Source organism: Armigeres subalbatus, chromosome 2 (genome assembly GCF_024139115.2).
Source record: "Armigeres subalbatus isolate Guangzhou_Male chromosome 2, GZ_Asu_2, whole genome shotgun sequence".
Taxonomy (NCBI): Eukaryota; Metazoa; Arthropoda; class Insecta; order Diptera; family Culicidae; genus Armigeres; species Armigeres subalbatus.
This window is the reverse complement of record NC_085140.1, coordinates 323,274,105-323,418,283: the sequence shown is the minus strand read 5'-3', so window position 1 is coordinate 323,418,283 and position 144,179 is coordinate 323,274,105. Positions and strand designations below refer to the sequence as shown.

Below are 144,179 nucleotides of genomic sequence, written 5' to 3'. Positions count from 1 at the left end.
GGAAGATCCTGTGTGGACCATATTGTCACGATCCGTATCATTCTGGAGCAGGTCAACGAATTCAAAGAGTTCTTTAATTGGTATTCATTGACTTCGAAAAAGCTTTCGACCGTCTCAATCACGAGACTATGCAGGGCGCCCTGAGACGCAAGGGGGTTCCTGAGAAAATCATCGGCCTCATTGAGGCACAGTACGAAACCTTTTCGTGTAGAGTGCTGCACAATGGTCTTGTCCGACCCTATCCGGGCCGTAGCTGGTGCGAGGCAAGGATGTATTCTATCACCGTTACTGTTCGTAATCGACGAGATTCTGGTAGGTGCGATTGACCGTGAACCAAACCGCGGGCAGCTTATAACCATGGAGCATCTAAACGACTTCAAATTGGCTGATGACGTTGTACTCCTCGCTCAACGGCGCTCTGACATGCAGAATAAGCTCAACTACCTTTCCGAGCGCTCCTTCTTCTTCTTATTGGCATAACATCCCCACACTGGGACAGAGCCGCCTCGCAGCTTAGTGTTCATTACACAGTTATTAACTGCGAGGTTTCTTAGCCAGGTTACCATTTTTGCATTCGTATATCATGAGGCTAACACGATGATACTTTTATGACCAGGGAAGTCGAGACAATTTCCAATTCGAAAATTGCCTAGACCGGCACCGGGAATCGAACCCAGCCACCCTCAGCATGGTCTTGCTTTGTAGCCACGCGTCTTACCCAACGGCTAAGGAGGGCCCCTAGCGCTCCTCTTCGACAGGTTTAGTCATCAACGTCAACAAAACCAAATCGTTGGATGTAAACACGGTGACCCCTTCCAGTTTCACAGTAGCCGGGCAACCAGTGGAGAATGTTGAAAGCTTCCAGTATCTTGGTTGCCAAATGACGGATCAAGATGCAAGGGCTGCCTTTGCGAGTTTAAGAAATATTTGGAAAAACAGGCAGATAAGTGAACGCACCAAAATACGAATTTTAAACTCTAACGTGAAATCTGTGCTGTTATACGCTAGCGAAACATGGTGTGTATCCGTGGAGAACACTCAACGGCTGCAGGTGTTCATCAACAGACACCTGCGGTACATCATTCGGGCTTGGTGACCTCACAACTGGATCTCAAACAACGAGCTCCATCGTCGTTGTCACCAGAGGCCAATAGCAACAGAAATACGGGATCGGAAGTAAGGCTGGGTCGGCCACACCCTACGTAGTGGCGGAAACGAAATCTGTAAACAAGCTTAGACTGGAACACAACACAGCGGGACATCGCAGCAGAGGCAGACCTAGAGGCTCATGGTGGCGAAGCCTCAATAAAGAAATAAAAGAAGTCGACCGAAATCTAACCTGGCAACATAGATGGACAACGCTCAGGATGGAGATCTTTCAAGTCGGCCCTACACCACCGGAGGTGTACAGGATCAGGTACAGGTAAGTTGTAGTGCATATTTGGTTTCATCACTAACATCGGTTTGACACTTGTAGTACCGGTACTTTGGTACTTGTTTGAAATGATGTTCTAGGATCTACGAATTGTCTTGGAGTTTGAATCGAAGAGCCTACAGAACCAACCACGTCTTCCATGATGTCCCCAGTCGCAGTATCAACCCAATTATGTCCACTGAGTATTTGTCTTCTATTTGCGTTAAAATTCGCTTTAATTCCGTTAACCCCCGTAACGCTGGGTAGACACCTTTGCATGGTGTGTTACGGTGTATGATCTACCACGGTCACATTGTCAGCTACAGGCAAATCCTGACCCAACGAAAAACTTCCCCAATATCCAAATCCGTGGTATTTAGGAGCGTGTCGCTGAGTCGGGGGCCTCTCATTAGGTAAGTACTAAATCAACACTTTCTTCCCCTCTTCATGTAATCCTCATGCTTTGGTGTTTTTTGTCCTAGATTGAAATCAAGGACCACGCCTACCTTGATTTCTGATAGTAATCTGGATGGAGATTTCAAACTAAAAACATGAGTATCACTAGTGTCCAATCTACGAAGTATACGGCAACTATGCTATGCTATGCTAAAATTCGCTCTAATTCCGTTAAAAAAAATCTTATGGATTAAGTATTTTCGTGGTACATTGAGAAACCTCCATTGGCCAATCTCCCAGATAATCAAGAATTCAATCCCTACAAGCTCACATAAATCCATTCAGCACTTACAGTAAGCCAAGGGAAACATTCTAACCACTGCATTTCTTTTAATATTTAGGTCTGAATACACTCATGTTGTTTATTTTTTGTCGATTGTGGCCTTCGTTTTAAATGAAACAATGAAACAATGTAAAAATATCCAAACAAACATAGGTCGTGTTTGTAAAGAGGTGGCATAACTAGTCTCAAATGCTAAGGAGGGAGTTACACCTACTCTATTTTTTCCAAGTTCGTTTATTTGGTAGGCTCAGGCTTGTATAACACTTTACGGAGCCATGGTTCTTTGTGATATAGCAATCAATATCATTTTATTGTACAGTTAGTAAGAGAGGAATAGAAGCCAGCGTCACTACGAGACTCGAGGTTAGTATACAATGTTTAAGGATGGACGGGGCTTAGGATTTTGGATCAGGAAATTTCAGCTTCTCATCCGGGCATTTTGCGTTAGATACGATGTGGCGTGTCGTCGTGCTCGAGGAATTGTTCGACTGGGAGCATCTTCCGGATGGCAAAAGCTATGGCGCTCTACGGAACAAAAAGGCAGAGACTAAACGAGAAAAAAACACCCCTCACCTAAAGACACTATATACAAAGATGGGAAATCTGATCCCTGAACAAATAAATCACCAGGCAACTCTGCCTGCGCAACACTGCTGATGCTGGATATACTTTCCATATTGGTCTATACGAATTTCATAATTCCAAAATATTTGATTTGTATCGTGTTCAACGACCCAATAAAAAGCCACAATTCACTATAAAAATGTTTAATTGATTTTCAACCACATACGAACACTTTTTTACCTAAATCCATGAAAAAATATTCAAATAATATTGCCCGTTGCATCAATTTTTAGACTCTGGCGCAACTTCGTTTTGCTTCGAATTTTTAGCGTGCACACCAATACATTCAAACTATCTTCGTAATTGTTTTTTTGTTGTTGTTATTTATCAAACACACATATTTTTGTTTACTCAAATAAACAATAAACAGTGTCAATTCATTTGTGTGTGTGATACGGGAAAAATATGCACGCAAATAATTTTCGCGCAGGAGTCTAATAAGGCGGAATCTGCGCAATAATACAAACATTTTTATTCGTGCTGGTTCAAATGAACCCTTGCCGAATGTTACGCGCGATATTTTGGAATGACAGGTCTCTTGCTCGATTGGAATGACACTGACAGTAAATTTGGAATTCCAATTGGAACATTTCCCATCTTTGTTTATAGTGTCTTTACCCTCACCTACTTTATTATAGAAAGTTCAACTAGTATCAACTCAATGTCAGAGAACTACAACAAGCAATTTAACATGGATGGATTTTTTTAAAGAACTCGTGGAAACATGTTTGAAGGTTCCTTGGCATATTATTTGTATGAATCCCTTCACAAAAGCATTAGGTACATTCATAATTTAATTAAGGAAAGTGAGTAAATACCATAAAATTTACCAAGTTTACGGACTGGAGCTTATGAACAAATCAAATGAACATCCATCGAGGTGCCCGGGATAAAAACTATCTAGAGAGCTCCTGGATTGTTTTTTTAATGTTTTAGGGAGACTTAAGAGACTGAAATAATTTGTAAAATTTTTTGAAGGGAATAATTATCTTCAGAAGATATCCTAAAACATTTTCGCTGAAGTAATTTCTGGACAAAATACCCCAAACATCAACCAGTATATATCCTGATGAAACTGTTTTAAAAACATCAAATGCAGCGAATGTAAAACTGAAACATTGCCATTGACAACAACATTGTTCTCCTCTTGCGTCCGAGTATGGTTGGTTATGGAGTATCGAGTAACGAGAAAACATCGCCACTATCATTCTCTATACCAATATTATTTGATCACCTAAGAACGTGAGCATCAATCAATGACTTTATAAGCTCATCATCAAATGGAAGTTCACGAAATGTTTTTGAAACATTGCCCACAAAATCTTGTTTGGAGCTGATGTTATGGAGGGCCGTCATAGCCCCACAAAGATAATATTCGGCGTTTTCTTTAAACAAGCTTTGAAATATGTAGTTGTTGGTTGTAGATTGACTTCTTTTGTTGGGCACATGACTTTAACGCTACTGATAATAAAACTGCAGCAAATTCAAAACGACCCCGACACAAAAACTAAATAACTAAATACTCAAACTAAATAATCTTAAATATTAAACAGGAATGTTTATAAAAAAAACTTTTTGGATCGGGCCTCAACATTAGAGCAACGCTTTGGAACCTCTGTTATTGATCCAAAATAGAGATTAATAGAAACAAACGCGATTACCCGGTAGGGCTGGTAGCGACTGAAGTCACTCAAAATAGTGACTTTAGTGACCAAAGTTGACGAAAAAAGGGACCAAAAAGTGACTTTCAGTTGCAGAAAAAGTGACCAAATAGTGACTTCCAATTTCAGTTGCAAGTTCGATGAGACGAAATCAAGCGTTTTTGGGTTGAAGGAGAATAATTTTTCCGTAATTTGTGGCGGAAAACAACAAACTCAGAATAGAAAAGAAAATCGTACACTTAACTATAACTTTTATCTACTTAGTGACCCTTCTAGCAGCACAATCCAGACAATCCAATTTGGTTGCAGCAACTAAAATGTGACTAAACTCCGTTGAATAGAGGTTACAGTAACTTTTGTGCAACATGTGTGCTGCTCGGGTAAGTAAAATTGTATTGTACTTTTTTCTCTTGAGAATGAGTGAAAATTACGATCATTGGATTAACTGAACACCTACTTTAGAAAGATGCAGAGAATTCTACGATTAGTCACTGGTGCCACGGAAGTTTTTGGAATTTTTAATGCAACAGGAATAACAGTACGGATCGTTTTGGTAGAAAACGAAACAAAAATTATGAAGATTAATATACAACGAGCCTGGAATTGAACGCTCCATCATGCTCTCTGACCTTTTAAATATTTTTTCTACAAAATACGCAGATTTTTCGACTTGCCGAGTGTATTCCTGAACGATTTTTGCTATGGATTTCGACAGCGCATGCAATCTTCAAAATTGGGGAGAATTGATCTCCTTTCTATGATATCTACTCAATAAATATTTTTTTAGAGCAAACCCTTCATTACATCTGTCCAATTACAAAAAAATGAGAACAAATTATATTTTCCTGAATTTTTAGGACAAATTTTTATATGGATGTCTAATGAGGGATCAAGTCTCCGCAAATTGAGGCGCACATCAAAAAATAAAAAAATAAACGGAAATTGTGGTGGAATGTTAGCATTTTTATCAATGAAGATCATTCAGCATATTTATGGATTTGTGCTGTGAAAAAAATATATAATTTGGTCATTATTGGAAGAAGTTGTTCAAATTTTGCGTGGCCACTAAAAACATCTTTAGGAGGAACAAAACAGAGTCAATAATAGAGTAAATAAGGTTGTCAAGAAAAAAAAACTCTCCACATAACGATCATTTGTCTAGAGGATCTATTATAAAAATACGGTATAACAATACTACTTTAGTTCTTGGTTGGAGAAGCATGTCTCTTAAGGGGTCAAATCTCTCCACCTTCCCCTACTGTATATAAAGATTGATTTAAAAAAAACTTGAAATCGACAGGTCACCTGCTTGCATGACTGTATACCAATTTATAAATTGTGACGTAAAACACTTTCAATTAGCTACTGGTGAAATGCCAATAAGAGCAGCGAGTTAAATGGCTGGCGAAGTTTCAGAAAGATCATTTTTCCAAGACCGTAATTTCATTTCTGCCATGAACAAAGCATACATAAAGCTTGATAAAAAAAAATCTTGGTTTCAATAGTTTCAAAATAGTTGAAAACAGTGACTTTTTGCGAGAAAAAGCGACTTTAGTGACTTGAGGTCGAAAAAAGAGACTTTTTAGTGACTAGCCCGAAAAAAGTGACCAAGTCACTAAAAAGTGACCCGCTACCAGGCCTGCGTCCGGGGTAGATTTTTTGTATAGAGACTGCCAACGGTCACACAAAAAATAGTGTAAAGCCTGAATTTAAAAAAAAATCGTTGTAAATTTTTAATATTGGGTTGTGTTATTTATTCCCTGACCTCAATCAAAATTAGCTGGCTTTCCCTGACTTTCCAGATTTTTCCAGGTAGTCAACACCCTGCGTATGCATAATAGGGATACTTAAAATTTGTTCCCATGTTCCGGGTTATATCAATATTTCCATCATCACTAGATGGATAAATATCATTTTTGATGATTAAATATGAGTAAATCCGTTGCTTTACTCACACAGCTCTAGCAAAAAAAATTAGCACACCTAGACACAATCATTTATCTTGTAACTAGAAACTAGAAAAGATGGCTAAGAGATTGTAGAAAAAATGAGAGAATCGGTTGGAAAACCATTGAGATATATCCATTTGAAAATTTTGTTACAACGATTTTGTTGCACGAATGTATCCGCGTAAGTTTTTTCAGCGAAAATATCCTAGTGTTAATCGATCTTTGTAAATCGGACATATTCTAGAATTTTATACTAGAGCTAGAAAATCAAGGTTTTGGTTTATAAGCCCTAATCATAAGTTGAGCGAGACTTGTTCTTCTTTTTAAGGTATGATCTCCAAAAATTTATTTAATTTTTGAGCCTACAAATTACATTATATTCGAACAAATTTTTGATTTTGACAAGGGGTTTCAATGTCATTGAATGAGAGAACAAGTTTGAGGACACTAATTTAATTATCATGAATTTTAACAACAGTGTTGTTGTCGTGATTAATATTTATAGTCAATGATTTAAAGACGGTGTTACGAAACGGTACTTGGCTTCTGCCAATCATAACTTCTATAAATATATCCGAAAATCAATCTTGAAAAACATGTCATTGCAATATATAATTTCTTTAAAAATCTATATTAGATAGTGGTAAAACATGGGAACAAATTTACACTCATTCCCCTATCATACATAGAATAGAAGTACATGTAGCAAAAATTGAGATTCTAATTATCAGCCTAATCTATGCAAATAATATCAATCTCCCATAATGAAGAAGCCACAAGGGCATACTTAGTATGCCTTCAAGTGGTTTGTATTAGTACTGACCGTCAGTGAACTGAACTGTTTATTTATTATTGTTTGGATTTTTGCTACTCTCCTCTAACGGACACGTACGCTGCAAATAAAACTCATACCGTCTCAAATATCCGACACAGTGCCAGTGATGATGGCTAGTAGTAGCTCTAGCCGTACTGCACACACCGTTTCGGCTAAACGAGCTGTAACACATATGATATCTCGATCGACGAAAAATTACGTCAGCCCGTCATATTCGGTCTAACATTGATGCGAACGAAGTTTGCCTACGGTTTGCTTATCCATTTCTTATCAGCACTGTTTTTTTCCTGCTGTAAGATACGATTCAGCCGAACCTGGCCAGTGGCCGACGACATTATTGGGTGGTTATCTGTATTTGTTTTTTTGTACTGCATGATAACACGTTTTCAGATAGACAGATAATTAGAAATTTCTAGCAAATATTCATGTATCAGCTGAATCAAAATGAACATTTTCGCTTCGTCTGCGACTATCTAGATCAGTTAGTAAAAAAAACTAGTCCAAAGCATGTAATTTATCGCAAATAAACACTCTTGAGCGAGAACCTTAGCTCAAGGTTACGTGAAGCATCAGCAGTCGATCGCCGATGGATATTAGTCTTGTATGGAGGATACAGTGGCACGTCTGGCAAGCACTTATAGCAGTGTCGATAATCAAATAATCAAACTAATGTAGTGCACATCAATAACCCTAAATCAACTATACTTATAATTAATTTATCACTAGCTGACCCGTTGAACATCGCTTCACTCAAAATTTGTTTTCAGAAACCATGATTAGTATTCACAAAATAAAAAAAAGACGGGTGTATGTGTGATAAAACGATTCATCAGGAAGACTTGATTTTAATTTTCAAAAGTTTCCATCCTTATCATTGAACTGTTCCTAGTCAAGAGATGAACACATTGCGCTGTTTGCAAAAAAAAAACTTGATTAATCTACCTTGCGAAAACTCCATCACTTTGTAATCTTTACAAGTACTGCAATTTCTCAATTTCAATGAGAGATGTCACGCGATGTGGCCCCTTTTAATAACTATATGAACACGAAAGATGAAAGGCATGCTACAAAAATCTCAACAATTTTTGTTCCGGGACAGGGCATGAAAGTGTTCAGTATCTGTTTATTTTTTTTTGTTTATTACCTCTTTCAACTCGGTGGATTTAAGCTTAAGGAATATGATTCATTTATCGAATCATTATGATTCTTTGCATAGGGTAAATGATGTATTTTGGACATCTGAATATATTTTGGACTTTTGGCTATATTTTGCGTGTTTTTCTACTTAGCGTTTGTTAAATAAATAGGAATCATGTGTCTGTTTTGCCTTGTTCATTATCACATTTTGAACCATATTTATGTATCAAAATAAACAAAATACAGCCAAAAGTCTAAAATATATTCTGATGTCCAAAATACCATCGTTACCCTATATCTATTAACATAAAGGAGAAACTCTAATTTTAAAACACAACATAACACCCTTTTATGACTGCTTTCATGCGAAATTGATCAAAGAGCCCACGATACTTTCATTTCGTCGCATGAGATAGAAAAAGGCGCTTTGCTTTCTGTCTTATGACGTTTACGACCATCTGATCCATCTGACCTTGGCTTGCTTTTCAACTATTCTATCAGCATTTCCTCAGTTATTAATTGAAAGCTTTTCTATGCCCGCCATTGCATGAGTATGTGTGGCAAGTACAATGGATAGACTATGCCCAGGAAGTCGAGAATGTTTCCCACCCGAAAACATCCTAGACCAGACCGAGAATCGGATTGGCAAAATTGGATTGGCGGATTGGAAAAACTAGGCTGAGAATTATTGCGTAGACAAAAAATGTTGATTGATCGAATCGAATCCAATCGAAAGTAAATAGATATGATCAAGGCAACCGCGTGAACGGTCACGCCGATACGCCGGAGCACGTGGAGGCAAATCCAACCCAGTACATCCAGGAACGCCCGTTTGACCGATTGACCGCAGGGCTGGACGTAGGTGCACACGGGTGAAAGTATAGTCCCGAGCTATTCCAGTCTTCAGAGCCAATCCACTAATTAAATAATCTATCGATTAGACATTTTAAACCTTAGAAACCTGCGGCGGACATCAGCTAGAATAAAAGCTGACGTTTGCGTGCTTCGGTCTTTGATTTTCAAGATCTAAGAAAAGAACATCGATACAGCAATTTAATACCATGCTCTACCAGCCTGTCCAACCATATCTCTCTAAGAAAAGCTTCCATGAAAAGTGTGACTGTAAAACATTCTTGTGGCTTCTCGAAGAAAAGGATTCATGTTGCCACCCTACACCACTTGAGTTATCCAAGCTCTCATTTCAATCTATGGAAGGATCACCAAGATCTGTGCCAGACCATTCTACTCGCTGGCGTATAGACAAACGACTTAAGCGCCATCCATTTTAAGGGGTAATGAATTGTTACATACTCCGTAGCGGATAATAACTTCCATGTCCACCGTTCTGCTGCCTGTCATCAACACCTTTCTATGATGTGTCATTTATTTAGGGTCGTAATTTTACGTTTGGTTCATCCAACAACACCAGTTATGCTTTACCAAAACATGATCCACTAAGCATGTACGTACCCATTTATAGTTTGAGGATAGATGAAGATCATTTTGAACCTAAGGCCTTTATTTATTCGCTTTGTCCAGACAAGAATCCGAAACGTTAGGTGTTCCAGTAATCTTGCACGGATACCAATTTCATCCATTTGATAAAAAAACATGTTTATTCACAAATCCAAATTAAATTCCTGTTTGTTTTATGCATGCAGTAAATGGATTAAAAGCATATTTGTTTTTTGCTTCTAAATTGTTTATGAGGATGAGGAAGTTATGTAAATTAAGTATGGACATTTGTGAAATGTGGAAGGCAAATCCTACCAGAATATGAATTTTGGTAGAATGATTGGACTATGAAATGGTGAGACGACATCTGAGAAGAGCGTCAAAAAAAGCTCTGGTCATAACTTACAAGTTCCAATACCTACGCTTCCGCGGGTCTACCGAAGACAATCGACCACCATTTAAGGGTTGCGTACTTAACTGGTAGTGTAGCCTGGTCACTATTGTACTTTTGACATCAGCTAGAGTGAGGGGTGCGGCGGGCAGCGTAGTTCGCCTCCGCGCGGTGCTCGCTGGAAACGATAGCGTATCAACGGCAGTTGAAGGGCTAGGCGGCTAAATGGACTACAAACGAGGGAGCGCGGTAGCGCATTGAGACTTAGGCTGCCATTTAAGTCTCAATTACGGTTATGGCAGGCGTGTTAAAGGTTGTGTGTTTTGTATATTGTTATATTGTGTATTGCGAGGGCTGACAGCCGAGTCATTCCACTCCCTTAGTAGAGCCGGGTGAAACCGACTCGAAACGGCGGGTGGGCCAATGGCAAGGCTGCCTTCCGTCCCATAAAACCGTGGCGGGCCTTGCGGCACGCTGTCCAATTCTGCTGTCTGGTTGGTGACCAGACGGAAGTAAACTCAGATGAACTCCTGACTAACGCCGATCTGGCTCTGAACACGAAAGTGTCAACCCACGCATGGCCTCCTGCGCTTGCAAGCATAGACAACCATGAGATCATAGAGGCGACTACTTCAGTAGGATTCGATGGCAGCTGCAAGGGGACCCATGAGCTATGTCTACTCCAGTTTCAAGAGGTAGGGGCGCCGTAGGCTCAACGGGAGACCCTTCGCAAGTAGGGGTCTGGCGAGGTCTCCTCTCACTAGGGAGGAGAACGGTGTTGAGGCAGTAGCTGGTTTTGCACGGGACCAGCACTACCCCAGCAGGAGGGGTTGACAGCCAGAGCGATGCTCAGGTAGTCAACACACCAGGCGAGCCTCTAACCGGTATCCGGTTAGTCGCCAAGCAGCTCGATAAGATCATCGAGTTCACGAGCAGTCGAAAAAATATCAGCAAGGATCTGAAACAGAAACTTCTGGTACTTCGACAGTCGGTTCAAGCGGTAAAACGCGAACATGGCACGCTCACCAGGAGGGAGGTTGGAAGCGAGAAGGGGCAGGACCCTTCTCCTTCCTTGGAGGGAAGAGCTCCGACACAAGAGGTGATTGGTACCACCCGAGTGTCGGCGAGGGAGGACTGCGGCGCGCTCCAAACGCGCCCGGCAGCAGTCAGAGGTCGGTCCGGTAACGTTAAGCGGCGCCTTACTGTTACGGACAGCGGTGCGGTCGAGTCCGATAGGGCGCCCGATCGTCGAGAGAGTCAGGCGTAATCAGGCGAAACCACGAGGGAAGGGCAACGGTGCGGCCCAGGCTACTAAACCCAAGGGTGATGGTAGCCAACCTGCGACGACTGCTCAGCGGACCGAAAATCCCTGGCAGCTCGTTAGCAGATCTAAGAGGAGGGAAGAGGGTCCTCACCCCGCAAGGAAACTTAGGGACAGAGGCGAAGCCTTGTTGGTCAAGACCGACAAAGAGAGGTACGCCGACGTTCTTAAGACCATGCGATGTTTCGAAAAGCTTTCGACACTGGGTGAGGACGTGCGAAGCGTCAGACGCACCAAGGCAGGCGAACTGATCTTGGTGCTGAAGCGTGGAGCAAAGGCGAGCGGTACCGCCTATAAGAGGTTGGCCCAGGAGGTCCTGGGTGAGGGAGTGGAAGTGAGGTCTCTGGGCACCGAGGCAGAGGACCTCATTTCGTCTTTAAAGGTACAGTGCGATATAGAAGTCGAGCGGTCTTCTATTCGTCTTAGAGGTGGACCTTTTGGCACGCAGGTAGCTGGTTCAAGTTACCGGTAGCGGACATAAAAGGTCCTGGCGGTCGGGAAACTGAAGGTTGGATGGTCAATATGCCCAGTAAGCATATTCCAGCCACCTTTAGTCGAAAAAGTGTTTTAGGTGCTTCGAATCTGGTCACAAGTCATGGGAGTGCAAGGGGCCGGATCAAGTAACCTGTGTCGTCGTTGTGGAGAGGAGGAACATTTTGCGCAGGCCTGCGATAAAGCACTAAGGTGCCTTATCTGCGCTAGTAGGAAGCAAGCCCGTAGCCATGTTATGGGTGGACCTACTTGTCCCTTCGGTGGTGGCAATAAGAAATCGCCGTGCGGGTAGCACAGCTGAATCTTAACCATTGTGCTACTGCCCAGCAGCTGCTGTGGCAGTCGGTCTCTGAGTCAGAGACCGACGTCGCTATTCTTGCAGATCCGTACCGCGTCCCTGTCAATAATGGAAACTGGGTCGCGGACGACTCCAAGATGGCGGCGATCTGCACAACGGGCCGGTTTCCGGTCCAAGAGGTCGTACACACACCTGTCGAAGGTGTTGCCATAGCTAAGATCAACGGGGTGTTCTATTGTAGCTGCTATGCCCCACCACGGTGGCCAATAGAGCAATTCACCCGGATGGTTTGTCATAGCGGGGGACTTCAATGCTTGGGCTGTGGATTGGGGAAGCCGCTGCACCAATCAGAGAGGTCAAGCTTTGTTAGAGTCTCTAGTAAAGTTGGAGGTCGTGTTAGCCAATGACGGCTCAACCAGCACGTTCCGTAGGAACGGGGTGGAGTCGTTCATTGACGTTACGTTCTGTAGCCCCAGCCTAGCCGGGGGACTGAACTGGAGGGTCGACGAAGGCTACACCCACAGCGACCACCTAGCCATCCGCTACGTGATCAGCTGTGGTGTGCAGCAGTCGAGGTTGAGAAATCCCCGTCAGGTCCGTGGGTGGAAGGCCCAAAGCTTCGACAGCGAAGTATTCACCGCGGCGCTGGGACTGGAGGGTAACACCGACAGTCTTACAGGGGACGCACTGACAGCTGTCCTGTCACGTGCATGCGATGCCAGTATGCAGAGGAGGGCACCACCGAGGAACGGTAGACCTCCAGCATACTGGTGGAGTGCAGCAATCGCAGACCTTCGGTCAACCTGCCTTAGGGCTAGGAGAAGGATGCAGAGAGCTCGCTCTGAGCAGTTGAGGGATGAACGCCGCTTGACGTTCAAAGCTGCGAAGTTGGCCCTTAACAAGGCCATCAGTAGCAGTAAGAGGAAGTGTTTTGACAACCTATGCCTGAACGCCAATGCTAATCCCTGGGGCGATGCCTACAGGATAGTAATGGCGAAGACCAGAGGGGGGCTGGCGCCTCCCGAACGGTCGCCGGAAAGGTTGAATCGCATTATCGAGGTTCTCTTCCCGTCCCATGCCACAAGCCCTTGGCCACAACCAGCACCGCAGAACGCGAGTGCTGGAAGTGGCTGAAGTGGCAGCGGTGACGAACGAAGAGTTGCTTGCGGTGGCCCGAACCCTTGACACGAACAAAGCTCCGGGGCCCGACGGGTTCCAAACCTCGCTCTGAAGGCAGCGATCATGGCTAACCCGGACATGTTCAGGACAGCCATGCAGAGATGCCTGGACGAGCGCAGTTTCGATAGGTGGAAGAGACAGAAGCTGGTGCTGTTGCCGAAGCCGAAACCACCAGGTGACCCATCGGCGTACAGACCAATCTGCCTACTGGACACCACAGGGAAGTTGCTTGAGAGGATTATCCTCAGCAGGCTTACCCCGTACACCGAAGGTACGAACGGCCTGTCAAGCAATCAGTTTGGGTTTCGTAAGGGTAGGTCCACGGTGGATGCTATCAACTCGGTTGTGAAAACTGCGGAAGTAGCGATACAACGCAAGCGGAGGAACTCGATTCTGTGCGATAGTGACGCTCGACGTCAAGAACGCATTCAACAGCGCAAGCTGGGATGCCATCGCGCTCTCGTTACTCCGGTTGGGCATTCCGGTGGGCCTGTACAACATTTTGGAAAGCTATTTCCAGAATCGCGTACTCTTATACGAGACCGATGAAGGGAGGGTAGTGCTTCTATCACCGCAGGAGTCCCTCAGGGATCTATCCTGGGCCCGGTGCTATGGAACACTATGTACGATAGTGTTTTAAGACTGAAGTTCCCCCCAGGTGTTAAGATCGTTGGCTTCGCCGACGACATAACGCTGGAGGTTTACGGAGAGTCGATTGAGGAAGTGGAACTTACGGCGGCCCACGCGATCGCTGTAGTGGAGGAATGGATGAGCTCAAAGGCAGCTGGGGCTAGCTCATCACAAAACAGAGTTGGTTGTTGTTAACAACCGTAAGTCGGTACAGGAGGCAGTGGTTCGCGTGGGCGACTGTGAGATCATTTCCAAGCGGGAGGTGAAGCTCCTCGGGGTGCTGATCGACGATAGACTGAACTTCGGCAGTCATGTAGATTACGCCTGCAGGAGAGCTTCGACAGCTATTGCGGCATTATCCAAGATGATGTCCAATAGCTCCAGTGATGTCCAGTGCGCTCCAGCAGACGCAGGTTATTAGCTGGGGTTGCAGTATCTATCCTCAGATACGGCGGTCCAGCTTGGGCCTCGGCGCTTAGCGTCGAACGTAACCTGCAGAAGCTGGAGAGTGTACACAGGCTAGCGTGTCTCAGAGTGATAAGTGCCTACCGCACGGTATCACGGGATGCCGCTTGTGTGATTGCGTGTATGTTACCCATCGGACTAGTCATACGGGAAGACGAGGAGAGTTTCGACATGCGCGGAACCAGAGGAGCCCGTAAAGCCATTAGAGTCACTTCGACTATCAAGTGGCAACAGGACTGGGATAACTCTTCTAAGGGTAGGTGGACCCATCGGCTGATACCCTGGCGTATCAAGATGGGTTAATAGGAGGCATGGGAAGTTCACTTCCATGTGACACAGTTTCTGTCAGGCCATGGCTGCTTTAGGTGGTACCTACATAGGTTTGGGCATACGGACTCTCCCGTCTGCCCGGACTGCCAGGGGTCGACGAAACTGCCGAGCACGTACTATTCGTATGTCCTCGTTTCGTCGATGTTAGAAGCGGAATGCTAGAGGTGTGCAGGAGGGACACTACTCCGGATAATCTTATCCAGAGGATGTGTCAAGAGGTTGATAAGTGGAACGCGGTCTCGGCCGCTACCACTCAGATTGCCAGCATCTTGCAGCGCAATTGGCGCGCCGAGCAGCAGTCGGATAGCGCCGACTAGTGGGTAGCTAGTCTCGAGGGTGAGGTACCAGCGGGTAGTTGGTTAAGTAGTAGCGGAACTAGTGGGTAGCTAGTTATGAGGTAGAGGAACTAGTGGGTAGCTAGTTGTGATTTGAAGCTAGTGGGTAGCTAGTATGTGGGCGTGCGTAGTAGCACGGACCCCTCCCAGAAGTAATGCCTAAAAAGCTGTTCCGGGGAGACCCAGGGTCTGTGAACAGGGTGGTTTTAGCGGGTCGGCAATAGCTAAACCCCGTTCGCCGGTAGCCCACCGGTGTCTGGATGCAGATTCCCACCCTACTGGAAAAAAAAAAAAAAAAAAAAGAGTGAGGGGTGCGATCTGGAGTCTTGCCTATAGGATGTGATGGGGTATGACAGTGAGCTCTGGTAAACTTCTATAAAAAGCTGCAAGTATCCGCAAGCAGGCCCTATCAAAGCGACCGTGTGGCGCTCAAAGCGCACTAGCCTAGCACAGCCTAGTCTTGATGTTGGGTAGGACTTTAAACAAATTCGATACGACTGATCGAGCGTCTGTTCACCAAGGAGGTACGGCTCCAACAGCGTCTGTTCTGGCATCCAGCGGCTGAACATGAAATGCTATTCCCCGGAAGCTGTATCTAAGATGGCAGGCCCATCCCGGTGGATAGGGACCTTACTCTACTGCTCCCGGAACTTCACAACCCGTTCGAGAAAGATCGAGAACTGATTTAACGAGTTTTGGCATGAAACAAATAATACAAATAGGATCATGGAATGTTTTAACGTTAGCTCCGCAAGTAAGCTGACACAACTCGCCAGCAAGGCACGGCGCATGAAGCTCGGAATCCTGGGACTGAGTGAAGTACATTGGCCAAACTTTGGAGATCTCAAACTACCTTCGGGACAGGTATTGTTATATTCCAGTATTCGATAGAACAACACTTCCCTGCACAAAAGAGTTGGTTTCCTGCTTAGCGCTAAGGCGCTCATCAAGTGGGAACCAATTAATGAGCGAATAATCATTGCCAAATTCAGAACACGGGTAAGGAACCTCAAGATAATCCAATGTCATGCGCCCACCGATGTTGCCGAGTTACAGGACATAGAGAATGTCTGCGGTGAACTGAATGCCGTCATAGATAAAGTTCCGAAAGGTAACATCAAGGCTCCGACAACACGGACTATGAGCGTGTCATGGGACGTCATTGTCTTGGAGAAATAAGTGAAAACGGTGAGCTGTTTGCAGAATTCTGTGGCAATAACGACATGGTAATAGGAGGATCGCCCTTTGCCTGTGCACGTGGGTCTCTCGTAATGGACACGCATCAGCAAAAAATGAGACGGATTGTTCTAGATGTCCGGAATAAACGCAGCGCTGACATCGCATCTGAATCACCTTCTAATTGGCGAAATCCGATTACGCATTGTTTGGATTCAGCAGTGGGAGAGAGACCTGGACGGCGATTCAACACATGTCGACTAGAAGATCCAGCTGTGAAGAGATTGTTTGTTGATAAACTTGAAAATCGGGCAGCGAATGTTCCGGAAGCGTAGAAGAGCAGTGGACAGCCATCAATATTTCCTTTATCGAAACAAGCGAGACCAACCTGGGTGAGCTCCGCACTCAGCGAAAGGAATGGATTGCAGATGCAAAGAAAAGCAAAGGCCGCGATAGAGCGGGCAGAAACATGGCAGCTAACTACGAGCCCCGTTACCGGTATTCGACTCTAGAAAAGGAAGTTAATCGCTTCTGCAGACGCGACATGCAAGCGTGGGTGGACTCTCTGGCTGACGAAGGGGAGAAAGCTGCAATAACTGGCGATATTCGCCTCTTCTAGGATACCTCACGATGCCTGAGTGGAGCAAGGATGAATCCGAGGATGCCGATGAAAACCGCGACAGATCAGTTACTCACCGACCCAACCCAAAATACTGTGCAAAATTATCCTAAATCAGATACAGGAGAAAATAAACGCCACGCTCCGACGACAGCATGCAGAGTTTCCGCCCCGGAAGATCATGTGTGGACCATGTTGTTACGCTCCGTATCATCCGCAAAAAAACTCAGCGAAGATGGGACAAATATGCGATTACAGGTAGTATAGCCTTTACGTATACTTAGTATACGAGAAAGGCAATATTTTTTAAAACTTTATTTATGTTTTTTAAAATAAAAAAAATGGAAATTTGACAAAATGACAAAAGCCCGCGAGTTCACTTGGTCAGGATTCTGCAAAATCGCACCAAGCGCTAATTAACCAAATTAACCAATTTTTGACAGATATTTTCGTGTGGCAAAGTATGAAACCAAATTGAATAGCTTCAATTTAGATTGTTTTCTATAGGTACCAGAACTTAACGACTAATTCAATAATTCTAATAGGACAGCGTACTGTGGGTTGAATCCCATCGAAGGGAAAGTGGTTACCATACATTTTTCATGAGTTTTCAGAACATTGTAAATTCATGTCCAATTCGGGTGGTTTAATACCCGGAATATAGGCAATTAACTTTGATTGATCTAATAGGATCCAAAACCCTGAATACGATACATTCTTTGAAGAGTGTAGCCGGAAGTAGTGTTCCGTATTTCGTTTCCTTATAAACACATAATGACTTAGCCACCTTAGCATTTATCGATACTGAGTGTAAGAAAATTTCTTGTATACTTAGTCTTGAAGCAATTCAAGGGTTTCAAGGTCATCGCATTCACTAGCATTTTTTACAATGTTATAATATGTCTTGGCATCGCTAGCTAAAAAATCTTACTCCTGGTGACCAGAGAAACGCCGAGAATAAAATAATGAAACAGTTATGATCCTGAAATTACTTCCTTACGAAACACTTGCCCCTCAAGCAAATGGTTTTGAAATCCTAGTACCGGTGCAAATTTTACTAGTAGTGATTTGTGCGCAAAGTTCGATGTCAACCACTCAACATCAGCAGTAGAAACGATGATTTACCTTTCTGCGAGGATTCTATTAAATCCTATTTTCTTTAGCCTAACGGTGAAGATCTACGGCTACAAAGCAAGACGTTGCTGAATGGTTCCCGGTCATCTTAAAAATGTTACGGACATGAGAGTTGGGGGAACACATTAGCCATAGGACACAAAAGTATTGCCCTTGTTAGCCTCATGAAATACGAATGCAACTAGGCTCACACCAAGATGCTAGTCCACACCCCAGGGCTGCAATTTTGGTGAATGAAGAAGCAAAAAATTTTCCAATCACAGAATTCATTGAACGAGATATTGTTGCGGTAATGATGGAGGTACCGACACACTTGTGAAAACATTGAAAGTACTCCAGTTGCTGCCAGACTGCAGAAAGTCCTTGCTAAGGATCACACAAATGGTCTTGGGACTTTTAAAAAAGATGATGGTTCTTGTTCCAAGACAACTTATGAAACATTAGAATCATTACGCAAACACACTTCCCATGTTCTATCATCAATTTACATAAAGACCAGAATGTATCTGTATCGCAAACTAGTGTAAATGAAGCCAGGCGAGATATTCAGCAAACGAATAAGGTCACTGGGATGAATTGCACTAGGAGCGATGCTAGTTGTACTCTGGCCAGTGAAATATTTACTGAACAGAAAGTAGAATGGGCGATTGATTCTTTTGCACCCTTCAAGGCGCCAGGTAGGGACGGAATTTTTCCTGTTCTACAACAGAAGGGAAAAGAAATCTTAGCACTCATTCTGACAAAGATGTTCCGATCAAGCTTAATACTAGGCTATATACCGACCGCATGGGGCGTGGAGTGCGTGTCACATTTATCCCAAAAGCTAATAAGAAGGATAAATCGTCCCCAAAATCCTTCAGACCAATTAGCTTATCGTCCATCATATTAAAAATAATGGAAAAACTAATAGATGAGCATATAAAATCATCCTATTTAACGAAAACTCCTCTATATGACTGTGTTATTTCTAACCGAATGCAAATTGCCCTAAATTTCACCACACTATGGTGTGAAAAAGAAGGATTAAACATAAATCCTTCAAAGGCCACATTGGTGGCGTTTACAAGGAGAAGAAATGATTCTTTTCCTACTTTGAAATTGAAAGGAGCAGATTTGAAACTTTCAAACTCAGTCAAGCATCTTGGAGTTAGACTTGACAGTAAGCTGAATTGGAACTTACATCTTGAGGAAGCATTGAGTAAGACTACAAATTCCTTATGGATAAGTAAGGCGACATTCGGTAAAAAGTGGGGACTGAAGCCAAAAATGATTCAATGGATTTATACGGCGATTGTGAAACCCAGAATTTCATATGTCGCATTAATATGGTAGCCAAAAACAAAAGAAACGGTGGTTCAGAAAAAGTTGGAAAAACTTCAAAGATTGGCTACTCTTTCAATAACTGGTGCAATGAGAAGCACGCCCAATAAAGCGCTAGACGCTTTGCTGCACGTGCTACCATTGGATCAATTTATTCAGTTAGAAGCAGAGAAGAGTGCTTTGAAGATCAAAAGAGATTCAAACCTCTTCGAAGGTGACCAAAAAGGACATCTTAGTATTCTAAACAAAATAAATATCAACTCACTTATCACACACAATGATGACTGGATGAGGAGAAGATACAACTTTTGCCGTTGTTTTGATGTAATTAATCTTGAGCGAAATACATGGACAAACGGTGGACCAAATCTTCGCTCAGGATCAATTGTATTTTACACCGATGGTTGTATTTTACACCGAAGTTGGGGCAGGCGTGACTGGCCCAGGGATATATATTTCGATTCCCATGGGCAAATGGCCAACTGTTTTCCAAGCTGAAGTTCAGGCTATTCTTGAATGCTCTAAATTATGCTTACGCAGAAATTATAGGCATTCAAATATTTGCATAATGTCTGACAGTCAAGCAGCATTGAATGCTTTGAAATCAGCAATATGTGTTCAGTCACTCCAAACCTTGGGTAGTCGTTACAAAGTGAACCTGTATTGGGTTCCTGGTCATTGTGGCATTGAAGGCAATGAACAAGCTGATATGCTGGCCAGACTTGGTTCATCTCGACAATTCATAGGTCCCGGACCATTTTGTGGTGTATCTGCGTGTTCTCTTCGAATGGAACTCAAATCTTGGGAACATTCTAAAATAGAGGACATTTGGAAAAACACATTGATTACGAGGCAGTCTAAACGTTTCATCACACCAAACGTATTTATCACTCGCAAAATTTTAGATCTCACAAAAAAAGATCTTAACACATACACAGGCCTTATAACAGGCCATTGCCCGAGCCGATATCACTTGAAGCTGTTAGGAAAACTTCAAGATGATGTATGTCGTTTCTGCGGCATACATGTAGAAGACTTCTGCGGCATACAAACAGAAGAACATCTGTTATGCCATTGTCCGGCAATTTTTAGAAAGAGATTACAGTTCTTCAACAAGGGGCTGATAGAACCCTCAGAGGTTTGGAGAACAAGTCCCAATATGGTTCATCAGAACCATAATACCGCATTGGGATAACGCTGGTAGTTAAGGTAATGCAATTGCTCTAAATAGTAATGATGCGTCAACTTGACAAAGCTAGATCAAATGGGGCATATATCACAATAGATCTAACAAATGGTCGCAGTGATTAAAATACCCAACAAGGAAAAAAAATGCTAGTCCCTCATTCAAACGCAGCCGCCATCAGCATCATATATCGCTGATCATAACTTTCCTCCGCGAATTGTCTTAAAAAAAGACTAAAATTGCATTAGTATTTCTGACGTGGCGCTAACTAAACTAATACAAATCAATCGAAAAGAATAAAACTTCATTGCTACTTGCTAATTGATTCGTCCGATTTTTAACCGCAATAACATACCTACTCCTAATAAACATCAGCTTGTAGTAAATCTTGTTTTCGTAGTTTCCCTTTTGCCACCTTGCTGCAGAACATCATAGCACAAAATCAGAGTGAAGATTGCGACAGACATTCATCGTAAACAGCAGTGTGCACAAGTCCACACCTAGCCGATTCGGGAGAAGGTTTTTTACTGTTTTGTTCTTCTACCTTTAGCAGAGTCGGTTTATTTTCAACATTGGAAATATGTACTCTTTTACTTACGGGTTTTCCGGGGTAAACCTCCGTCAGGTGCCCTTTAAGCCGCCGGATCGTCCAGGACGGTTCGCACTTGATCGTCTGATCATCGAACTGCTGGTTCGATGCTTTGACTATCAGCGTAATATCCATGATGCAATCGCTGCCGTAGTGTTGTTCGCTGATGGAGCTGGAGCTCCTTATCCACTAGCGAACCTTGATGATGATTCACAATGTATTGTTGTCGTAAATAATCCTTCAAGCCCTCCCTCGGATAAAATAGGAACGGCGTAGATTTATACCACTTTGATCTAAATTTAGGCCCACGCCGTTTCTAGGCAGACACCACACGCCCCTGAACGATGACACTTCTTTGTTAGCACAGAAAGATGGACCGCACCACGTCCACGGATTGAAGAAATTTGATTGAATCAACCAGCAACGAGATGTCAAACCAAAGACCTTTCACTATCCGTCACCAATTTTCCTTTCAACAATAATTAAACTTTTGCTTCATAGAGCACTATTCACGATTATTCACTGTGTTTCAAGCTCTATCTGGCCCTATGTTCCCAATTTCAACTGGTTTATTTTTCTTCACTCCCGTACACTTCCTTATTTGATTGCGATTGAATGGGAATAATTTTCTCGATGCTCTGCGATCTGCCAGAGGTAAAACTATGGCGAGGCGAGACTACTGGCGAAGTGGCGATGCACCACAAACATTAGTAGTGAGCGAATGTTTGTGCCAGCGGTGTGGGGTGCTCTGATTGGTCAAAGTAATTACACGGGATCCATCGACGACGCCATAAAATTGAGTAATAGTAGTAAGAAAATTGTATGGCTCCATTTATGTTCGAACGCCTTTATATAAACTGTCAACAGCTGTCATTACGGTAAATCATGGTTGGTGTGCTTTTCTGTTGTCTTTATGGAGAGCGAGGTCTACACTTTACAGTTGGTCAAGTTTGTAGACTTTTTAAATATGCACAAGCACAACCTGTGCACGAAGCCCCGGGCCGGTGTTGAATGTTGATACAATATTTATAACTGTATTCATAGTAAAGAACAAAAGTATCAATCAATGAATAAAAAATTCAAAAATCGAAACGAAACAATAAAACGATACAAAACTACAGACTCGTTATAGGGGAAAAGACGGCTTTGGCAGGTTTTGTTCTTTTATTGGCAGGGGGTTTTGTCGACCAAATTTTATGAAATTTGGCCACAATATTCTTTGATATGCAAAGAATGTTTAGGCCAAATTTGAGCATAATCAGTCATAAAAAAACCCCTGACAATAATAGAACAAAACCCGCCAAAGCCGTCATTCCCCCTACTCAATTAAGTTGAAAACCGAAATAGGGGACTAGCGAAGTTGGATTTTACTCGCAATCCGTAAGTTAAACCCAATTTTGCTAGTGGCGCGCTAGTCTAATTAGACTAGCAAAGTTAGGTTTAACGTATACGGATTGCGAGAAAAATCCAACTTCGATAGTCCCCCATTCTGATTTTCAACTTGACCAGCGATAAGTCTTTTCTCAATGGAAGAAGCTAGATGACGAAAGTGGATAACAGTATGTCACAAGGAAAGGATATTGATACGGGCACACCTCAAGGCTCGTACTGCTCGTACCTTATCACTCAGCGAACTGGACTAGTGAAAATCATCAAATCAAATCTTGTAATATCAACGCACCCTCACCCTCTGACCACAGCTTATCTGCTTCTGCGTTGATTTGAAAAGCGCTGAGCGATACGTCTACCGGGAAACACGTCTAAGATCTAAGATCCTCTTGGATGCAACCGGACCGAAATCGTACTTAAGGCTCCGAAGGGTCCCGTTTCGCAGTGGTATTTTGCCATGAAATAGTAAATTATACACTTGCTTTATTAATCAACGGGAATATTTAAATTTAGTAATGATATTTATTATTCATGATGTGTCTAAATATGTGGCAAGTCAATTCATTCACCTATCAGATTAGAACGAGCTCAGTGCAATTAAAATATAAACGGAATACTTATCTGCAATTCACAGAAGATGTGGGGATTGTCCTCAAAGTCATCATGTTGTGAACGCAGAATTCCTGTATTGACTGTGGTTGTAGGTACTATTAGTTATGAATACCACTGATAATACTGGAACCTACTGGCACTATGAGATTATCTTGAAGCAATTCTTCATCATTGGTCGTCTGGAAAGAGGTGGATAAAAGAATTGGGCCGCTTTCACTCGCCGGCCCGCAAAACATTAGTAATTAATCTTACAACAGACACAAAAATACAGTTGTTATAATTCTGCCTTATTAATGGTTATAATACATGCATATCTGCTGTTTAACTTAACTAAAAACATATCCTCAATGCTTAATAAAAAAATATTTGTATATAGTTTTCTATTATTGGTAAATATAAGTCCATACATACCTACTATTCAATCTATTCCAAATCGGATAAATTAATTCCGTTCCTAACTAAAATCTTATCCTCAACGCTTTGGCTGTTAATAGTCTCCACAATATGAACCATGAAGGTTATGATTTGTTCAGTCATACGTCTGTTTATATTAAAACCAGGCATCGGAATTCTCACTCATATGAATAAAAACCTGCGATTAATCCATTAAGCGGAGTGTGATTTTTCATGTTGCCCTGTGAGGAAAGCATTCTCACGCAACATTTTTATCCGGATAGAATTACGGGCTAATAAATTCGTGAGCGCCGGCTAGCCGGATAATTTAATTTTAATCCACAAATTTTCCTTCTCGTCGCCTCACCAGATAAATTTTACAAGCATATTTACAAGAATTTAGGACTGCAACGGGATTCGAACCCAAAACAATTTTTAAAATGTTTAAAGCGCCCAATATAACCACGCCACCACATGAATTGATTGAAAGCGAAGGGAAAAACTGCTGTATTGAACCTTCTGCTTATCGTGGCGCATCGTCAGATTCAATCAGCTTGCAGAGGCAAAGTAAGCAGCATTTGATTTTCGCGAAACATGGGAAGAAGGATAACAATTTTTCGCACCATCGCTTGTTTCGGAGTTTATAGCACTGTAATTTATCCGGATAAAATGCATGGTGGAGTGATCAGTTGTCGCGTGAGTGAGTGAAAAATCCGAACCCTGATTAAAACTCAATCCTAACTGCCCCGAAACCGCCTGCACCACACCATCGCCCCGCCACATGCCACCCACAGGCGATGTCCATTCCTTCCACCGCTTTGACGACCTCTAGAAGTATCCACCGATAAAACAATTCTATCGAACAATACACCGGCCGGCCGACAATACTAGTACGACACTGCAAATGTCCATCAGCAAACGACAACACCACGCCAATGCCATTGCCGCGCTAGTATCGCCGGACACCGCATCGCCCCCTAGAAATATCCGACAACACCAGCGCGACACCAGCATAATGCAAACAGGAACCGTCATCAGCACCGTCGAACAGCGCACCGCCCGATGATTTTTTTTTTCTTGAGCAAGGGTAAACGGAAATCTGCAACCAGACACCTGAGGAGATAACTCAGGTAGTGTGGGGATGGGTATGTCATGTAACTCTTACCCGACCCCAGGCATTGAAAGCGTGATTGAAGCGGACGAGCATTGATCTAATTCAATCATAGCATCCTATGCCAGTGAGTGAACAGCCTTGCTCAGATGGATACCAAACAACGATTATGAGCGATCGTATGAGTATGCGTAAACAACGAGCAACAGAGTTCGCCAAGCCAAACTTGGTATGGTATCCAGGGAAGCTACGACTGGAGCATTTGTGTTACGCTTGCTCTACTAGAATAAAACCAATAAAACCAATGTTCTGCTTTATTCACTCTGCTTTCAAGTTAGAGGAGGAGAGAAAGTATCAAAGCCTCCCATGCAGTATATCAGAGTTCCATTCTCATAGCGAACTTAATTTTCCTAATGTCTGAAAAGATTTTTCTAACAGCGCGTGGTAACAACACTCATTGTTAGGTTACCAAGTGATTTGCCTCGCTCAGTTGTCTCCCATTGGTAAGCGATGAAGATCTTTAAACATTGAATCAACGAGCGCCAATTTTCAACGATCTAGAGAGCATCAGCGATTAGGCCGCAGTAGAGCATCAAGTGGCATGAATTTAGCCGATTTTTACTCATGATCATATTTTTTCAATGCCTGCCCGACCCACTAAAACCAAAACCCTTTCGCCAGTCCGTACCCCCGGCCCGCAATAAGGCAATACATCAGGAGGGGATTATTGAGAACGCTCACGCCCATGCTAACGCACTTGACGTTAATACACACAATATCGACTTCAAGGGTGGCTACCTCACCATCCGTCGATCGCAAGCTATGATAGTAACCTAGCGGTCCGTATCATAATCTCACGTTGGAGACGAGCACCCCGACAACAACCACCGCGCGTGAACCGCAATGACCTCTATATCTAAATACTGAGGTCCCCGCAGCCCACCCGCGACATGTTGGTTGTCGGGGTGAGCAAAGTGTTCACTGCATCAGGCATCACAGGTGCCCTTACTGGTTTTGTTCAAGACGCCACCACCGCTGCAGTTTCGACATAATCTGTTGAGATGCTGTGTTCACCGCATTCCATTTAACTTCCTCCCGGCACATCCTCTCGACGAGGTTGTCCGGGGTTGTATCCATACCACTAATAAGCAGCATGGCATTGCGTTCTACCTCGAATCGCGGGCATGCGAACATCACATGCTCGGCCGATTCTACCTCACCTACACATTCAGGACACTCCGCAGAGTCTGCGAAGCCAAACCTGTGTAGGAATTTTTTAAAGCAACCATGTTCAGACAACAGGAAGTTGACTTGACCATGCTTCCTATCAACCCAGCTAGACACTTCCGGAATTAGTCTGTGGGTCCAACGACCTTTGACTGCGGTGTCCCATGCTCTTTGCCATTTAAGCAGCGAGGCTGCTCTCTTGACACGTCGCACTTGCAACGAGTCCCTTTCGTTGTAGCACATCACATCTTCCTCTAGGAGTATGTCAATCGGCATCACCGGCAACGCACACCGCCTCATATGATATGATGCGATATGCGCTCGCGACACGTAGGCACATCAGCCGGTGTACTCTGATCAATTTCTTTACATTGTACTCGGTACGCCATAACGGATGCTAGACAATGCTACGCCAGCTATCAGCCTACGCACTTGACTATGCACCGCCGATCTGTTGGACATCATTCGTGATAAAGATTTTATCGCCAATGAAGCCCGCTGACATGCATAATCGACATGGCTCGTAAAATTGAGCTTATCGTCGATCATCACGCCCAGATGCTTGAGAGACCTCACGGAGTTAACTGTGCAGGTCCCTACTCGTATCCTCGCTTGCTGCAGCCCATGGCGGTTATGCACTACAACTACTTCCGTCTTGTGGTGTGCAAGGGACAACCGTCTCGAGTTGAGCCATTCCTCCCCTCTGCCAATCGCGTATGAAGCCTTCAGTCTGACTTCGTCGAGAGTGTCACCTGCTACTTCTAGCATTACGTCTAGCATCCGCGAAGCCTTCAATCTTCACACCGGCCGGGAGACTTAAGCGTAATACTCCATCGTACATAATATTCCACAGAACCGGTCCGAGGATCGATCCCTGTGGAACACCAACAGACACTACGATCGACTTTTGACCAGCATCCGTGTCGTATAACAGCACCCTGTTCTGAAAATAACTTTTCAGTATCCTGCATAGGTAATCCGGAACTCTCAATCGGTGCAGGGAGTCAGCAATTGCTGCCCAGCTAGCATTGTTAAACGCGTTTTTTACATCAAGTGTAAGCAACGCGCAATACCTAATACCTCTTCTGTTTGAACCTCTCGCTATCTTGGCCGTATCCGTTACCGCTCGAATTGCTTCGATGGTAGAACGGCCCTTACGGAAGCCACCAGCACACTCTGTATACGCCGACAGCTGTGTCGAGTTAGGCAAATTGGTCTGTATGCCGAAGGGTCCCCCGGCTGTGTGCCAGGCTTTGGCAATAGCACCAATTTCTGCCGTTTCCATCGATCTCGGAAGTTTCCTTCGTCCATGCATCTCTGGAGGCAGCTCCTGAACATATCTGGATCGGCAAGAATGGCGTGTTTAAGGGCCAGGTTTGGAATACCATCCGGGCCCGGCGCCTTATTGAGCTTAAGTTTTCTTGCGGCTACGATAAGCTCTTCGTTAGTCACTAGCGGTACCACGTCAACTGACTCGTACGGTGTAGCGGGCCAGTCCGATGGTTCATGTCTCGGAAACAATCCCTCTACTATTCCGGCTAACATCTCTGGAGATCTCTCAGGAGGTGTGCTGTTGGTCCTAGCCATCACTATCCTGTATGCATCTCCCCATGGGGTGTCATTCGCCATCCTGCACAGCTGTTCAAAGCAGGCTCTCTTGCTACATTTAATCTCGTAGTTCAGAGCTCTGCTCGCTGTCTGGAATACCCCACGTCTATCGAGTCACTCAACGTCCGTTCTAGCACGTCGCAACCTTCGTGCACGTGTTAGCACCTCGGTCAGTTCGTTACCGCTCAGTCCTGTAGTCCTGCTTTCCCAGCGCAGCGCTTCCTCCAACAGTTATTGATTGAACTGTGAGGTGCGCCATCCGGGATCAGTTGCACCACCCCTTCTCTTCGTAGTTTTCTGAGTATACTCGACCATAAAACGTACTTCCAGGTGGTCGCTAGAAGTATCACCCTCGTGGACCATCCATCCTGGTTCTTCAGTCCATCATGCGCTGCAGAAGGTGACGTCGATACATGAATCACCGCTCGGTCCTCTAAACGTTGGCACTTGACCTTCGTTCAGCAGAACTACGTTCAATACCGCTAGTGACTCTAGCAGGATATAACCTCTAGCGTTAGTAAACCAGGAACCCCAGTCCACTACCCACGCATTGAAGTCACAGTAGCAGCTACAAAAGTAAACACCGTTTACCTTTGCTATGACAAAACGCTCACCGCCCGATGATAGAACCAGCGAACACGCACTGAGCCACTAAGTAAAACCGTCATAGCTGCTGGAACTGCACTACAAAGATCGATGCGGGACAAGACCCGCACCGCCCGATGATAGAACCAGCGAACACGCACTGAGCCACTAAGTAAAAGCGTCATAGCTGCTGGAACTGCACTACAAAGATCGATGCGGGGCAACCATACCCAACGCGATAGTGCAACAAAGTACCGAATTGGGGACGGCCTACACTATACCATTACACCGCAGATCCTACATCTTCTCCTGCGCTATATAAAGCATTGATACGCAGAGTTTAAACCCTCTCTTGCGCTAAGTAATAATGCTGATAACAAAACTTCTAATAATTTGGTGCGAGAAAAATAAATTATTCTGAAATTAGTGCGTGGCAAAATAAGTTATACTATTTATTAGCTGATTTAGTTAAACCCTGACTACCCCACATTATACTGGCCCGTTTGGAGTCATCCAGTGGCAATTGGTCTTAACATTCGTTTTCTTTTCAAACTCTTCAAACTTTTCAAACATTTCATCAATCTATAGCCCCTTATATTAGTCATATGTACAACGAATGTTTGACTATTACTGTACTAAGTATAGTAAAAGACCGGAAGTAATCATGGGGTCAGCTACCACCGGTTTTACCTGTACAGTGTACAACCATGTAAAAATGGAAAACAGAAGAATTAGCTTGAGCTTGAGCTTGATTGACTGCTCGTAGTTGCTACTCCATTATGACCAGATCAGCTGTTCTTGCACAGGGGACTAACACACATCTTCAATGTACAAGTGCTGGTGATCTCATTTGTTAGGTCATACTGGCGCCTGCCACGTCAGAATGCAAGTCAATGTAGGGAAGGGGGAGGAAATGATTATGCAATCACTCGCCCACTGCAAGCCGAATATACCTCTGCACTTGCCACGAGTTCATGCGGAATTTGTTGGAATTTTTGGGTTAGGTTCGAGAGGCAGAGGTCCGTCTTGGTTAACGAGCTACCAATGTGATAGATAGGAGGAATTTCTAATTGGATGTAGGAAACGAGCTTTATAGTTCATTTCCAATTATAGCAGATTGCTGCTAGAATACTCAAGTTGAAGGTATAGGAATAGTAATGGAAACGGTGTGGAAGTCCATTTCCAATTCTAGCGATTGCTAGAACATGAGAAATATAGAGAAAGATACAAAGTAGGAGAATGGAACGGACCTGGGATTGAACCCAAGACCTCCTGCGTATGAGGCAGAAGCAGTAGCCATATAAGCCCGTTAAAAAAAATGAAAACAGAAGAATTATAAGATAAAAAAAAATTCTTGACCAATTTTAAATTATATCTCAAAACTGCGAACTATCAATCGATTTTTAATATGTAAATACAGGATTATTACGGAGATCCTGAAATATTTTCCGCGCCAAATCCGCGCTGACTAAAATAAAATCCGCGCCACTTCCGAGCGACATGAATTCCATTCCGCGCCAAATCCGCGCGGCTTAGAACTAAATTCTAAGCAAATACAGGTGAAATATCAATTTCCTTATCACAATTTACTGAACGTCTGTTCAAGTTTGTTTTTAGAATATAACTGATTTCAAGTATGATTTTACTGATTACAAGTATGAACTGCAAACTTACATATATTTGTACCAAACTGATAATAGAACTAAGAAACCCGCATTATTACAACCTTGATTACAAACCTTCTAGATGGCCCTATTCACCACTAGAAATACTGAAGCTAAATGAACAAGAACTAAACATCCAAAACTACTTCAATAAGCACCGCCTTTTATTTTGGCATGTTTTGTTCCGTTATTTATTGCCAGTGGATTTTTTGTTGATCCGGCACAAGATGCATTAATTTTAAAAGAATTTTCATGTCATATTACATCATAATTGATAATAGATAAACTTGGCAAATAATAAAAAATCTGACCAAACGCAATTCATTCTAAAGTAATAAATTATGCCCCTTTGTTGTAATTATTGATCATAAGACAAACTTATGTAGAATAAGACAATGCAGCTCCGTTTTTTTGAACAAAACTTCGATAAAACAATTATTTGAATTTGTATCAAGTAACAATTAATACAAAATCTAACATAGTTGCTCAAGAAGATTTTTTTTTTCATTCACCAGAATAATTTAACGGCCTACGGCTAAAGCAAATTTCGCTGCTGCCAGAGGGATGGCCATCAGTAGTACCTACTTTACACGAAAGAATATCCGAAAGCACACCTGGAGACACCCAAATGGTGAAACTTGCAACCAGATAGACCATGTTCTGGTGGATGGGCGCCATTTCTCAGATGTTATCGATGTGCGGACATTCAGAGGTCCGAACATTGACTCTGATCACTACCTCGTTGTCAGTAAAATTCGATCACGGTTGTCAACTGTATCGAACGAAAGATCACAGCAAACGATGCGTTACAATATCCAGCGATTGTCGGCGGAAGGAGTATCGGCTGAGTACCGCCAGAAGCTCGACGAACGGATAAGTGCAATCAACGTTAGCGACAACATCAACGATCTATGGGAGTCGATCCATGAAGCGGTGATCACAACAGCACGAGGAGGGGTGGGCACTGCACAGAGGCGACCCAGGACGGGTTGGTTCGATGTGGAATGTCAGAGAGTGACAGACGAGAAGAACGTTACCAGAAGCCGGATGTTGGTGTCGGGTACCCGATCGAATAGAGATCGGTACAAGGAGGCAAGAGCAGCCGAAAAACGAACCCACCGCAAGAAGAAGAAAGAATATGGAGAACAAGTGATTAGCGAGGCGCAGGAAAAATGGAGCAGAACGATATGCGGAGGTTTTATGAATCTGTCAATGGCGTGCGGAGAAAGACAGCGCCATCTCCCGTCATGTGCAACGACCAACAAAGGAATTTGCTGACAGATAAAACCGAAGTGGCTGCCAGGTGGAAGCAACACTTCGAGGCTTTGTTGAATAGTGGAAGTAACGGTTCATCGGTGAACAGAACAAATATTGGCGACGATGGACAAGCTGTGGAGTCGCCTACATTAGATGAGGTTAAAAAAGCTGTTAAAGAGCTGTAAAACAATAGGGCTGCGGGGAAGGACCAGCTCCCGGCTGAACTTCTCAAACATGGCAGTGAGCAGCTTTATGAAGTTCTGCACCATATTATGTTGAAAATATGATAGGACGAGGAATCGCCTGCTAGCTGGTTGGACGGCCTCATTTGCCCTCTCTTCAAGAAAGGGCACAGGTTAGAGTGCGCCAATTACCGAAGAATAACCCTCCTTAATTCGGAGTACAAAATTAAGTCCCGTATTCTGTTCAACAGATTGAGACCGTTTGAAGAGTCCTTTGTCAATGACGAATAAAATGTTTACCCTGAGACAAATGCCTGATACATTCCGGGAGTACAACTTGCAAACACATCATCTGTTTATTGATTTCAAGGCGGCGTACGATTCAGTGAAACGGAATGAATTATTGCAAATTATAGAACAAGGTTTACCGGCGAAACTGATACGGCTGATTCGTATAACGTTGGACGGAAATCAAGTGTAAGGGTTGAGGATGAAATATCGACGTCATTTGTGAGCAGGGTGATGCACTCTCGAATCTACTGTTCAATATAGGGCTCGAGGGAGCGATTAGGAGAGCTGGTGTGCAAAGAAGCGGTACCATTATCATAAGATCGCATCTGCTCCTGGGATTTGCGGACGATATCGATATTATCGGGATTGATCGCCGTGCCGTGGAAGAGGCTTTTGTGCCTTTTAAGAGGGAGACAGCGAGGATTGGACTCACGATCAATACCAACAAAACGAAGTACATGGTCGCTGGTAATCAACGTGGGTTCATTAGTGGTGGTGGTAGTGAAATGGTGCTGGATGGTGAAAAATTTGAAGTGGTAGAAGAATTTGTGTATCTTGGAACATTAGTGACGTGCGATAATGATGTTACCCGCGAAGTGAAATGGTGTTTTGCAGCTGTAAATAGGGGTTATTACGGACTTCGTAACCAGCTTAAGTCCCGTAGTCTGCAAACGAAAACAAAACTCGCGCTGTATACTACTCTGATTCTTCCGGTGGCTTTATACGGCCATGAAACATGGAAACATGATCGGAAAGCTTTCGGAGTGTTTGAGCGTAAGGTGCTGCGGACAATACTCGGCGGTAAACAGGAGAACGGTATCTGGCGGCGTCGCATGAATCACGAATTGTACCAGGTGTATAAAGGGCTGGATATTATTAGACTTTTTTTATTGTCTTTATTAACCTTTTGTCTGTGCTCTGGGGTCAATATGACCCCAGGCCACTTTGAGTGGCTGCCATTTTTTTAGTTTTCAACCGATTCTCCTAATTTTTGGTAGTTTAGTAAAACTCGCCGAGATCTGTCTCCTAGGTGCAAATTCGCTTGAAAAATCTTGAAAATTTGCGCTACAGTGTACTTTTTTCAAAAAACTTACGTTGTCTGTGCTCTGGGGTCAAATTGACCCCAAATTGAAATTGCTATAACTTTTTTAATGTTTGGCCAATTTTGGATTTTTGGGGCTATTTTTAAAGATAATTTAATTATCTTTCAGGTCGTTACTAAAGATTGACTGTAGGTGGGCGGGTACATCGCGGGGAGGGGTTTTCGTAAAAAAAGGGTACAAAAACAGTGATTTTTCATGCTTATTTTACTTATATCTGAAAATCCTTCCCATTTTAAACTGCACCTTTTCAAAAAGGTTATGCAGGAAAGCGTGTGCTTTGACATGAGGCGCAATTTGCCGCCTATTTGTAAAATTTCCAATTATTTCTTCCGTCCCTAGACGACCTTTGATCAAGACGCCATTTTAACAAATTTTAAATTTGTACGATAAGAATATTTACTCTGAGGAGAATTGTATATATCAGAATATCTTGAGTAGTCTAAAATAATGAATTCAAATATACCACCACCTGGCGGCCAAGTTCTAAACTTATCAACGCCTCATGCCGAAGCACAGGCCTTCCTGCATAACCTTTTTTAAAAAGGTGCAGTTCAAAATGGGTAGGAATAATCATGAAAAATCACTGTTTTTGTACCCTTCTTCACTAAAACCCCTCCCCGCGATGTACCCGCCCACCAATAGTCAATCTTTAGTTACGACCTGAAAGATGATTAAATTATCTTTAGAAACAGCCCCAAAAATCCAGAATCGGCCCAACAATAACAAAGTTATAGCAATTTCAATTTGGGGTCAATTTGACCCCAGAGCACAGACAACGTAAGTTTTTTTGAGCACAGACAGAAGGTTAATGAGGTTTTCGGCATTATTAGGCTTTTACAACACGGCAGACTACGGTGGGCTGGTCACGTTGTTCGTATGATGGAAGAACGTCAAGCGAAGATAATATTAAGTAGAGAACCCGGAAGAGGCCGCAGGCTTCGTGGAAGGCCGCGTACATGATTGCTTTTTGCAGTTGAAGAGGACCTGAGGGCGCTCAATGTTCAGGGCGACTGGAAGCGATTGGCCCAGGATCGAGTCCAGTGGAGAAGGATACTCCATTCGGCGTAGGTTCAACGAAGAGCTGTAGTCTATCAAGTAAGTAATTCGCGTAAACGTTAGCAAAAAAAGTCCGTTATTTGTGCGTTATTTTTCCGTCAATTCTTGAAAACAGTTTTGCACACCATTGCTTTGATCAGTCTGGTAAGCTTCCCAGGGAAGCTGTTCTCATCCATAATCTTCCATAGCTCTACGCAGCCTATACTGTCGTATGCCGCCTTGAAATCAATGAACAGATGGTGCGTTGGAACCTGGTATTCACGGCATTTTTGAAGGATTTGCCGTACAGTAAAGATTTGGTACGTTGTCGAGCGGCCGTCAACGAAGCCGGCTTGATAACTTCCCACGAACTCATTCACTAACGGTGACAGACGTCGGAAGATGATCTGGGATATCACTTTGTAGTCGGCATTAAGGATGGTGATCGCTCGAAAGTTCTCACACTCCAGCTTGTCGCCTTTCTTGTAGATGGGGCATATAGCCCCTTCCTTCCACTCCTCCGGTAGCTGTTCAGTTTCCTAGATTCTGACTATCAGTTTATGCAGGCAAGTGGTTAGCTTTTCCGGGCCCTTCTTGATTAGCTCAGCTCCGATGTCATCCTTACCAGCTGCTTTATTGGTTTTTAGCTGTTGGATGGCATTCTTAACTTCCCTCATTGATCAGCCACCACCAGATCAGAGACGATGTTATTATATAGAGACACGCGGAGAGAATAAAAGCAATTCTGGCTTCACGGCCAGCAGACAAAAATATCCTGTGCGATTGGCAACATACAAATTTGTAAAAACTTGAAGTTACTCTCAGTATGAGCAGTTGTTTCGTTTGCTCCAACCATATATCCTGCCTCGTTCAGCACCATTGCCATATAATGCAACGACAAATATGATGAAATGCAGTAATAAACTTGGTATAGGAACTCTAAAAACAGCTTAATTTAATTAACTTTCAAAACTTTTTCATATTTTCTATAATGTTGATTACAATACTTATCTCGCATATATATCGCCCATCACTATGAAAGCTGTTGCCAGCTCGTGTGTGTTGCCGAAGCTATGGTAGATGGTATGATTACCTCTAAACGTTCGCACCATTGATTCCTTCCAACAAACCTCCTGCAGCGCTACGATGCCGAATTCACGGTCCTAGAGCACATCGGCGAGTATGCGTGTGCTCCCGATGAAGTTGAGAGACTTGCAGTTCCGCTAACCGAGTTTATAATCGCTAGTCCCTTTTCGTCGCAGTGGTCTTCGCCGATGATGGTTCCGGTCCGTACTCTCTTGTTGATTGTTTGTTGCGTGAGTTTTTTTTAAAGGCTGGCTTGCAGGGCCTGACACTAAATTTCCGGAGGACTATTCCTCCTTATTTCCGGTGGACCATGGTGCACAGTTTCACTTAGTGTCCCTCGCTGACACTCGGACGATGATCAGCCGCCCCTAACATGGAGAGGAGAGGAGCAAACTCGCCCCTTCCCTGTCAGCATACGATCATAGTTCCCACCGGGGTTGGTTACCCGATCTTCCCTAAGGTTACTCTTATCCTGGCCAGCACCACGAGGAGGTAGGGATAGGAGTTGCTGGGTAAGAGGCTAAGGACCGCGAGATGGGGTCTATTTTATTCTTTCAGGCACGCGAAATACCAATGGTACGCTTTACCCAGCATTTGCCAACCGTACTCGGTAGTTATGGAACACGATTTGTCGACGAAGGCCCAAAAAGAGGTCGACGGATGGTTCGGCCGACGGATGGCGTGACACGTCGGGATGGCCGACGGATGGAGCGATGCGGAACTCGCAGGTTTGCCGATGAATGGTTCGGCCGACGGATGGTGTAGCCGGTTGGAGGGCTGACGGATAACATTGTCCTTACACCATAATTCAAGGACGGACATCCAAACAGATGCCATCGACAGATGCCGGAACTCTTCGAATTGCCGATGAAGGGTTCGGGTGACTCATGTCATGATTCGCCGGAATGGCCGACGGATGGCGCGAAGCGTGGACTTGTCCAACGCGGGAAAACTCGCCCAATTTAGCCCAAAGCAATCGGCTTCGGAAGGAGTACAGGCTAACAAATTAACTTTTCGGAGGGAAATCTTTCTCGAACTATTCACTTTGACTGCCGAAAAACAAGAGAGCACGCACCTCCTTTCAGCCATCTTCCACATTTCCATTCGTTTCGTATGCCATAGCGCTCTAGGCCAGCATCCCAGCTACCAACGGAAGCTTTCATGCTGCTACCAAGCAAAGTTGCACCTACCAGAGCTAACATGAACCGACCCTCTTTACTTTGGCAGTTAGCAAGCATTTGAAAATCGCAGTCAAAATTATTCTCACACAGATATTTGTTTATTTGTAATGCTTGACGGTTACAAACGGTTAAATTTCAGACTAATTTCCGCTGTTGTTTATGCAAATTATTCTGCCAAATTCCCAAAGAAATTTCGGAAGAGATTTACGCTCCAAACTTAGGATTCTGATTTGCAAATCAACGGAGCTTGAGCCACTATGTTAGAATTTGTATTATATGTTTCTTGATACGAATTTAAATAGTTGTTTTACAGAAGTTTATTTAAAAACGAAGTTGAATTGTCTATTCCTTTAATCTCTACGCAAGTTCGTCTTGTGATCAATGATTATTTACAACAAAATTGCGTAACTTATTAGTTTGGACGTGTGTGGCTCCAAATGGCTGGAGCGAAATGCGATTACAGCAGCTCTCCGTGTATGGTGACACCGTCTAGCTGACCTTCAACATGTCGATGTTGAACTTCCGAACAATCGCCTTGAAAATGATATTTATTAAAAAAAAAATAGAGATACCATACCTCAATTTTAGACTTATGTTAACTAGTACTATTAACCAACCACTCAAAACTCTAGTTTTTTGAAAGCTGGCAACGTTTTTTTTAATTTCGTGAATTTCGGATATCTGATCCAACGGGCAATTTTGATATGACTACTAAGTCAGTGAATCCCAAAATAAACTTCAAGATAATGTGTTTCGCCTTTCAAACAACTTTGTGGCATATGATGGTTCTCCATATGTCTCAGATTCCGTTAGAATAAGCTTAACTTGTGGTCTCATGTATACTGTCAATAGCATAAATTTTAAATTAAAATTATTTTAACCAAAATCTATGCTTCCAAGACTTATCCTGGAATTTTCTAGATCGGCAATACTTTATTTCGGCAGTCTCCCAGCCGCACTTTAAGATTTACCAAATCATAAACTATTTTACAGCGGTTTTTCAGACGCATCTTGTGAATTTCCAAACCACAACCAATTTACCATCGGTCTTCCAGACACGCTTTGTGATTTCCCAACCACAATCCATTTTCCAGCGGTCTTCCAGACGCGCTTTGTGATTTTCCAAACCACAATCCATTTTCAGGGCTGTTACAAACTAGTTGAATTCCAATCCGCGAAATCCGCGACTGGCAAATTGAAATCCGCGACTGTAGAAACATATCCGAGACAAACAGTTTCTTACTTCAAAACACGTTTTATAAATGCGAAATTTCAATATATTTGCTTCTAATCTATTGGCATATTCGTCGATAGAAAAGAAAATGAAAGAACAGGTTATTAATTTATGTAATACCCAAAACTGCATAGTTAACGCTTCAACCATATCACGAACCACAGAAAATATATGTGCAGTGTTGAACTATGCCCGAAAGAAATTCAATTTTTAATGTTTCCGGGAAACCATCCATTCTAATCGATGTTTAGATGCATTTAGTTAGAAGTTTGTTGGGCAGATGGCAGTCTGTTGTCATAGGTAAATACCAGCTAGATCAAGGGTTATATTTGAATTATACTTTTAAGTAGGCTATATAGTTTTTTGACGTAGAATACGTCCTTCGGGAAAATATAGGGGGGTCATTCTGGAGAAACAAATTTGAGACATTTACGAAAAGTGGTCAGGAAGTATTAACTAATAACTCAGCCATCTTCCAATCGATTTTGATGATTTTTGTATCAATCGATCGACAAACTCTTTAAGATTTTGCACAACTATTAAAAACAATTGAATAAAGGCGCTAAACTATTGAAAAATTGAATTTCGTCAGGCACTGTTGAAAACTTGTTATACACAATTTATTGCATTTCGGCTATTTGTCATCTGGCGCGTGAATTGATAAATGGTAAAAATCTAATTCAAAACATGAAGGCAAGAAACCTATAATTACTGTCGTAATTCGCTGCACTCTAATACGTAATTCTAGTAATTGTAATTGATTTTGCGGTTGTGTCTCTGATACAACCTTCTACTTTTTTCTAATCTCTACCATCGTTAAACAAGGGCATGGACGCATCAATACCCAAGTACCCAAAAGTTTCTTTAAGAGTACGTTTTTCGCTTAAGCAGCCCAGTGAAGCTGATTAAGCGAAGAACGTACTCCTAAAGGAACTTTTGGTTACGTGGGTAATCCGTCAGGCTATTTATTGATCAGTCATTGGATTTTGTATTTCCATCAATCCGCCAGTTAGGAAATAATAAGACCAATTTCTTCAAAAGCAAGCGACATAGCTCTGCAAAGGCCCAAACAAAGCCTGACGAATCTGATTTAAAAGCACTCAGGCGAAATGATACCAGAGGCGGACAGGAACGGTTCTAAGACCTACGAATTTTAAAAACTTGGATAATGTTTACGATTTGAAAAATTATGTCATCATTTCCACTAGATATGAGATAATGGATGGGAATTGCTAAGCTTACATAACACGGCAGACTCGACACATTGTTCATTTACCGGAAGAGCATCAAGCGAAGATAACATGCACTAGAGGTGCCAAAAGAGACCGTAGGTAGGCTTCATGGCAGGTCGCGTACACGATGGTGTTTTGCAATTGAAGAAGAGCTGAGGGTACTAAACTTCAGTGCGCCTTTTAGCAATTGGCCCAGGATTAACAGAGTACGTAAGAATTGATGAATCTATATCGGAGTGACGCTTAGTAAGCGGAAATAGTTAGATTCTGGTTTCTAGATTCCATTTGCAAACTAGTTCGTAAGTGAGTAATCTCCCAAACGAAGGAGGGACTTGCCAGGATCTAGCGATTAGCCATCTATAGTGAGCATTACAACGCCGTATGTGCTATCCATCGTAGGAGTCTTTTGGAGTCTCAAGGCTCAAGTTCAGTCAGACAGTTTGTTGCAACTAAGTAATCACGAATAATCTCTCAATGGATATAAGAACAGCGAGAAATTTTGAAGCACAGGTAATGAAACAAAAACACATGGAACTGAAAAAAAAACATATAAAAAGTTATTGGAATACATAATAAAACAAAGGACGAATACTGAATGGTTTGAAAGAGATTACTGCAATAGTAGGAATCATTAAGGCTCAAATTACCGTCATCCAGTAATTGGTGAGAAAGACAGACACTTGCTCGTACCACCCCCCAGTGATAAAACAACCCACCGAGGAGAAAAAGCAGTCTCCAGCTGGATGGGGGAAGTATTTTTGTTTCAAAGCTACATCATCCAATAGCGAAGACATAAATATATCCGGTAGATGCTTCATTTGGTTGTATTTCGCTTTCCCACCACCCTAGGATAAGGAGTCATACAAAGCGGCAGGAACCCCAGGATTCTATTCTTCACGGAGAAGCCGGAACCGTGGGAACCCTATCATGGCATTTTTAGTCTATTTTATTAGTGTTTTTGTGTTTTTTCTCTACCAAATTTTATCCTTACAATAATTTTAATGTGACAATTTTAATTCAAAATAACTGGCGAAGCCCTTGGTTGGATCACAAGGCGGCCCTTCTGGTCCGGCCTTCCTCTTAATTTACATTGCTATTATATGTACCTTGCTATAAGCGGGACCCAAGGTTGGCTCGCGAAAGGAATCCTTCTGAATCCTTTCCTCTTTGGTGTTGAACCTAATATTATAAATCAAAAACATATAAATAAAGACAGCTTCGATCAGCTATCAGTTCCGTCCCGGCAGTTGCATGTGTGAATATTAATGCGTTTGATACAACTTTATCGTCAACCAGCAGCGCAAGTAATCGTAATTGTAATTCCGAAATTAGTGGCACAAAAGTTCTATTCGACAGACTTTCTATGTGTCCACTTAAATCAACATCCATACGACTATTGAAAGGTTATTCGAATACCATGTGTTTGGATCTTTGACGCCCGGATCTTGCAAACACCCAAATAATCGACATGTTGAATTTATCCTAAAATTAAATTGAGGAAATCGCGATTTTCGTGAGAGTGTAGTTAAAAATCCGCGATTTTCGCGACAATGTTTGACGAAACCGCGATTTTCGCGACTGGAAGGGTAAATCCGCGACAAATCCGCGAAATTCGCGAAAAACGCGAAAATCGCGAAATCCGCGACTGTTGTAACAGCCCTGCATTTTCCAGCGGTCCTGAGAAAATCATCGGCCTCATCGAGGCACAGTACGCGACCTTCTCGTGCACAGTGCTGCACAATGGGGTCTTGTCCGACCCTATCCGGGTCGTAGCTGGTGTGTGGGTTGGCAGGATGTATTCTATCACCGTTACTGTAATCATCTTCTTCTTCTTCTTCTTATTGGCATTACGTCCCCACACTGGGACAGAGCCGCCTCGCAGCTTAGTGTTCATTAAGCACTTCCACAGTTATTAACTGCGAGGTTTCTAAGCCAGGTTACCATTTTTGCATTCGTATATCATGAGGCTAACACGATGATACTTTTATGCCCAGGGAAGTCGAGACAATTTCCAATCCGAAAATTGCCTAGACCGGCACCGGGAATCGAACCCAGCCACCCTCAGCATGGTCTTGCTTTGTAGCCGCGCTTCTTACCACACGGCTAAGGAGGGCCCTGTAATCATCGTAATCGACGAAATTCTGGTAGGTGCGATTGACCGTGAACCAAACCGCGGGCTGTTATGGCAGCCTATAACCATGGAGCACCTAAACGACTTCGAATTGGCTGATGACGTTGCACTCCTTGCTCAACGGCGCTCTGATATGTAGAGTAAGCTCAACGACCTTGCCGAGCGCTCCTCTTCGGCAGGTTTAGTCATCAACGTTAACAAAACCAAATCGTTGGATGTAAACACGGTGACCCCTTCCAGTTTCACAGTAGCCGGGCAACCAGTGGAGAATGTTGAAAGCTTCCAATATCTTGGTAGCCAAATGGCGTCAGATGGCGGTACCAAGATCGACATAAGCGCACGGCTCAAGAAAGCAAGGCCTGCCTTTGCAAGTTTAAGAACGCACCAAAATACGAATTTTCAACTCTAGCGTAAAATCTGTGGTGTTATACGCTAGCGGAACATGGTGTGTATCAGTGGAGAACACTCAACGGCTGCAGGTGTTGATCAACAGATGCCTGTGGTATATAATTCGGGCCTGGTGGCCTCACTGATAACGGAATAAAACATGCCAAAACCACCATCTCATCTAAAAAGAGGTGATTTACCTTAATTTGAATTGCAGAAAGTAGAAACTAACAGTGTTGGTAAAATCGCTCATAAATCTCAATCAACGAGCCCTCCCGTGCGTACGAAATCATCTGCGATTTTAAAGGAATGCAACATGCTTGAGTTTTTCATGCTAAAACGCATCATTTCACTCATTTATATATATATATATATATATATATATATATATATATATATATATATATATATATATATATATATGATATAAATTATATAAATATAATATATTAACATATATTTATATAATATATTAATATATTATATAAATATATGATCATACATTCGCATTTGATATCATTTTGGGGGCAATTATTACTTAAACTGTTATTTTATGATTCAAATGGATGAATCAACTCATCCATGAGTTTTTAGGTGCTGAGTTAGGGCGATTCAACACACGCTTGATTTGAATTGTCCATGAATTCTGAGATTTTGAGTTTTCAAACTAATAACATTTTTTTCGGGTCCACCCTATAGCATAGCATAGTTACGGTGTACTTCGTAGATTGGACACTAGTGATACTCATGTTTTTCTTTTGAAATACTTATTCAGATTGCTATCAGAAATCAAGGTGGGTGTGGTCCTTGATTTAAATCTTGGATAAAAATCACAAAAGCATGAGGATTACTACTCCTGGCCACGCCCATCTTCACCGTAACTTGGGAGGGGAAGGAAGTGTTGGTGTAGTACTTACTTAACGAGAGGCCCCAGACTCAGCGACACCCTCATAAGTACCACGGAGTTGGATACTGGGGAAGGTATTCGTTGGGTCAGGATTTGCCTGTAGCTGACAATGTGACCGTGGTAGATCTTACACCGTAACACACCACGCAAAGGTGTCTACCCAGCGTTACGGGGGATGTTTTTTCGGATCCACCCTATCTTAATTTAGTAATTCTGTCATAAAATTAAGCAAAAATGTTTAGATTTAAATTCTCTACAACTTTGTAGAATAGCGGAAAGAATAAAAAAAAAACATTTCACAAAATTTGTCACAAATGAGCCACCCTTTTGGTAACTTAAACCAAAAATAGATCTTTTCTTGTAGATAATTTCTTCTGAAGATGTCAAAACTCTATCGCTGATGGTTTTCGAGTAATTAAATTGTCGTGAAATTCGACGAACCCGACCAGACCGACTACACTACTGTAGGTGGAAATGTACATGTTACGAAAAACTAAAGAAATGGATGAGAAAAATTAAAGAGGCGAATAACTACCTTCTAAAAGAATCGAATTGCTCTTGGAAATGTTAAAATACATGTACAAACTTTCTCAATGCTATTCAAAAAGTAGGAGGAAGTGAATTTAATTCATTGGCAGAATTCTTCCTTCTTGCTCAAGACTTGAGTCGCAAACTGCTTTCGGAAGTTACATTGTGCAAGGCATTCCTCATGCGATTGCGAACCGACAAGAACTTTTGAAACGCACCATAAAAATGCGCAGCAACGCATCAAGCATGTGAGCTTCATATCGTCACACATATTTGCTGCTGCCCTGCACGCCTCATAGTGATAAGAAAGATCCGTCTGAACCTTCATCGCGTCATCCTCTCGCAGGCATTTCGTACATATGCGAAGGTACCGGGTGGCTGGATCTCCTTATCTCGTCGTATTGCCTGCGCCGAAAGGCAAACAACTTTAAGGATGGAAAGCACGGAGACGAGGGAAGGGGCGCATGCAGAACTGAAGTGTTCGAGCAGAAATGTTCAGTCCTGGCAAGTATTTCCACCTTCCCTCACAGTATTGTGCTGTGCTGATAGCGAGTTCCCGTCGTCTGCCATGCCAACCACCGAAACCAATTGCCTGAGGGTATTACACAGGAGATCTTCTCGAATCCGACGTGAGCAATTTGTACCAGTTGTGCTGTAGCACTTGAACCGTTAACATGTTACGAATTTTGAGGTGCCGTGATAACTCATCCCTTCGGATGTTTTCCCGAGCTAAACATGTGAGTGGAATTTATAGATTTGGAAAGTCTTATTATACCGAAAATAGAATTATTATAAATAGATAGTGACTATTTTTAGCTAGAATAAACAAAAAGTGTGTTGATTTGATGTGTTCAAAAACTTGAGGAGATAATAAACGCCACGTTTGCAATTGACCTTTTTCTATGTTCGGAATTCGAAAATGAAATTATTTTTATATGAATTAACATAAAAAAAGTCTGCTGGAATTTAAATTTAAAATTTAATAAATTAATTTAGTTTTGATTAGTTTACAAAAAAGTAATTGTTAAGCAAATAATATGTAGTTTTGAATATTATTGTTCATTAAGTACATAGACCATTTGTTTGAAATATTAAAAATTCCACGTGTTACTATTAACTTTCTAATAAGTGCGGTTTACCACCTTCACAGACGGGCACAGTGATAGCGATTCGTCGCGAAGATCAATCAGTATGGGAGCGACGAGCCTCCTTCAGTCCAGCTGGCGTAAAGAAGCTCATCAAGCAGGGCGTTAAGGTGATAGTTCAACCGTCCAATCGACGAGCCTACCCAATGCAGGTGAGTGTCGTGTTAGATAAATACAATCCGTCGTCAAGCGTCACGTTCGGCAACATCTTGTCATGCGGTAATTTTCCACTCCAGACTTGCGGGGGACCTGCGTCTGTTGATAAGTGTTTTGGCCAATTGTATCAGTTCAAGTACAGCATTATTATGGAGCGATAAGGCAGAATAATATGTTTTCTTCTTCCATTCCATCCTCATAAGCATCGGCGATAGCCAATAAAAGTGTCTCGGACGACGAATGCACGCTGCTTGTTGTTGTTGTTGTGTCATAAATTCAGCCGTGGTAGCAAGATAGGGACATGGTTTTTTTCAAAAAGCAGCACTTGGTCCGCACAAACGAGTTCACGTGTTTGCAAATTAAATGATTTCAACTCTCACCAAGGCTGAGGCATAACCTGTTCTTACTAGTAGTGTAATGCAGGACTCAAGAATGCGGAGGGATATGCGCGCACATAATTGAGCGGGGGAAGGGGGTGCGTGGTAGCTATGTTAATGCTGAGTGATACATAATTTGCAGACTTTTTATACAAAAATTGACACAGTAACTGAAAATTGATACTTTTTGCGTTCGTGTCTAAATAATTCTGCTTCTACTATTGGCGTAACTAGCCCCGATGTCTAGGGGGGGCTATAGCCCCTTCATCTATTTTCTGTATTTTGAGGATCTTTTCAAAAATTATAGTACATTTACAACGACTCAAATTGATTGCGTATGGCTATTGCGTCTAAATGTAGTAGCGCTCGGTTTGGCCCCGCACACTTAAAGGACAATATGTGGTGCTTGTCATAAGACGAGTTTATACCATCCCATTGAATTCCACCACTTAATTGTATCTTGACAGATACGTATTTCGACACTCAACAGTAAGGCCGTCTTCAGTGTTGAGGTCGAAATACGTATCTGTCAAGATACAATTAAGTGGTGGAATTCAATGGGATGGTATAAACTCGTCTTATGACAAGTGAAGACATTCCACTAAAAAGCTCAAAATAATATTCTTATCAATATGTGGTGGATCGCCGTCAGGTTCCCAAAGGTAGTGGATTTTTTTGTATATCTCATAAATAATCTCAAATGAAATAAAAATGCAACATTCCGCCAAGGATTCAGATGGGAATCCTTTAGTAATTGTTACGGAAATGTTCCAGGGATTCTGACGAGAATCTCCAAAGATTTACCGTTTATTTAAGCATACCGAAGGGAACCTCCAGGAATTTTGAAGTCAATCCACTAGGGATTCCGACAGGAATGTTCCAGGGAATTCGAAGAGAATGTTCCAGGGATTTCAAATCCTTCCGAAATGTCGACGAAAATCTTGCAGGTATTGAGACGGGAATCTTTCAGGAATTCCAACGGGAATATTGCAGGGATTCCGACGGAAATGTTTCATGGTGTTCATTGATAATCTTCTAGGGATCCTCCAACCTTCAGGAATTCCGACAGGTTTATTCCAGGAATTTTAACACGAATGTTCCAGGGATTCGGACGGGAATATTCGAGAAAATCCGCCGAAAATATTTCAGGGATTCCCGATGAGAATCCTCCAGAAATTCCAACGGGAACATTCCAGAGATTCCGTCGGAAATCCTCCATGAATGTTCCAGGGTTTTCGTAGGCAATGTTCCAGGGATGTAGAAAAAAATTGTAGAAGGATTCCAAAGCAATCTGTCGAGGGATCCGGAAGTAAATCATCGGGAGGAACTTCGATTCCGAAGGGAATCTTCCAGGGATGTTGAAGTAAATCATTGAAGAATTCCAAAGCAAATTTAGAAGCAAATTTACGAGAGATTGTGAAACAAATCCTCCATGGATTATGAAGGGTTTCCCCCATAGATTCCCAAGGGTATCCCTCAAGGAGTCCAGTGTGAATTCTTTAGGATTCCAGTTTGAATCCTTCGATGATTCTGAAAGGAATTCTTCAGAAATTCAAATGAGAATTTTTCTCGTATTGTGTTGGTAATTCCTCGCGAATTGTGATGAGAACCTTTCTCGATTGCTGAAGGGAATTGTGGAGATTATCATGCTAGGCAAGCGGAAGTCTGCTGGAAAACTGTCACTCCAGTCCGTGATTGACGACCACATGTCTTTGGCTGCTGGTGAAGTACCACTATTGTTTTGATTGATATTTTGGTGACTCTCCGTTGTATTTCATATCAAGCTTACTTTGATACTTTCAAATCAATTAGATGTTGTCTTTTCATAATATTAACACCAAGTGCAATTTAACTGACACACAGCGGAATCTTTCTCATAAATGAGAAACAAGCTCATTTATCTTCCACTCATTTCGTTATGATAAGGTGAATATGGGTGATAACAATTTTGTCTTCAAACTTTTTCAGTAATTCATTATGCTATATGTTAAAATTTGATATCACTGTTATTAATTAACGACTGGAAAAATTGTTGCATCAAGGATCTGGCTTTCTCAGTCTCTGGGTTGATCAAAACGGCTATATTTTGAATTGCCCGACGTTTCGGCAGGATGTATTCTGCCTTTTTCAAGGGAAAATTATCAGTCAACCGTTTTTCGTTTTAAAAGATATGTCTGTTTCATGTTTTTGGGCTTCTTGTATATTTTTTAAAACGAAAAACGGTTGACTGATAATTTTCCCTTGAAAAAGGCAGAATACATCCTGCCGAAACGTCGGGCAATTCAAAATATAGCCGTTTTGATCAACCCAGAGACTGAGATAGCCAGATCCTTGACGCATTGATATCACTGCTAACTGACTTTTCAAAACCTAGGGGGGGCTAATATTTTTCTAGGGAGGGCTTAGCCCCCTCTAGCCCCCCCTTATTTATGCCAATGCTTCTACTGTTCAATAAGTCCTCCCTTGGTAGAATGAAATAGTGGTTTGTATTTAATAGGACCAGAGCGATATCAATGATACCAAAATAACGTATAATATGAATAAACTTCATACCAAAACTAAAAAGTGTGTTTGCAGTATTTGTATTGCAACAAATAAAAAAAATAGCCACGAATATTAAATCGTCTGCTTTCCCTTGAATGAACTATTTATATTCATAAATTCTATTTTGATTGAAACGTGCAAAACATCATATTCATTCCAGTGCACAGTGGCTAAAATCGTGTTTCGAGCGCGTTTAATTAATAGTATCTTTATTATGCAATTTAGCGCAATGGTGTCTTCGAGACATTTTATCAGTAAGTTTATGCGATTCTTTAGAGGTATTCAGTTTACTGATCAATCCCCCTAAAAGTGAGATGAAAAATTTATTTTTTCCACTTCACAACATATAAGGTTTGATTCTTCATAAAAGTTGTAGCAAAAGATCTCCTGAAAAACTTTGCCGAAGACACCAAGTTCGTAATTCCATTACTTTTGGAGACTTTTTACGTTTTATGCGGACAAACCCTTAAAATGTGTTTTTTCATCATATCTTTTTCACTTTAATTTATACATTTTGTGCATGTTCTAGAAAGTTTTAGATAATATTAAAATACGCCGTTTGGTGACTATTGTGACTTAAAAACTTTAAAAATAAAAAAGCTATAACAGTTTTATTGGATTTTGTCATATTCAATATAACTACAATTTGACAAGGGGCAAATTGTGGCAGTCAATCTCATACGCATAACAAAGTACAAGTAATGAACTTTAAATTATTACCTGAACTGTAGAGTTGTAAGCGAATGTAAGGAATGTTTCATCAAAAACCATTTCCTACTATTCAAGGTAGAAATCAATCACCCTTCAATGAGTTGATGAACTAATGCACCTCCATGTGCTTGGTTGCTTATACATCGAACATGCTCAAAACTTGTTGGCATAAAAATCAATAAATCTCCAAAAGTAAAGAAATTACGAACTCTGTGTTTTCGCCATCACGCTAAATCACATTATAAAGATACTATTAAATAAACGCGCTAAAAACTCGATTTTAGCCACTGTGCAGTGGCGTAACCATAAACAGTGATTCGTTGAGGATCGGTGGGTTGATTTTAAATGTAATTTGAGCTCAGGGCGTGATGATCTGAGCTCGAGGACATTATGAAGAAAGCTGTTCACAATAAACCATGAAAATATTTTTTTTGCATCCATGAGTCGATATCGAGTCATAGATCATCGGACCTGCTGGGATCCTTGGCGATGCACGGATACATCATTGAGGACTTGGTTAATCGGGTAGATCCAGCGCCGTACACGTCGTGTTCGAATATGTAACTTCAATGTACCTTGGATTTTTCTTCACCAAAAGTTAGGTTACATTCCAAACTATCGAATGAAGGTTGTTTCAAAATATTTTTTTGAAATTTTGTTTGCCTTTTTGCCTTGTACAAAAAGTTGTACCATTTCACCTCGAAAACGAACTTTTTATAGAAGTCCTGCGATCTTTTGCGGATTTAATCTAGGGAGAAAACTTATGTTCCGCCAATTTTGATAAATCTTAGCGAAACTTCCGAAGGAATACCTGAAGCAGTTCCTGAAGGAAATTCTGGAGAAATGCAGAATTTTTTATTCGTAAAATCCTTTGAGAATTTCTTCAGAAATTCTTTAAGGAATTCTTCCCTTTAATAAAACTATACGAAATAGCTGAATTCTATCCAATATTTTTTTGGAAGAATTCTTGCAGAATTTTACTGTACTGAAGAAAGGAATAGTTTCTGATGGGATTCCTAAAGGCATTTCCGAAGGAGCACTGAAAAGACTATCCGAAGGTATACCTGAATTAATTCCCGATGGAATGTCGGGAAGAAGTTATGAAGGCATTTCCAACAACATGTTTGAAGGATTTTCTTATAGAATTTTCAACGGAATAGTCGAAGATTTCCTAAAGGGATTTCCGAAGAAATTCCAAACGGAATTTTGGAATGATTCTGTTAAGGATTTCTTAAACGTATTTCTAAAGAAATTTACAAATTATTTCCTAAAGGAATTCCTAAAAAAATCGAAAGAATTTTAGAAAGAGTTCTCAAAGGATTTTCCAACGGTATTTCTGGAAAAAATCTAAAGGAATTTCCCAAGAAATGTTTGAAGGACCTCCGAATTTCTATACGAATGTTCTATAGAAAATATGAAAAAAAAAACCAGATCAATCCACCTAGCGTTGGTGGTGCCTTTCTCGCGCATTAAAAAAATAAGAAAAACACATAAGAGAGGTCGAAATAGCACTTTAGGGGGATAGATTTTACTTTTTCCATCAATTCATATGCATTTGCGGTCATTTGAATGCATTGCTGCAATATCTGAGAAATTATTTTTTTTTGTTTCTGAAGGGGGGACCCTTGGCAGAAAAACAATGTTTTTTCAATAACTTTGGAACGCAATGACCGATCGAGCCGATTTTCAATAGGAAACAACTAGACCGCAACCCGCGTCGACTGAAACCGCGGCGAGTAAATCAAATAATGCTAAGTACCAAAAAGTGTTTCTCACATTTTTGTACTCACACACACCACGATGTGTTTATTAAATTCGCCAGAGGCAATGGAGCAGGAGGTACCATAGAAGCAGAGAGCAAAAGTGATGCAGCAGTTGCAACTCCCCCTTGCCATATTCACCGACTGGAAACGAAAACGCAGCAGCATCTACAAAGAAACACACACAATGCACTTAAGTATCATTTTTTATTCATATTTTTATTCTCTATTTTATTGGTTTTTCGAGAGTGTGTGTGTTTTTTTTAATTTGTTTTTTTTTTGCTCTTCAGTATTCTTTCTTATGATTACCAACTTTCACGTAATGAATCATGTAGCACCTTCGTCACCTTCAACGGAGGACTTGGTATCGATGATAGCAGAATTTGGCGGCAAATCCGGTAGCTGTTTCAGGTCTTCCATCAGTTGGAAACAAAAAGGTCTTGCGTGGCAACAATTAAATCTATCAACCTGCTGCATAACCAACAAGACATTGCGCCTACATATCTGAAACTTTGAGAATCGGTGATTGAAGACAAAAATATATTTGAAATCAAAAGGAGAAGAATTTTATCATGCAAATCTTACTGCTTCTGGCATTCATATTAGCGCCGTTAATATACGAAATGTGGAATTCGTAAAGTATTACAAAATCTCCCTTTTTTGAAGTACTATATTCTATTAGTTTTCAGGAAGTATATATACTTTTCAAATGCCTTTCCTTTTTTTCTATCATTTGTTTTATAAAAAAAATCAAACGGACGGCGACATGTTATGTGCAAAGAAATTCCGTGGGAAATATTAAAACTGTATTAAAACTGTGCCAATGAACCTTCAGATTTTTTTTTAATTATAAACTTGCGTTTGCGCTATATGAAAATATGAACTGATTTTTGGGTTATTTGGAACAGATTTATTTTCTCACAATTTTTAGAAAACGACAAAAAACTGTTTTTGAACAAATTGACACCGAATCTTTCAATTTATTCGACACAGATCAATAGTTGTTGGTAATACTCAACGCACTGGCAAACTTTCAGTTTGGAAATGGCAAGCAGTGCTACATAATCTCCGTAATCTTCAAAGTGCGTGTACATATGTAATTTCTCAAGCAAATGGAAAAAATCATACATTTCTGAACTAATTCCACTTTTTTTTTGTTAGAATACGTATTTTTGGACGATAATTCAAAAAATACAGATTCATATTAATCAAAACAATTATGTTATTATGTATGATACTGCCATCCGTCTTTTTATTTCATCTTTTCAGAAATCAAGAAGCATATTTCTTGATCTTTGAACCAGAATGAAGCATATTTCCCGATCTAAACCAGAACATCTCTTGAAGAGCTATTGGTCTTCGATTTCTGCGGGCATTAAACTAAAACGAGCTGGCGTTGAAGAAAGGTCCAGGACATGGAATTAAAACTTGGTGAGAGAATTCCATTATATATATTTTAACCAAATTATATTGAAACTATATGATTATATACCATAAAAAAACCATCAGGGCACCCGATTGAAGCGATTTGGATAGGAAGAGTGGAATCGCCAACTTCCTGTTGTTAACATCTCGTGGATAGAGGGCGGGCTCTTCTCCCCATCTATTGGGTCAATCTGGGAAACGAGGGCTAAATTATAATATTGTATGTACGAACTTTCTTCTGGAAGGAGATTCTCTATTCATCCCGTGGATTCGCATAAGTGTCTCTGCTTATGGAACCACCCCACCCATTTTTGGCCCTTCATACAGGAGTTTGATGAAATACAAACAATAGTATAATCATGATCAAATCGTTTGTCAGGTATGGCCAGTGCTATCGGCAGGTGCCTTGCTACAATAGATGGTAGTATCATCATCATCATCATCATCATCACACACACACACACACACACACACATACAGACATCACCTCAATTCGTAGAGCTAAGTCGATTGGTATATAACACTATGGGTCTCCGAGCCTTCTATCAAAAGTTTGGTTTTGGAGTGATCCTATAGCCTTTACGTATACTTTGTATACGAGAAAGGCAAAAACTTAGGAATGCACGGAGGAGTTTCTATTTTTTTATGTATTCCTGAAAGAATTTCTAATAAAATTCCTCATTTATTCAATTTCTTAAGAATAAATGGATTCCTAAAAAAATCCATAAAAATGTCTAAATCAATTTCTGAAAAAAAAAACTTACGAGAATTTTTGAAACCTAAAGAAATTTTCAAAGGAATTCCGAAATAATCTCCCAAAAATTTTTTGAAGGGATTTCCGAAAGAATTTCCAAAGTATTTCTCACAGGTATTTCTGAAGGAGTTTCGGAAGGTATTCCCGAAGAAATTTCAAAAGCAATTCGTAAATGTGTTTCTTAATGAATTAAAGAATTCCCTAAATAATTCCAGGTGGAAGTTTTGAATTCCGAAGGAACTCCTGAGGTAAATTCCAAAGTGATTACTTAAATTCCTTCTTTCAATTTTCGAAGCATCAACCGGAGGAATTTGAAAATTAATTTTTAGATTTAGTTTCAAAGTTGTTTGCGGAGGAGTTTTCAAATGAATATCTGTAGGAATTTGAAGCAATGCTCAAAGAAATTGTTGCAAATATCTAAGAATGACGGAAGTTCCTTCAGGAATTCTTTCAAAAAGGAATTTCTTGGAACTTTGTTCTATTATTTTGGATTTCCTGGGAGAATTTTTTAAATATTCCTCAAGGAATTGCCGAAGGAATTCTTGCAGAAATTTCCGGAGGTCGTAAGATTTTTTTAAAAGAAATTCCTGAAGAATTTCAATTAACCTTCCTATTGGATTAGAAAAAAGTTACAAATTATGCATTTTTCATCACGATCACAAAAATTCAAATTTCAACCGATTTTCAATCTTTAGGCACCAAACGAAAGCTGTAGGTTCCTAGAACAAGACTATGGGGCGATACATCCAAATTAACCTCTCTAGTCCTCGGGGAACCTGTACTAAAAAAGTACTGTATGAACTTCTCAATTTGGCAACTAATTTTCGAGTTTCGTGTTATGACACATAAAATTGCTTGCAAATATGCGCTCTGATGATCCTGACTGTATTCGCTATCTTTTATACGTCATTTCTTGGCAACATCCTAACATTCCTTTCTTGGAACATCCTTAAAAGTGGCCAATTCTAAAAGTTCATCCCAGAGCTTCGCGATTTTTTCGTAACCACTAATTCTGGCGAATTGTGGGTGCAATCAATAGTAAATGTCATCTGTGACTCTGTGACCTCCAAATGTCTCAGAAATGGTCCTTCCGAAGCACTGGAACCGTAAAAATACCCAATTCCAAAAGTTCGTCCCAGAACTTCGAGATCGTTTAGAAATAATCTATCCTGGCGAATTATGGGTATCAATATTAAAAATCTTCTGTGACCTCCAAATGCTACAGAAACGATCCTCCTTAAGATCTGGAACATCCGTAAAAAGGCCAAATCAAAAAATTCATCCCAGAGCTTCGCATTTTTTTGTAATTATTTATTCTAGCAACTTGTGGGTGCAATCAATAGTGAAAGTCTTCTTTGACCTCCAAATGTTCCAGAAACGGTTCTTCGGAAGATTTGGAACATCCGTAAAAGTTGTCAGCTCCAAAAGTTCATCCGATATTTTCGTAACAATACATTCTGGCAAATTGAGGGTGCAATCAATAGTAAATGTCTTCTGTGACCCCCAAATGCCCCCGAAATGGCCTTACGGAAGATTCAGAGCATACGTAAAAGAGTTTCGCGATTTGTCCATAACCAATCATACCGACGGAATGTCTGTGCAATCAATTGTGAAAGTCTTCTGCGACCTACAAATGCTCTCGAACGGTTCTCTGGAAGATCCAGCCGTGAAAGTGACCGATTAAAAAAAATCATTCCAGAGCATCGCTATTTTATTCGTAACCATCCATACGGGCGAATTGTGTGCGCAATAAATTGTATTCTGAGATGACCACAAACGACCCTCCGGAAAATCCGAAACATTCGTAAAAGTGGCAAATTCCAAAAATTCATCTCAAAGGAAATTTTCGAAACTGTTTAAATCAGCGAATTGATTATACAACCAATAGTGAATGTCTTCTGTGACCCGAAATGATCACAATACGAAATACGAAATGACCACAAACATCTGTAAAAACCCAGATTAATCCATCTAGCGTTGGTGGTGCCTTTCTCGCATTTAGTTAAGACACCAACCTTATATGGGGTTTTAAATGGTTCGATGTATAATTTTCGTCATAACTTTTCTTTTCTTTTTTTAGAGCTGCGCATTTTTGTTAGCATTCATAACGGTGAATTATGAGTGGAGTCAATAGTGAAGGTCTTCTATGGCCTACCAAAATTAATTACAATCGATTTTTTTAGAAAACATTGGTAATGGCATGTTACGCTTGCTATTGACAATGAAAGTCCTCTTTCATCGCCATTACAAAATGATTCTCCGGAAAATTTTGGAACTTCCGTTAAAATGATTAATTCCAGAAGTTTATCCCAAAACTCCACATTTTATTTCGAAACCATACATAGCGGGGAATTCCTTCGAAGCTTCAGACGCTCCTCCGGAAGTTGGTCCAGGAGTTCCTCCGGTAATCCCTTCGGAAGTTCATCAAGTAATTCATCGGAAAGTTCCTAAAGACATTCCTCCGAAGATTCTTCCGCGAGTTGCTCTGGGAACTCCTCCGAAAGTTCTTCCAAAAGTTCCTCCGGGAATTCCTCCAGAAGTTCTAAAGGAAGTTCTTCTGGGAATTCCTACAGAAGTTTCTCCGGGAATTCCTGCTGAAGTTCTTCCGGGAATTTGCTCCAGGAATTTGAAGTTGCTCCGTGAAATCCTTTAGGAATTGGCTTCTTTTGAGGATGTTCCGGAGTACCATGTTGGGGACATTAAGGGGTCACAGAAGACATTAACTATTGATTGCATACACAATTCGCCAGGATGTGTGGTTACGAAAAAATGCGATTTTTTTGAGATAAGCTTTTGGAATTGGAGACTTTTACCGGATGTACCGGATCTTTCTTAAGCATTTGGAGGTCACAGAAGACTTTCACTATTGATTGCACCCACAATTTGCCTAAACGGATGGTTACGAAAAAAATCGCAAAAATCTGGGATGAACTTTTGGATTTGGCCTCTTTAACGGATGCTCCGGATCTTCCGGAAAGTCATTTCGAGAGCATTTGTGGGTCAAAGAAGACTTTCACTATTGATCGCACCAACAATTTGTCAGGATGGAGAAAAATCACGAAGCTCTGGGATGAATTTTCGGAATAGGCTTTTTTACGGATGTTCCGGATCTTCGGGATGACCGTTTTTGTGTCATATGGAGGCCACAGAAGATTTTCATTATTTATTGCATTCATAAAACAATTACGAAGCTCTGGGATGAAGTTTTGGAATTGGTTATTTTCACGGATGTTTCAGATCTTCCGAAGGACCGTTTCTGGAACATTTGGAGGTCACAGAAGATTTTCATTTTGGTTTACATTCATAATTCGCCAGGATAGATTATTACGAAACAATCGCGAAGCTCTGGGACGAACTTTTGGAATTGGCCATTTTTACGGATGTTCCAGATCTTCCGAAGGGCCGTTTCTGAGACATTTGGGGGTCACAGAAGACTTTCACTATTGATTGCATCCACAATTCGCCAGAATGGATGGTTGCGGAAGAAATGCGATGCTCTGGGATGAACTTTTGGAATATGCCTCTTTTACGGATGTTCGGGATCTTCTGGAGAACCATTTAGGGAGCATTTGGGGGTTGCAGAAGACTTTCACTATTGATTGCACGCATAATGTGCCAGGATGGATGGTAACGAAAAATCGGACATTTTACGGATGTTCCGGATCTTCCGAAGGATTGTTTTTGGGACATTTTGAGACTCCCACTATTGATTGCACCCTCAATTGACCAGAATGGATGGTTATGAAACAATCGCGAAGCTCTGAGGCGAACTTTTGGAATTGATCATTTTTACGAATGTTCCACTTTTACGGATTTTCCGGATCTTTGGGCACGGTGTCTCTATGGGGAGATATTATTTTTCAAAAATCAGTATCTCTGAAATACCCAACACGCGAAAGTATAGTCTCTCCTCTTTCATATAGTGGGTAAACTAAAATGTTCTATTGGGGGATCTAGAACAATTTTTATTTTTTTCACTATTTTGGGTGCAAAATCCATATAAATCTCAAATGATAGCCGATTTAACCCTCCAAAAAATGTATGGAAAAATGACCCCCGATAGAACATTTTAAAAATGGACCTTCGTGAAAGAGGAAAACCTATACTTTCGTGTAGTGTGTATTTTAGAGATACTGATTTTTTGAAAAAAAAGCCTCTTCGGACAAACACACCGTGTGGGAGGACCGTTTCTGAAGTATTTGGATGTTACAGAAGATTTTCATTATTGATTACATTCATTCACCAAGATAGATTATTACGAAACAATCGCGAAACTCTGGGACGAACTTTTGGAATTGGATCGTGATGAAATCTTGGATCCAAATGGACCCCAATGCACAATGTGTCATTTTTTGTGGCTCCTCTTCTAGATGTTCTCAGAGAATCTTAGTTTCCGAAAGTTAGAAAAAGTCAGAATTTTGCAGATTTTTATCTCGTTGCGTTACAAAGTTACAGCGTTGTTTTGGGTGTGCTTGGGTCGAAATAAACCCCAAAGCACATAGGTAAATATTTGCATGAGCATGAGCATTATACCGCACAATTCGTAGTTGCTACTCCGTGATGGACTGAACTTGCGAAATTATACAGAGAACACAATGAATGGGGCTTGGGATTAGCTACCCATTCTCAATGTACACGTTTCGGGAGCTCAAATATACGGGAGCCAGCTACGTCCTTACGGTCATATAGGAATGGAAGGATTGTTAGTCCGACTCTCGTTGCTACTAGAGACCGATTTTACCTCTGCATCTCCACGATTGTCTTGGGATAGGATATCGTTTTAGTTACAAAGGATAATTTATCTGTATTCACTTTGGTAAGCGATACGATCTATGGGATGGGAAATAACACTAACTCGAGTTAAAAGGTAAAACATGCACACCCGGTGGTGAAAACTGAGGAGATTCGCGTTTTGGACGACCGCACGGAAGCGCAGCACTCTGTACTCAATATGGCTATAGCAAACTATTGAAGAACGCGCTTTTTTCGACCGCGCGCGACATGCGCATGAGCCACCGAACACAAGATAGATATTTTATTTCTTTCCCGACAACTAAAACACGCACTGCTCTTACTTGTTCGATGGCTACTCTTATTACCGGCCGCGCAATGCAGAACACAATATTTCGGATGATCGCGCGATAGTTCTGCTATTCACTGGCACAAAGCAGAACAAAATTTCGGTGACCAGCCGATCGTTTTGCTTTCCGCACAAAGCAAAACTTAATTTCGACGACCGGACGATCGCTCTGATTACTGGAGAATCTGAAACACGAGAAATCACGCACTGAAATGATTAACTTTATTACCGTCCGCGCAATGCAGAACACAATATTTCGACAGATCACGCGATCGTTCTGCTGTCCGAAACAAGAAAAATAACGCATTGCACTGATTTTTATTACCGGCCGCGCAATGCAGAACACAATATTTCGGCAGATCACGCGATCGTTCTGCTGTCCGAACCAAGAGAAATCTCTGACGAGAACCAGCCAAGGGCTGAATCCTCTCTACTAAAGAAATATATATATAAAAGAAATCTCGCACTCGCACGCGCGATCGTTCTGCTGTCCGAAACAAGAGAAATCTCGCACTGAACTGATTTTTATTACCGTCCTCGCATGGCAGAACACAATATTTCGGCCGATCGCACGATCTTTCTGTTGTCCGAACCAAGAGAAATTTCGTACTGAATTGATTTTTATTACCGGCCGCGCAATGCAGAACACAATATTTCGACCGCTCGCGCGATCGTTCTGCTGTCCGAAACAAGAGAAATCTCGCACTGAACTGATTTTTATTACCGGCCTCGCAATGTAGAACACAATATTTCAGCCAATCGCGCGATCTTTCTGCTGTCCGAAACAAGAGAAATCTCGTACTCTAGGAAGGTTAATAGGTAAATATTTATGCAGAAATTCTATTTAGATTTTTTTTTTCATAAAATCCTTTAGGAATTGCTTCGAAAATGCGTGCCGGAATTCCTCCGGGATCCTTAAGGAATTCCTTTTGAAATTCCTCTTAAAATTCCATTGGAAGCTTTTTTTATATTCCTTCAGAATTCTTTTTAATTTTTTTTAGAAAATTCCTTTAGGTTTTTTTACACATACACAGTACACATTTCGAGCTTAGATCTTTAATACCAATAGATATTGGCTGAATTAACCTGAAAACAACCCGACATTAGATCTGACTTTCACAGAACTTTTGCTCAATATCGACAAGACATTCGTCCGACGTAGGACATGCTTACAATCTCATTAACTCAATATTCTCCAATGCCACGGTAGAATTCAGTAACGACAATGCCTCTAGGTGATAAATTTAGACTCTGAATGTTCAAGACAATTTGTTAAATTATTTCGGAATAACTACCCAAATTAAAATTATTGTTCAAAGTGTACGTTATATCGGGGGGGAATGTACGCTATATCGAGAGACGTTATATAGAAGATAACTTGTCTTGTAATGCATTCAATTTATCTCGCTAAAGTATTATTTTGACTCCACTTCTGTCTGTTTTCTCATTACCGTCGCCGGGGGTGACAATGGGTCAAATGGGGTTGAGAATGTGTCACTGTTTCAAGTTCTTAGAATCCTTGTAGAATAGATTGAATGTATCTGAGGGCAAGAAGACTAAAATATAAGAGACCTTTTTGAACGATTTTTTGCTCTACGACCTCCAGACTGCCGGTGAGAGCGATGACCCATTCTCACCCCCCAGACCCATTGTCACCCCCGATGGCGGTACGTTTTTTCACATTATATTTACATGTTTTATATTCTGTCAACACGATTACAAGAAATTTGGAGGAAATGGGAAAACAATCAAATTTGTTTTAGCTCCAACAGGGCGGCCTCTATGATGTCTGCCAATTAGCAAGTTGCCATCGAATGTGTCACGCTACACCTAGTGTCTTAACGTCTTTACGGTCATATAAGACGGGAAGAATTGTTAGTCCTCTTGTTGCTACTAGAGACCGAGTATACCTCTGCATCTCCACGATTGTCTTGGGAAAGGACATTGTGTTAGATACAAAGAACAATTTATCTTGATTCACTTCGCTAAGCGAAGCGATCAATAAGATGGAATATAATTATGGACATTAAGAATATTTTACTCACTTTCCTTTCTAATGTGCATACCGTAAATACGACCAAACGCGCACAACTTAGTTTATTTATCGGCCGCACAACGTAGAATAAATTTTATATGATCGCATGATCATTCTGCATACCTGCCAACGTCAGCCACTTGATGATTTGCTGCTGAAACGCGATAGACGCCATCTATGCGAATACATTTTTTAAAAGGCTTCCTCCGACGAGTGCTGTGATTCGCCGATTTTTAACACTGCTTGTCGAAATAAATTTTTTCAACCGTTTAGCGTCTCGAATTCATTGCTCATTTAGTAGTTTGTTTAAAAACTTTGTTGAAGAGACGAAAAATGTGACTATTTGACTTATTTATAGTTAGAAGAATGATTTAAAGGAGGTTTCCACATAAAACGTGTTAAGTTTGTTATATAAAAAGATAGAAACTCGACTTCCTCGTCAAAGTTGTTTGTAATAGAAACTTGCGAGCTTTTGCAATTAAGGGAGTAATTACAAGTGGAAATACCTCTAAAATATGGATAATTTATGAGATAGCTTTTGTTGTATGTGAGATGGAATGTTACAATGTTCAGCAAAAACATGTGTTTTTGCTTGCTTGTAAAAAAGACGAAAAATATGAAAAACCATTGGCAAGAGTGAGAATTAATAATATGATTAAACAGGGGTTTTGCCATAAAACGTATTAAGTTTGTTATATAAAAGAGATAAAGCCTCGGCATGTTCAGCAAAGTTGCTCGTAAATAGTATTTGCTACTACTTTGTTGAAGACACCGCGTGTCCATCTCATTTTGGTGAAATCCTTTACTTCCTAGATTAGAAGCAACTATATTAGAATTTTAAATCTATTGTATTTTTTTTTTATTTGAGTGATTTTTCAAATATTGTAGAGGTAATCAATATCTATTGCAATTTATTGACACCGATTTCAATTGATTCTGCCAAATTTTGTTCTTAGAGAAAAACGATTATTCTTCGTAAAAATGCACGTAATTGCCAAGAAGGACGATTTTCGGATTAGTTGTATATTATCTCAAGAGATATCCACAGCAAAACAACTGTACTAATCCACATAGCTCAAATTACTGTCATTTATTAATAATGGATTTATAAATTTATCAACTTACTTCCTTGGAGTATTGATCATTTGAACAAACCCAATCATCGCCACTCACCTCATAAGACACGTTATCTCTGAATAACCCACTTATCAACTGATTTGAGGCGCTTGTCAACAGCCCTCAGATTGTGCACAGTTTTGCAAAAATAAAAACACGGAAAATAAGCTACAGTTACCGAGCAGTACGCGCTTTTTTTAACAATGTGGACAGATGAATGGACTGTATCGTGTACAGCCGTATGTATGGCATGTTGAGAGCAACTGCGATAAGCGAACTCATTTGGATTTTTGATTATGGTTTATTTTTGCAAACCCGGACCAATAAAATGTTCGTAAACTGATGTATGGTCCAAATATAGGTAAATTTTTTCATTTGCATTTTTTCAATAGCTGCGTTTCGTCTTGATTGCTCACTTAGAAAATGTTTACAAGCCTAGTTAAATGATTTCGCCTGGAGGTGTGACTGTTGTGACGCCAATATCCGTACCCTGAAGTAATGAACAGTCCATAAAGCAATAATATCAACTAGATTACATTTCGCAAATGACAGGCATGATAACAGAGATTTACGAACAACGGAAAAAACAAGGTCGACAATTGACGAAGTTTCTGTTCTGATTGCAGGCTTATCTTAACGCTGGCGCCACTGTCCAAGAAGATATCAGCGAAGCTTCCGTCATCTTTGGCGTTAAGCAGGTCCCCGTGGACGCACTCATACCACAGAAGACCTACTGCTTCTTCTCGCATACTATAAAGGCACAGGAATCCAATATGCCCCTCCTGGATGCCTGTCTGGAGAAAAATATTCGCCTCGTCGACTACGAGAAGTTGATGGACCGAAATGGGCAGCGATTGGTAGCGTTCGGCAAATACGCCGGAGTAGCTGGTATGGTTAATATTCTACATGGACTCGGCCTGCGATTGTTGGCCCTGGGCCACCACACACCTTTCATGGTATTGTTTTCTAGATCTTAGGTATTATATAACCAGCAACACAAATCATCTGTTTCTTTTTAGCACGTAGGACCAGCGCATAACTACCGTAATTCATCAATGGCTCGACAAGCAGTTCGGGATTGTGGATATGAAATCGCACTTGGCATGATGCCCAAATCAATTGGACCGTTGACGTTCATCTTCACCGGATCTGGAAACGTCTCGCAAGGGGCACAAGAAGTCTTCCAAGAGCTACCCATTGAGTATGTACCGCCGGAAAGTTTGCGCAAGGTTTCAGAACATGGCAGTCAGAACAAGCTATACGCATGTGAAGTGAGTCGATCCGATCATCTGGAACGACGCGACGGTGGCGGATTCGACGCCGTTGAATACGATCAGTACCCCGAGCGATATATTTCAACGTTTAGTACAAACATTGCACCTTACGCCTCAGTTATCGTGAATGGCATCTACTGGGCTGTCGGAGCACCAAAACTTATTACCATTCCTGATGCAAAGAATCTTCTTAGGCCTGCGAACACTCCATGGTTACCAACCAGTCGGGGTGCTCCTGCACTACCACATCGCATGCTGGCCATCTGTGATATCTCCGCTGATCCCGGTGGTTCCATTGAATTTATGAACGAGTGCACCACAATCGATACGCCATTCTGTTTGTACGATGCTGATCGCAATAAAGATCAAAAGAGCTTCAAAGGACCGGGCGTATTAGTATGTTCGATTGATAATATGCCCACTCAACTGCCAAGAGAATCCACCGACTTCTTCGGAGATCTGCTGTATCCGTATGCTTTGGATATATTGCAAAGTGACGCATCTAAACCTCTTGAATCACACAATTTCTGCCAGCCCGTTGAAGGGGCCATCATATGCAGTAATGGAAAGCTTACTCCCGGATATGAATACATCAACGAACTACGCGAAGCCAACTTTCGATCACGACATAAAACTGAAGGATCGTGCGTTGGAAAGAAGCGAGTGTTGGTTCTTGGAGCTGGCTTCGTATCGGCACCTTTGGTGGAGTACCTTCACCGGGAGTCTAATGTCATTATCAAAGTGGGTTCACAAATCAAGGAAGAAGCCGACCGGCTAGCTAATCGCTACCAGGGAATTGAATCGGTTTACATAAACGTTGCAGATGAGAGTACAAATTTGCAGAATTTATGCGAGGAAAGTGATGTTGTGGTTTCGTTACTGCCGTATTCGTTGCACGGGCTGATTGCGAAACACTGCGTTGCCGGTAGGACTCATTTGGTGACGGCTAGTTATTTGAACGACGATATCAAGGCACTAGATGAAAGTGCCAAGGAGGCGGGAGTAACTCTCATGAACGAAGTTGGCTTGGATCCCGGCATCGATCATTTGCTGGCCCTGGAATGCATACACGAAGTACAAGAAAAGGGTGGAGTAGTCGAATCCTTCGTGAGCTTCTGTGGTGGGCTACCTGCACCAGAATACTCAGATAATCCCCTGCGATACAAGTTCTCGTGGTCGCCTCGCGGTGTTCTTCTGAACACACTTTCTGCTGCCAAATACCTGAGCAAGGGACAAGTGGTAGAAATCTCCGGAGGTGGTGATCTAATGACGGCTCCACGTGATCTCGACTTCCTGCCCGGATTCGCACTGGAAGGATTCCCTAATCGTGACTCCACCAAGTACCAAGATTTGTATGGCCTCCCAGGGGCGCACACTCTCATTCGAGGAACAATTCGTTACAAGGGTTTCTCGGACAGTATCAAACCAATGCAGCTCCTAGGTCTAATTGACCCCAATCCCCATCCAATGTTGCACCCGCATGGACCGGAGATAACCTGGAGGCAGCTAATCATCAACTTACTCGGAATGCAAGATGCCGACATGTTCTACGAAAACTTGAAACACAGGTTGGCCGAACGTGTGGGTAACATGGATGGTATTGAAGAACTTGGATTACTGGATGACAACAAAGTGGTTAAAATGGGAACTCCCTTGGATACATTGAGTCATTATCTCTCGGGCAAACTTGCTTTTGGTTAGTTTAAAAATATTTTATCAGCCTGAACCGAACTAATTCGACACCATATCTATCCATATATAGAGCCAACAGAACGCGACTTGATTGTTCTCAGGCATGATGTGGGTATTCGTTGGAGCGACGGCCGACGGGAGCAGCGAGGAATTAACTTCGTAGCATACGGCCAACCTTCCATCAATGGAGGACACTCGGCAATGGCTGTTACTGTCGGATTCCCAGCAGCCATCGCTGCGAAGATGATTCTAGATGGTAAGGACGAATTACGCAATATTGAATTATATCTAAAAAAAATGCTGTGTTCTGATTATTTTCAGGTGAAATTCAACAACGTGGAGTTGTACTACCGTTCGCCTCGGACATTTACAGAACTATGCTGGCGCGATTGGAAAATGAAGGATTGGTTGCAAACACGACGTCAAAGTTCTTATGATTTGAACTTTTAGATAGCCTACATCTCAGTATCGATAATGAATTTGATTTTCTGTTGTTGTATGGAGCCGGTGCTTCGTATGAAGTGTGCGAAAATATGAATGTTGTTATAAATAAGTTAAGTGAAAACCTTATAGCGAATAAAGAAGATAAAGAGGTACCTAACTGCATACTTGGTTCTTGGTTGGTCACAGCCGACAGTGTCGTCATTACACCGTGCCTAATGCAGCGGTTGTGGTGCTACCAACGGCGAATCGAATATCTCTCCAGCCATCTTCAAGAGATGTTGCACCTAGCTGCTCTTCTGTTTGAAGTGCCACTTCCAGCTGCTCTTCCGTTGAAAGTGTCACTAGTCTACCATCTTGTAGCCGCCAAAAGTTTAACCGCGGCGTTCGACTTCGATGCCTATCGTATGTATGCTCCACCTGACGCTTCTTTCTCGTCGTCGGGTTGCCTTTCGTGTGGGCAGTGCACGTTGATGATGCTATAGTTGAAGAAACGGCCTTGTAGATCCTTGCGTTAATTGGGTGCCATCAAATCACGCGTTGGCGTATCTTGCCCAGCACTATGAAGCCGGTTCTCATCTCGTTGGTGGTGCCACAGCTTTGGTAGAAGGTAGCCGCTCGATGCCCGCTTTTCCACACTTACTGTTCTGACCGTCAAATTCCCTGCAGCGCCACGACGTCGAAGTTGCGGAGATGTAGGTAATTTATCATAGATTATCCTTTCACAACCTGCAACTAGCAACTTGCAGTTCCATGTTCCAAGCTTCCAATCGTGATCCTTTATTCGTCGCCTAGGTGTTTGCCGATTACATATATCGATTACTATCTGGTCGGGATTCAGCCAAAGCACACCAAGCGCCAACATAAACCTTCTTTTATCAGATTTAATTGATCGCATATCGTATTGGACATCCCTCAACCCTATAACTGAGGATATCCTACTTCAAATGTATGTTTAAATTTATATGAAACAATTTCCGTTATCCTTGAACGAATAAAATATCACAAGTCAGTCGAAAAGCCGCTTGGAGCGGTTTGGCTGAACCCCGACCATCTCTTATGTCGTTCGTAATTTTTGGTTTTACAGGCGCGTTATTGGGCCTGCGTAAACCTCCTGTCTCATCGGAGGGCCATTGTGGCAGGTATGTTTAGAGTCCCACCTAACACCAGAACTTGGGATTGTGCGCTTTGATAGGATACATGCAGCTTTTTTATATCCTTGGAGATCGATTGTTCAACTTTGAGAACGATTGCCCCAGTGCAGTGACTTGCCTTATATTCTCGAAACTTTTGGGAAACGTCTGATTTTTTTTAATTGGATATTCCACTGTACGATGAGTATGAATATGACGAAATAACGAGACCCATGCTGTCGGTGTTATGATGGGACCATACACATTCTTCCTAGGCATTGTTACGTCACATGCTCGTGTCAGGACATCGGATAACTCGTCGCCACTCAGTCAAAGAGTCCGATTTTTCCATCATAATGATTCCTCGAACAATTCAGGGTTGAAATGCGAGATACGCCATCCTAGGTCAACTGTATTGACCCATCTTGTGGTTCTATTAGGGGTATAATTGATCATAAACCGTACTTCATGATGATCGCTCGAAGTATACCCCTCTTGAACCCTCCATTCAGGGTTTACACCATTTACTTTGGCTTTTACGAAACCCTCATCGTCAGGAGATGAAACTATTTTTTGGATTGGGTACTTCCCGCATGTCCAGATTGACACTGTTCTGGACTTGTCCTGCCGTCCCCAGCAGGGATGCAATACGGGTCCGATAACAGGGCAACATCAGTCTTGTTCTCGTATACCAACCGTTGTAGCAACGCTTGCGCTGCCTCGCAGTGGTTGAGATTAAATTTAGCTACCTGCAAGTCCGAACCCGTTAGGAAGCCAGACAGGCCAGCCCACCGGATGGGTGTTTGTTGTCTACGCCAGCGCAGATCAAACACCTCAGTGCAGCCTGGAAGGTGTGAGCCTTGTGTCCTTCAGCTCCACACCTCCGGCATAGCCTACTCCGATCTGGACCCCTGCAGGTATATGACTTATGTCCAAAATCGAAGCACTTAAAGCCGGCTAACCCTAGGATAGGATGTGCCAATTAGTCAGTAAAAATCGTACCGATTTTCTGTCAAAATCGTACCGGTTGCTGATTGGGTGAAAATGACAATCGATTACTTCGATCGGCGGTATCACATTTTCAAAAGGGCAACTTGTTGTTACCCTGGCCGTGTTGCTGGGTAAATAAATTGAAATTTATGAAAAAATTCAAAAGTTTGATTTTTGATTTTTTGGGTAAAATTAATTTATGCTAGACTGCAAATGATGTATGCATGATTCTCAAGTGTTATGCTAATTCAAAACACTTGATTTGAAGCATTATTTATCAACTTTTTACCCATTTCACTATAAAACTCATCTAATTCCATGTTAAAACTTTTTTCTGATAGTACGTAGCATCTTTTACTACGAATAATGGAAGAACTGAACGAGAAAACATGAATTTGTTACATGTATTGTTCGGCAGATATTGCATAAAAATATTCGGAAGCACTGGCCACCACCTCGTCGAAGCAACCGACTGAGGAAACAACAAGGCAGTCGCAATTCAATTGCCACATCCCTATCCTAGGGCTATCCCACCTTCAATTTTGCCTTAACTAGCATCTTCTTGACATCAGCCAAGGGTACTTGGAATGTGGCAACCTGTTTCCGCTCGACCCTTCTTCAACCGAATTGTGGTATACTGAATTTCAACGCCACACTGATTTCTCAGTGCAGCCACCAGGTCTCCGGCCTTGGTTATTTCATCCACGCCCCGACACTGGACTACTTCTACTGGGCATATGGCCCTAACATGCACCCCATTATTCAGCACCTCTTCTGTCAACTTTTTATATGCAGCACTCTTCTGCGCAACATCCCGCTTCAGGGCGCGAATCATCTCACCCTTCTGCGATCTGCGGATGTAGTTGACATCCTCACCCATGCCAGCGAGTTTTTCATCGTTTCTCATGGCCCTCAGTACATCGGCGTAGCTTTTGCCCTCGGCTTTGACAATAATTGCCTCGCCTCTGTCCCTTCGACTACGGCCTTTCGCATACGGGCGTTACCCTTCTTGAGTAACGCCATCCATTTAGATCTCGACTGACGCTTCCTCTACCTTACCACGTTCCTCTCTGTCGCCTACCCCTGGCGACCTATGGGGCGACCGATTAAGGTCACTTTGTCTGGCAAAAGGATCCTCCTTGTTGTCGGACGCTTCACTTGATTTTTTGTGTTGATAAGACTTCGTAGCGATTGGATCCCCCTTGCAGCTGTCGTCGAATCCCACTGAAGAAGTCGCCTTTGTGATCCCATAGTTATCTATGCTTACCGAGGTAGCAGATAGGCCATGCGAGGGTTAACACTTGCATGTTAAGAGCCAGATCAGCGCTAGTCATGAATTATCATCTAAGCCTACTCGCTAGTTATCAAAACTGAGTTGCATGATTGGATGGCATGCACCGATAAAAATATGTTGTGATTTTAAATGTATTTTCATGCACATATTTGGAGCATGCAAATAAACGTAACATTCAATCGATCTCACTATTCTTTTAAATCAAAATAAATTTAAACGGTGCTTGCATGTAAAATTCCATCAAATTTAATTGAGTATCGAATGTTATTTCGTTCCATAGGATGAGCTGCAGTTTTACACGTCGTTGAATTTTCAAAATTATTTGCTGTGTGCTACAAGGCCCGCCACGGTTTTATGGACGGAAGACAGCCTATCCATTAGCCCACTCACCGTTTCAGGTGACACCCGCCCTCACTAAGAGAGTAGAATGTCTTGACTGTCTCGACGCATCCAAAATATAGCAATAACCAAAGCAAAGTCCTTTAACGCACGCTGTCAGAACCATAATTGATACTTAACTGGCATCAATCTCAATGCGCTCCCGTGGTGGGACGTCATATTGTCAGCTTCAGTATTGTACCGAGCTTGACGATATGACCAGATATACACAGTTCACTCTACTATAGAGTATCTATATCCCAACGTAGCAGGCAAAAATGAGGAATAGCACGAGAATCGAACATGAACCCGCTGAGTGAGAGCCTAACACGTATCCCTCAGCTATCTTCGTTTCTTAACCCTCTCCCGCCCATGGTGTCTGTGGTGCACCACCAAATTTTGCACCTTCTAACCTTCATCGAATTGTTTCAACAACAAAAAGGAATATTGGACACATCTTTATGGTTCCATTAGACTGGAAATATAATCAATTTTGAGTACAAATAGTGAAACTATTGAAAACAATCAATTAACTATTGATTTACAATCAAAAACTTTTTTTTTCGTTTTCCACTAATTTTGGCTATGCCAATTAACTTTTGTTCTAGCATTTTTCTCAAAGGTGATTCCTTCCTATTGAAATCTTTGAAAAAAGTCGTGGGCGGGAAAGGGTTAAACTTTCGAGCGATCACCGTCCTTAAAATGATATCCCAGATCATCTTCCGTCGTCTGTCATCAATAGTGAATGAGTTCGTGGGAAGCTATCAAGCAGGCTTCGTTGACGGCCGCTCGACAACGGACCAGATCGAGATGAATACATTACTAGGTGTTAAAATCTGCCAAATTCACGATTTAGTCATCTTGGATTTTAGTATGGGAGAGCCTGCGGGTTTGTTGTCGTTTTGCACTGAAAATGAATTTTTCACCCACGCCATCTTCTCTACCATAAACATGGCAGATGGAGGAGTTCCTAGTAGTCTACTAATCTTGGACCAGATCTTCACCGGATGGCAAATCTTCAAAAATGCCGTGAATACCAGATCCCAACGCACCATCTGTTCATCGATTTCAAGGCGATTATATGCGACAGTACAGACCACGTAGAGCTATGAAAAATTATGGACGAGAACAGCTTCCCTGGGGAACTTACCAGACTGATCAAAGCAACAGTGGATGGTGTGCAAAACTGTGTGAAGATTTCGGGCGAACACTCCAGTTCGTTCGTATCGCGCCGGGGACTAAGACAATGTGATGGAATTTCGTGCCTGTTGTTCAACATTGCGCTAGAAGGTGTCATGCGGAGAGCCGGGTGTAACAGCAGTGGTAAGATTTTCAACAGATCCAGTCAATTTATTTGTTTCGCGGATATCATGGACATTATCGGCCGAACATTTGCAAAAGTGGCAGAATTGTACAACGTGAAGCAACAAAAGTTGGACTGGTGATAAATGTATCGAAGACAAATTACATGATTGTGGGCGTAATAGAGCGCGACAGAGCCCGCCTGGGAAGCAGTGTTACGATAGATCGACACACGCTCTCGAACAATATCCAGCTTCAGATTATTTTCTTCACGGTTTTCCTATCCAGTTACTAGATGATCGAACGATTCAGTTACGATAGCACAAAGCCAGGACACGATATCATTTTCTTCAAACTTCGCTCTGACTCTGACTAACTTTAATTTTCGGATTGAATCTTCAAATACTTTAATATGGTTATCCATCGACAATACTTCAATCATTCTTAGCTTTGCAAGTTGCTTACAAACACATGTTTGCGATAACACGGATTTCTTGGCCTAAACAATTTCAAGGCCGTTCAATTTTTCATTTGACCTATCCCGTATGAGATACTGTAAGTCATCTTTTTTAAATTATATCTAACTGGTACGTCGCTGTTCCATCTTTTTCCTCAAATTTCGACAGCTTAACCGCTATTGACAGTAGATCCGTCTTGTCACATCCAGTAAGTTCACGGGCTTCAAATATTTATCCACTCTGGAACGACAAATATCATATATCTGGTACCCGAGAACAGTGGGTGTCGTGAACCGAGACCTTGCGTGGGTCGCCCATAATCTCTTGAAATTATAAATAACGCGAGTAGGTACAGGTGTTTATTGGTAGGTTTTATTGACTAGTTCAGGCGAGTGTTTGAAATGGACTGAATAAGTTTAACACATTTCACAATGGGGAAAATTGTCCATAACGGTATCGGCGGATTGCGCTGAAATGTTTACACAAATTTTAGAACTTTCTGGGGAATTGTGCAAAGGTGGTTAAGTTCACTACACGAAGCTACAAGACCTCGTTTTACCCCAATCTCTCTTATTTGATATGTAATTCGTTAAGTTCGGAGTTACAAATAATTACAAAACATAACACATTTGACCTTAAATTTTGCCAAAATCGTGTAATGTAAGCTCTGTCTATTGCACGATGTTGGGAATTGAGAATTGCTGATTTTACCCATGTTCTCATATCCCTCAAATTGCTTACAAATAACCTCACATTACTAGTCTGATCTAGAATTTTCCAGGAAGTCGAATGGAGTTAGTTTTGTCCCCGCACGACTAAAGAAGTTTAAATATTGCTCATTATACCCCACGTTTTATTATTTTATAACTAATACCCAAAATGTCAAGGTTTTCCGGAAAGTATAACAAATAAAGGGTATTAGGGTAAAACGAGATCTTGCAGCTTCGTGCAGTGATCTTAACCACCTTTGTACGATTCCCTAGAAAGTTCTACGATTTTTGTCAAAATTTCAGCACAATTCGCCCGTACCGAACCGAGATATTAAATTTATTCACGTTATGGACATTTTTTCCCATTGTGCAGTTATTCAAACAGCGGAACATCGGTAGCTAAGAATAGCTTCAATATCTATGGAATATTATTATGGCATCAGCATGTTTAGTTTCCGATTACTTAAACAGCGTCCGTTGTTTCATGCTAAATTCGTTGCCACTAAATCAGTTCGCAATCTTTCTCTGTTATCTGTTAATTTCTCGAACGGTTGATTAGGTTTCGGGAACTCCTTAAGCGTACACATTTAGTTTTTATTTCTGCAGCTCAGCAAAATCCGCACAGCCGTGCGTTTGTTAGCAAAGATTTTCAGCAACTTTGACAGGAATCTCAGCAAAAAACATGCTTGCTGGGGCACGGCTCAAAATAAAAAAAATAGTTCTGTGTAAAAAGGGATAGGGGAACCAGTTTTGGCCATGTTCCTAATTTGGCCAATTTTGCGAATAACTCCAAAAATAAAGCAATTCGCAAGGGTTTTATTAGTTCCAACAAGAGATATATCCCTCACGCTTTAACGCTGCTTTCAACTGATCGATTATTTTGGAAAAGTATGTATTTTTCAGGGTTGGCCAAATTAGGCACTAAGTTGGTCAAAATCGGTGCAATTCCCCTATGAAAAAAAAGTTACCCGAGCAACACACATGTTGTAAATCAGTCTATTATACTCATATACGACTAAATTTGGTCATATATGAGTTATTTCAACCACAACAACGTGAATTGTGCTGCTAGGGTATCTGTAGTCCTAAAATTTGGTTCCAAAACAATTTTAAAGGACATCACTAAAAATTCCGGTGGCAGCACGTTGGCTGAAAAACATAATATGTGAAAGGCATTGTCGCCGCTATAGTGGATTAATCTATATTTTTCGCTATTTACATACAGGTAGCTCAAAATAAATCACCTATCGACTATTTTAAAATAGGTCCATCAACAGTTCCAGTTGTTAGAGGGAACAAGCAAATCGGAGCACACGGGTTCTAAAATTAAGTTTTGATAAATGTGTTACCGAGGTTAACATTTGGTTAGCATTTTACGAATCTTCAAAACTACCATATCGAGTTTCACTTAACTGCTTTGCTATTTTGCGTCCCCTCGTCGCACATTTTGAGTTTAAGGGCGGTATATAATAAGACGCGATGGCAGATGAACTCCAATGACAATGTATATTTGCTATTGGAACAGAGCCTTACACATATTTGAGCACAGCTTCTTATCAGTTGATAAGCGTCGTACGAACACAACGGAAACTGCAATACATCTCCGTCTGCCAGGATGGGACATATTGCTAGACATACTGTCCAATATTCAGTTCATATATATACTAGTTATAAATATGATGGAGTGAGTGGATGAGTAGCGACAATGTCGCATTCTGTGTGCGTCCAGGTTTGCAACATACGATGGTTGTCCAAAGTTGTAACGACCAACGCAGGGCCATGTGTCGGGAAAAGTACGCTTCCTCCAAACTTTGAACTTGAGAAGGAATAATTTGCCGTCGCCGCAACGGACGACGTCCGCTCAGTTTCGTTAGAACTCTACAGCGGGCTGGATCGATTGCGCGGCGTGGCGGTACAAGCTAACCCAAGTGAATCGAGTATGGTGTTGAACGAGATTGAAAAGTGCGCGGAATCGGTTCGCGGAAAATGCTGCTGTGAACGATTGTCGATCTGATATTTGAGCGTAACAATCGGGTAATTGGCAGTGTTTAGACGGCAACGTTCTCCAGAATGTCGGGACTTTGCATCCAGTACGTGCGTGTTGCATCGTAATTAAATTATAGAGTTAAAGCGTGTTTGTGTATAAACAACATTCAGTGCTGGATCTATTAGTTGGTGATGAGGTAGGACAGTATATACTATAAATAGGCAAGAGAGAAACCATACCTAGAACGTGAAGTGCGATAAATAATACGTTCGCGTCAAAGCAAGTGTTAACGGCTATGATATCTTAATGGTGCTGTAATGAGAGATTTTTTTTATATTCAGAAAGGCGGAAGGACTGCCCTTAAAGAAAAAAAAATACGAGGGCAACACTGAATAAAGGGTCTAATCTAATATTTTTGTACAAAATATAGGGCAATAAATAAACTAGAAGATAACTCAACCTAGTACGATTGATTGTTAGCAATGACAATTAATCTATTGTAAGACCAAGTAAATTACGTACTCTTGAAGAGGGTTTCATGGTATTCCATACGCTCATTGTAGTACAAATGCTACGGAGTGAAAGTATGTGATTCACATTATCGGCAATGAAAATCAATCATTCATTTGAGAAACATGTTTTGAATAATTAAAATAAACTGTTTTCAAACCGCAAAATATAACTGTTCTGTCGTAATCTGGCAACATGGTGTATGCGGTAAATGACAAAAACAAGTTTTTAGTTTTCTGTTAAAGAGTAGGAAAAGTGCACTCATTAACACGATTATTAGAAATTGGCGTACACTTCACATTCTCAGATTACGGTAGTGCGCACGTTGATGTAACTATGGTCTAAGGGAGTCTCATCCTACCCTACCATAAACCCCTTTAAAGTCACTCTCCTACGATTTTGAATTCTGAAATCGGCCGGCTTCATAATATAAAGATATAAAGTATTGAAGATAGAAGGTGATGAACTTACTTTAATAAGAAAAAATACACTAATAAAGTTTAAAAATATGTTGGAAATTGCAGAAGACAATAGATTTAGCAATTCACATTTGCCTGTAGCAAGGCACACTAGTGTACCGTTTTGAGTGTTTTGACTCAAAATCCGAACATGGCTCATATTCTCATGACTCATATACTTTATTCTAATAATTGTTTCCACAGGATATTGAATTCATTTATAATCTTGATCTTCCGTACTTAAGACCAATGGAAATATTAGTTTAAGGGTACAAAAACGCCAGTGTTCGGAATATGAGTCATGTTCGGGATTTGAGCCAAAACAGTACTTCATTTTAAAGCATGCAATTACCCTGAAATGCGAAAAGGACATACCTAATTTCTTTTTTATGAACCGTTTGGCATAAAATGATGCAGATGACTATAGTCAGGCTACAAATGTTTAACGTTTCAACTGTGTGATAATTGATCAAGAACAATTTGATTAGCTTAGCTTAGCTTTGACTGACTGTCACTGTACATTTCTATGGTTGCTATTCCGTGATCGACCAGAATCAGAGAAAATGTACAATGAATCAACAGATCGGCTGACTGGGATTAGTCAATAATTCCCACTGTGCAAGTTTTAGTAACCCAATATATACAAAGATTTAAAACGGCGCCACGGCGGTTCGTAGAAAAACAGTTACAGTTCGTAGGAAAAAAGGAAATGGCATATACGTCACTTTGCCAGATTACGGAAGAGTAGGTATCGTTGGGTCTGGATTCACACTTAAGCTGAACTTTCAAAACATTAATATGAACACTAATAAATACCATCAGTCGCACACTCAATATCGAACGCGCAGTAATTAATCGACTTACTGACGGCTCAAAGCATAACCAAATTATATTACGATGATCGCGCGATCATTCTGCGTCTAATACAAACGCGCACTGAAGATTTTTCTTTTTTATAAGGCCGATCCAATTATTTAAAATGAATTATGCCCCCCCTCTGATTTTTTTGAGTAAAAATAATATTTTGAGGGGCAAAATTCGGTAAATTTTGAGAATTTTCAAAACATTCTTCAACAAATCCAAGGAGTTTTTCTAAATCTTTTTTTCATTTAATTATTTATTTGTTTTTATGTCCCCCCCCCCCTGCCCTTTCGGAAACGAGTAGGACATAATTTAAATTAAATATTTGTAATGGCCTAATTTACTCAACCAAACACTTCTATGACCGCTCGATCGTTCTTCGGCACAAAACATCCGATACGATACGGGTCCGCATCCGATGCGAAAAACGCAATCGCGAACTATTGGAACTACTTTCCGACCGCACAAAACATAACTAAACACCCCGATCGGTGTCCGATACGAAACACTCTGATTAGGATCAATGTTATTAAAACAAAAAGCATCTTCAATGTACAAGTACTGGTGATCTCATTTGTTAGGTCATACTGGCGCCTGCCACGTCAGAATGCAAGTCAATGTAGGGAAAGGGGAGGAAATGATGATGCAATAACTCGTCCACTGCAAGCCGAATATACCTCTGCACTTGCCACGAGTTCATGCGGAATTTGTTGGAATTTTTGGGTTAGGTTCGATTTTAATAGAGGCAGAGGTCCGTCTTGGTTAACGAGCTGCTAATGTGATAGATAGGAGAAGGTAACTGATGGAATTTCCAATTGGATGTAGGAAACGAGCTCTATAGTTCATTTCCAATTCTAGCAGATTACTGTTAGAATACTCAAGTTGAAGGTATAGGAATAGTAATGGAAACGGTATGGAAGTCCATTTCCAGTTCTAGCGATTGCTAAAACATGAGAAATAAAGAGAAAGATACAAAGTAGGAGAATGGAACGGACCCGGGATTGAACCCACGACCTCCTGCGTATGAGGCAGAAGCAGTAGCCATATGACTACCAAGCCCGCTTGTTCCCCTACATTTTCATGATTATAATGGAAAAACTCGGATTTTCTACCTAGCGGTAACATTACTTGAACGGATAATATTGTTGACTACCGTTTCATAAAAAATTAAGCACCTTTGACGGACACATTAAATGATCATCTTCGCCTCAATGATCATCTTCCCCCCATTTGACGGTAACAAAAATTGAAGATGTCACTGAAAAAGGAATTTGGAGTAGGATGTAAGACATTTAGGTGGAGAGACAAATAAGCTCTACTAACTAATTTTTATATCTATAACTTAAAGCAAATAAAAAACAATACTATTCTAAATGATGTCTTTACTCATGTTACAAGAACTTGGTCATGTTTGAACATCATGCAATAGTGTCCGGTACTAGGGAACACTTTTCTGAACCATGAAATTTTTCACCAAAATGCATCATCAAAATACATCTTCGATAAAATACATTTGCATAGTTCGAATCATAAATGATCATATGGTGTATACTCCCAGGTGTATACAAGTGAACATTATCCGGCACTGGGGGATCTCCCCCTAATACCTGTCGCACAGATTTCACAAATTTCAATGAAAAAACTATTCAAGTTAATAACAATATAATGATTACCACTCGGGAGTATCTAATTGTATCATAATTCGTGCCAACAACCCCTAAAACTTAGTGTTATCGCTCCATCGATATCAAAATTTTCGATACATATCGCAGGTTCAAATTTTCAATTAGCTGGTCGAATCGCGCAAATTAAAAATAAATATTAAAATCATCCATATCTGTATAACGCGCTCGGGGCTAAAACATTTTTTATAGACTGTAGATAAAAGTCAAATTAAAATTACATCAACAAAATATATCATCATATCATATCATATCACCATCATATCACCACAAACCAAGGGGGGTCCCGTAGCGTAGTTGGCTACACGTTCGCCTTTCAAGCGAATGGTCATGGGTTCGATTCCCAGCCCCTCCACCAAAACCCTCGTCAGTCGACGGATGCGCAGCCTTTGCGGTGGCGTATTGGGGTGCACGCCTCACCGTCACGGCTGCCTGATAACGACTGACAACTTGTTCTTCTCGGAGGCATTCCTCCAACGTTACCCGGATAAATGGCAACCGGACAATGCAACGATCATTGGATACACGACATGGACAAAACGAACACAATGGACTCACGACGAGATGGACCAGCAACGACAATAACAATGAATAATGGAAAAATTTAAAAATAGATTCTGTGTGGATTCTGGCTGCAGAATACCACAGTAGATCTCGGCACAGTAGCGGTCAAGTAACACAGAGTGCCTATCATATAAATAAAGGAATAAAAAAAAATCACCACAAACCATTTTCTGATCAGTGAACCACATTAATATGACACGAAAACACCTTTAATCTTTTCCAAATCAAACCAAACATAATTGCAAAAAAATATATCGCTTAAATTTTTTGTCTTTTGTACCAGTTGTCGCACTAGTGGTCCCATCCCATAAGTGGCCAATCCCATAAGTGGCCAATCCCATAAGAAAACAATGGGAACCAAAATTAAGAATAGTGCCATAACTTACATGCGTTCCTATTATGGATCAAGCAATTTTTCGTACTATAACGAATTTTAATCCGGATTTCACATTAATTTCAATTAGCAGCAGGAAGGGATACTATTCGTGTTTATTGTGTGATTTCATCAACATACTACAATTGGCCCTAATGATGTACATATATAAATATTAATTAATATTAATGAAAATATAACATAGTAGCATTGTCAAGATAAAAAATTAAAACAAATAAAATGCAGCTATCACATACAATCAACGAAAAAATTCAGAAAATCTACGACGAAGAATATTTCGCGTCAAGTTGAAGTCGAACATGGGAGAAACTCTATTAAACGTTCTCTGGAGGCCGTAGATTGCAGTTTCGCTTGACGCCATTCGCTTGACATATCAACACCACCAACATGCCTTTTATTTATATTTTTTAAAATAATTATTCTTTATTATGGCGACGATTGGTACACCCACCCTATATCATAGAGCTATTTTTATTTATGGTTGATTTTATATTTTGTTGACGTAATTCTAAAATTGGTACTTTCATTAAACTCGCCGAGATCTGTTTTCTGTACCAACAAACTCGCTTGAAAAATCTTGAAAATAAGTGCTACAGTCTACTTTTCTAAAAAAAAATTCTGTTGTCTGTTGACAAATTGAAATTGTTATAACATTGCTATTATTTGACTAATTTCGGATTTTATGGACCTATTTTAATTTGATCATCTTTCAGGACGTTACCTAATATTGACCATAAGTGGGTAGGTACCTTGCGGGTAAGGGCTTTTATCAGAAAATCCTGACCATTTCAAACTGCAGTTGGTAGTATGTATGAAATCATTATTTTAGACTACGTTTGAGGGAAGAAAATAATATCTTGATACCTACCTATTAAAAACAAAAAAAATATGAAGAACTCTGCAGCTATTACACCTTCCGCGTTTCTAATATCGTTTGGTATAATTGTTATAGAAGGAATCGTAGTATCTTGATTTTATCCAAGTAAATGCATTCTTTAAAAGAAAGAATCGTATCTTTTTGTGCCTTGTTTCGGGCAATGGCTACAAAGAAGGAACAATCATTGATTTGTTGTTAATACCAAGATACAGGGCCGGATTTATTTTGTTCTTTAAGGGGCCCCCACATGCTGTTGGCCCCGGGGCCCCCTTCCGGCTAAATCTGGCCCCGCCAAGGTACCATAGTAGGTGCATGAAAGGCGTTTCACATATAATCAGAAAACTAAATGATAGCTGCTTAGAAGTTGTCCGCTATCGCCTTGCCAGGTTTGATTTCTATTTCGTTATAGAGGCTATACGGCGTTTAGGTCTGCGATCCTCTGCTGGGTTCCAAACTAACGTTTGTTTGCAGATTTCTGGGGAATTCTGACCCCTGGAATATCAGGGACTTTCTCTAAAGATTTTCGAATAGCCTTTTCGCCCCAGATTTTCTGGGAAATTCTTTCATCAATAAATTTGAGATGTTTTTCCTTCTCGATTTTTGAGGAAATCTTACTCCAGGAATTCTGAAAAAAAAAACATTTTCTAATTATTCTAGATTAGCCCACCTACATAAATTCAGTGGAACTACTCTTTCAAAAAATCTGAGGAATGCCTCTTCCAGTACTTCATGGGGTACTCTTCCTCTTTGAATTCTGAGGAATTTGTGTGGTATGCCCTTAAGGACACTCCTCACGGAATCCAAGTTTCAAAGTTTTCGGGGGCACACCACTCGATATGGAGGCGGCGCACAACTGTCATTTTTGTTGATTTAGCTTTGCTGCGTCGCAGAATGCGTGAAATAACAAAAATGATAGTTGTGCTTTGCTTCCGTATCGAGTGGTGTGCCCCCGAAAACGCGAGCACTTTGAAACTTGGATTCCGTGAGGAGTGACCTTAAATAGATATGATACCTATCGCTTATAGCAACCCACCACGTGTTGGCTTCACTCACGACTCAGGCTTGTAAAATGTCATCTGCATGTCATTTGACTAATTTGTTCATAACTTTCTTTAGAAGCAAAATTTCTTCCATAATTTTGAATGTACTCATAACGCTTGAGTAGGGTTATATTTTTGTCCAAGGGTACATTGCTCTAAGTATAACATCAAAGGCTGGAGAGTGAAAACTCCAAAATGTCACGTGTCATTTGACATAATGTCATTTGAATGACATTTTGCCTCCCACGCCCCAGATTACATATTTACAGCAAAGTCTCGTTAGACAAAGTTGTAGGCCCATTTCACCGCTATAAGTTCGTCATACAACATGAATTGATAGCTACCTTCTGAAAAAAGTTCTGGGAAAATTATACAAACGAATGCAAATGACATTTCACAACACTGCTCACGACGAGCGCGCAAACGACGATGGTTGACACCGAAGTAGGCGGGGCCCGAAACACGCTCGCCCAGCATCTCTATCGTAACCATCCACGGAAGCACACGTAGAAGTTCTAAGAAAATCCTTTAAAAGCTTCGGGAATATTATTCATCTAAGGATTATTCAAGACCTCAAGAAATTTTATCGAATTCTGTGGTACGTGGCTTGAGGCGTGGTACTTCAAGTGTCAGGCATAACTGTTGCCATTATTTAAGTGAGATGTGATAAAAGTTTCTCCGTGGATAATTTCAAAATAAACTCCGTAGATATTTTCAAAACATTATGATAACGTCATTCTTCTAAACGCGATTTCTAAAATAAAAAATCACTACATATTTAAATTTTTAGTTTTCATTTTGACACTGAAATATCATCGTCAAGCCCCTTATCCATGGACAGGGAAGTTTTGTTGAAATGTGGAATTCATTCTTAAAGAAATTCGGATTATTCGTATACTACTAAATATGGAATTCTGAAATCCTTTGAAATTTCTTGGGAATGTAAAGCAGCATTTGAATAAACTGGAGGGTCTTGAAACTGTGGGAATTTTGAAAATTTGTGTGATATACGGAATTAAACATCTACGGATATTCTGAAAATTTTCGATCAATCAAATGATCTGAATCGGAAAGATCTTAGTCAGCTCCAGTAACTGGAAAATGGGATATGAAAATACAGTCGACTCTCCACAACTCGATGTTCTATATCTCGATATCTTTCCCTATGTCGATAGTTTCCTCGGTCCCTTCAATATACATACATTTGGGCATTCTACATCTCGATAACCTCCCTATCTCGATATCTCTTTATCTCGATATCTCTTTATCTCGATGTGTTCTGATCATATTTTGTACTGGATTCACTCTCCTTATGTCGATATGATCAAATTTTTAGGCTACTAGACCATCTTTGGACAATAACAAACACATCAACAACAGGAAACGACATTTGTTTTGTTGTCGTTTTTCATAGCAACGAGCTTTTTTGGATCTAGTACCCATGTCAACTTTCCTTCCATTCCTCGATCTCTCCCTATCTCGATGGTCCCTTCAATATCGAGATGTGGAGAGGCGACTGTATGTAGAATCTGGAGCATCCTTAATCCATTAACGCCTGGAGATTAGGCAAAGCTTGATGAACTAAACATTCACAAGAGCTGGGATAATGTGGGTTCAATAGGCATAAATCTGAAAACCTGCAAAATCAGGAAAACGCCAGAAGGATCACACCGGTTGGTTGTTCAGACTGAACATTTACATAAGACAATGTACAACGGACAATTCCCAGTAGGTCAGTAAAGGTTGTTTCGCTTATAGAAGGGTTTCCACGACTGGAGCAACTCTTTTCATAATACACGACATAAAACACATACCACACAATACGCTCAGACGATCGGAGCTGCTTACCGCACGGCCACAAGAAGAAACAAATATTCGAAAGATTTTTGAGTATTTGCATCACCCCGTATGGTTGTAGGTTAATAGGAGTAGAAACTCTTTATGGACGATTTGATATGCTTCCAAAATGCAAAATATGTCCCGGATCAGTTCAAGAAAAAGTAGTACTCATCTATGTCATAGCCGTACGCCATCATGCGTACTATTGGAGCTACAAAATGAAAGCATGACTAAACGCACAGTAATAAGTTTACATATTGGCTGATTGCATAAAACAGTACAGCGAATATTCTGCGTGCTTTACGAAAACATGGTGAGACGGGCACTAATTAATTTATTTACCGACCGACTCCACGAAGCAGTACGCTACGATCCGCATCCCGTGAACATTCTGCGTGCTTCTTCTTCAACAATACCTATTTCCTAAACTTCGTAGAAAAACTTATATTCGTAGATTTGATACTCAAATATAAGTTTCAAGCTCTCTTTAGGAAAACATTCTCGTGCTACTCAAATCTTTTCTTTTTTTTCATTTGTAGAATCATCATTTCGCTCCAAAAAGCGTTAAAAAGCAATTGAAGCGCAGTTCATAGCACTATTTCATTTTGCAAAAAAAATGGCACTTCACTACAATTAAAATCATGTTACGATTCAAACAGATGAGTTGAATCGTGCACGACTGTTTTTTTTATATGACTTAATGCTGAACACTCGGTCTATGAAATGAATTCTATTGAAGAAGTTCTATAAGAAGCTCTCTCCAGAATTTGTTTGAAGAACTTCACTTCTCCTGATCACGTTGAAATAATTTCTTTAAAATTTGTTTTCAAAAATTCGTTTGATGAGTTTTAAGAAATTGTTGTTGAATGCTTCTTCTGTTCTTATAAAATTTGTATTATGAAAGCATTAAGACTTGATTCTCCCAATTCATCTATTTTTTTTGCGAACTAGGACATCCATTAAAAGTTTTCTGCATTTAATTTAGACTAATACTTCATCAAAGTATTAATTTGAGGAAAAACATTTGCGAAACTTCAAAAAGAAAGTTGTATAAATTGATTGTTGTTTGAGATTTAGATTGAGTTTTGTGATGATTTTTTCTTATAAGGAGAAAAAATTATGCAGTTTTATTTTTCTTGTATGCAATAAATAGCAAATGCTAATCGGCGCTAATTTAAGAAGCATTCGGAAAATTCATGAAGCGGATGAAGGCAAGAAACAAACAGCTCAAAGATTCTCACATTAACACTTGATAATCGATAACGAGAGAAATAGCAGCGGTATTCGTCATCTCGAGCAAATTATATCTATATTAACATATCGATTCGTGATTCATTAGCTTGCGTCCATCACATCCATCATATTCTGCATCATTTTTTTTACTTGTAGATACCTACATTTGACGATTTACCTAAAATATATCTAAAGGGATTTCTTAATATTTTTCCATTAGACTACCTTTTGTTTTGTGGATAAATTATAGATGAAAACATAAACATAATCATTTGTTTGGAAGAAGGCAAATTTTCCAATTTACATTATCGACACAAAAACATAACAAAATGCTGAAGATGTTTTCAAATAACGACGAAATACACATTCGTTGATATATTTTTATATTTCAATGGTGGAAGTAAAATGAAGAAGAAATGTTTCTTCGCGGTTTCTTTTCCAACAGTATTTTATCTTCCACCTCAAATTGATTTTGATAAGAAATATTAAGAGAGGGTTGAAAACAAGATTAACATATAGAAATAGAAAGTTGACGATAAGGAATAATAGGATGAAATAAAAGTTAACGTGATACGAAAAGCATGAACATTCATCAAATCGTCATCATTATCATCATTGAATGCTTAACTATTTTTCTACAACAAGTATGATTTTGAAAAAGTATCACCAACGCGAGCTTACTCACAATCTACACAACTGAAAACCGAAATATGTCACTCCAAAATTACGAGGTGACAATGCTAGAAAGAGACAAAAGATAGGAAAAATAACACGGTGTGTAGTGCCTCCCCGAGTCACCTTGAAATCTGTTTTCTTTCATTCTTGTTCACAAAAAGAACATAACTTTTTTCAAATGCGTCTAATTGATTTTGACCTTATTTTTTGGAATGACGATTATGCTCTTAATTCAAACTATTTTGGTCAAAAATGCACCCAATAGAAAGAATATATTGCGATCTATCTGGTAGTAACGTCAGCCGAAATATGCAGAATAGAGCGAATACGAGTCGTTTCAAATTTCAAGGTCAAATACAGTTACGCCAATGTTTCAGAATGTAGGAAAAGCATGATATCCATACAATGCATAATACATAAATGACGTTTAGACCTTCTCTCTTTCCAGTGTTGTTAATCTTTTTAGAACCAAATATAAATTACAGTTGTGCCCCCGCATCCAAGCAAGTAAGCCCAGGCCAGGGGGCCGAATGTTTCCCTCCCGAGCACAATCTGACCGAGAATAGAACTCGCCATCTAAGGATTGGCAATCCTACCTTACTCGACAGTCTAACTGGAGAGCCTCAAACTCTATCACACTAGGTTCAAAGCAATAAAACCCATTATTTCCCACTTTATCTCTTTGAAATTACCGCCTCAACCCCGGAATTCTGTTAAAATCCACCACACATTTGTTTTTCGAACATTGATAACCGTAAAATTTTCGATCGATGAAGGGGTTGTACCGTAAGAATACTATTTCTCGTGCACCAAGCTAGTGAAGTTAGTTTAACGACAAATATTGATCTTAAAATAAAAACACTTAGATTTTCAAGTATAGATGAACACATTTCCACAATTTTTTTTACAACTGTAATCAGCCACAGTTGGGAGCTTTCACGGTAGTTATCCACAAGTGTGGTCCGTGTGCGTTGCGCTTGAAGTAGATTACCTTTTCCCAAGCTGCATCAAACGATTGATATAAATCGTACGATTTGTTTATCAAAAATTGTACAACACATTCATTCGATAGAAATCGACTGTTCAATTCCAGACTATCCAATCGCGATTCCTGTATTGGTGCTTACTTTCCTAGGAAAAAAACACGTCTGAACCTCTATCAAGGAAAACATCCCATCACTCTGGACTAGTAATAAAGACGGCTTGAAACTGGACGGATCGTGAGCGCTGTGCCATCAAATGGACACAATTCCACAACATTTGTCTATCGCTAAATAAATTGCGTAAAGTGAACTAAAAATACTAAAAAACGCCAACCGGAAGAGCAAACTATATTTGAAATTGAAATAATACACACAATTGAGGTCACATCGTGATAATCTTACGACCTATACCTAGTAATTCGAACCCTGAAAGGAGTAATATGCGGTGATATGTGCCGTCAAGTTCTTATCAATGGACCATATGACGGATAGGAGTAACACAAAAAGCAGCAATTCCTAAATGCCGTAGTGTGCTCGGAAGAAGAACAGTGTGTAGAAACCGGAGAAGAAGTTGTAATCTTCCTCGAGGAGAAGTGTAATGGTGCGGCACAATTTTTGGTCAATGCTGGAATCGTTGGAAACTGCCCCGGTGGATTAGTTGGTAGTGGTGTGTACAAGGAAGAAGGACCTCTCTTTCGGCAGTGTGGCGTAGCCGAGGGCGGACGTTTTACCGCGTGGTGATCTTTCGCGGCTCTGTAAGTGCTCGAACGTCGTCTTACCTCGCCGAGAAGATTATAAGTGAACAGTGAGAGGATACCATACCAAAATGTTGGGAATTAAATACCTAAACGAAGCCCACCTGAAGGGGTTTGAAAAGTACAAAGTAAGTATAACATCTATACATCCTTCCACTGGCTAGATTGTAGGTGTATATGAATACACAGTGCAAAAATAGTGTTGACTCGCGAATCCATGTGCAATATGCATATACCGTTTTGAATTAAATACTGAACGTTACTCCTATTCCAAACACAAGACGGCAACGTTTTAACATCTTATCTTCAATTTTGATAAATGTGGTGAATTAAAGATTACTACGGATAAAAATAAGACGATTGAAGTTCAAATGACTTTATAGAATCAAGTGCTCCTTATATAAATCTTGTTCGAAATTTGAAACAAAACGGTAAATGCATTCACGGTACTGCATTATTAAGAATAATGAGAAAGAACTATTTAGCCAGCGATTCTCAACTATTATCTCATTCGGTTGTGTAGCGTTTGAGATACATTATTTTTTATTAATTCGGCATGATGTAATCAATGTTGTCCATTCAATAAAGCTAAGATAAACTACTGTTTAGTGTGGTGTTGCCGTAGTTAATAATAAACGAATTGAACGTATTTTTTTAATATTGTATGTTTTTGCAGAAAATTATATTTTATATTTGTCTTCTTGCAATGAACAGCAAAAAACATGATGAAAGGAAATTCGCAAATTTTTAAATTGTGACAGAATCAAAACTCAAATTTTCATAATTCACGATTTGAGTGCAGAGCAATCCCAACGGTTAAATTTTGTTTGTAGATTTTTCTTCGAGATATTATTCAACTAAATATTCCAATGAACCTTCAATTCACTTGAAATCCTGCGACAGTTGATTAGTTTTTTACTTATTCAAAGACAATCCTCACGGAATCCAAATTTAGAAGTACTCGCGTTTTCAAGGGCACACCACTCAATACGGAAGTATCGCACAACTGTCATTATTTATTATTTTACGCATGCTGCGATGCAGCAAAACTGAAATAATAAAAATGACAGTTGTGCGTTATTTCCGTATTAAGTGGTGTGCCCTTGAAAACGCGAGTACTTCTAAATTTGGATTCCGTGAGGATTGTCCTTAAATCAACTGTGTGCCTTATGCTGAATATGAATCTGATTTTTGTAGTTTGACTTTTGAAGTCTCTCAAGAAACCATTAAACCAGCTGATGAGGATTTATAGAACGCATACATTGAGAAGCTATTCTGATGTTGTTATATGGATATGAAAAAAGACGCTGCATATGTAGCTTCTTTTAGGCGAAAATGAGGTATTTATTGGATTTTTTTCCATTGTCAATAACATAGCTCTTATAATATGTACCCACAAAAGATGCGATTTCAGCTTTACGACCCCTCTTCTGACCACTGTGAGTTGTGAAGCTTGCATAAGAACCAGAACCATCTTCTCATAGGCCCTTCACATTTCTGGTACAGCATTTTGGCATTACATCAGGGTTGCTGCTGTTCAGCGCTTCATATGCGTTGCAGCTCTCGGGCAATCCGAGCCATAACCGGAAAAGCAACACTTCTTTGCCCTTAGTCTAGACCAGGCTTGTAAAATGTCATCTGCATGCCATTTGACTAATTTGTTCATAACTTTCTTTAGAAGCCAAATCTATTCCATAATTTTAGATGTACTCATAACGCTTGAGTAGGGCTATATTTTTGTCCAAGGGTACATTTCTCTAAATATAACATCTGAGTCTGGAGAGTGAAAACTCTCCAAAATGTCACGTGTCATTTGACATAATGTCATTTGAATGACATTTTGCCTCCCACGCCCCCCCGAGCAACACACATGTTGTATATCAGTTACTGATACTTATATATAACCGAATCTGGTTACATATGAGTTACTGCAACCAAATCAACGTGATTTGTGCTGCTAGGGCCAGATTACATATTTACAGCAATGTCTTGTTCGACAAAGTTCTAGACACATTTAAGCGCTATAAGTTCGTCATATCTCATGAATCGATAGCTACCTTCTGAAAAAAGTTCTGGGAAAATTAAACAAACGAATGCAAATGACATTTTACAACACTGGTCTAGACACCTCCTTTGGATAAGATTATCTAGGCTAGTCGCCGCACGCTGTTCTCAATAAAACTCTCTTAGACGAAACGTGAACAGGCTCCGCCGTTTGGCTGATTCCAGGCCACTCGGGGTATTGCGGGGACTATGGAACTCTCTACTTGGAACACCATTGGATAGATTCTCATTGCCATTGAGACCACTATCCTGCTTTTGTTACATTTTTTGAGTGAAGAATTTTGAGGAACCACGAACAGTGAGACCTTTCACTGACGAATCCATACGTCATGTTTCACATATTTAATAAGCAATGTCATAGTTCTCCACAGGTTTCATACAGTCTCCATCATCCATCCATCTCGTGCATCTTCGACCCATTTTGAAAATTTTGTGAAATACATATAATTTTTCGCATCGAACTGCTCGAATTCATGCAACCGTAGCAGATGTAGAGATTCATCTAACGATTTCGAAGGAATGCTACGCCTCGGTACTTTTTTTTTTTTTTTATCTTTCGTTTATTTGGAAGGCTCATTTGCCGTGAAGCGTTACGGAGCCGAAATCAAGTTTAACAATACATTTCTTGATTCTTATACATAGTGTTAGTTTTGGGGAACCGAAAGACTCGCGGTTTAGTCGAGGTTAGGGAATACAATAATACAGTAGGAAAGGAAAGGATTTTAGGGTGCTTAAGTAATTACGATGCTGATGTTCACAAAGTTGACGTTCCTCGCATTTTTACATCTGTAACGGGACAAACAAACTTTTTTGGGAGACAACAAAGAGAGGAAGACATACGGAAGGGATTAACGACAGACATGGAAAATGTACAACAAGAGGAAGACATTCGATATGGGGTATGACAGACAAGGAATGGGCAGGCAATGATTACAGTTTTACATCAGCAACTTTCAAAAATTGGTGGACCAGGGACATGTACTCGAGATCAAGGCCCGACAACACTTCCCTAATAGGCTTTGGTTGTTTTCCTCGGACCCGGAGATGTTCAGTTAGCGCAGATCTGGGGCCACGATGCTCCTCGCACGCCCACACGACGTGATCGATGTCCTGATAATCCTCGCCGCAAACACAGAGATTTCCTTCCGAGAGCCCCACTCTGAAAAGATGTGCATTTAGAGTGTAGTGATTGGACATTAGACGGCACATGGTTCGAATGAAGTCTCGTCCCATATTCAATTTTTGAACCATGGACGCTTCGACACCTGCGGGCGAATTGAATACAGCCATCTACCCAACTCCCCATTTGTCCATTTCTGTTGCCAGCTGTTCAAGGTTTCCTGACGAACTAATGTGAAAAATTCATCGAAGGTGATTTTCCGATCGTAAATCTCACCTTCCATAGCGCCCACCTTAGCCAAAGAGTCCGCTTTCTCATTTCCCGGGATCGAGCAATGAGAAGGGACCCAAGCCATGGTGATTGTGTAAGACCGTTGTGATAAGGCACTCAAAGCTTTCCGTATCCCATTCAGAAGATACGCTGAGTGCTTAACCGGTTTCATTGACCGAACAGCCTCCAAGGAACTTAGACTGTCGGTGAAGATGAAAAAGTGGTCAGGAGGTAGGGATGCGATTTGCTCTAGAGAATTGTGTATAGTTGCTAGCTCAGCAGTATACACGGAACTAGGCTCTTTGAGCTTAAAGTAGCACTATGAAAAACGTTAAAAACACTGAAACCACCATTTTTGACCCGTCTGTGAAAAAACTTCTCCTCGCTGGCGTGCCCGTATTTGTTTGCAAATAATGGAGGTATGACCTCCGTATGAAGGAAGTCTGGTATTCCATGAACCTCCTGCTTCATGGACAGATCAAAAGTAACAGAGGAACTGTAAGAGTCTAAGAAGTTAGCACGATTGATATCTACCGAAGAAGGGCTTACCTCCAGCGTTATGTACCAGTGGTAAATACTCATGAATCGAGATTGAGGGTTTTGTTCGAGCAGCTTCTCGAAGTTATCAATGACCAATGGATTGAGAACCTCACAGCGGATGAGGAACCGGAGCGATAATTCCGCGAAACGATCTGTTAGTGGCAGTACTCCCGCAAGTACTTCCAAGCTCATCGTATGTGTCGAATTCATACATCCTAACGCGATACGGAGACAGCGGTACTGAATCGCTTTGAAGCTTCAGCATGTGTGTTTTAGCTGCGGACTGGAAGCAGAAACTACCGTATTCGAGGACCGACAAAATGGTTGTTCTATACAACGTCATAAGATCTTCGGGATGCGCTCCCCACCATGTTCCGGTTATTGATCACATGAAGTTGATCCGTTTCTGGCATTTTTGTGTTAGATAAACAATGTGCTTCCCGAAGGTGCTTTTCGAGTCGAACCAGACCCCGAGGTATTTAGAAGACATGCTATGAGTGATTGTCTTACCCATCAGTTGGAGCGGGAACTTTGCTGGCTTATGTTTTTTTGAAAAGACAACCGTCTCAGTTTTCTCCGGAGAGAATTCAATTCCCAGCTTCGTAGCCCAAGTGGACAAATTGTCCAGAATATCTTGCAACGGTCCTTGCAGATCAACCGCTGTTGGCCCCTGAAACGGATACAACACAATCATCTGCAAGCTGTCTCAACGAGCAATTCGGCATGAGACATTCATCAATGTATCTGACGTAAAAGTTGTAAAGAAACGGGCTCAAACAAGAACCCTGGGAGAGACCCATATAGCTAATTTGTGAAATTGTTGAGCCACCTTGAGAAAAACTCATACGCTTCTCTGACAACAAGATGCATAAATAGTTGTTCAAAATTGGTGAAAGTCCACACGCGTGGAGTTTTTCGGATAAGACATCGACGCAAACAGACTCAAAAGCCCCTTAATGTCCAAAACACTGAGCCCATTTGCTCTTTTTTAGCGAAAGTAAGCTGAATTTCTGAAGAAAGCAACGCAAGACAGTCGTTCGTTCCTTGCCCTGCGGAAACCAAATTGTGTATCTGACAACAAACTATTCGATTCAACCCATTTGTCTAGCCGGAAGAGAATCATCTTCTCCAACAGCTTCCGAAGACATGACAGCATCGCGATGGGGCGATACGAGTTACAATCCGACGCGGGTTTTCCGGGCTTCTGGATGGCTATCACCCTCACTTCCTCCAATCATCCGGAACAATGTTGCACTCCAGTAACTGATTGAACAAGTTCAATAAGCGCCTCTTCGCGACGTCTGGGAGGTTTTTGAGCAAATTGAACCTGATTCTATCCATCCCTGGAGCGGAATTGTTACATGAAAGGAGAGCAAGTGAGAATTCAATCATCGAAAAGGGACGATCCATATCATCCCTGCCAGCAAAAAGCATCACGTAGCTCTTGCCTCACCGGTACCGAATCCGGACAAACTTTCTTTGCGAAGTCAAGTATCCACCGCGACGAGCTTTCACGATCTTCGTTTACGGACGACGCGTTGCGCATTCTTCTCCCGACGGTCCACAGAGTTTTCATTGAAGTCTCGCGCGATAAACCTTCAACAAAGTGCGCCAATATCCGCGCTTCTTCACTTTGACCAGTTTCTTGAACTGGATTTCGAGCGCGGTGTATCGTTTGTGAAGAACGATCGCCCGTGTTTCCGAAATTCTTTGAACGCGGCGGATTTCTCGCGATAAAGTTGCGTACACTCGATGTCCCACCACGGACTGTAGGGTTTTACGAACCGAAGCTCCTGGCACCGGCCGACGTTGTGCCTGAAGAGCGCTTTCAAGAATCAACTGCGATAGAAACTTGTACTCTTCCCGCGGGGAAGTGCTTCTATAGACTGTATGCCATCGCTGATGGCGTCCGCATATTTGCCCCAATCGATGTGCTTCGTGAGGTCATATGATAGATCGATGGAAGCAGATTGCTTATGTCCATTGGAAATCGAAACTTCGATCGGCAAATGATCACTACCATGGGGATCTTGGACCACCTTCCAAGTACAGTCCAACGATAATGAGCTCGAACAAATGGAAAGATCTAGACGGCTATCTCTTGCTGGAGGAGCCACTCGTGTAACTTCTCCTGTATTCAAAATTGACATATTGAAGTCGTCGCAGAGGTCGTATATCATTGATGAACGGTTGTCGTCGTACAGTTCCCCCCAGCCTGTTCCGTGGGAGTTAAAATCTCCCAAGAGCAACCGTGGCTCAGGCATAACCGAGCAGATGCGAGAGATCTCTTCGAGATATCGCGGTGTTTGGAGGAAGATATATCGAGGCGATACTGAGGTCTTTTCCTCGAATAGTCACCTGACATGCGACAGCTTCGGTGCCAGACATCGGCGCAAGATCGACTCTATAGAAGGAGTGCTGTTTTTGATCCCTAAAAGCACCCTCCATATCGATTTGCCTGATCGCGGCGGATTATGTTGAAATCAGGAAAATGAAGGTTCACATCTGGTGTTAGCCATGTTTCACATAAAGCAAAAGCATCGCATTGTAATTTGTTAACTAAAAATTTAAAATATCTAATTTTGGAAGAATACTTCGACAGTTCCACTGTAGAATCGAAATCATGTTACCCTTTATTGACTAAATTAGCCATCGAAGGATACAAATGACTCGAGGAGGGGCATTTTTGAAGCCAGCTGCTTCAGGAGAAGAGTCAGAATAGGAAGAACAGTTTTGACCATGCTCTTCACGGAGTCGAAAGCATCAAAGAAGTTGAGGATGAGCTCCATGATGCCAGAAAGTGTGAACATTGGAGCGCTCGGGAGTTCTTCTGCTCGCTCTCTATGCTCTCTTTCCGACTGGGAAATCGCAAAAATTGGGGCATCTGAGATTTTAGATGTTCCCGGAAGCGATGGAAACTCTCGATCATCCCGATGTGAAACCACAAAAGTTGAACGTTTTAGAGTATTTCCACCCGCTTTGAATTTGACCATGTTGGATTGGGGCTCACTTTGAGGCTGTTTTCTAGGCTTTTTGAGGGTCGCTGGCTCTGTTTTATTCTCTTCCTCGTTGAGCCATTGAAAACAAAGGGAACCCCATTTCCAACCTCGGAGTCAGAGCTACCTTGATCGTCCAAAGGAAGAGACGAGTAGATGGTGTCAGAAACGAGTGGCGGAGCGGCCTTCCTCAACATTTCGGCGTAACTTCGCCGAGAACGCTGCTGGAGAGACCGCTTCTGGTGTATTCGCTGCTGTATGTACGTTGGGCAAGCTTCAAGAGCATGTGGAGGGCTTTCGTTACAATAGACACGTTTCGGTGCTGGCTTGCACGCGCCCTCCACATGCTTCTCTCCGCATGATGCATTAGCGAGGTTTATTGCAGCAGTACTGGAGCGGTGTGGCCCAGCTGCTTGCAATTAACACAATTCATCACCTTCGGTACATACAGCCGAACAGGTAGACGAAGTTTGCCAATCACTACGTAGTCAGGCAGAGCGGACCCGGAAAAGTGACGCAGAAAGAGTCAGACGGGAATAATACGCTTCTCTCCCTCCTGCGACACCGAATACATTTGTTTGCAATCCAGTATCGTAACAGGAGGCAGAGAAACGTTCTTGAAACGACCGAAACCTTGTTTCAAATCGTCGCATGTCATACTTCCTCCGTCACCACCCTCATGATCTCACACACTGCTGACGGTAAATACACCCTATATTCGAGAGTGAAAAGCTCACAGGTGGCAATCTCGTTGGCCTGTTTGCGATCACTGACCGTGACACGGAGTTTACTGGACCCAACCATGTCAATGGTCGTGACAGACGAAAATCGCTTTTCCAGATCTTTGCTGATCTGGCTGATATTCAAACGTTTGCCTTTGGGTCGAAAGAAAACAACATACGGCCCACTAGAGTCGTGAGGGTAGACCTTGGGACGGGGGCTCGTAGAGGAAATTTTAGCGTTGCTGGTGTCCATTTCATTTTGGTTTGGAACACCTGAATGCAACGAAACATCTGACATGGAATACGAAGTACCTCGCCAATCTCTGCCTTTCGCGCATTGCGGACACGAAATGCGCCGCTGCAGCGAGGCACAATCTATTTTAAAACTAAACAATTATCACAAGGACAGAAAAAAAACACACACACACAAATTAATGAGAGGGGAAGACGAGTTAAAGAAAAAGGAAAAAAACTATTCCAATAAGGTGGAGAAGAGAGGGGAACAACGAGAGGGAGCTCAAGTAAATACTTGCGTTCACACTGCTGTATCGCTGGCTAACGGTTCTGGCAGCACACACTGACTGGATGAAAAATCGCCGGGGCGGTGGTGCGGTCGAAGCGAACCACGTTGTTGTTGGTGTTCTTGCCGCAGACAACACTGCAACTGGGTGGATGGATGGTGGTAGGACGGCAGCGTCTGTGTTGGTGGAGACGCACGATGGATGATAACTGTCGGCGTGGGGCGATGATGCCTGCGCCTGCGATGGACGCCGAAGAAACTGCAAAACTTTGCGTTGTCTTGCAAAAGCAACGAAATGGCTACTTAACCGCTTCAGCTAAGCACCACTTCCACTCAAGCACTATGCTTCAAAACACTTTCGGAAAAACCTCTACCTGTACTTCAGGAAAAAACAAAGAGAAGCAGACCGTACGCGGATTTACAACCGTCTCGCTCGGATGCTCGACGTGGAATGCCTCGGTACTGTAATAGGCAGTGCCCCATTTTTCTTCCGGCCTCATCCTGATCAGGAGGTCTTGTTTCCTGTTGGCGGCGGCCTGAACAAAATACCAGAGCTTTAGCTTCAACTCATTGCTAATATTGTTCTTGCCGCTCATGAACTCGATAATGGCGTCAACCTGCTTGACGTGGTTCCACTGGTCGTAGCAATATCGGTGTTCAGCACCGTGATATTGAAGGTCTCGCTTTGTGTGTATTTGTTGGGTGCACTTCCACCGTTCTCCGCTGCTACTCCGCCAACACAAAATCACATATGCTAGCGAATAAATGTACAAAGTGGAGGCCATTTGACTGCTTGCAAAGTGTACGTATATGGCATCCACTTTGTACAATTATTCGCTATGATATACGATCTTGTGTTTGCTGCTTAACTCTCCCCTTTTGGGTGGATACCTCATGAGTCATCAGTTCCCGCTTCGCAAAGGTTATGGTTAAGATCAATACTTACGGTCTATTGGGTCCTCCTTACCGCGGCCATCAAACCCTGCTGGAGTTGTCGTCTACACGATACCGTGGTTGTCTATCAATGCAAGCATGCAGGGAGGCTATGTGAGGATTAACATTTGCGTGTTCAAAGGCGGATCGACACAATCAGGAAGACTCATCTACTCATCAACTCCACACTATTGTGACACACTATTTTTTTGTACACACATACACGCTCACATTCACGCATATCGCTTAAATAGACGAGAAAAAAAAATTGCATTTGGAAAATTCTTCTTGGTTGTAGACTAAGCTTGACTAAGCCAGCCCCCTGAAACGGCTGTCATCTGCATACAATATGATTGAAGCCGAAAACTTGGTGCTATACTTGGTGCTAGCTGTCAAGGTGTGGCTTTAAGCACGGAACACAGTGACGCATGCAACATAATCGCTCGAGGAAAGATTTAATTCAAATAAAAAATAGATAAAAAGTATTTTTTAAATTTTGGGCTCGATTTTAGGCTGTTTTTAAAAGAAAAAGCGCACCATCTAAAATATGTTTCATAAATTTATTGCAATTATCTCTATAGCTGATTCGTTCATTTCAGATACACATGTTTAGCTATAGCGCAAAAGTTATCAGCTCTGTATTTGTCACAATAACAAATAGGTACCAAATTATTAATAATAACAAATTTGTCAAGTCTGCCTGATACCCATGTCGATATCTAAACAGTTTGATATATGTCTGAGGGAATTTGACAAATATTTGGCATTGTGATAAATAGTGGACATTTAATTTCTAATGCATCGTTCTGTTAAAAAAACAATTTTTTTCAAGTAGAAAAAAATAAGACTGCAAACCAATTAACTGATTGATCAGCAGTGATTCATTTTTCCTCCAAACAATACACTGACAAAAATCCAATCATATTAATTATGTGTGGCACATAATATTTTGACTATAGCATTTCCCAGATAACGGCTATGCGAATTCGCATAGCATATATGTGGAAATACACATAACCCTTAATAACTAATAACCTTTATGTGGATTCTTCTATAGCAGGTGGCGCACATATAATTTATTTGTGAATTTCTTTAAATATTGGCAAATAAAAATGTGTGGATTTTTATTAGTGTAGAACACTATTCTCGTTGGAATCTGAAGCAAAATAAAACAAAAACGCGTGCATCTCCAGCAGTGTTCTGTTCATGCTTGAATTTTGTTTGAATAAATAAAATAATTATTTATTTTGCTGCTCAGAAATGCGGCGTAATTGCAAAGTACATTAATCCGAAATCCACAGTTAAAATAACGCGTTCAATCGCCAAAACATACAAAATTTTAATCTCGTGATTCAATTTGCAGAAAATAGAACAAAGCTGTGCAACAGTCAGTCAGCTAAAACGGTTCAGTTTAATGCAAAATTTTATCCACAATGCGACATCCAGTTCCAGTTGGATCAAATCAAATGTAAAGAAAAAAGGTTCCAATAGTGTTTCATAAAACACCCGTCGATAACACGTACAATGACTAAGTAGATTAATTTATCTTAGTTTTGACGTCCACATTATAGTGAGCTAAAGTTTGTAACCAAAGAGTTAATGCGTCTAAATCCAATAGATGAATTGAGTTCGTCACTAAAAAGTGGGTGTGTTGTCTCATCCCTAGTAACATTTTGGTTTTATACTGGTTTTATAATACTCTTGTAGAGTAAACTGTGGTCTTCAAGAACGTTATAAAAATTAAATTTTACTTTGGAAATCTCATACTGGCAGTTCAACAATTAACGAATAACCCTGCTTGCAGACCAAGATTACTTTTGATAGATTTACGTTTTAATGGTTTTGGTGCACCAGCCTTTTTTAAGACTGGGTATTTTTTTAATCTTCGAACTGGCACTTTCAAGTTTAGGGTAAATGTTCCATTTTGGACCCCTAGAGGAAGTGCTACCCAATATCCGCTTATATCTTTCAAATGAGACGTGTGATACAAGCCGAAATCACATAATTTCATATATGAATATGAATATTATTTATGGAAAGGAAGTTTGAAATGGGCATCGGATGTTTATAAATCGCTGAGATTTTCAACTATCTGAAATGAAAATATTCTTCGTTTTGGACAGTGCAACATATTTTGGACCCCCAAATGTACACATTTTGGACACCCTCTTTTAGTCTGTTCAAAAATGAATTTTCAATTTGCACAGGTCATTTGAGCTGAAGCAAAGTCTTATCTTTCGATTTACATGCATCAATGAGAAGATTGCAGTGATTTAAATTTGCAATGTCAACATAAAAGATATTTTAGTTACTAGATAAAGATTGTCGCTTCGGTTCCCTTTGTTCTGCTGTCCGAAACATGTGTGGTACATACCTGTCAAATCGTATGGATTTTCCTTCTTTGACATTTAGCTCCCCTATCCTCGCCAGCAAAAGATGTTCCGGACAGCGACGACAGCGACAATCTTTATCTAGTAACTAAAATATCTTTTGTCAACATGAACTGATTGTGTTCGTTCTGAGATATCAAATGATGTATGCTTTGAAGCGTAACGCATTGTAACGCTTGCCTTCTTGAAAAAATTGATTTCATTAACATTTCATTCAAATTTCAAAACACATTTGCAGCAATCTTATTTGCATAAAGACCATGCGGGATTCAGCAGCGGCATTGAGTTTAATTCAGATATCAAGAAAATGTTGACAGGAGGGTCCAAAATATGTAGGGCTCCAAATCAAGTTGGTTACCCTAATTTTCGGTAAATGAGATGGACCTTGATGTTTATTTTCAATCGGATTCTGATAAACTTATTTCTCGAAGGACCTTAGCCGGCCTTGTAAACATACTGTGAAACAATATAAAATTTCCGGTTCAGGCATCCCTAAATTGTCAAAATCGGATGATAATTGACAGAATTACAATGTATTTATTTAATTCCTCTCAAAATTTGCTTAACCCAGTTAATGTGGTCATGTACAGCATCTACGAGCGCTAATGGTCGCTTATTTTAACCCTTAAATGCGCAATGTTGTTTTAAAACAACAAACCGAAAATTATTTTAATGTTAATAATTTTAATGGTAGTTTACGCTAAAAATACTTTCGACGATTTCTAAAAAAAATCGCCTTGCGCCTGTAAGGGTTAAGCTCTGTTAGTGGAATGTCTAGAAGTAATTTGATCAAAAACGGAAAGCAGTACGGGGTTGGATTTTGCTCATACTGTGTATCAAGTGTGATATCACAAAATAAAATTTGAAATAAAAAATTGCGTTTATTATACACTAGAAGGAATGTCTAGCCACGTACTGCTAACCGTTTTTTATTAAATTGCTACTAAAATTTTTGAGATAAGTTTTAAAAAACTTTCCGTATGTTTTCCCCGTAAAAATAAAATATAATCCTTCGACTTCTTCTTCTTCTTCGTGCAACATTTATTCGCCAATAATGATAAATTCATTAGGATGATAATGATCGCTGCGATGACAAACGATACAAGATAAACGTGAAATAGATTGCACCTTACCAGAACATGTTAAATTGTGGCGGCTATCGAAATTGTTTTGTTTTTTTTTTCGGTGATAATTTCGGCTGATTTTGATGATAATTATATTGTGGCAGCTATTACCACATGTAAAATGATATGGAAATGCTAATATCATCTTCCAAACTTGGACGTACATGTTCATGATAGAATTAGAGGCGAAAGTATAGAATTGATAGTTCCGTTAGGATACGGCAGGCATGAAGAATGTTTTTATAGAAGTCGATTTGAAAGCGAGCGGAGGGCAATATTTGTGATGGCATATATCACACGACCTTCCTTCTGCCAAGCTCCCGTATGAAGGGGGAGGGAAGAATATCAGTGTGGAAGCTGATATATCTCCACTGGCCAGCTTGGCAGAAGAAAGGTCGTGTGATATATGCCATCACAAATATTGCCCTCCGCTCGCTTTCAAATCGACTTCTATAAAAACATTCTTCATGCCTGCGATAGTTCCAATTCTATACTTTCGCCTCTAATTCTATCATGAACATGTACGTCCAAGTTTGGAAAATGATATTAGCATTTCCATATAATTGTAAATCGTTTAACTTCACGTAGAAGTAACACACACGAAATCATTAATTTACATGTAAAATGCTGGATAAATGACGAAAACAGAACAATATAACTTAAGTTATTGAAATTTAAAATTTTCAGATCGAAAATCATTTTGCGATACATAATTAAATACCCGCGCGAAATGTACGGTACAATATGAACGGAGCTTTAAACATCAAGAACAGCACTAGCGCCACACCAACAAACGGTGGTTTCAAGAACTAGTGCTTGTTTCACGGGGTTGGACTAAGCAGGACGGTAGGGCTGGTAGATAGTAAAGTACAGTAGATAATACGGGGTTCAAAGTACGTACAATTTTCTGCTACGATGCCTACTAATATCGTTTTCGGAGGTCATCAGAGAGCCCAAGTACAGTCGGAATTCGCTGGTTGGGATTTTAAAACTAGTGTCACTTTTTAGTTGGGCCTCCGCTTGTTGGGACATGGCCCAACTAAAAAGCAACCTTACATCAAAATTCAATGTTAACACGGAAAACGGGATTGGGCGTCACTGAACATCATTTGTGATGTTCAAGTGGAAATACACGTGTTCAAATGGCTGTCAGTTGACCCAACTAAAAAACCGAATTCGCTAGTTGGGTCGAGGTCGTGGCTCAGTGAAAAAAAAACAATCTAAAATCTATTTTTAATTAAATGCAACAACAAATGTACAGTTATTCTATTATCAATTCTATGATTTCTTGGAATTATTGATTAAAAGCATTTCATTTACAATTTTGTTTACATGCGTTAACCATCTATCGAATTTCCTGAAATAGGCAGATATTTCCCCGATATTTCAAAGAGCTGAAGATAGTGGTTCCGGTTTGCCAACAAATCAATCGATATTGTCTAGTATTTCCGTAAACGACATATTTGTAGATTTGCGGTTCATGTTATATCCTATATCGTTGATTTGTTAGCTACACATTCCGGAATCCCATTGAACAGGCCATCAGCATATAAAAACTTCGCTTGCTGAGGATCAAGTAACTTGGCCGGTCGTGGAAACTTCAACTTCGGTTGGCAAAATCGCATGGTAGGTGTTGAGTAGTTTTATCTTACTCGACGCGAATAGGTGTGCTTTGACTGATAATAATATTTTCCCTTATTTCTCGGTCCATGAGAAAGTCCTGGTGTTCAGTAAACGCACTTGTGATAGCTGATACTTAGAGCTTACATTTCATTTCGAATTTCGCCTATGATATATTAATAGGAGCGTTCGCCCATAAATCCCACATCTCAGGCTGTAGCAATATTGTAGATACTGACCATGTTCACCAATTTATATAACCTAATGTTGATACTGTCTCACTCTTTCTTTCTTTGCTGTCTGTCTTTGATCATAACTATTAGACGCATATGGTCCGATCGTAATCAAACGTCAAATGGTCCGGGCTCTGCCAAGCCGCACCAATCGGTTTTTTGACTTGCTTGCGATATTTTGTTCGTAACAGGAAAACGAAAATCATTTCATACCATTTTAAACGTACATTTGTTGAAGGATATCCTCAGTTATGGGATTGTATCCGATATGATTTATGATCAATTGAAAATCTGTTAATAACAGATTTGGGCAGAAAAATCGGATTTGGCAGAACCCCGGCCAAATGGAACTTGCTGAAAGTAAATCCGTTGAGAATTATTTAGCTTAGTTTAGACGAAATGTGTGTGTCAATGGTTTCTACTCCGTGATTGGAAAAACTGGTATTTCACTACGTTCCAAGTGAATAGGTTTTGATAAACCTCCTATTCTAGCAGTACAGTACACGCTTCAGCAGTACTCAAATTTAGAACAATAACGGCGGCGGCTAAGTTTTTACAGTCAGTTGGGAAAGGAAGGGAATGTAAATTCGTAGTTTTTGTTGCTACTAGACACCGATAATACCTCTGTATCCCATCATTACCATGGAAAGGAAGTTTTGTTTATTGCTTGAGGATTTAGCTTGGAAAGTGTTGTAATTCATGCAACATTTTTTTGAATGCGGACGAGCCTGGGATTGAATCCACAACTTCCTGAATTCAGCAGAATCATTAATCACTAGACTACCGAGCTCGTTCAAACCTATCGACGCTTAACCCTCAAAGACCCAGGACGAACCGATTTTTTCCAAATGACTCGCATTCAGCACCTGATCTTCGTTTGAGCTCAATGGGAATAGCTATATTTTTGCCCTGATACATTTTAAGAGCGAAATTCCTGTTCAGGTCCGAGTTATTGCTAAAAATAAGTGTGCGCGGGGGTCTTTTTCCCTGTAATTCGAACATCAACTCAATGTTCTGGCCTTGTTTACGTCCGGAATTTACAAATCAACCATCAAACCATTTCTAAAACATATTTGCAGGGTTCGTATCGCTCACTCAATCTCAGGAGCACATGATGCTCCCTCACGAAAATTTTCGGGGAGAAATTGCTTTTCGGAAAAAAAAACAGCATGGAGAGTGATAACCATTTTTCGCTCACTTCGATTGCCGCCAAACGTTGGTTTGCTCTTTTTATTTCATATTCGAGTCTTTTCGTGGCATCTTCAATGCAAATGGCAGTAGCTTATGTAGAACAAATAACTAAATTAAATTAATGATTTCGTGTGTGTTACTTCTACGTGAAGTTGAACGATTTACAATGATATGGAAATGCTAATATCATCTTCCAAACTTGGACGTACATGTTCATGATAGCATTAGAGGCGAAAGTATAGAATTGATAGTTCCGTTAGGATACGGCAGGCATGAAGAATGTTTTTATAGAAGTCGATTTGAAAGCGAGCGGAGGGCAATATTTGTGATGGCACATATCGCACGACCTTCCTTCTGCCAAGCTCCCGTATGAAGGGGGAGGGAAGCATATCAGTGTGGAAGCTGATATATCTCCACTGGCTTCCCAGGAGCTCAATGAATTCTGTTTGCAATTGAAAGTGACCTTCTGAAATTTCGACCAGGGTCGGAATCAGGGGTTGAAATGAGGAGAGCAGGGGCCATAACACCAATTACAATAAAACTGGGAATGCGACTGCTCAAACTTCAAGAAAACACATCAGGAGCTCAATGAATTCGGTTTGCAATTGAAATTTACCTTCTGAAAATTCGACCAGGGTCGGATTCAGGGGTCAAAATGATGAGAGCTGGGGACATAACACCAAATTACAATGAAACTGGGCAGGTTAACGAGAAAATCCGTTGAGGATTACCATATGGAAAGTTGCATTTTGTACGCACATATACATACACACATATTCAAACGAAAAGACAGACATTTGCTCAGTTCGTCGAACTGAGTCAATTGGTTTATAACAGTGCCTTGACCTTGACCTTTCAAAAAAAGTTCTCTTTTGTAGTTGTATGATAGCGATTCGGTACAACTTTGTTGTACGAGCAAGATAAGAATAAAAAAAAATTCGGGTAGAATACGGCTAAATAATAAACGTACGGGAGTTAAGGTGCTGCTGAAATGAAATGAACGTCCATATTATGTCCCACATCCGATGAAATAAAAATACGTCCAGTGATAAACAGGTCGAACACGTTGAGAACCGCTGCATTAGGGCTTCCGAAATCCTACGACAACTACAGGCTGAGTGTCTTGAAGCAAACAATCATGTCGAGATTATGGTGCAATTGTGAGCATCTATCTACCTACCTACACACAGGGGCAAGTTAATATTTCCTTTAGTATACGTTGATAAGACGCATTTCAGAGCAGTTATTCGCGAGTGAGAGCTGATTGTCCGACCGGGAGCCGCGCAATCCGGTCGTCGACCAGCGCAATGTGTATAATTAATGCCACTTTGATGAGATGACTACGATTTTTAAACTCATTGTTTTGTGGAATGATGATAGATAGTTCGGTGAAGGACGTTTTTAATCAAACAGTGGCCTGATGGATGGGGTTTACAAAAATAGTTTGACATAGAATGTGCTGTGCATATTAGGCCGTTACAAATATTTATTTAAAATTATGTCCTATTGGTCTCCGTAAAGTCAAGGGAGATGATAAAAAATACATATTAAAATGAAAAAAATCAAATAAAAAAAAAACTCCTCAGATTTGTTAAAGAACGTTTTGAAAATCCTCAAAATTATTCGAATATTTTCTTGTTGCCCCCTCAAAATATATTATTTTAGGCAGAAAAATCCAAGTGGGGGAGACATAATTGTTTTATTTTGTATCGGCCTTATATGGGAAGCAATAAAATCATCAACATTCTTCGAATTATCACTTTTTCGGGGCAAATCACCTATTTTTGGAGGATAATATGGCTTTCTATCACATATGCGATGTACAGAACTTGGGAATTTTCCCGGCGCTGCAAACCTGTTAGCGGGTTATACACCGCATAAAAATAACATTTCTATATAAGAACCATGGATAGCCTGTATTATATTACACTTATTGATGGAGGACTATTTTTTCATTTTCGATATGGATATGGGAGTACATTTAAAAATTTGCTTAAATCACGTCGTCAATAAACATCGAGAAGCAAACATTCGTAATCATTTTTTTAAATTCATTGATACCTAGTGTAGGCCTGATAGCCATTAGGTACGTCGTTAGTGGATTCCTCCAAGGACGAGTAATGGGATGATAAAAGTATATTTATTAAATAGGTTTTAATTTCGAACCTATGACGCATGTTTTGACCTCAATTGTAAAACCTTCTTCTTGTACTTGGCTCGGCTTTACAACTTTGTTTATATAGATGCATTACAATTATGTATACGTTTATACGACCAACAAGAATCGATGACCTGCCTACATTCCATGCCATGAACTTTCTTCCTTCCTCATCATAACTGCGAGATAAGACTATTTTTGCGCATCGTGTTCCCTGATAATTCGTTCGAATTAACGTAAAGTAAATATAACCCCCCACTTTATTACAGTACAGCTGCGTAGACACCAGCATACTCAGCGTTCATGTGATGCACCCATTCTGGAACTGGCTGGTGCAGTACTTCCCCCGATGGATCGCCCCCAATTTGCTCACATTCACCGGGTTCATGCTGACGGTGATCAATTTCCTCCTAATAGGATACTACGACTTTGGATTCACGGCGGCTAGTAAAACGCCGAACCCCATCCCCGACTGGGTGTGGATAATGGCGGGAATTAATTTATTTGTAGCTTATACTTTAGGTAAGTGTGAACAGGAGAATATTGTTGATAAAAGAGTTGTCCCTCAGTTCATTCTCGATTCATAACTAACAAATTTTGTTTCATAGATGGTATTGACGGAAAACAAGCTCGACGGACGGGTACGAGTGGACCGCTGGGCGAATTGTTTGATCATGGTGTAGACTCGTACTCCACACTGCTGATCCCAGCGTACGTGTTCAGCTTGTTCGGGAGGTTCGATTTGCCTCCTATGAGGATGCATTTTGTGATGCTCAACGCCTATCTAAACTTTTACCTGCCACATGTGGAGAAATACATCACCGGGGTGATGTTCTTGCCCTGGGGATATGATTTCCTGATGTGGGTACGTATTATAAGAGAGGAAACCTCTAATAGGATCATAATGCTAACAACTTAGGTTTTTCATTTCAGGGTGTTTCGTTAACGATGGCAGCTACTGGTATTTTTGGGCCAGGAATTTGGCAGGTGCCTATCTTCGGCGTCAATTCATGTGTGATTTTTGAAGTAACTCTTTATGTGTCTGGTTTGACCACAAGTCATCCAATTATTTTCTACAACATTTACAAGTAAGATTACTTAAAGACAATCTCATCGCAAATCATTTTGACAAACCAGGTGATTTTATATGAGCAGATCATACCGAGATAAAACCGGCAAGATGCGTCCTTTCCTAGAAGCATTCCGACCGATGATTCCTCTGATTGGTCTGGCTGTGGTCAGTACCATCTGGGCATTCCTCACCCCAAACAGTATTGTAAACTTGGAACCAAGAATGTTTATTGTTCTTAGTGGAACAATTTTCTCAAACATTAACGTAAGTATTGGTGCTGTATTTGAAATATTTGGCAAACGTTTCAAAATTTCGATTGAAAATATTCTATCGAATCGAAATCGGAACAAAATTCAAACTATTTTCCCTACACAGTGCCGACTGATCGTAGCCCAAATGACTGACACGAAGGCTGACCTCTGGAATGGGCTGCTCAATCTGATAACCGCTGCAACCATCGTTTGCATATTTCCGTATACAAGTCTAGGCATTCCTGCTCTGTGGATCGAGTACGAACGGAACATCCTGTACGCGCTGGTCCTGGTCGTCACCGTGGCCCACCTGCACTACGGCCAGGGAGTGGTGCGAGAAATGTGCTCCCACTTCCGGATCCGGTGTTTCAAAGTAAGCCCGAAAGTCTACGCTACTACCACGCTAGATAGTACTACTAAAAATGGCAGCCAACCTAACCACCACCACCATCTTAACCCGATCGCTGCAAACGGTCTCTCGGACCGAAAGAAGCGAACGTAGACTTAGAATAATAATAATATTGTAGAGTTGTTTTTGTGATGTGACAACCCCCTAACAAGGCTGAGACCCCGTTCCTATTTGATGATTGCTCTGTTGTGTTTGTTTTGTTATGTTTGTCAACGGCTAGAGATTATTTTAATAAACGATTCAAATATTAACTTGGCGCGTAGATCTGGGCCAGTGGTTCTTGATTCATGAGGTACAATCCACAACAATAGTAATCAATTTAATTATTTTGCGAGTACTTACCAGGTTATTTGTATATTGTTGAGTTTTTGAGCGCATTGGATAGATATGAGAAATTTAGAAAACTTTCGGAATACTGTTAGCATTTTACATTGCATCCCTTTTCTAATGTATCGATAAGGAAGGTATAACAATGAGACGTTAGAGGAAGATTTTTTCCTAAATTATGTCAAGACATATTAGTCAAAGTAGATAATATTTAGTCTTAGTTCAACTATAGTGTTCGTGGCATGATACAAATTCCTTTTCGTTTCACCAAATAGTGCCTCTCGTCCATACGCTTTTCCTTTGATGGTTGATGCTCTATCGAGCAGACAGAAGACTGCAGTGTTCTCCGAAGGACGAGATCTTTTTACGATCTTTTCTAGAAAGCTGCCTAAAGGCGAACCGCATGAATCGTCGCTAAATTAGCTAATCTCGGTTTAAGTCACCAAGAGCACCATAGTTCTTAAGAGGTTTCTACTAGTGAACGTACAAATAAGCATTGGTTGATTCTATAAGTCATATGATTCATTTCCAACTACTCTACGAAAACGGTCAGCAGCTCAGCCGCGGCATATTTTGAGGTCATCGTCGTAAATTAGTCTGCATCGCAATCGCTGAGATGGAATTCATTGAAGTAGAGTGCGAAGAAAGTTGTCCCTCACCATGTGGATTTCAAAACGACATTCGAATCTGGAAGATATATACGAGCCAAATTAAACACAGTCTTCTACGAAACATGTAGGATTAGAGTGGCCCAAGCTTATATGGAAAAAGTGAAAAGTCTGGAATTTCAAACCTTGCACCCTTAAATGACAGTTTGGGGGTCCCAGAAGCTCCCCTGAAAATTTCAGCTCATTCGGTCCAGTGATTGGCGTGCGCAAATGGCTCAAAGTTTGTATGAGAAAAGTGATCCAAATGTATGGGGAAACGCAACCGTTTCAGTTTTCTTCTAGGTGGCGCTGTAGTCGACGGATTCCTGTTGTGGACAAAATGTAGAACCTTTTTATATAAGGAAGCGACTGGTGAAGACCGGATGTAAATCCCTTTGAAATTGGCCAAGTTATAAGCATCCAAAGTCGAGGGTGTCGAGTGTGTCCCCCAGGGGTGTTTAAAATGAGAGCAACGTACCACCGACCATTGGGGCGGCGATGCAGGCGTATTCGGTGCCGTGCGAAATTAAATGCATGATTATCACGCAATCTCGCGAATTTTTATCCGATTGGTAAATACTTTCCGTACTCTGTACAGTAGTGTAGCTAGAGAGGGTGGGGGCGACTTACCACTGAAGCCAACGAGCTGAAGTTTTTAAGGGGAGACAAAATTCATGAAATATTTATAACAAGTTGTTTTCGGACATCGTGATGCCCGTTGCATCAATTTTAGAACGTTATGATATAATCGTTACAGACAGAGTGACAGAAGGACAGAAAGACAGAGAGACCTGGGATATTATATACGTTATATATTTTTCAAACAACAGTTTTAATGTTTATAGCATAATTTATTAACTGTATAAAACTACAATGTTATCAACAAACAACACTTATACCTATATTAATTATTTATTTCAACTGCTAGGCCTTCCTTTGTAACAGAGCGAGTGCAACCTGGAAAATTTCGCCTATGCTGTTGAAAAACTTTGAGAAGATATTGAAACTGTTCTTCATTTTTTGTCAGTTTTCCACAAAAATCTTGAACTAGTTTAACTCCTCTTTCAGCACAGTCATTCACTACCAAAAATGAATTAATTTTATTTCTACTTTCAACAAATTCTCCTAATTCATCCCATACACTAGGATCTTCTTTGAGAAAATTTGCAGATATTCCAGAAATTTTTAAAAAAAATCATCTTATTTTGAGAAACAAAATCCGAAAACGTACAAGAAGTCAACTTATCGATGGCAGCTAGTAAAGGAGGAGGAGGAGCTAGTAAAGTTCTTCTTCGATTTTGCCTTTTTTAACTCTCGCAAAGGCAGATCCAGGCCTTCCAACTTCCCTTTGCAGAATAAGGAACTGTTTATCCTTATCATTTTTATTCAAATTTAATGCATTTCGTCGAGCAATGTCAAACAATCGATCCATTTTTTTAATGAAACTAAACTCTTGCTCTTTCTGTTTATCTCCCGCGTGAGAAGATTTTTTGATAATTGCTCGCATTTTGTTAGATAATTTTAGGAGCTTAACAACAGCATTGTAGTGTTGCATTAGAGGAATTCTATATTTCTCTCAAAAAAATTGAAGTTCAGTTACTACAGTTTTAGCAGCTGGTTTTATATTCAAGTGTTGATTTTTCATTATAAAACGCATCCGACCGAGCACATCACCGTTTGAAGGCAACTTTACACCTTTAAAACTTTCAATTGGGACAAGTTCCATGCTTAATTCTTCCTTAGATTTTGAATCCATTTTATGTATTCCACTTGCACGATCAAATATCACTTCACAAAAGCAAGAAGCACATTTTTCTTGAAGGACCAGTGGTTTTGGAGATATAACGATTTGAAGAGTGAAAAATTAGTTACTTACGTTATATCGAGGTATACCTGAAGAAATAAAGAGCTTTTATTTGATTTGTTAATACAACAAATAGGCCTAATGATTTGGGAGTTACAATTTTATGAAAAATTAAAATTCCTGAAATCGATTTTTCTGAATACCCATATTGAAATTGGTCACCATAAAGGGGAAATAATAAAATAGGTCCAATATTGTTATATAAGGAACGATCCTACCAAATATAAGGTAATTTTGAGGGATCATATCAATAATGTTGGAACTGGATGGCTGTATATTTTTATTTGAGGCTAACAAAATAAATGGAAGAAGTACTTAATTTATTTCGTGTATTTACATTCACGCTTCGAAAATTGAACTCTAAACTATAGCATAAACCAAACTTGACCAAATTTTGAGTTCTTCAATTTATGTCAATTTTGAGTAATTTTTTTTAGCGTGTTAGCTCGAAGATAAAACGACGCCAGAAAATTGCGAGATTAAACATCGAACAATATCCCGGATGTGTTTTCCTACTAAAAAAAATCCCCCCCCCCCTTATTCACCCCTCCCTCTCTTGCTACACTACTGTACAGAGTACGGAAAGTATTTACCAATCGGATAAAAATTCGCGAGATTGCGTGATAATCATGCATTTAATTTCGCACGGCACCGAATACGCCTGCATCGCCGCCGCAATGGTCAGTGGTACGTTGCTCTCATTTTAAACACCCCTGGGGGACACGCTCGACTTTGGATGCTTATAACTTGGCCAATTTCAAAGGGATTTACATCCGGTCTTCACCAGTCGCTTCCTTATATAAAAAAGGTTCTACATTTTGTCCACAACAGGAATCCGTCGACTACAGCGCCACCTAGAAGCTGAAACGGTTGCGTTTCCCCATACATTTGGATCACTTTTCTCATACAAACTTTGAGCCATTTGCGCACGCCAACCACTGGACCGAATGAGCTGAAATTTTCAGGGGAGCTTCTGGGACCCCCAAACTGTCATTTAAGGGTGCAAGGTTTGAAATTCAGGATTTCATGCATTTTGGGCCAGTCTAATGTAGGATTGAAGCTATTCTATCATTGCAACCAACGCGTCTGGTTTAGGCAATTTACAAATTACGACGATCAATTTTGGCAGCTTCGAAGTCAGCGTAGATTCCATTTACTTCTTCCCCGTTCTTCAGATGATTAATTCAGTTTGAAGCGAAACAGAAGATTAGTTGCCACGAACCTTCCCGGACAGAATCCATGTTTTTCAGTGGAAATGTACAAATTGTATACTTTCTTTCGGGAAAAAACGGTATGTACTCAACCGTCTAAGACGAATTAAGTACTCTCCATTTAATTCCACCAATTAATTTTCGATATCTTTGCAGATACGTATTTCGACCACAGCTGTGTGGTCGTCTACAGTGTCTCGTACTTGACTAGTACTAAGTACTAAGTCGAGTCAAGTACGATACACTGAAGACGACCACACAGTTGTGGTCGAAATACGTTTCTGCAAAGATATCGAAAATTAATTGGTGGAATTAAATGGAGAGTACTTAATTCGTCTTAGACGGTTGAATACATTCCAATAAAAGAACTTTATATATTTTTCTGGTATGTACTCGTTAGTGTTGGTCTCTAGCAATTTGAAGTCAGCGCGATATTCCTCGATACCAATAAGGATAGCATTTATCGCTATTTTGTACATCGGAAACAAAAAAAGTAGCTTTCCATAGTTGTGATTGCAGTTGGCAATTCATCAGCCCCGGTCTTTGAAACGGTTTTTTATCTTTATTTATTGCAGCATTATTATTCAAATTTTGGAATTCACGAGGAGGGGAAAAACGGGACAAATTAAGTATTTGTTAGATAACAACTTGACAGTATAATATAGTCTGAAAAACAATTTATTTATTTATTATCAGACTAAGGCCGGAGTGGCCGGTGCAGTGTTTAAACATCTTCTCCATTCAGTTCGGTCCATGGCTGCACGTCGCCAACCAGGCAGTCTGCGGAGGGTCCGCAAATCGTCCTTTACCTGATCGATCCACCTTGCCCGCTGTGCTCCTTGCTTTCTTGTTCCCGTCGGATTGTTGTCAAGAACCATTTTCACCTGATTACTGTTCGACATTCTGGTTACGTGCCCGGCCCACCACAGTCTTCCGATTTTCGCGGTGTGAACGTGGATGGTTCTCCCAACAGCTAATGCAACTAGTGGTTCATTCGCCTTCTCCACGTACCGTCCGCAGTCCACCATAGATGGTACGCAGCACTTTCCTTGAGCTTAAGCTTGATTGACTGCTCGTAGTTGCTACTCCATTATGACCAGATCAGCTGTTCTTGCACAGGGAACCAACAGATGTTTGCTTGGGACTAGCACACATCTTCAATTTACATATACTGGTGATCTCATTTGTTAGGTCATACTGGCGCCTGCCACGTCAGAATGCAAGTCAATGTAGGGAAGGGGGAGGAAATGATGATGCAATCACCCACCCACTGCAAGCCTAATATACCTCTGCACTTGCCACGAGTTCATGCGGAATTCGTTGGAATTTTTGGATTAGGTTCGAGAGGCAGAGGTCCGTCTTGGTTAACGAGCTGCCAATGTGATAGATAGGAGAAGGCAATTTATGGAATTTCTAATTGAATGCAGGAAACGAGCTCTATAGTTTTTCCAATTCTAGCAGATTACTGTTAGATTACTCAAGTTGAAGGTATAGGAATAGTAATGGAAACGGTATGGCAGTCCATTTCCAGTTCTAGCGAGTGCTAGAACATGAGAAATATAGAGAAAGATACAAAGTAGGATAATGGAACGGACCTGGAATTGAACCCACGACCTCCTGCGTATGAAGCAGAAGCAGTAGCAATATGACTACCAAGCCCGCTCCATAGATGGTACGCAGCACTTTCCTTTCGAAAACTCCCAGTGCGTATTGGTTCTCCACGAGCAGCGTCCAGGTCTCGTGTCCGTAGAAAACTACCGGTCTAATAAGCGTTTTGTAGATAGTCAGTTCGGTACGACGCCGAACTTTATTCGATCGGGCCGTTTTGCGAAGTCCAAAGTACGTACGAATTCCTGCCATGATTCGTCTCCGAATTTCTCTGCTGGTATCGTTATCGGAGGAGCCCCAGTAATCGAATTCTTCAACCACCTCAATTTCGTCACCACCAATACAAACTCGTGATGGGTAGCTTACGTTGTCTTCTCTTGAACCTCTTCCTATCATGTACTTCGTCTTCGACATGTTGATGACTAGTCCAATCCGTTTAGCTTCGCTTTTCAGTCTGATGTAGGCTTCTTCCATCCTCTCAAAGTTACGTGCCATAATATCTATGTGAACTTCGTGACTTCGGACTTCGTGAAAATCGTACCACTTGTGTCAATCTCTGTCCTTCGTATTACTCCCTCCAAAGCGATGTTGAATAGCAGGCATGAAAGGCCATCACCTTGCCGTAACCCTCTGTCCGTTTCTATGAGACTCGAGAATGACCCTGAAACTTAAACTACGCACATCACCCGATCCATCGTCGCCTTGATCAACCGTATCAGTTTATCCGGAAATCCGTTTTCGTGCATTAGCTGCCATAGCTGGTTCCGAACGATTGTATTATATGGCTTTGAAGTCGATAAATAGATGATGTGTGGGCACGTTATATTCGCGGCATTTCTGCAATACCTGATGTGCAGCGAAACCATGATTTGTGGTAGGGCGTTCATCCATAAATCCCGCCTGGTACTACCCCACCAGCTCTCTTGCGATTGGTGTTAGTCAGCGGCATAAAATTTGAGAGAGTACTTTGTAGGCAGCGTTCAGCAATTTGATTGAGCGGTAGTTACTACACTCCAGCTTATCGACCTTTTTGTAGATGGGACACACGACATCTTCCATACACTCCTGCGGCAGAACCCCATCTTCCCAAACCTTGGTAATTACCCAGTGCAGCGCTCTAGCCAGTGCCTCACCACCGTGTTTAAACAGCTCTCCAGGTAGTTGGTCAGCTCCAGGGGCTTTGTTGTTTCTCAGCCGGCCGATCTCCTCCCGGATTTCCTGGGGATTTGCAGCCGGAAGTCGTATGTCCTGCACGCGTGCTCCCATGTTCATCACCATACCGCCACCGTTGTCTGCCACATCGCCGTTCAAGTGATGAACTTTGTAAAAAACTTAAAAATCACTCTAATAAAGTATTTAAAAAAAACACATCGCCGTTCAGGTGCTCTTCGTAGTTATGCCGCTACCTTCGGATCACCTCACGCTCGTTTGTAACAAGGTTACCGTTTATGTCCTTACACATATCGGGCTTTGTCACGTGGCCCTTACGTGATTGGAAGTCTGAAAAACGAAACTGTCCCGTTAAATACGGTCAGCCTAGTTAGGGTCTTCAGAGTTTTTCATCTTCGCCCTTCTATATTTAAGTTAAATTCAGGGTTTCCACACCTACCGAGCTACATAGTTCCTCAACACTCCTTCTTGACTTAAACAATCGCACAAGTGTCAGATACATTAGAAGAAAATAGAGCAAACAGAAAAGGTCGAGATAGTGTTTAAAAGTTGCGTTGGCTGAAACGCAACCAATAAAAAGTAATTATAATGATTATTAGAAATTCGGCGAAGGTGAATTTTGATAGGTTCCTGGGTTCTACAATGTCTGCAATTGAATTCTCGAATGAAGTCGCATATGTATCGGTGCTTCCTGTGCCTAAGTATTCCTTTGTCCGTTAGCAGAAGTTTAAGAAATGGATTCTTCAGTTGCTGAACGTCAATAACGAAAATAATAAAGGGACTACATTTCCATCACCGGCGTTTCAAGGCTTAAGATGTGATACAAGATATCGGGACCGATTTACGATTTGGGCGTTTCTTGTTTTGTAAACAAACATTGGAAGGCGAATTCCTGCTAGAGCAAGCAATTCCTGATTAAATAGCGATATGTATAAGACATAATAAGCTTTCTTCTATCAGGTAAGGGAATTAGTTGCGGAGTAAAATGCTTGAATTCAACGGAATCTACAAAACAATGTTTGTATACAAAATAAGTTGCTCCCAAATAGCAGATCGGTCCCGGTATATTGAAATATTACTCCACTTATTTGGGTACAGCGTCGTTACACCTATGGTTACGTTAGCTGTAGAAGGCCCTATTCGCAGCAGTAATACGTTTTTTTCAATTCTCGGGAAACGTCACATGTAACAAACGTTCCTAGATAAATAAATTCTTCAACAGCTTCAAACACCACTAGGTCTACCTCTGTATCTACTCTATACCATGTACTTTATCTTAATAGAGTCTATACTCTTCAATGGGATAAGAGTGCGTGATAGTGCATTCCCCTGCAATGTTGAACATTCAATACGAAAGAGCATCATCCTGCTTCAATTTACCAAGGTCACAAACGAGGTTTTACACTTTAACTACAATCCGAATATATGATTATTGATTTCGAGCCATCAAGTGTTGTACGCATCAGCCTAATTAGTTTCACCAGAAAGCTGTGTTCCGACATTATCTTCCTTAGTTTATTTCTTTTTGCTGTTTTATTCGTTGCTATGGAAGTTGTACTCCCGGATCTGATCGATCCGTTGTTGATCGGCTCTCATGAAAAACTGCCAGATATTCGCTGGCGAAGGACTTTTAAAGCAACCTCAGTGTATTGAATCAAGTCCATATCATGTTTTGTTATTTAGTTAATAGCTTCTGCCCGAGATATAAGGCCATTAAACTAGGTAGGCCGTTTTAAATCCTCCTATATTTTCTGAATAATGTGGTGGATCGATGTATGTAGTTGCTCACTTTAAAGTTTGAGAAACTGCTTCCCAATATCTTTTTTTTTCCAGCTCATTCATGGCCTACTTAATTACGCCTAGCGTTAGCCTAGCGCTAAGACGCGCGGCTATAAAGCAAGACTGGGTTCAATTCCCGGTGCCGGTCTAGGCAATTTTTGGATTGGAAATTGTCTCGATTTCCCTGGACATAAAAGTATCATCGTGTTAGCCTACACTAACCTAGATGTTTCTCGAACCATTTGTTGGAGGCAGGCAGATTTATCGTTTTCTGTAGAAAGAAGATGTGATATAAGATATCGGGACCGATTTACGATTTGGGCGTTTCTTGTTTTGTAAACAAACATTGGAAGGCGAATTACTGCTAGAGCAAGCAATTCCTGATTAAATAGCGATATGTATAATACATAATAAGCTTTCCTCTATCAGGTAAGGGAATTAGTTTTGGATTAAAATGCTTGAATTCAACGGAATCTACAAAACAATGTTTGTGTACAAAATAATTTGCTCCCAAATAGCAGATCGGTCCCGGTATATTGAAATATTACTCCACTTATTTGGCTACAGCGGCGTTACACCTATGGTTACGTTAGCTGTAGAAGGCCCTATTCGCAGCAGTAATACGTCTTTTCAATTCTCGGGAAACGTCACATGTAACAAACGTTCCAAGATAAATAAATTCTTCAACAGCTTCAAACAACACTATGTCTACCTCTGTATCTACTCTATACCATGTACTTTATCTTACAAGAGTCTATACTTTTCAATGGGATAAAAGTACGTGATAGTGCATTCCCCTGCAATGTTGAACATTCAATACGAAAGCGCATCTTCCTGCTTCAATTTACTAAGGTCACAAACGAGGTTTTACACTTCAATTACAAACCGAATACTTGATTTCGAGCCATCAAGTATTGTACGTATCAGCCTAATCAGTTTCGCCGGAAATTCATGTTCCGACATTATCTTCCAAAGCTTATTTCTTTTTGTTGTTTCATTCGTTGCTATGAAAGTTGTTCTCCCGGATCTGATCGATCCGTTGTTGATCGGCCCTCATGAAAAACTGCCAGATATTCGCTGGCGAAGGACTTTTAAAGCAACCTCAGTGTATTGAATCCAGTCCATATCATGTTTTGTTATTCAGTTAATAGCTTCTGCCCGAGTTATGAGGCCATTACACCAGGTAGGCAGTTTTAAATCCTCCTATATTTTCTGAATAATGTGGTGGATCGATTTATGCAGTTGCTCACTTCCAAGTTTGAGAAACTGCTTCCCAATATCTTTATTATTTTTCAGCTCATTCATGGCCTACTTAAATACGTCTGGCGTTAGCCTAGCGCTAAGACGCGCGGCTATAAAGCAAGACTGGGTTCAATTCCCGGTGCCGGTCTAGGCAATTTTCGGATTGGAAATTTCCCTGGGCCTAAAAGTATCTTCGTGTTAGCCTACACTAACCCAGGTGTTTCTCGATCCATTTGTTGGAGGCAGGCGGATTTATCGTTTTCTGTAGAAAGAAGTTATCTACAGCTGTCAGCCATAGTAACATTGTACAATCAAAAGTCATATAATTGAAATCTCAATACTATCACAGTTTTCTAACCATTTGTATGACTCGTCTAACGTAGTAAAATACTCCCTCGAAGGCCATGATACAGAAGAGTTCTACTTCGAATCTTGTTTGCCCAGTTTGAGATTCCCTGTTTTAAGCCATTTGTTATGTTAAACCCAACCATCTTTTCCACTAGCCTATTAGCTTAGCATGTTATTAGCCGGTCAGTGTAGTGTGATTGCCTAGTTAGAGGCGCCCAATTTTGTTTGTCATTCGCGACTACCGACAGTCGAATTAACATACTTTGTTTTTACTTTCAATCATGTGCGAATGCATTCATCCAACCGCAACAACAACAATCACAAACACCAATAACCAATACCACCACACATCAAATCAACCAAGATACCAGCATACGGTAAATCATCAGCATTACTAGGCTACTAAAAGACTTTGAATCACATCTGTCGCACATTCACGCGTTCAAGCTCGTACCACGACATCTCCGAGGATACTAAATTAACGTTCGACCATATAGCTTCGACTAGCTCATCACTGAGCGAGCTGCATCACTTCCTCCACACATTGCTGCAGAAAAGGTAAATGTTTGTACAGTTATTGGTAAAGTGCATGCAAGATGGGATGAAACGCTCTCCGTGAGCGGCAATCACGTGGGAGAATACATTTGGATCGAGTAATAGACCTTTCCCCGAGTTAATATTCGGATAATCATCATGTTGTTCATTTTCGATTGAGCAAAAACAAAATTGAAACCTCCATCAATATTATTAGAAATTTAAAAGGAAGGTCTTGATTCCAATATAAAACCCAAAAATATAGCATATTGAGAGTTTGGCTGTTTGTAAATAACGAACGACCGTTCGAGATTCGTTTCAACGTTTCATCAAATTGTTGTTGCCTTCTTCAGGGGAATAATCATAAATATCGTTCTATGTCTCCGAACCTCAAACTGTCGTTCTAAAATCTACAGACTGAAAAACCCAAACCTTCAAAATAATATACAAATAATCAAAGCGTGAGGATCATTATTCCCGAAAGGAAGAAGACGACTTAGCGACAAATACCAATGAGACCATGGCAAATCTTTCTCCATACGACGCCATGTTAATGTGTCTACAAAGTGTTACATGATGTTGATTATGATATTTAGTACCAGAAAATATGAATTTAAAGAATTAGGATATCACCGTTTTTTTTTTAGATTTGTGACATCATCGTTTTGAAACTAACTTCCTGATTACAAATCATATTTTGAAACTGTATTAACCGTGAACCACTGCCAATCATTTTTAAGACATGGACTGTTAGCTCAATGAAGTTCGAAACAGAAACAAAACAATCACCATAGAGAAAAACACATTAAAGTACAATATACCAAATTAGCGTAATGGATTTTGACATTGATTTTTGGACGTTAGTTGAACAAAATATGCTGAATAGTAAGAGTATTAGCCGTTTAAAAATTCAAGGTCAATCACAATTACTATTTGAAAAAAGTTCCCAGAACTGTTTAGATATGTCACAATCTATTAGCGATAACTGAAAAAATGATTGGATGGGATTCCCCCAAATATGTGAGGTGGCCATGTGCGCATTCTGTTTCTGTAAAGTTTGTACATAAACTTCCTGGTAGCTTAAAAGATCATTGGTAAGAAATCCATTACTCATTTACTGATTTGATGTTCTCTTTCACCGTGGGAAAGGTCTATTACTCCATTGAACAACTACAAAACTACCACAATCGCCGGTACCGAAATCTCTAATAACAGAAATGTGAGTGCAACAAAGTTTGTTCCAACGAGTGCAACGCACAGGAGAATAATATTTGCAAAACGTTTCGATCTTCTTCTACTTTTCACAACAGATAACAAAACCTGCCGATATTGCTGCTGCCAACGGCAACGGCAGACATCCTTCAACTAATGACGAAATGATTGAGATTGAATTGTGAAAATTGAAAACACCAATGGAACGGAGCTGAGCGTAAATAGCAAAAGAGAGTGCAGCGTGCGACGATATCTCAATTAGAGACTAGCTAATACTACTTAGTAACTACTGTGAGAGTGCTCCATGTACGTGACCGCGCTGTTGTCTTTTGAGTCTATTTGCAGATTCAATAGCGAGCCTGTCACCGCGACGTGGAGTGCGGTAAAAAATGAGATAACCTAAAAACTGTAAATACTAGCGAAAAGATAATAAATTTAAAACGAGAAATGGTGAGATGCGATATTTGTTGAAAGAAATTTCCATTCACGTTAATCCTATGTTGTCAGAATGAATAACAATGGAACTTGTTTGATATGCAAGTACTGATAACAATTAAACGAGACATGCGATTTAATGCAAATCAGAGAATAAGATACACATTAGACCTAGTCATTGTCTGGAATGATATTTACATTATACATCCATTGCCATTTCCGATAAAGTATATAAATCGAAAACTTTGGAGATGGCTGATCTTCCATTGGCCATAATGTCTGCACACACCATTTTGTACATGTAGGGGTCAATTATTTTGGTCCAATAGAGATAAATGTGGGTCGAAAGGTCGAGCAAAGATGAGGGGTTCTACTGACTTGTTTGACACGAATAGGTACATCGGTTAGCTTCTACAGCAATAGATAGGGACAAACATTTTGTGGGTGCCAACCGAGCGCTGCAGGAACTCTGCCAGGTGGTCTACCGTAATCAGCTGATGCGGGTGTTGTTCGTCACGTCGCCCCACACAGGACGGGATTGGTAGTCGCTTCATACGGACAGTCAAACAGAACCTGGCCGAAGTCCTGAAAGCACGGCAACCGAGGAATTGAGAAATGCTCTGACAGAGATAGAAGGTGTGCCAAACACGCGTCTTCTTAGGTGCTAATCTTAGCAGCACCAGCCCAGACGCGCAACCATATTCTGCTGGGCTCTTCGTATGGCTTGAAGCCGTTGACGTTCATGGGCGAGGACACTGCGGTATTGTGACGAAAACATCAGGCATCTTTTTTTAGAAGCGCTGGTTTCGGGAGTATTTTCCAGACATAACGAGGCGTACGAAGTGGCACAAAAAGCTGAAACATCTTTTTTTTTTTATCTATTGTGTTTATTTGACAGGCTCAGGCGTGTATAACACTTAACGGAGCCGAGACTTTATGATATTTACAATCGATATCATCTCATTATCAACAGTTAGTAAGGGGAAAGGGTATAGACCAAGATACTCGCGACTCAAGGTTAGATTGCTTAATTTGAGGACGGACTAGGTTGGGATTTAGGTTTGAGGTATTTCAGCTGCTCATCCGGGTATTTGACGTCAATAACGGTATGGCGTAGCGTCGGGTTCGAGTTGTGGTTCGTCAGGGAGCATCTTCCGGATGGCCATAGCTTCGTATTACACAGAACAATAAGACAAAAACAAAACGAGAAAGAAAAAAAGATAGGGGAATTAGACTTTTATGTCAGACGAGCAAAGAAAGGCATAGATGGCCTGCATATAAACCACATCGCGATCCCCCAAAACACCTCTTACTTCCCTGTAGGGTTGTTTACCTCGGGCCACAAGGGTATCCAATAGTTGCTCTCTGGAGGCGTCGTTTTCCGAGCAATACCAAACTACGTGATCGATGTCATCGTAACCGGCTCCGCACCTACATAGGTTGCTATCAACCAGGTTTATTCTATAGAGGTGTGCGTTTAGTGAATAGTGATTGGACATAAGTCTCGACATCGTGCGAATGAAGCCTCGGCTTAAGTCCTCACCTCTGAACCACGCTCGCGCAGAAACTTTAGGAACTATGGAAAAGAGCCACCGTCCAAGTTCATTGTGTGACCAAATCATTTGCCAATTTTGAAGAGTACTCTGACGGACTAATGGGAAAAACTCGTTGTTCGAGATTTGTCTATCATAAACTTCACCTTCCTGTGCGCCCACCTTTGCTAGCGAGTCCGCCTTCTCATTGCCATAGATTAGGCAATGGGATGGGACCCATACAAAGGTAATCTTAAATGATCTTTCGACCAAATCACGCATCTGCTCTCTTACAGTTGTAAGAAAGTAAGATGCGTGCTTAACAGGTTTCATCGACCGGAGTGCCTCGATAGAACTAAGACTATCCGAGAAGATGAAATAATGGTCTACGGGCTGATCGGAAATTATCCCCAAAGCGAAATTAATTGCTGCCAGCTCAGCAAAATAAACCGAACAAAGTTCTTGAAGTTTTCGGAAGGTGGTTGAATTTACGTTGAAAACACCGAAGCCAGTGGATCCGTTAATGCGAGAACCATCAGTGAAATATCTGTTATTGCAATTGACATGTTCATATTTTTCAGAAAAAAATGGAAGGGATAGATATTTGTCGAAGATGATCTGGTATTCCTTGAATAGCGTGTTTCATGGACAGATCGTATTCAATTGAGGAACTGTCGTTGACGAAGTGAACTCGAGGTGGATTATAACATGGAAGACAGAGATCTGTCGATATGTAGTTGAGATAGACTCGCAGGTATCTTGAATGATGAGCCAGTTCAAGCATATTATCGAAGTTTTCTAATACAAGTGTGTTACTTGTTCCACATTTGATCAGTATTCTAAGTGAGAGTTTCCCAGTAACGGTGCTTTAAAGGAGTGACTCCAGCAAGCACCTCCAGGCTCATGTTATGCGTTGAATGCATACAGCCAAGGGCAATACGCAAACAACGATATTGAATTCGTTCCAATTTGATTAGGTGGCACTCAGCTGCTGAGAGGAAGCAGAAAGAGCCATACTCTAAAACAGAGAGAATAGTCGTTTTATATAGTTTGATGAGGTCTTCCGGGTGAGCGTCCCACCATGTTCCGGAGATAGAACGGAGAAAATGGATCCTTTTTCGGCATTTCTCTAACAAATAATCAATATGGGTCTTCCAGGTACACTTAGAATCAAACCAGACCCCAAGGTATTTAGAAGATAAAGATTGGTTTATGTCATCTTTCAACAGCTTTAGTTTCAGTTGAGCAGGGTACCGCTTCTTAGTAAACACAACCAATTGAGTTTTTGCGGAGAGAACTCGATCGCTAAATGTCTGGCCCAAACAGTCAGGTTATTTAGGAATTTTGCAATGGTCTTTGCAGGACTTCTGCACATGAATCTCTTTAGGGAGATCACGGCATCATCTGCAAGTTGTCTAAGCGTGCATTGTCCTTCCAAACAATTGTCAATATCTTTAACATAGAAATTGTAAAGCAGGGACTTAAACATGAACCTTGGGGAAGGCCCATGTAGCTATTTCTGGAAGTTGTCAGAGTGCCGAGAGTAAAGTTCATGTGTTTTACTGACAACAAATTGTACAAGAAATTATTCAAAATAACGGGTAATCCACTACTGTGCAGATTTTCCGACAGTACTTCTATGGAAACAGAATCAAAAGCGCCCTTAATATCCAAGAAAACTGAAGCCAGTTGCTCCTTGTGCGCATAGGCCAGCTGTATATCTGAAGAGAGCAACGCTAGACAGTCATTTGTTCCTTTATCCTTTCGAAACCCGAATTGAGTATGTGACAGTAATGCATTTTGCTCGACCCAATGGTCAATTCTTGAAAGGATCATTTTCTCCAATAATTTTCTTATGCAGGATAGCATGGCAAACGGTCGGTATGAATTGTGATTAGACGCTAGTTTCAGGCTTTTTGAATAGCTATTACTTTGACCTGGCGCCATTCTGGTGGTACGATGTTGTACTCCATGAAACAGTTGTACAGGTCAAGTAATCGTCTTTAGCGATATCTGGGAGGTTTTTAGAAGATTGAATTTGATATTATCGCATCCCGGGGATGAATTGTTTGATGAAAGAAGAGACATAGATAGTTCCAGCATTGAGAATGGTCCACCCAAAGAACCGGGATCAAGCGTAGATTCTCGAAATAGCGGTTCAGCTGGTACGGAATCTGGACAGACCTTTTGCGAAGTTGAATATCCATCGATTGGAATATTCTTCACTCTCGTTGGTGGAAATGCGGTTCCGCATGTTGCGGGCCGTTTTCCAAAGTGTTGTCGTTGAGGTTTCTCGTGTCTCTCGACAAAACGTCGCCAGTAGCTACGTTTTTTACCCTTGAGAAGATTTTTGAGCTTTCTTTCAAGCCTCAAATACTCTTCGAAAAGCTCAGACCTTCCGTGTTTACGGAAAGCCTTGAAGGCAACAGATTTCTCGGAATACAACTTAGTACATTCATCATCCCATCTAGGAGTGGCTGGTCTTCTTATGACAGATGTACTTGGAACGCGTCGTTTCTGATCTTCCAGTGCGCTTTTATGATTCAATTCGGTAAGGAATCGATACTCATCCAGTGGAGGAAGAATATCAGTTGATTCAATATCAATGTTTACCGCCGATGCAATTTTTGCCAGTCAATGTTTTTCGTGAGGTCGAAAGGAACATTAACTGGCACTGATCGTTGATAGCCGCTTTTGATTGTGGTGACTATCGGCATGTGGTCACTACCATGGGGATCTTGGATTACCTTCCACGTGGAATCTAATGATAGTGAATTAGAGCATAAAGACAGATCTATTCGACTTTCCTGACCTTGAGGTCCTATTCGAGTTACTTCGCCTGTGTTCAAAATATTCAAGTTGAAATCGTCGCACAAATCATAGAAAATAGGCGCTCTGTTATCGTCTCTAGTTTCGCCCCATGCAATTCATGTCACCCAGTATTAAAACTAAGGATGATAAAAGAGAGACTGCGCTCCAAAGATGCCGACGATTAAGTGAGGCATTTTAGGGAATATACACTGAAGCTATGCAAAGGTCTTTATTCTTTACATTTACTTGGCAAGCGACGATTTCTAAACCATTAACAGTCGGAATGGGAATTTTGTAGAAAGTGTGACATTTTTTGATTCCCAAAAGAACGCCACCATAATGATCATTCCGATCTTGGCGAATAATGTTAAAATCGTGGAAGTTGATTTCATCTTCAGAAGAAAGCCATGTTTCACAGAGTGCAAATATATCGCAATCGGAGTTGCGAATTAAAAACTTAAACACGTCCAATTTATGTTTCAGACTATGACAGTTCCACTGCAGCACAGTGATTGTATCTTGTATGGCTGTATTATCCATCGAAAGATACAAGTCCTGCAAGAAGGAGCCATGAAACAGTCAATTGCTTCAGATAACTTTCAACTGTTGGAATAAAGAGGTCAATGATTGGCCTCAATGAATTCGGAATATTGAACAAGTTCAAAATACGATCCACAAGATCCTTAAAGGATATCAATCCTCGCTTGGACGAGATTCTTTTCTTAGAAGTGCGAGTAGCAGTTTTCTGCTCAGAGATATTCCTTGACTGATGTTTCTTTGTAACATCAGTTTTAGGCAATGGCGGGAATGTCTTACTGCAACATGGGTCAAAAGGAGCAGTATAGACAGGCTGCTTCGGAATTTTAAATAATCCCCCATTACCATCAGATTTCGGCAAGCTTCTAGGGATGATTTTTGTTTTCTTACGGCGCAATCCTGGGAAAGACAGTTTCTTCCTCTTTTCGGGTACGTGTACCTCCGCAGAACCATCCATATCAGCTACGTCAGAGTCCGATTCGTCTATGGAAATGACATCATAAAAATCACTTACTTGAACGGCAGCTGAAATAGCAGCCGTTGCGTTGGCAGTTGCGGATGTGTCTTGCGACTTCACCATTTCTGCATACGACTGCTTAGAGCGCTGTACTAATGAACGCTTAACTTTTGGGTGCGCTTTTGTACACCGGACATTCTTGCAGAACCATGGGGAGGGTCCATGCCACAATAAGCGCACTTTGTAACTTGTTGTTGGCAGGACTCCTCCCTATGCCTTTCAAAACATTTGCCACAACGGGGCTTGTTGTCGCAAAACTCGGCAGTGTGCCCCAACTGTTTGCAGTTGGTACAATTGAAAACTCTGGGTACAAAAAGACGCACCGGAAACAACATATTTTCGATATCTACATATTTTTGGGAGTATCGAACCGGCAAACGTTACCCGTAGCGAACCTGACTTCGAATATACTTTTTACCATCTACCATGGCTGCTGAATGCAATTCCTTGCAGTCCAGAATATCCACGGTAGATTGCAGGGCATTCTTTAAACGGCCTTTTCCTGCAAGCACATCCTTACAAGTCAGGCTCGCTGCGTTAATTACGCCTTCAATCTCGACCTCCGCGAGGGCACATAAACCAAATATTCCACATTATAGTTCTGGTCTTTTTGCGATAGCATTTGCATCCTGGTATGTAGGTGCGGTTACACGTAGTTTGTTCCGATTGATCTGATGAAAATCAGTTTTCGGAAAACGACGCGTCAAATCACGTTTGATTCCTAGGAAATCAATACTTTTCACTTTCTGCCGAAAGTAAACAACCCAAGGCCCAGGCGAAGAAGCCTGGTAGAATCGCGTGCGAACGACATTGTCTTTGGGAGGCGTCTCGCCTCCGTTTTCTTCGTCCATGAAATGTAATACAAAATCCCCAAAAAAAAAATAGAAGATAAAAAAAATAATACTAATAGGTTTTAATTATAATAATAACAAAACAAACACAAACACAAAAAAAAGAAGAAAAAAAAATCAAAGTTTTTAATAATAATTCAGGCAACTATTTTTGCGTTTCGTCCCACTCTAATGCAACGGTGCCACCCTTGCCTAACGACAGGCAGAGCTCACAAAAGCTTCACCACTGGTGCGTGGATGAAAGTTAAAACGAATTCAAAGAGACAATGGGATACAATCTTTTTACTTAGCCTGTTTGCTGCCTACCCGAGTAGGTAGCGTTGTCGATGACGACCTGATGCTGATTGATACTGATCGTCGTCGCAGCACTTGATGAAAAAAAAAACCAAACTAACGAGACTGCAATAGCATCGCTAGAACAGCTCGCTTCCTTAACTAGTCGGCTGGATAAATCACCTTGTAACTAGCTTTACACTCGCGTAGGCAACTCAACGATATAAAAACAACCCGCCGAATACTAAACGGGGGAAAAAAACTCTAGCGGTATAAAGCGCGTCACGTGATGAGACACGGGAGTAAAATACGTCCGGCTCGTCCAGAAACACGACAAGGAATGTCATCTGAAACATCTTCTGGACGGTGGTGACATCGTACTCATCGTGGACCATTTTATTATTACTATTTCTAAGACTAAGTGGCCTGAGTGACCTGTGCAGAATTAAAATTCTTCACTATTCAACTTGGTCCCTGGCAGCCATGAACATCGCCAGCTTCGCAGCCCGTCGCCAGCCCGCAGTCTACGGAGGGTCCGCAAATCGTCTTCCACCTGATCAATCCACCTTTAGTCTGATGTAGGCTTCTACTATCTTCTCAAAGTTACGCGCCATAATATCAATGTCGTCGGCAAGACCAAATAGCTGAACAGACTCCGTGAAAATTGTGTCAATCCCTGCCATCCGTATTACTCCCACCATGTTGGATAGCAGGCACGAACGACCATCACCCTGTCATACCCCTCTGCGCGTTCCAAATAGACTCGAGAATGCTCCTGAAACTCGAACTACGCACGTCACCCGATCCATAGTCGTCTGATCAACCGTATCAGTTTATCCGGTCTGTGGTAGAGCGTTCGCCCATGAATTCCGCCTGATACTGCCCCACGAACTCTCTTGCAATTGTTGTTAGTCGACGGCATACAATTTGGGAGAGTACATTGTAGGCAACGTTCAACAATGTGCTTTCGCGGTAGTTGCTACAATCCTGCTACTCGCCCTTTTTGTACATGGGACACACGACACCTTCCATCCACTCCTGCGGCAGAACCTCCTCCGAAATCTTGGTAATTACCTAGTGCATCACCACCGTATTTAAATAACTCTCCTGATAGTTCATCAAGCCCAGGGGCTTCTCACAGTTTAGGTGGGTGAAGCAAAAACTTTCATCTTTTCACTACACACTGTTTTATTACGTCATTTTCACGAACGAAATACAAAAATTCAGAAAGTGTTTGTTGGGTCTGGAAGCGCATTTTTTGATAAAAAAAAGTTTGACGATTATTTCCTCTAAAAGTGATTTTTCCACCAGAATGAAAAGGGCACGTGATATATCGTAGTGTGCCGCGGTTGAGACCGAATGTCTTATTTTCTCGCTGCGCGTTTTCCCCCTGAATTTTAAAATTTATACGATTTTTGCGACGGGTCATAGATGTTTTGAATTTAGTGCAGTTCTAGACAAAAGGATACCGTAGTATAATGTAGTGTCAAACTCAGTGCCGTAAGTGCCAAAAGTGGGGTCACGGAACCAAACATGGATGTTAAATGCATGATTTGGGGTGGAACCTCTCACGACAAGCACGCATGTCCTGTGAGAGAAGATTCCAATAAATTTAAATGTGCAAATTGTGGGGGTAATCATAAATCCAATTTCTGGGAATGCCCTTCACGCAAAAAAGTTTTGAATTCCCGTGCAAAATTGATGACGGGGAATTCCAATCGGATGATTGATGCAATGTTCAAAGCAAATACCATACCTGAAGCTGTTCAGGTTGGTATAAAGTACACATAAAAAATTGTTATCGGACTCCGTTTTAATGGATCCAAATAATTGTGTGAAAGTTCTAAATTGGAATGCCCGCTCTCTAAAGGGTAAGGAAGATGAATTATTCAACTTCCTTTCAGTTCATAATGTGCATGTTGCCATTATAACTGAAACGTATTTAAAACCAGGACTCTCCATTAAAAGAGATCCAAACTATTTTATCTACAGAAATGATCGTCTTGACAGCGCCTGTGGTGGGGTCGCCATCGTCATTAATAGACGTATCAAACATAAATTATTTTCTTCGTTCGAAACCAAAGTTTTTGAAACCTTGGGAGTTTCTGTTGAAACAAATTTAGGACAATTTTCCTTCATTGCAGCCTACTTGCCTTTTCAATGCAATGGGCAACAAAAGAATTTGTGAGCCTTGATTATGATGATTCCCTGATTCCCGAATCCTAATCCCCATCCATCCTTAAACATTGTAAACCTAACCTCGAGTCACCACGAGTACGTTGGCTTATTTCCCTTTCTTACTAATTTAATAATAAGATTATGTCGATTGTACATATCACAAAGAAACGTGGCTCCGTAAAGTGTTATACACGCCTGAGCCTACCAAATAAACGAACTTGGAAAAAAAAAGAATTAGTTGAAAGCTGATCTTCAAATTCTAACTCGCAACAAATCTAAATTCTTCATAATTGGTGACTTCAATGTCAAACACCGTTCATGGAATAATGCTCAAAGCAACTCCAACGCTATAATATTATTTAAAGATTGTTCTGCGGGATATTATACTATTCAATATCCCAATGGCCCTACTTGTTTTTCTTCCAGAAATCCTTCTACAATTGATTTAGGTTTAACGGATTCAAGTCAGCTGTGTGGCCAATTGGTAACTCATGCTGACTTTGACTCTGATCACCTTCCTGTGACGTTTGAAATCTCACAAGAAGCCATTTATAATCCAATCAGCTCTACTTTTAATTATCATAGAGCTGATTGGGATTTATATAAATCGATAGGAATTTTGATGTTAATATTTCTTTGGATACCAAAAGTGATATTGACAATGCGCTCGTATCTTTGACAAATTTAATTGTTTAATTGTAATTTCTAAATGTGAAATTAAATTCAACTCCATTGTTATTGACGACGATCTTCAGCTACTGATCCGTCTTAAACATGTGAGGCGAAGGCAATACCAAAGAACTCGCGATCCACGATCGCTTTGATCGCTTTGAAAGTTATTTGGCGAGATTTGCAAAATGAAATTAAAAAACGTTTCGCTATTCTGAGAAACACCATCTTTGAGAATAATGTTTCTTCAATAAGCAAACTGTTTGAAAAGATTATTTTAAATAGAATGATGGTTCATATTAATGACAATTCTATTTTTGCTGATAAGCAATTTGGTTTTCGCCATGGGCATTCAACCACTCATCAGTTATTAAGAATTACGAACTTAATTCGGCTCAACAAATCTGAAGGATATTCGACTGGAGTTGCTCTTCTTGATATAGAGAAAGCATTTGACAGTGTTTGCATGAAGGTTTGATTGTAAAATTGATGAATTTTAATTTTCCTCTATACATTATTAAACTGATCCAAAATTATTTATCAGATCGCTCACTGCAGGTAAACTATCAGAATTCTAAATCTGATAGATTACCTGTTAGAGCTGGTGTTCCCCAAGGCAGCATACTGGGGCCCATATTGCATAACATTTTTACTTCTGACTTACCTGATTTACCACCAGGGTGTCAACAATCTTTGTTTGCAGATGACACAGGTCTCTCAGCCAAAGGGCGAAGCCTTCGTGTCATTTGTAGTAGATTGCAAAAAAGTTTGGATATTTTCTCCACTTACTTGCAAAAATGGGAAATTTCCCCGAATGCTTCCAAAACTCAGCTTAAAATTTCCCCACATAAGCCGAGAGCTTCTTATTTAAAACCTTCTAGCAGACATATTGTCACTATGAATGGGGTTCCAATTAATTGTTCTAGCGAAGCTAAATATTTGGGACTTCTGCTAGATCAAAAATTAACTTTTAAAAATCACATTGAAGGCCTTCAAGCTAAATGTAACAAATATACCTATTAAGTGTCTATATACACTTATAAACAGAAAATCAAAACTTTGTATTAAGAACAAACTTTTGATTTACAAACAAATTTTTAGACCAGCCATGTTGTATGCTGTGCCAATATGGACTAGTTGCTGCAATACCAGAAAGAAGGCACTTCAGAGGATTCAAAATAAAATTTTGAAAATGATTCTGAAGTTGCCTCCGTGGTATAGTACCAATGAACTTCAAAGAATTTCTAATATTGAGACATTGCAACAAGTGTCTAACAGAATAATTTCTAATTTTAGACAAAAATCGTTGCAATCTTCTATTGCAACGATTAGCTGTACAAGGAGTACAAATTAGTATAAATTAGGTTAAGTTTAGTTCAAGTAGAAAACATTGTAATTCCTACATGGTTTAATTCAACCAGAGGAAGTATCCTAACTGCCAGAGGCAATTGAAATGTATTAATAATAACTAAAAGCGTAACATAGCAAATAAGGATGATAGTGTTGAGAAAACACGGAACACCTAGTCTAAGAGATAAATGCATGTATTAGATAGTTAGCAAATAAAATTAATAAAAAAAAAACAAAAAAAAGGGCACGTGGAATCTTCAGCAAAGTTGTGGCAAATACTATTACGAACAGCTTCGCTGAACTTCATGTCTCTATCTCTTATATATCTATAACAAACTTAATAGATGTGAAAAACCCTTTTAAATCATATTTTTTATTCCAACTCTTTCCAATGATTTATTACACTTTCCGTCTCTTCTACAAAATTGATAAACAAAACAAAAAACATGTTTTTGCCGTACAATTTTCCATCTCACATACAACAAAAGTTATCTCTAAATTATCTATATTTTTAGAGGTATAGACTGTTCTATAAATTATAAGAACACTTAGTTTCATAAATAGGGGAAGTTCACCGGTTCTGGCCAACTAAGTGCCTAATTTGGCCAACCCTGGAAAATACATATTTTTCCAAAATGATCAATCAGTTGAAAGCAGCGTTGAGCCGTGATATATCTTTTGTATGAACTAATAAAACCCTCGCGAATTGCTTTATTTTTGGAGTTATTCGCAAAATTGGCCAAATTAGGAACATGGCCAAAACCGGTACAGATTCCCTATTTCAAAATCTTTTCAATTTTTTTTACAAGTTTTTGGCTACGTATGGTTCGGGCCCCCAGGTCCGATTCAACCGCGTGCAGCCAGCGTGTTCTTGGCCTTCCATGGACTCGCCGGCCCCTACCTGGTTCTCTGTTGAATATTGTTTTCGCTATCCTTTCTTCCGACATTCGCACTAAGTGAGCAGCCCTCTGAAGTCTGCCGTATTTTATACGATTCACAATATTTTCTTCTTTATATACTTGATACAGCTCATGATTCATGCGTCTGCGCCACACACCATTTTCTAGTTTCCCTCCGAGTATTATACGCAGCACTTTCCGCTCGAAAGCCCCGAAAGCTCTCCGGTCCGCCTCTTTTAACGTCCATGCTTCATGTCCATAAAGGGCCACTGGTAGAATCAGAGTTTTGTGTAGAGCAAATTTCGTTTCCGTCTGCATGTTGTCACATGTCAAAAGCGTTCCAAGGTAAACAAATTCTTCAACAACTTCAAACACATCCCCATCAAGCACTACCTCTGCACCAACACCACTAGGTCTTCCTCTATATCTACCTGCCACCATGTACTTTTTCTTGGTAGAGTTAATGGTTAAGCCTATCCTCGCCGTCTCCCTCTTTAGTAGGACAAAAGCCTCCACTACTGCGATCGATTCCAATGAGGTCGCTGTCGTCCACAAAGCCCAGGAGCATATACGACCGTGTGATGATAGTGCCGTTCCTCTGCACGCCAGATCTCCTAATAGCTCCCTCGAGTGCAATGTTGCACAATAAATTCGAAAGTGCATCACCCTGCTTCAATCCGTATAAGGTCACAAATGAGGTTGACACTTCGTCACAATCCGAATACTTGATTTCGAGCTATCCAGCGTGGCACGTATCAGTCTGATCAGTTTCGCCGTAAAACCATGTTCGGACATCATCTGCCACAGCTCATTTCTTTTCACTGAATCGTACGCTGCTTTGAAATCAATGAACAGATGGTGAGTCTGCAAGTTGAACTCCCGGAATTTATCAAGGATCTTCCGCAGGCTAAACATCTGATCCGTTGTTGATCGGCCCTCACGACAGAGTTGAAGTCGAGTCAAGTACGAGACACTGAAGACGGCCTTACTGTTGAGGTCGAAATACGTATCTGTCAAGATACAATTAAGTGGTGGCATTCAATGGGATTGTACAAACTCGTCTTATGACAAGTGAAGACATTCCACTAAAAAGCTCAAAATAATTTTCTTAACAAAATATCTACTTAAGTTTTTGAGTTTTTGTATTCCGATCGTAAAAATGACTTTTTGCAATTCCTGATCATAATACCTGGTTTACAGTTTGTCTTTGAATGATAAAACGGCCTACTTTTCCATACCAACGAAATGGGTGCTTTAATGAACATTATGCAACTCAAATGAGTTGCATAAAGTTTATTATAGCACTCAAATGGATGCTGTAATGAAAAACCAACACCAGAACAGTAATAACATGACTACATTTTGCTGAATTAGCTTGGGTAAGTGCTCAAATAGTGTATTCTCGGCGCCTCGTAATAAATTAAATACTTTGATGAGCATGACATCAACATTTTCCAAACGCAAGTTCAACTTTGCTTCTTAGCTTGTCGAACTATGCAATGTGGCACGATAACATGAAATCTGATTGATCTCTGCAGCAACATGATTTATTGGTAAGAATGATCATGAGGATTAAACTAAACTATACAATTTTGGTACAGATTTATCATTTTAAAGCCCATTTTTCGTCATTGCAAAAAATAGCATGTGCAACTCGTTGCAAAACTCGATTTTTCCAGCACTCGTAGTATTTATCCAACTCGGCAAGCCTCGTTGGATAAACGTACAACTCGTGCTGAAAAAACTACACAAACTACTATTATAAAACATTGTGCACTGGTACCATTATTATCCAGATCAATCCTCCTCAACAATTCATCATCAATCTGGGCCCAATAATCTTATAATCAAGTTGTTCCTATACTTCAATCCAACGCATAGACTTAAGCACCGTCAGCTATTATCCGCTCACATCCAAATGCAGTCTCACGATGATTTTCATAATTGTAGTCTACTTGAAGATTATGCAACGATATCAAAACTCTGCCTTTTAATTAATGTGCTGATAAAATCCATCGAACATCTGATCCCCAAGGCGTTTAACTAAATATTTCGTTCTGATGCAGTGACCCTAATTTCTTTTGATGCTTTTAATATTTTTTTCATTCACGCGTTAGGTGGGGTAAGCAAAAACCTTAAAAAATTCACCACCAGAAGCATAATTCTTGAGTCCAACGTATTGAATATGCTGTCTCATGATGATTTTCAAAAAGAAAAGGTTGTCGATCTGCAGCTTATATAATGGCACCAAGCCTCTGCCTTTTGTAAAAGCTGGTTTTATGTGCTGCCTCACAATGATGGTCAAAATTGTAGTCAGCTTGAAGCTTACGTAACGACATCAACTGAACATCTGATCTCGAAGGCGTTCTGAAGGGGTCGACCCTACCTTGGTTTTGAAGCGGTAACATCACATTTTTCTATTAATCAAAATTTCCGCCAGCCACCAAATTTTTTATCAGAAATGTCCATGCCATTCGCATAGCATAGAAATAATTTAGTTAATGAGCAAATCGTTGAATCCGAACGATTTGCAGCGGGAAATCGTTGAATAACACAATCGATATCATTGTTCTCAAGAGACGATTATTATCTAAAAAAGTTTCTTCCAGTTTCAGCTAACTTAACTAAAAGTATAATTTGTTTTGCATTGCTTTAATTCTTTTTTTCCTATTTCACTTATCATAGTAACAAAACCAGTTGCAAAACTAACAACAATGTCAGCTTATTTTGAATCACGCAAAAGTTGACTATTTGTTATAAAAATCTGCAATATTAATATCATTCGTCGCGCTTCTCAAACAATATCCCCTCTTATGTTTCTTAATAAGAAGGTTTCACCAGAGGAGCTGGTATTCCACGCTACGGTTCTATGTTTGCGAGCAATTCGGTTCAGAGTGCCTAAAGAGTCGACGATTTTTATAGCATACACGTCACTGAGCCTTCTATTAAAAATCGTTTTTGGAGTAAACAAATAGTATTTTCATACATTTAGTGTACAGGAAAAACATCTATTAGATATGTCAACATCGTTAAATATTTGCCATAAAATATCAAAGAAAATATTGTGCACAATATGATGTAATCGTGTTTCCCAGCAGTATGGAAAAAGAAAATAGGTAATGACCTTGGATTTAATGTCGGTATTCAATTTCTTTTTAAGGAGATAAGGGCTGGAGATGCATGACTCTCAGGACCATACTGTACGTTATCAAAGTAATTGTTATGATGTATTCATATACAGAGATAGTTCACGAAAGACAAGATAGTTTCATCCATTGCATTAGTGGTGAACCGCTGCGGGGGCAAACAAGCATGTTTTCTCTGCTAACGAGTACCATATCATATCTCATTCTCTCTCACCAGCAGCAACTAATCGAGTAGTACTCCAGTGCCAATCCATGCAGTAGTGTCATGTAAGTATACCTCTATACAACGGTTCAATTTTGCACAGAAAATCAGCTCTCCGAAACAGAGCAAAGTATCTACTATGCTCACACGCGTTATGGCCTCTACTGCAGCATAGTGATGTTCTCTCCATCCGAACGACACAGTTCTGTGTCGGATTTGGCAGATAATACCATCAGTTGCCTGGTTTGCACGGTACGATGAGCACCACCACGGAGGCCACCGCCGCGGCCTCCTCGGCCGTTGTCGACACTCTGACTGTGATACCACCAGAAGATTGGCCCGAGCTACGCGAGCTTTACGCATCCAATTGGCCTGTCAACTTGGTCGCTTATCACACGGTTGATAACTTCATCCAGTGGCATCGGAGAGACCCCAGCATCAAGAATCTCACGTTCTACAGTCTGAACGGCGGCTGGCGAGTGGACGGCACTTACGTGATAGTGGTAAGTGAATCAGAGCGCAACTATGTGTGTATTGCATTTGCAATTTTTGTGTACACTGGCGTGTATAAGAAGTTCAAAAGATAACATTTTCCGATACTTTAATCAATGGCATCCTTAGTATCATAACTCAAAATAAAGTATCGTAATAAAATTCCGAAGATACATTTCGCCAATAGATCCAAATTAGTTGATGGCGTTAATTCAATTGCAACACTTTATAAGTGGACACCGTTTCGTGTTGATGCCCTTCCCACAAAACTAGAGCCGCCCATGTCGGAATTATTTGCACTATGCACCAGAGCACAAACGATAGAATGGAGAAATCAACAATGTTTTTGCCCCATTTCAGGATCGCTATCAGCTGTTTCTCTACACGCTTGCGGCCACCGGCAGTGACGTGCTGCGGCGTGCACTGCACCTGCTCGATTGGAGTCAAGGCTTTAAAGTGAGTTCGTTCTTAGCGAGACATCGAAACGCGGTGATAGACGTGATTGATGCTAAAGGCATCCGGAAAGAGTATGACAGCTGCACCTATCTGTATTACTTACCGCGGGAGGAATCGGCCAAGTTGACGGTCGAGCTTCCCGAAGGATTCCGGCTGGGCGCGCTGACAGCCGACGACGCTGCGAAAGCCGATGCCGTGTGGCCCAATAGACACACGGGGTCGTTGTTCTTTTTGCAAAGGCTCGCCGCATGGAACCCCAACGTGGGATTGTACAACGCCGGCGGAGAACTGGTTGCATGGTGTTTCAGGTAGGGGAATGAAAGTGATTTTATTATGGTGTTTATCAAGGTTGCGGTGTTGGATTTTTTTCGCGGATGGTAATCAGTAGACTGGCCCAGGAAACAAAAAGTTGTCTAATTCCACGGGGCACCCCCCAGGATTGTGTCTTTGGGTGAGAAAATCAATCTCTGAAAATTTCAGCTCAATCGCTTGTTGCATAAGCTGGCGCATTTGATTTGAATTTTGTATGGGGATTTCAGCCAAAATGTATAGGAAAATACACCTCCGTCACTTATTCGATTTGGAAATTGGTTCTGATTGCTCGATTGACCTCAGAATTGCAAAAGAGGCAGTTGGTATGCTTCAGAACAATTTCACAGAACATTGTATGATGATTAAATGAACTTTATATAGGTTTCGGCTGATGTGATTCGATCAAAAAATCCAAAATACACAAATCAGCTCCTAATAAATCAGCCGAAAACTATATAAAAGTTCATTTAATCATCATACAATGTTCTCAGAAATTGTTCAAATCAAATTGTTCAGATCGAATACATTTTGCTGAACTCCCCATACAAACTTCAAATCAAATGCGCCAGCTAATCTGACAATATTTTTCTCCCCATAGTAATCTGGGCCAGTCTAGTAATCAGATGATGAATCATGAAAGTAGAAGGTGCGTGATGTGGGAAATTTTAGTTTTCTTGATTAAACTTGATGTGTGACAAAGTGTGAACCCATTCAACCCTCATGTATCATACGAATGCTTACGAATATTTGTTTTCATATTTGATTTTTCCAATTATATAATTGTATTGGATTGGTATAATTAGCGGATTGAATAGCAAGGTATACAGTGATTAAATATTTCGTTCACATTTTCTCAATGATGAAAAAATAGTTCAATCAAAGTTAATTGCCTACACCCAATATTTTTTTACACGGATGGTATTCATTAATTCCTCGTTTAACTTGAGCTTTCACAGCTTTTAAAATACCACCTATGATTTTTTTGTGAATTTTTTCGTGTGGTTAACTTATAGTTTCATTGACACCAAAGCTCGTAATCGACGAAAACTCATCCGCGGAAAAAAACTGGGTGTATTTCCCGGGTATTGGACCACCCGATATGGACATTGATTTACAATGTTCTGAAAACTCAGATGTGAATATGTTTATTATGTTAAAGGTTATAATTTGAAAATGTATTGAAGGTAACCACTTTCCTCCGATGGGACTCGAACCCACAACGCTCAGGTCAATCCTTGCATTGGCCGATCAGGCTTATTTGCAGTGTGGCAAAAGAATTCAGAAGTACGTGAACAAACCTCAGCCAGTAGTGATTTCTTATGTGAAAATAAAATATTAGCGATTATGGGATGATTGCTGGAAGTTGACAATAATTACTATGTAAGTGTTCAGACCGCATCGTGCTGTGCGGTTCTTTTCTCTCTTTGCTGAAGGATACTACCCGAAGCTATTTTAATTTCAACAGTGCTTCTCAGCGCTAATTGTACCCACTGATCCCGTTACGATCTTTGCAAGGACCCGTGCCTTCGTTTTACGTTGGACCCGTTTGCGGAAGTAAAATTCCGGCAAGCGGTGGTAATCCTGCACACCTGGACACCGTTCTGGGAAAAAACCTCTTAGAAGGTCACGTCTCCACGCTCAGCAATGAGTATTAACAAAAACAAGAGGAAGGGGGAGTTTCTGAATTCTCCACTTCCTTCAAAGAAACAAGGTTTCAAGACCGTCCTGCCCAAGCGCGGAAAAAATAGAAGGAAGCTGGAGACTTCAGATATTCCTTCTAAATCTCATGTTGACATAGTTTCTTCTCCTATCGAAATGAGCAATTCGTTCGATTTGATTAATGATGAAATTGAGCAAATCGAATCTACCTTTAGCCCAGGTGATTCGATTCATGCGAAGAAACAAAGGATACCGCCAATTGTGGTATCTGTTGCCGAGTTTTCTGGCTTTCGGAATGAAATCTTGAGAAACCTTCAGGGGATCACGGTTTCATTTCAGATTGCTAGGAAGGGTGACTGCCGCGTTTTGCCGGGATCCTTTGACGATCGCAAACGTCTTCTTCAGTATTTAACTGAGAAGCGCCATAAATTCTTCACATACGACGACAAAACTGAGCGATTGATATGTCAACATCTTTAAATATTTGCCATAAAATATCAAAGAAAATATTGTGCACAATATGATGTAATCGTGTTTCCCAGCAGTATGGAAAAAAATGGGTAATGACCTTGGATTTAATTTCTTTTTAAGAAGATAAGGACTGGAGATGCTTGACTCTCTGGACCATAAATTCTTCACATACGACGACAAAACTGAGCGATTGTTCAAAGTCGTCTTGAAAGGTCTCCCCAGTGATGACAAATCACTGGATGAGATTAAAATTGAAATTTCTCAATTACTTGGATTTTCACCAGTCCAAGTAATTAAGATGAAAAAGAAATCCCACTCTGGTACTTCCCAGAGGGGCATTTCTCAAGAATTTTATTTAGTTCATTTTAACAAAAGTGAACTAAATAATATGAAAAACTTGGAAAAGGCCTGTATTATGTCTCATGTCCGTGTTACATGGGAACATTTCCGCAGGCCTGGGAAATTCCAAAACCCCACCCAGTGCCGTAAGTGCCAAAAGTGGGGTCATGGAACCAAACATTGTCACATGGATGCTAAATGCATGATTTGTGGTGGAACCTCTGACGCCAAGGACGCATGTCCTGTGAGAGAAGATTCCAATAAATTTAAGTGTGCAAATTGTGGGGGCAATCATAAATCCAATTTCTGGGAATGCCCTTCACGTATGCAAACATCGCTGCTGGTGGACAAAATTTCTCTTCTCAAAATGAGGTTTATACCCATGTCCCAACGGAAAATAACGGTCATGTTTCCGATTCAGGTAGCATGACTGCTTCCGATTTTGATTTTTTAACTGAACAATTGCATCTTGCATCACATGATTGATGCAATGTTCAAAGCAAATACCATTCCTGAAGCGGTTCAGGTTGGTATAAAGTACACACAAAAAATTGTTATCGGACTCCGTTTCAATGGATCCAAATAATTGTGTGAAAGTTCTAAATTGGAATGCCCGCTCTCTAAAGGGTAAGGAAGATGAATTATTCAACTTCCTGACAGTTCATAATGTGCATATTGCCATTATAACAGAAACTTATTTAAAGCCCGGACTCTCCATTAAAAGAGATCCAGATTATTTTATCTACAGAAATGATCGTCTTGAGAGCGCCTGTGGTGGGGTCGCCATTGTCATCAATAGACGTATCAAACATAAATTATTTTCTTCGTTCGAAACCAAAGTTTTTGAAATCGTGGGAGTTTCTGTTGAAACAAATTTTGGACAATTTTCCTTCATTGCAGCCTACATTGCAGCCAAAAGAATTTGTTGAAAGCTAATCTTCAAATTCTGACTCGCAACAAATCAAAATTCTTTATAATTGGTGACTTCAATGCCAAATACCGTTCATGGAATAATGCAAGCAATTCCAATGGCAAAAATTTACTTCAAGATTGTTCTGCGGGATATTATATATTATTCAATATCCCAATGGACCAACTTGTTTTTCTTCCAGTCGAAATCCTTCTACGATTGATTTAGTTTTAACGGATTCAAGTCAGCTGTGTGGCCAATTGGAAACTCATGCTGATTTTGACTCTGATCACCTTCCTGTGACGTTTGAAATCTCACAAGAAGCCATTAACAATCCAATCAGCTCTACTTTTTATTATCATAATACATAAAACGTATATCGATAGGAATTTTGATGTTGATATTCCTCTCAATACCAAAAGTAATATTGATAATGGTCTCGTATCTTTGACAAATTTGATTGTCGAAGCCAGAGGCATTGCAATTCCGAAATGTGAAGTTAAATTCAACTCCATTATTATTGACGACGATCTTCAGCTACTGATCCATCTTAAAAATGTGAGAAGAAGGCAATACCAAAGAACTCGCGATCCAGCGTTGAAAGTTATTTGGCGAGATTTGCAAAATGAACTTAAAAACGTTTCGCTATTCTGAGAAATACCAACTTTGAGAATAATGTCTCAAAGTTGGGTCCCAGTTCGAAACCCTTTGAAATCAACAAAAATTCTTAAAAACCTCAAAAGCCAATTCGAGCGCTTAAAGAGGAAATAAAATTTTATTAACAAATGGCGAAAAGGCTCAAAAACTTGCTCAGCAGTTCGAGAGTGCCCATAATTTTAGTCAAGGTCGCACTACTCCAATTGAGGATCAGGTTACACGGAGCTTCGAAGACATTCGCAATCAAGAGAATGTTTTTGACCCTTCGTTGGAAACTAATTTGGATGAAGTGAGATCTATTACTAGAAAATTTAAAAATATGAATGCCTCGGGGCATGATGGTATTTTCTATATACTCATCAAAAAACTTCCTGAGAGCTCCTCATCCTTTTTGGTTGATTTATTTATCAATTTTTTTCAATTGGCATACTCCCATATAAATGGAAAAACGCCAAAGTTGTTCCAATTTTGAAGCCGGACAAAAATCCAGCGAGGCTTCCAGTTATCGCCCAATCAGTTTGCTTTCTTCAATAAGCAAACTGTTTGAAAAGATTATTTTAAATAGAATGATGGTTCATATTAATGACAATTCTATTTTTGCTGATGAGCAATTTGGTTTTCGCCATGGGCACCACTCATCAGTTATTAAGAGTTACGAATTTAATTCGGCTCAACAAATCTGAAGGATATTCGACTGGAGTTGCTCTTCTTGATATAGAGAAAGCATTTGACAGTGTTTGGCATAAAGGCTTGATTGTAAAATTGATGAATTTTAATTTTCCTCTGCTCTCTTAGCTCTTTGTTTTTCACGAATGTCTTCTTCTGAAGACTTTTGAGGCTTTTCAAAACGCGTGTTTTGCTATAAGAATATCGTCTATTTCCGTTGTCGAGTTATATCAATTTATTTGAAAAAACATGATTTTAGTAAAATTGATAAAACTTGAGATAAAAAAATAACATATCCCCAATTTATTGACATAATAAAGATTCAGAAAAATATATTAAGCTCTTTTAGTGGAATGTATTGAACCGTCTAAGACGAATTAAGTACTGTCCATTTAATTCCACCAGTTAATTTTCGTTATCTTTGCAGATACGTATTTCGACCACAACTGTGTGGTCGTCTTCAGTGTCTTGTACTTGTACTTGTAAGTCGAGTCAAGTACAAGACACTGAAGACGACTACACAGTTGTGGTCGAAATACGTATCTGCAAAGATAACGAAAATTAACTGGTGGAATTAAATGGACAGTACTTAATTCGTCTTAGACGGTTTAATAAAGATTATTAATTTGTCTTTCAAATGCTGTGTAAATATATTTTTTGGTCTGCCCTAACCGGAGATATAAACTTATGAAAAAAAAATGTAATTTTGACAGAAAAACGATTATAACTTTTGATCGGAAACAGATATTAAGCATATTTACCGATCAAAAGTTGCATTTTTTGAGCTCTAAAAGTCACCTGAAGACTACTTTTTCGAGAAATCTGAAACAAAAAAAGTAGATAAAAAATACTGTTTTTTTGAGGTACACCCTAATCCAATTAGGTAAAATTGCTCTAAATCAGCTAACTTAAGAGCTACAGAAAAAGTTTTTTTTAGCAAAATTGATTGGAATAAGCTACGCTACAACTTTGTAGAACATAACATGTCAATATTCCGAGAAATAAAAAAAATATTCTCCATTTTTTTCATATGATGGGCCACCCTATTTTTTTGGTAGAACCATAATGATGGCCTTACTATTTTGAACAATTTTGTAGAACAACAGTTTTTTTCTGAAAAATATAGTTTTGGCGTAAAATGCATCTTTCCGCGTAAATCTGTATCCTGGACCATAGTGGTTTTGTAGCTCAAAATATCTGGAACTCTGCCGGAATATGTTTTGATATTCTATCTAAGCATAATAAAGCCAGAATCGATTACAAAAAATCATAGAGAACCAACATTGAACCTGCTTAGTCCCTATGTCATCACATTTCACAAGAACAACCATTTTTGTTTCAATCTAACCTGATGATCATCCACTATTTCAGACTACAAGCAGGACCCCTCGGTGCCCTCCAAGTTGACGAAAAACACCTGAAGAAAGGTTACGGATCTATCGTGACGGCAGCGATGGCCAAAAAGCTAGCCGTTCTCAATCAGGACTGTTTTGCGCTGGTTAGCAACAGTAACATTCCGTCCAAGCGTATGTTTGAAAAACTCGGTTTTAGACATACGGACTTTGCCTATTGGGTACGTACTTATCCTACGGTACCATTCCAGTGGAGTGATGCTTAAAATCTGAACCGCAAAGACAAAGACAGGAATGGAACGATAACAAAATTGAAAAGATGATTGTGGATGCTTTAGCAATAAATTAGTCAATTCGATGCCAAATCGTTGTTACCGAACGCAACTGATGTATTTCCTTATCTTTGCTATCACACTCCTTGTTTTCCTTCTTGCTGATAAGTTAAAAAATGCCAAAAAAAAGCTACTTGCTTTGCGTTTTCAATTGAGACAATATAGAGCATACATTGATTCTGCCTTAACAAGTTAAATCAGGAAAGGCTTGTTGACAAAAAGTCCTGTGAATCACATTACGAAATCGATTTCTCAGGTATCAATAATCAATTTAGTTAAATATCTGCTTCCGTCGCACTTTGTTATCGCATATCTAGTATTTTTTCATCTACCGGTAGATAACTGGTGCCTATAAATTGGCGAGCACAAATCAAAGTAAAATCACTTCAACCAAGCAACACTTCAACAACAGGACACATCATGGTGAAATCTCTGGTCGTAGCTGCTATCGTGGCCGTCGCGCTGTTCGGTGCGATTCAAGCCTCGGATTTGATCCTGGGCACCATTCTTCCCGGTGATCGGGTGCTGCTTTCGCAGGGCTACGTCGCAGCCGGAGTACCCAATCAGATCGTGAGCCGTAACGTGAGCTACAACGGACTGTACAACATTACTGCTATTCGGGCCTACGATCGATCGGTGAACCGAACCGGAGCGGCATACCTCACCAGCGGTGGCGTTGGACAGAGAAATGTGACGATTTTACTGCAAGGTCGAGTGTTGGGAGCAGGATACGATTATTTGGTGGAAATTTATGGTCGATAGGCGATTACAAGTGAATAACTTTTGTGTTAACGTTACTATACAGTAAATTATTTGCCAAGTGTGAAAAATATGCAGATTTGAACCATGTCTCGAAATAAATGATTGATATTTATATTTATTGGCGCGTCGTGTTTATTTACACGTTTTCAAAAATAAGTATTCATCTAACTGTTGCAACGTAGCGAAAACCGATTTCAAAGGTAGAACACTTTTTATAACTTTCTTTACGAACAACTCATGGAGATTTATTCAAAAGGGAATTATCCTTAAACTGATAGTGTGACATGTCTGTATTGATCTACCTGTGAATTGTGCGTGATCAAAGTTATCCTTGTTCACCTTTGAAATCGGTTTTCTTCAATGTACGCTACTTTCAATATGAACATGTTATGCGTCTTGTTTTCTAAACTAACTTTTTTCAAAACCTATCAGAGAACAAAATTAAACTTTAAAAATCAGTTTGTTATACAGCTGCCCCTGCCCAAAAGAAATAATCCTTACCAATGTGCAATAAGAACAGTTCAATCTTTATCGAAATATTAAGGTAGTTTAGAAAGCCTAGATTAATCTTCCTTTCTTCTCCATTATCAAATGAAATGAGAAAAAAAGCACTTTAGATATATTCAATGGTTTCCATCAATTGATATTCATTTGTATTCATTTTAATGCATTGCAGCAATTAAAAACCGCCGTATCGTCAGACTCTCTGGATGTGATACACTGCGGTGGAGCAATCGCGGCGGTAGCTTCCCAGAAGGGTTCGTCGCGTGCAATTTTAAGACAATCAGGCAATATGCAACATGTTGCCATGACCCCGCGAAACACTTCGATGAAATGCACTCTACCTTCGTGATTGATTGGCTATCTACTACAAAACGATCAGCAAACCGGTAGTCTTCTATGGCCACGACATCTAGACAATGCTTATGGGCGACCAACGCGCACTATTTTAGTATTTGCAAGAAAAGTGCTTTGATGTCCTTCAGATTAGCGAAGATCTCCCATGTCATTGAAGTCTGACTCCGAGGAAACATTCCCATCAGCGAAGTAAATGTTTGCCTCCCCCGCTCAATCCTCGGCATTTGGCCAAAGTGAGTAGTATCATTAGCCTGCGAGATCCCCTCTTCCCTTCTTCTTGTGGGAAACATTAACGCACACCATCATATGTGGGGTGGTTGTAGGACTGATCCCCGTATTGTTGCCTTACTTTTGAGGTAAATGCCTTACTCGAGACTTTTGACGAGGCTGATTTACCAACCATTACACTGCGTACGCATCACCCCCGCTGTCACTCAGAGGCCTCGATGGTGCTATGATGCCGCTGACTGGGGATCATTCGATGCGTGTTAGTAAGAAGTGTAGTGTTCCAAGAGATCTACAGGAGTAAAGACACAATCTTGAAAATGAGCCGAAGTTCCGGCTCTACCGGTCACTACAAAAATGGCGCAGCTACTTAGTACTCTACAAGAAGCACCCCGCTAACAGTCAGTCCTTAACGCCGCTGGTTCTTCCATTCCTCAAACCAGTACTCGACCAGGAAGAATAGCTGTCCATTGGTGGTCGGATAAGACGTGTCGAACCGTGAAAGCCGGAAAGAAGGCTCTCCGAGCGCTTAGGAGACTTTTTCCTGGTCACCCGAATAAGATTATTATTGTTATTGTCTTTATTAAAAAGACCTGCAGCCCTCGGCTGGCTCGTCTCTGGCCCGAACAAGGTAAGTGCATTGGAGGATTAATATTAAAAACACTATGAATGCCGTGCGATCATCCAAGGTCCTCGATGTCTCCATTGACGGAGGACTGTCTTTTATGCCTCACTTCAGATCCGTTAAGGACAGCTGCAGATCGAGGATTAATCTTATAAAAACCATATCCAAACCACATATGACTAATAACAGGGCAACCCGGTAGCTGATAGACCAAGCTCTAATCGACCGCAAACTTCTGTATGGACCGGAGTTGACTTGCCTCGCTCGACGGGAACTCGTCAGCATACTATCTCTGATTTTTAATCAGTAACTATGTATAGCTTCCGGGTTTTTACCTCCATAACCGATTAGGCCGCAGGCAGCTATTTGCCAGAAAGCTGTCACTTTTGCTTCCACTACATCCGGAGTAAAAGGAGTCTCCCATGACAATGCAGCGTTTTGACGTAGGACTTACGTCTCTCTTTACTATACCGGGTGTCATTTCAAAATATTCAAATCGACCGCGTTACGCTGTGTTGAAAGATTTTAAACGTTAATAGCGTTCGTTTCAGTGGACGAATTTCTGCGGTAAGCCCCTCAATCGATAGATTTCAAGTATGCCTTTCATGTCCATGCTTGATAAGACCCGAAAATTTTTTTTCATAGGCATGAAACTGTTTTCAATGAAAAACATTGAGATCAAGGGAACCTATAAATATGGGTACCGCATAATTCTTGCATCATTCCATTATCACGTTCTGATTGGTGCAGACACCAGCGAATGAGCAGCCACTGGGTCTGCCGAGAAGCCATAAAATAGTGCAACGCGATTTTTTCCTTCCATTCTGACCGGGACAAGCGAAGCAACCGCATCATCGATTGAACAGCACTCACATTTTTTAGCAGGGAATGAAGTCTGCACCGACCGCTTTTTCGACTCGACGCCACCATCATCAGCCGAAACCTAGCCAGTACAACAGCAGTCCACCCTACAGACCCGACAAAGCAGCAATGCTGAGCAGATACCGGCAGCAGCAGCAGCAGTGTCGAGCCGAGACCGGCCGGCATCGGTGATGAGCCGAGACAGGCTGAAGAAAAGCCACATGATGCAGCATGTATGGCCAAAAAACAAACGGTTCTTCAGAGAGCCAATAATAGAGATCAATATCAAAGCTTTCAATACCCTTCGGGATAGAAATTGTACTTGGGTGCCAAATTCAATATTCTAGTGATAAAATTTTATGCGTGATTTTCATAAATAGCGTCAAAACTAACAGTGGATAATTTTTCTGATTTAACCGCGAAGTGGACGAAGGACTTCGCTTGACCATGCCTAAAAAAAACATAAGATGTCCAAATCTCTCACATAATATTTGGATATTTGGATTAAAAAAAAACACCGATAACAGCTCAAACATTAATAAACTATCAATCTGTTTTTCATCAAATGTTTGATTTTTTTGGCATTGATCAAGAAATATCTAGATAAACATTGTTTGATACTGACCGCACACAAAGCGAACGTGACTGAATGATCGTCCCATGTTACCAATTCTTATCACCCGAAATCCCATGTCCGGGTGTTTCCTTCCATCTACTACTAACAATGTTGTCTCAGAAAAGAACACGTACTTCTCACCTGAACTGCAATTCTAAGCTCGCTTGCCCGGCTTATTGGCCTGTATCAAGCGAAAAGTCCCGTTAGGAAATAGACGCCAGCAGCGAGCAACAAGCGTAAAAAAGAAGAAGCTCTTCTCGAACGCGTTGATGATGATGACGCTTTGGCTGACAAAGAAGCGGGATACAAGACACTGGCTGATTGGCCCACCAATTGGGAAGCAGAGAAGATTCAAAATAAGGTATAAAAGAAAAGTGCATTCGCTCGCAGAGCATTCAGTCTTTTTTATACCACCACTAGAAATTCGCGGTTATTTGAAAAGATCGTTTTCTTACTTCTTACTAAGAGTTAAAAATAATGTTCTCCTTCAGTCGCTATAGCACGGATTAGGAGGCCCTACATCCCCTGCTGGGCCAACTTGTGGCTTATTTCAGGCAGTCCTTCAGTTGGAAGGTTGCCACTGTCGAGGTAAATATTCCGTGACCGGACAGATACTTCCTAAATTGTTTTTGATGATTCTTGTTCGAGGTAGATTTGATTTCTGTGTCGGTTTGATGAGAAGATTTTGCCAAGAAATGGTATGCAACGCCGATTATTTATCCAAAATAGTTGATGTGAGAAATTTGGACATATTATGTATCTTAAAGGCATGGTCAAGTCAAGTCCTACGTCCACTTAGCGGTTATGTCACAGACATTACCCACTGTTCGTTTTTTTTTAACGGAAACTGCTTCATTATTCATCGCCGCATCCACTCCCTCCGATGAAGCGTTCTCTATTCTTACGAACTCCTTCAGTTCCATCGCTGTGATACAAAGCGATCATCCGAAGTATCCATGGATCCAGGCCATTCTTGTGTGCCAAGTTCAGCTACACATACGCCTGGATCCCACCTCAACTCGGGTCATAGAAACTCTTCTTCTCAACCGCATTCACAATAACTCGGGAGGTTTCCCCCTAAACTCCTATTTGCCAACAAGCGACTATATTCTGCATTGCACGAATACGAAAATTATCCCTTTCAGAGTCCTTACGCGTTCTGCGACGCTCTGTATTTTCTTTCAATGAGCGCAAAAAATATTTCGCTGATCCTTGTCAGTCCTACAGAAACTCTCTACTCTAAAAAATCACGAGAACCCTTCTATTTGAAGTATTTTTGAAGTCGGTTATGGAACGATGTTATTCACCAAGTTTGGGTCCAACTGTCTGTAGTGATTTTATCTCCGGATAACAGCGCGCATAATCATTGGTTCAGTGGATTTCGACTACTATAAATGGCCACCCAGTCAGTCCCGGATGTGGATGACTACCTTTTCTACCTTTGTTTCTACAATTTTTTTTTCCTTTTTTGGGTGTGTGTTTCTACCATACCTGACAGGGTTTGAATCCAAAAGAGAATTACAAAGTCTCTCTCTTATCGTCTCTGTATACATAATATACGATATGTAGCATACCGCGAGAGACATTTTTCGCAAGCTGCCATGATAAAGAACTGATTCGGGAAGCTATACCTCATGATAAATTTATTTTAAAAAGCTCCAAACGCGGGGAGCACTGGTTCTGATGAAGCATTTCAACTTGTCCTACAAAGCTGTACGGTCGGCAACACAAAATTTTTCGAGAGTTGACCAGCTGTAGTCTTAATAGACTGGTATCTCGGCTGGGCTCTCCATGTGATACACAATACTAGCAGACGACTCAAGCTATGTTGCTCACTAGGTCACTGCGGCCTGGGTTTGTATTGTGATCATACCGATACATTATTCTTTCTATCTACAGTCTGTCAATTATAAACCGAACAAATAATGGAAGCTCAACATGTACATAGATGTTTTCTGAATAAGTAGTTAACATGTAAATTTAATTATTAGTTACTTGGAGCCGACATTCAATACCTAATAGTAGTCTATGTTGACAATTTCGAATAAAGATGTAATGATATCATTCTGGTAGGGTAGTTTCAAAATAGATTAATTTAAGTACTATTGTAATAAATGGACACATTGAAGAGCTTTCCTTATTTTAACACGGTTGAGTATCGGATGTTTGTCAATACGTCGTCGAGTTAATTGTATCCTATCAGTCACAGTAATGTCATATGTTAAAGTTTCAGTAGTCTAATAGTGATCATTATACAAAATTTTTGTCCAGTTGTTCCGTAATTGCTTTTTTGGTCAAGTTCTATTTTCTTTTCTAATATTCAAACCTTTATTATTTATTAAAATAATGAGGTTTAAAATTCAGTTATTCAGATTCAGGGTATACAATATTCAACGCATCATATGGTCTATCCTCATTTCCGTAAGTGGTCAAGTTATTAGTCTTGTAGCAATAATAGTGGTACTAGTTATTCTCTATCTTGTGAGTGCAATGGTCTCAATTAACTATTCTAAACAGAACTCTGTCTCTTATCTTTCTGTCCACCGATGGTCATGTATTTATTTTCGTTTTTTATT

The 144,179-nt window shown here is 40.6% G+C and overlaps 4 protein-coding genes and 1 pseudogene across 15 annotated transcripts; 4 read left to right on the top strand and 1 right to left on the bottom strand.

Moving 5' to 3' along the window:
* Positions 1-22,049, bottom strand: part of LOC134209916 (homocysteine-responsive endoplasmic reticulum-resident ubiquitin-like domain member 2 protein) — a 43,229-nt pseudogene extending 21,180 nt beyond the window's left edge.
* A 20,903-nt stretch (positions 22,050-42,952) lies between these two features.
* On the top strand, positions 42,953-63,097 carry LOC134212693 (alpha-aminoadipic semialdehyde synthase, mitochondrial). Its single transcript, XM_062690769.1, has 6 exons — positions 42,953-43,159; positions 43,573-43,719; positions 60,152-60,481; positions 60,545-62,495; positions 62,562-62,747; positions 62,813-63,097. Exons 1-6 carry the CDS (start codon positions 43,097-43,099, stop codon positions 62,926-62,928), a joined length of 2,793 nt encoding a protein of 930 aa, XP_062546753.1. The 5' UTR covers positions 42,953-43,096; the 3' UTR covers positions 62,929-63,097.
* A 7,915-nt stretch (positions 63,098-71,012) lies between these two features.
* Positions 71,013-115,058, top strand: LOC134212690 (ethanolaminephosphotransferase 1). 12 transcript variants are annotated; one of them, XM_062690767.1, is made up of 9 exons: positions 71,013-71,380; positions 82,411-83,183; positions 101,206-101,458; positions 101,545-101,801; positions 101,870-102,024; positions 102,092-102,272; positions 102,384-102,632; positions 114,548-114,617; positions 114,709-115,058. In XM_062690767.1, the coding sequence occupies exons 2-8, from the start codon at positions 83,127-83,129 to the stop codon at positions 114,605-114,607; spliced, it is 1,212 nt and encodes a 403-aa protein (XP_062546751.1). In that variant the 5' UTR covers positions 71,013-71,380; positions 82,411-83,126; the 3' UTR covers positions 114,608-114,617; positions 114,709-115,058. The 12 variants fall into 12 exon arrangements, 10 of the variants coding, with proteins under 10 accessions (XP_062546751.1, XP_062546750.1, XP_062546749.1 ...); XR_009979325.1 differs by lacking the exon at positions 114,548-114,617 and adding an exon at positions 113,229-113,422 and having other exon boundaries at positions 71,014-71,380; XR_009979326.1 differs by lacking the exon at positions 114,709-115,058 and adding an exon at positions 113,229-113,422 and having other exon boundaries at positions 71,014-71,380; positions 114,548-114,589.
* A 14,806-nt stretch (positions 115,059-129,864) lies between these two features.
* Positions 129,865-137,703, top strand: LOC134212691 (uncharacterized). Its single transcript, XM_062690768.1, has 4 exons — positions 129,865-130,075; positions 130,214-130,513; positions 130,863-131,266; positions 137,344-137,703. The coding sequence occupies exons 2-4, from the start codon at positions 130,268-130,270 to the stop codon at positions 137,588-137,590; spliced, it is 897 nt and encodes a 298-aa protein (XP_062546752.1). The 5' UTR covers positions 129,865-130,075; positions 130,214-130,267; the 3' UTR covers positions 137,591-137,703.
* A 285-nt stretch (positions 137,704-137,988) lies between these two features.
* LOC134216840 (uncharacterized) lies at positions 137,989-138,863 on the top strand. Its single transcript, XM_062695632.1, has one exon. It carries the CDS (start codon positions 138,077-138,079, stop codon positions 138,416-138,418), a length of 342 nt encoding a protein of 113 aa, XP_062551616.1. The 5' UTR covers positions 137,989-138,076; the 3' UTR covers positions 138,419-138,863.
* Positions 138,864-144,179: the final 5,316 nt, after the last annotated feature.

Excerpts from the sequence above, each read along its gene's own strand:
- LOC134212693 (XM_062690769.1), top strand. The coding sequence starts at position 43,097 with ATGTTACGAATTTTGAGGTGCCGTGATAACTCATCCCTTCGGATGTTT. Across the intron at positions 62,496-62,561 it reads CTCGGGCAAACTTGCTTTTG|AGCCAACAGAACGCGACTTG; the intron begins GTTAGTTTAAAA and ends ATCCATATATAG. Across the intron at positions 62,748-62,812 it reads TGCGAAGATGATTCTAGATG|GTGAAATTCAACAACGTGGA; the intron begins GTAAGGACGAAT and ends GATTATTTTCAG.
- LOC134212690 (XM_062690765.1), top strand. The coding sequence starts at position 83,127 with ATGTTGGGAATTAAATACCTAAACGAAGCCCACCTGAAGGGGTTTGAA. Across the intron at positions 101,802-101,869 it reads GATATGATTTCCTGATGTGG|GGTGTTTCGTTAACGATGGC; the intron begins GTACGTATTATA and ends TTTTCATTTCAG. Across the intron at positions 102,025-102,091 it reads ATTTTCTACAACATTTACAA|ATCATACCGAGATAAAACCG; the intron begins GTAAGATTACTT and ends TTATATGAGCAG.
- LOC134212691 (XM_062690768.1), top strand. The coding sequence starts at position 130,268 with ATGAGCACCACCACGGAGGCCACCGCCGCGGCCTCCTCGGCCGTTGTC. Across the intron at positions 130,514-130,862 it reads ACGGCACTTACGTGATAGTG|GATCGCTATCAGCTGTTTCT; the intron begins GTAAGTGAATCA and ends GCCCCATTTCAG. Across the intron at positions 131,267-137,343 it reads CTGGTTGCATGGTGTTTCAG|ACTACAAGCAGGACCCCTCG; the intron begins GTAGGGGAATGA and ends CCACTATTTCAG.
- LOC134216840 (XM_062695632.1), top strand. The coding sequence starts at position 138,077 with ATGGTGAAATCTCTGGTCGTAGCTGCTATCGTGGCCGTCGCGCTGTTC.